This window comes from Scyliorhinus torazame, chromosome 2 (assembly GCF_047496885.1).
Source record: "Scyliorhinus torazame isolate Kashiwa2021f chromosome 2, sScyTor2.1, whole genome shotgun sequence".
Lineage (NCBI taxonomy): Eukaryota > Metazoa > Chordata > Chondrichthyes > Carcharhiniformes > Scyliorhinidae > Scyliorhinus > Scyliorhinus torazame.
Window position 1 is genome coordinate 392,249,954 of NC_092708.1, and position 144,179 is coordinate 392,394,132.

The following is a 144,179-nucleotide window of genomic DNA, read 5'->3' on the forward strand; positions in this document are numbered from 1 at the left end:
AAGTACAACATCAGATCGAGCATGGTGGTTATTTTAGTGAGGACTCCAGCAAACTGGGCCTGATTCTCCGTTTGGAAGAGTATGTGTGAGATTCTCCGGTGTCTGCTGGCGGAATCGTATACGGCGATCGGGACGAGAATCCCCGTTTGCGACCGAATCGGGGCCGGCGACATTTTTCGGATGCTCCGCCCCCTCCAAATCAGTGTCATCTAGGAGCGCGGCGCACGGCGTTGCGACGGTGTCGGTGCGTTGCTTTGAGGCCCTCCCCCGATGCTCCGCCCCCAATGGGTTGAGTTCACAACCGCGTGGGCCGCGTGTGGTCCGGGTTATCGTAAACCTTGCGTGGCGGCTGCGCACTGCGTCTAGCGCTGCCGCGGTTGGGGGCGAACCGTGATGCTGGCAAGGGGGGCTTCGGGGAAGGCTGGGGGGACTGGTGGGGGGTGGTCCGGGGATGGCGAGGGTGGGTCCAGGGGGACATTATTTGGCCGGCCGGGTCTGTTCGCTGCAGATCGCCGCTGTGCACGCACGGCCATGGACCCGGCAATTCTCCGGCCATTTATAGAATCATAGAATCATAGAATTTACAGTGCTGAAGGAGGCCATTCGACCCATCAAGTCTGCACCTGCCCTTGGAAATAGCACCCTACCTAAGCCCATACCTCGACCCTATACCCACACCTCCACCCTATCCCCGTAACCCCACCTAACCTTTTTTGGACACTAAGAGGCAATTTATCATGGCCAGCCCACCTAACCTGCACATCTTTGGACTGTGGGAGGAAACCGGAGCACCCGGAGGAAACCCACGCAGACACGGGGAGATCGTGCAGACTCCGCACAGACAGTGACCCAAACCGGGAATCGAACCTGGGACCCTGGAGCTGTGAAGCAACTGTGCTAACCACTGTGCTACCGTGCTGCCCACATGTCAGGAATGCTGGGAGTTTTACTCGGTGCCGCAGCTAGTCCCTCACCGGGAGGAGCATCGGTGCGGGGGCGGCACCGACTTTTTCATTGTAAAACGAGACACTTCCTCAAAATCGGTGAATCCAGCCTTATGTTCCGAATTGCACCTTATTTGTGCTTATGCTGGGAGCATAAATCAGGGACTGATTCCCAATCCTTCACCATGCATGGCAAGGATTGTGAGGGATTCCCTAGGGAATCCCATTATTGGGCTGCCGTTTTGCCTGATAGCGAGGTCCCGCAGTTAGCCATCCCCCCCCCCACCTCGCAATTCAGCCCCCACCACAAAGCAATTCAGCCACCACCCCAATATTTTCCGGGTCACCTCTGCCATCCCCCAGAATGGAGGGTTAGCCCGGCCCAAACCCCACCCACCACCAGTACGTGCTTTCCATTCATCTCCCTTCACGCTCGAGTGACTTTGAAGTAGTCAGTCATGAAACTAACAGAAAGGACTTAACTCTGTTTGAAGTGGTGGGGCTAACAATTAAAGCTTTATGTTCATCATTTTCTCATTGTTGTGAGTTTCACAGCTGACTAATTCAAAGTCACTCAATCGTGAAGGGGGATGAATGGAACAATGCCAATTGCTGGGTGTGTGCGGAAGTTGTCAATCACAGCCTAGTAAAATCAATATCAAAAAGAAAATAAATGAATGAATGGCTTCCAGATTATAGATCTGAGGGGGTTCAAACCCATTTAACTAGTTTTCTCCTTCCAGCAATTGACAGGTGCTGCTTCCTGTGGATAATAGCAAATTACTGCGGATGCTGGAATCTGAAACGAAAGAGAAAATGCTGGAAAATCTCAGCAGGTCTGGCAGCATCTGTAGGCAGAGAAAGGAGCTAACGTTTCGAGTCTGATGACTCTTCGTCAAAGCTAACAGACAGAGAAAGGGGGAAATATTTATACTGTGGAGTGAGAATGAAAGATGAGCCATAGCCACAGAAACCCAGGGAAACCGGGTGCGAATGGCCACAGAAACCAAGGGAACAGAGTGCTAATGGCAGTCCCCAGAGAGAACAAAAGATGTGAAAGGTCAAACAGCAGAGAAACTAACATCAGAGGATGAACTGCAGATGAGAGGGGAGGGGAAGGGGAAGCAAAGAGGTGAAAGGTGAAGGAAAGGTGGATAAGATTGGGGGGGGGGGGGAATTAAACGTATATTAAGAAAGAAAGAAATGGTAAAAGACAGTTAAAATGAAATGAAATCAAATGGGTCGAGGTGGGGTAGAGCTGATCATCTGAAGTTGTTGAATTCGATGTTCAGGCCGGAAGGCTGTCGAGTGACTAACAGGAAGATGAGATGTTGTTCCTCCAGTTTGCGTTGAGCTTCACTGGAACATTGCAGCAGGCCAAGAACAGACATGTGGGCATGGGATCAGGGTCTTTTGTGAAAATGGCAAGCAACGGGAAACAACTGTGCGCATTCAGGACCCTGACCTCCACCTTTCCTTCACCCGTCTTGTAAGTTTTTCGGGCAACCCCAACACCTATAAGGGCTGTAAAATGCACATTGGCCATTTGAAATGGTAGAAGTGGCCACGTTTGGCCGCAGAAACTGGCTGTTTCTCCCAGCAGGCTCAGCCCCCAGTCGCATTCACAAACGGTCAGAGCCCAGACGGGCTGCTGATTAGATTAACTGAAACACAGAGGGAGCAGCTGACATCACCAGACCAGATCCGCATCGAGATTAGAAGGTCGACACCAACCACAATGGACCTGGATAAGACACAATAGACACGATAATGGGGCTATCCAGCAGTAAGGAGAAACCCATCTCCATGATGGGAAAGCAATCTGTAAGCCCCGGTAAAGTGATTAGGAACATCGATGGGGCCCACTCATGCTGGGCAGGGCAGTCTCAGCCATTTGTAATTTGAATAGACTGTGCTATCACTGAGGCTGATAACAATCCAGGACCATTGTTCTTGCAATTGCCGATGGGGGCGGAGCTCACGGGACTTTTTGAATCCAGCCCACTGTCTACACATCGTAAATATTCAACATTGTCGCGCACATCCTGTTACCTTCATGTCAAATACCATGTCAACATCCATATTGAGAACTGCCCATGGAAACTTGCCAAGCCCACAGTGTGATGGCAGCTTGATGGGTTTACATCGACTGATCCCATTGTGAATGACGGGAGTGATTAATTGGGAAATGGGATGATGCTGTAAGGTGAAAGGTGATGGATCAAATAAAGAACCAAAAGATGGCTCTGGTTGTGACGAAGAGTCAACTTGAAACATTAACTCTGTTTCTCTCTATCGATATTGCAAGACCTGCTCAGCGATTTCCAGGATTTTCTGTCTGCATATTGAATTTCCAGTAACTGCAATATTTTGCTATTGTGATACATTTTCATTTGTTCTTCATTCAGTTCTGCTCGCGGCTGGGAGCAATGAGGAAAATTGATTTCCTGGTTGTCTGAAAAGCTGCCTTCAGGAACTAAACATTCCAGACTCGTGCGTTCGATCATGTCATAGAGCCACGGCCGGACGCGGACAATGGAGGAAGTCCATTGACCTCGGGCGGGATTCTCCATTCGCCGGACGGGCGCGGCCCAGACAATCCGTCCCAAGTCTCACTTGAGCACAAAAACTGAAATGGAACAGTGATTCCTCACTTAATGTTGCTGTTGCTTTCCTGAGAAATGCCACTCTCACTGGAACAATGTTAAACCAATCAGATTTTCCCATTACAGCGAATGTAAAAACTGTAGTTAGGATATTTGTCATCAGAGAAAAGAAAAAAAGTTGAAATACTGTTGAAGAGAGGCCCATGGTGCTGAAACTTTCTGTCTTGCAAAGACAAGAATGTCAAATTTCAAACAATCTCAGAAATGTTTACTCCAGGAAAGGGATGTGAAATTGGACGACACAGCACCCATATTTCTGGGTGAGGTCCCTTAAACTTCCAAAATGGTATCTGCAACGTGAACACGCACTTCGACAGGAGGTGACCTGACAACATATTTGTGAAGGGGTTTGTGCATGGGGATTTTGTACAGCTGAAAGATCACCAATCGAGGCATATCGCTGACAGCAGCACTGCCGTTTTACACTTTCACATTCCAGCCTCTCTTAACCTGGCAAAGCTGGACATAGGTTCAGCAGCCCATACCCTACTCAATCGTCCCGTTTCAAAGAATGTTGAACTATTTTCAGGTTGATTGCCAGGTTATTTATTCTGTTTTTTTGCTGCAATTGTGTGCATTTTGGGGAATTTCAAATTCATGTTTCAAGGTTTGATGGCTTTCAGGGTGTGAGCTGGTGCTGGGGTCATTGTTTAGTTGACTTAAAGGCTTGTGCAAAATGAAGGCTTCACCTTTGCACGGAAATGATTGAGAGAATGGACAGGGGTAATATAGAGTAGGAAAAGTTGCTGGAAGAGGGAGGAGACATTTGTACCTGCACTCTGGCACCTCAACTATCCTTCACCACCCCCCCCCCCCCCCACCCCCACCACCACCACCATGGCTTTGATGCACTTACGGTCACTCCTGCCTCTATGTCACCCTGTAAACTACACTCAGTGACACTATTTGAGTTGGTGGCTGCGATAACAAAATCGAGGGATGCTGTCCATTCATCTTCACCGTCTTCATCCCCTGTCTTTGCAGCTTTCGGTTCTTGAGTATCTGAAATGAGAATGGGACAAGGATTGTCCTTTGGCCAGAGGAGAGGAGGAAGCAGGAAGTGATATTTAGAGTATCTGCAGCTTGTAGGTCAGAATACATTGTGGGATGAGGGAGAAGTGGGAAGAGAAGGTGAAGAAGATTAAGTCTGTGAATGCTCCAATCTTTGGTTTCTTTGACTCTGCCACTGGTCATTCCCTCAGCATTGGTCCTTCCAATAATGGTCAGCACTGTCTCCTCTGCGGTTAGAATCTTCAGGGACATCGTCTCCCATTCCGATTAATTCCTGATGCCTGAAGTTGTGCACCGTCTTCTCCTGAAAGAAAGAAACAAGTTTGCCAATGAACGTTGGACAGTGTATTGGGGCAACGTGGCTGTCATGGTTGAATAGCAGGACGTGTGTGCAAGCTTCCAACCCTGTATCTTAGGTCCTTGGGACTACATTGCTGCCATTCATTTCTGCCACTATCTTTTGCCTTTGCCTGTTGAGGGCCTGACAAACACCCACCCCCGACTGCCCTTTGGTATCTGAGAATACAGAACCATGCTCCTCTTTCCACCTCTTCCATAAAGACCTGGACATAATTTAATCCCCATGCTCCGGAACGGACTGGGAAACAGCTGCGCAGTGCTGGAGAATCAAGAGGGAAGTCAGGTCGAGGAACCATTACCTTCCGACCTCCCAACAATTCAGTTGTGGGTGGGTAACGTGGAGGACAACCTTCCCTCCCAAACACCATTTGAGGCCCCTTAAATGGTCTCACCTGAGAGTCTCTCCCTGCTGCCACTTTCAAAATGTCAGCAGTGGAGGGGGTGGGTGGGGGGAATCTCCCCCATGTATGGAGGCCACCCTATAAAAGCTATCTACCTCCTTATGGACGATATCCCTCCTGATTGAGCACCCATGGAGGGCCCCATGGTGGCAAGGGCTGTCCTGCTGGAACATCAGCCCCACCGCGGCCCATCCCTCCCACCCTTCAGCTCACTGGGGCCTGTCTGACTGGGCCTAGTGAGCCCAACACCACTTACTTTGGTTTCGCCACCAGCTCCACCATTGCTGGGTTTGGTCTGCTGCAGTACCAACAATGGCCACAGGTCCCAGTGGCACTGCTGTGTCTGAAGTTTTGAAGATGGCTTTTGTTTTTTGACTTCCCATGTCGGTGCAACATCGTGGGCCGAAGGGCCTGTACTGCACTGTATCATTCTATGTTCTATGTTCTATGTTCTAAGTGCTGCCGATGCTCTGGCTGCTCTGGGAGGCAGGATCTTAGACTATAAAGGGATGGCAGCCTTGTTGCCAAGCTGCTAATTACCCACTGGACATAGAATCATTCCAGGGATTCTGCTAACATCTGTGCTGGCTGCCCGTGAGCCCCCAGGCTACCCTCAGGGCCTCTACCGCTGACTTAAAATTCAGCCCCTCCATTGCACTCACTCTCCCATGTTGATTCTTCCCCAGCACAAAGATGAGAATCATCGAAGCATTACGAGCAGCCACATGAATACCCCTTTAAGAGAAGCAGGCAAGTTTTAGGTGGTGCCAGGTACTAACAGGACTGGCTGCCCTGCTGCTTCATGTCGGTATGCTGGCTGCTTTGTCAAAGTCAGACCCTGGAGCAAGGGGGAGGCAAAATTGTGGCTTTCAAAAAGAATCAGACAAGCAACTGGATGTTGATTACATGTTTATCTCAGTCACTGCACTTATTTTGGAGTTTAAGAAAACAATTTTTACTCAGGGAGTGGTGAGAATGTGGAATTCACAACCACAGAGGCTACTTAGTGGTTTGAGGGACTAATGAGAAAGGAACAGGAGGTTTTGCAGATGGGGGGAGATGTAGAGTTTGGGAGGAGGTTAGTGTTTCTGTATAAACACCAGCACAGGCTGGATGGTGTGACTGGCCTGTTTCTATTCTGTAAATTCAATCTAATCCTTCAGAAGCTTCAAATTCTTCCTTCAACAGCACCTTCCAAATCTGCAATGTCTGCCACTCAGGAGGACAAGAGCAGCAGATACCTCGGAAGCCCACCATCTGGAGGTTCCTCCCCAAGTCACTCCCCCCCGCCCCCCCCCCCCCCCAGTCTCCGGGACCTCACGGTGCTCCCATCCTCCGGGCCAGGAAACACGTGGGCATGGATTACAGCAAATGTGAACCTGACATGGTGGTCCTTGCGGTGGGCCGAGATGGATGGCTCCTGGGTGACAGGGATTATCCATTGCGGTCATGGCTGATGATGCCCACAGACCGACACAGAGACCCGCTACACCGAAGCACATGGCCACGGCCAGGAGCGTGAACAGCAGTGCGTCGACTTCCTGAAGGTGCGGTTCAGGTGCCTGGACCGCTCTGGAGGTACCCTCCAGTATGAGGCTGGGATGAAGTGTGTGGGGAGTGCAGTGTGTATATGCGGCTGCAGCTTGTCAGCCTTTGAGGGTGGATCGCGAAACCGTCAAATCTGGCACCGTTTCTCATTAGAATCGATTGTACTCCACATGGTGCCAGTGCTCGGCACTTAGCCGTAGCAGTCGGTGCAGGTGTGGCACCAGGTTTTCTGCTGTGAAGGTCCACTAATTCTGCGTTGGCGTAAACACTTAGGGCGGGACACTTCCTCCGGACAGGGCATGAAAATCAGAGAATCCTGCCCAGAGTCTCAGTCATGCAGAATCCTGCCCAGTAATGTGACATAAGAGTTAATATTTAACATGTGGGAGGAACAAGTAGACATGTTTTTGAGGAGACTGGGGACTGAGAGGCAAGTTGGGGAGGAGCGAGGTGGTGATGAGATCAGTCAAAGTGAATGGAACAAACTGTTTTTTCCTGTTGATGAAAATTTGTGTTTTCTGAATCACGCACTTTAAACGGCATTTATGTGGTAATAAAAAAAATCAGTTGTTTAAGTTAGTGACATGATCACCTTATTTATTCAGTGGCGTCACATATAAGCTATTGAGAAATATTTTGGATAACTTTGGACCACCTCTGTGCTCTACAAACTATTTCCACTTCTCTGCTGTTGAAACCGATATTCATCACCTACTCCAAACTCATTCTTCACAAGTGATCTCACGATTGTGAAACATCTTATCTCGGCTCAATTCTACAGCCACCTGGAGGCAGGAAGATATGTGGGTGGACTTGTATATTCCAGCACCGTGTCATCAGCGATGAACCCACCTCGGGCCCACCCACTCCCCACCTCCTGCCAAGATTTTACCGGCAGCAGCAAAGGCGGATGTGGGGTAAGGTCCTTAAGTGGGCAATCAATTCCTTCATTAAGGGCCTGATCCTGTTCTTCAACATCTTTCGACTGTGGCCTTTTTTGCCACAGGGGGTGCGGAAAATCCCCCCCCCCCCCCCCTCTCCACAGACGCTGCCAGACCAGCTGGGTTTTTCCAGCACTTCCTGTTTTCTTCCAAATCAACGATTGCCATGGTGCGTCTGTACCATTGACCAACTGAGTCAGCAACTATATCATCTTCGGAAGGTGGCCATGGCACACTGCCCAAGGATGGCGCTCCTAATTATTGGCTCTGTGCTGAAGTGTCTATTGACGAGTGACCCCCCCCCCCCCCCCCCTATGGACCAAGCTGGGCGCAGGGCCTTGGAGTGAATATTAGGACAATGCCTGCACTTGAGATGAGAGCTTGAGATGCAGTACAGTGGCCAAAGCTGTCACCACTGCAGATGATGAAGGGACAAAGAGTGACCCTTAACAGGCAAATTATAATGGTTAAGTCTCTCTCTTTGATGCTGCAGTGTGGAGACTGTCAGGGACAGCATGGCCATCTCATCGTCATTATTCTTGCAGGAGAGAAGAAGAATCAGACATCAGCAATGGCTCTCATCTCGCCAAAGCCAAACCATTAAAGCGAAGAGATGACAAGGCCCATTCCACACACAGCAGAGGAACCCCAGAGACATGTCGCTCATTGACACCTGGTTAGATAGCACCTGACATGCCTGCAGATGCCCGAGAAATGATGTTGTCTGTGGGATCTTTAAAGAGAATCTTGCAGATCACAACGATGCAAAACAAACAAGAGCTTTATTGGGAAGGTGTTGTCACACAGACTGCTGGTGTAGACTGACTGTTAGCCCGCCCAAACTGCCAATGATGTCATCAGTACATCAAATGATCAGACTCTTAAAGTGACCTTGTTCCCAGTCGGGACAAAATCACCACTTTCCTCCACCTTTGCAACAGTGGTTTCTGCAGTATAACGTTATCAAAATATAGAACACAAACAAGTAACAAACACATCAGCCAATCAGTGAGACATTTCGGAGGATGTCGATTCCTGTGTGGTTGTCAGAAAACCTCAGCATTACTTTTTCAGTGAACTGCGACCTCTGGTGTTTTGGGTTTAGTTTGGATAGCGTCTATTGTTGCCTCAACCGGACTCAACGCCGTGTTTGCAGTGGATTCAGTGTTGACGTGTCGTCAACCGGGGAACTGTCTTCCATAGTTGTTTCTGGTATTGTCAGGTTCTCAGGAATGTCCAGGTCTTCACTTGGCTCAGTTTGTTTATAGAATCATGGAATCCCTACAGTGCAGAAGGAGGCCATTCGGCCCATCGTGTCTACACCGACCCTCGAAAGAAGACTCGGTTGCCTCTAGCCAAATTGTTCTTGTTGCTAAAAGCTGATCAACTCTTCTCCACACTCCTTCATCCCGGGTTTGAACAGGATAGGAGACGGGTCCTGTCTGTGCTAAGACAATAGCAGGTACCACCTCTCACTGGTGGTGTAGTATCCTTGACAATACTTCCTGACCTTTCTGAAAAACACAGCGTTTAGGCCTGTCCTCACATCGCAAAACCTGACTTTGCTGTTTGCGCTCAACAATCTCTCGTCTTGGGCGGCTTCAGCAAATCGAACGCTGTGTGTGACTGACATTTCACCAGGAGTAATGCCGGAGAACTTTGGGGTGTGGAATGTGTTGCCTTCCTGTATCATTAGTCATTTAGACAATGATCCTTGCTTGCGAGTTACCTTCAAGTACGCTTCATTGAACAGACCTTCCAGCCAGCCCATTTGTGACAGGACGGTAAGGAGCAGATCGGATGTGTTGGATTCCGTTCTCCTTTCCATAATTTGTGAATTCTTGCGAAATGAGCTGTGGCCCATTGTTGCTGACATGTTGTTCAGGGTAACTGAATCTTGCAGTCTTTCTATTGTCCTTTCTGAGGACGTAGTCTACATAATGGGGACATCAGACCATTTCGAGTGCACATCGACCACAGTGAGGAACATACGCCCTTCAAACAGTCCGGCATTATCGATATGAACTCTTTGCCCTGGCCCTTCTGGCCATTCCCATGGGTGCGATGGCGCTAGTAGCAGCAGGTTTCAAACCTTTGCACAAGCTGAACACATCCCCACCTTCTCCTCAATTTCACTATCGAGTGCTGGCCACAAAAAATAGCTTCTGGCTATCTCCTTCATCCTGACTGATCTGCTCACTAACCTTGGTGAAGTTGGTTTAGGACACGTTCCCTGAACAATGGCGGAGTGATGACCCTCATTCCCAAAGGAGACACCCAGCCCGTACGGATACTTTGAGTCTTCGGATAACTTATGGCTTCAACTGGGGCAGCACGGTAACGCAAGTGGATACCAGGTTCGATTCCCCGCTGGGTCACTGTCTGTGCGGAGTCTGCACGCTCTCCCCGTGTCTGCGTGGGTTTCCTCCGGGTGCTCGCGTTTCCTCCCACAGTCCAAAGACGTGCGGGTTAGGTGGATTGGCCATGATAAATTGCCCTTAGTGTCCAAAAAGGTTAGGAGGGGTTATTGGGTTACGGGAATAGGGTGGAAGTGAGGGCTTAAGTTGGTCGGTGCAGACTCGATGGGCCGAATGGCCTCCTGCTGTACTGTATGTTCTATGTTTAACTCCGCGGTCTAACCACAAAGTACCATGTCCATAACTTTTGATAAGGGGGATTATTTCTGGCATACGTCTGAACTTGTCCTACCTTCACAGGAGTGTCATCCACTTCTTCAAAATGGGAAATATTACCACTCGAACGATATGTTGACAACTCGATAGGTCTTTGATAAGGTGCCGCATAAAAGGCTGATCTGGAAGGTGAAATTGCAGGGGATTGGGGGTAGACTACTCGACTGGATTGAGGATTGGTTGACTGACAGAAAGCAGAGGGTTGGGTTAACTGGGTCGTTCTCCGGCTGGTGAACTGTAACCAGCGGGGAGCCGCAGGTGTCAGCCCTCGGACCGCAACTGTTTACAATTTAATGATCTGCAAGCAGGGACTGAGTGTAACAGAGCAAAATTTGTGGATAATACTAAAACAGGTGTGAAAGCAGGTATCGTAACCAGTTGCAAAAGTAACTTCAGATCAAAGTGTGTCAGGACGTCTGACATCGGGCGTCACGGTGGCACTGTGGTTAGCACTGCTGCTTCACAGTGCCAGGGACCTGGGTTCGATGCCAGCCTTGGGTAACTGTGTCTGTGTGGAGTCTGCACGTTCTCCCCGTGTGCGTGGGTTTCCTCCGGGTGCTCCGGTTTCCTCCCACAGCCCAAAGATGCGCAGGTTAGGTGGACTGGCCATGCTAAATTGCCCTTAAGTGTCTAAAAGGGTTAGGTGGGGTTACTGGGATAGGGAGGGGGGAGTGGGCCTGGGTGGGGTGCTCTTTCGGAGGATCGGTGCAGACTTGATGGGCTGAATGGCCTCCTTCTGCATTGCAGGGATTCTGTATTAGAATATTTAATTGTGTGATTGTTTATGGAACTTCCATTTAATGTCAAAACGTGAGATACTTAATTTATCAGAAACAGAATCAGAAAATAAAATGGTCACCGACCCAAAGAACAGTGAGAAAAACTTGGTAAAAGTAATTAATTTGCTGAGGATTGCGGGGACATGAGACTTCGAAGACCTGGACGAACAAACAAACAGAAGACAAATGACCAGGTAGTCAGTTTGTCCAGTGGTGTTGGTGGAGGAAGGAATATTGGCCGGAACATCAGGGAGCAATGCCCGACTCACCCTTGAGAAGTGGCCATGGGACGCTTCGCATCGAGCTGAGGGGGCAGATAAAGACGGCATCTCCGACCGTGCAGCCCCCCCCCCTCCAAGTATTGCACTGGGAGCGTCAGCCTTGACGTCCTGCTTGAATCCATGGCTTCCTGACGCAGAAAGTGAGAGGGCCACCAAATGAACCATGTCTGACAGCAAGCAGCCCTGGGAAGGGCAACGTCACAACAAGAGTGTCGTAGCTAGCCCCTTTGAGGGATGTTCGCAGACGGAGGAGTCATGTGACCCGCTAGTCCAATCACATTTGGGAGTTGGGAATTCACTGGGGGCTGTTGGGACCTGTCCCGACGTTGGACCTTCAAGCTGAGTGTGAAAAGACGGTTTTAAATCACTCGGTCGTTGTTTCTAGTTGTAATAAATCATTGTGTTTTACAAGTTAACTGGTGGAGTCAATTCTTCAATGAGCTTGCCCCAACACCTACAAGATGCCTGTTGAGTGTGGGTGTGGGGGCTTATTATACCCATACTCCACCCCCTCCACCAAGATAGACTCTTTGAGAAATTAAACTTTGCTCTGCTAAAGCCTGTTCTTTCCACCTGATAACCACTTAAAGAAGATGAATCATTTTGAAAGGTCAGTGACGTTCAGTTTGAAAACAGCTGTGATCTATCAGGTTAATGAAGATCATGTCCAATGCAATAGAGACTCATGTAAAAGGATTAATAATTCAGGTTTGCTTTCTCCACACTGACATTGACAGTCTGCTTCGATACAGTTTGCACCTGCCCTCAGGACACAGGCAGCATTAGGCGGCTATGTGGAAAATCTTCATGGAGACATAGATTGGATCATAGAATCTGACAGCACAGAATGGTCCATCACGTCTATGTTAGCTGCTTGAAGAAGCTTAAGAAGATTTAGTCCTGCAGCCCAGATTAAAAGTCAGCAGTGTGTTAGTTTTAAAGGATAGACTTGCAGACCAGGAAGGTACAAACAAACAAGAGCTTTATTGGAAAGGCGTTTTCTCACATGCCGTTAGGACTGACAGACTGCCCGTGCAAACGGCCGATGACATCATCAACATGCCATATAATCAGACTCATAACGTGACCTTGTTCCCACCAGGAATAAACATGAATACACAACACGTTGCTCCCCCTTTACATCAGAGGTGTACAACGAAACACAACAAAACGTTAACAATCAAAATTTACAATATGAACAATTAACAAATAGGCCAGTGAATAAGTTCAACATTTTGGAGGATGTTGATTCCTGTGTGGTTGTCAGTTAACCTCAGACGTCTGATTTTTCTTGTTGACTGCAACCCCTGGTGTTTTGGGTTTAGTTTGGATAGCGTCCATTGTTGCCTCAACCGGACTCAACGCCGTGTTTGCAGGTGGATTCTGTCCAGGGAACTGTCTTCCATAGTTGTTTCTAGTATGGTCAGGTTCTCAGGAATGTCTAGGTCTACACTTCACTCCGTTGTTGTGGACTCTAGATTTACTCTGTCTCTGGAAAAATTACTCTTGTTGCTAAAAGTTGATCAGCCTGTCTTCTGCTCACTACACCATCCCGGGTTTGAACAGGATAGGAGACGGGTCCTGTCTGTGCTAAGACGATAGCAGGTACCACCTCTCACTGGTGGTGTAGTATCCTTGACAATACTTCCTGACCTTTCTGAAAAACACAGCGTTTAGGCCTGTCCTCACATCGCAAAACCTGACTTTGCTGTTTGCGCTCAACAATCTCTCGTCTTGGGCGGCTTCAGCAAATCGAACGCTGTGTGTGACTGACATTTCACCAGGAGTAATGCCGGAGAACTTTGGGGTGTGGAATGTGTTGCCTTCCTGTATCATTAGTCATTTAGACAATGATCCTTGCTTGCGAGTTACCTTCAAGTACGCTTCATTGAACAGACCTTCCAGCCAGCCCATTTGTGACAGGACGGTAAGGAGCAGATCGGATGTGTTGGATTCCGTTCTCCTTTCCATAATTTGTGAATTCTTGCAAAATGAGCTGTGGCCCATTGTTGCTGACATGTTGTTCAGGGTAACTGAATCTTGCAGTCTTTCTATTGTCCTTTCTGAGGACGTAGTCTACATAATGGGGACATCAGACCATTTCGAGTGCACATCGACCACAGTGAGGAACGTACGCCCTTCAAACAGTCCGGCATTATCGATATGAACTCTTTGCCCTGGCCCTTCTGGCCATTCCCATGGGTGCGATGGCGCTAGTAGCAGCAGGTTTCAAACCTTTGCACAAGCTGAACACATCCCCACCTTCTCCTCAATTTCACTATCGAGTGCTGGCCACAAGAAATAGCTTCTGGCTATCTCCTTCATCCTGACTGATCTGCTCACTAACCTTGGTGAAGTTGGTTTAGGACACGTTCCCTGAACAATGGCGGAGTGATGACCCTCATTCCCAAAGGAGACACCCAGCCCGTACGGATACTTTGAGTCTTCGGATAACTTATGGCTTCAACTGGGGCAGCACGGTAACGCAAGTGGATACCAGGTTCGATTCCCCGCTGGGTCACTGTCTGTGCGGAGTCTGCACGCTCTCCCCGTGTCTGCGTGGGTTTCCTCCGGGTGCTCGCGTTTCCTCCCACAGTCCAAAGACGTGCGGGTTAGGTGGATTGGCCATGATAAATTGCCCTTAGTGTCCAAAAAGGTTAGGAGGGGTTATTGGGTTACGGGAATAGGGTGGAAGTGAGGGCTTAAGTTGGTCGGTGCAGACTCGATGGGCCGAATGGCCTCCTGCTGTACTGTATGTTCTATGTTTAACTCCGCGGTCTAACCACAAAGTACCATGTCCATAACTTTTGATAAGGGGGATTATTTCTGGCATACGTCTGAACTTGTCCTACCTTCACAGGAGTGTCATCCACTTCTTCAAAATGGGAAATATTACCACTCGAACGATATGTTGACAACTCGATAGGTCTTTGATAAGGTGCCGCATAAAAGGCTGATCTGGAAGGTGAAATTGCAGGGGATTGGGGGTAGACTACTCGACTGGATTGAGGATTGGTTGACTGACAGAAAGCAGAGGGTTGGGTTAACTGGGTCGTTCTCCGGCTGGTGAACTGTAACCAGCGGGGAGCCGCAGGTGTCAGCCCTCGGACCGCAACTGTTTACAATTTAATGATCTGCAAGCAGGGACTGAGTGTAACAGAGCAAAATTTGTGGATAATACTAAAACAGGTGTGAAAGCAGGTATCGTAACCAGTTGCAAAAGTAACTTCAGATCAAAGTGTGTCAGGACGTCTGACATCGGGCGTCACGGTGGCACTGTGGTTAGCACTGCTGCTTCACAGTGCCAGGGACCTGGGTTCGATGCCAGCCTTGGGTAACTGTGTCTGTGTGGAGTCTGCACGTTCTCCCCGTGTGCGTGGGTTTCCTCCGGGTGCTCCGGTTTCCTCCCACAGTCCAAAGATGTGCAGGTTAGGTTGATTGGCCGTGATAAATTGTCCCTTAGTGTCTGAAAGGACTAGTTGGGGTTACTGAGTTACGGGGATAGGGTGGGGGTGTGGGTCTATATAGGGTGCTCTTTCCAAGGGTCGGTGTAGACTTGATGGGCCGAATGGCCTCCTTCTGCACTGCAGGAAGTCTATGATTGAGTAGCGTAAGAATTCATTTACAAATAATTCCTCTTGCTTGTGCGAAGGCCTTCTGGCACTGATCCACCCATTTCCATTTCCTGTTTGGATACAATAACATGTGTAAAGGTTTGAGAATAATTGCTAGATTAGGGAAAAACCTTCCATAATAGTTTAATAAACCCAGAAACGAACACAGTTGATTTGTGTTTTGAGGTGTAGGTGCCTCAGTTATGGCATTTATTTGTGAAAGTGATTTGTGCAGTTCCTTTGCATCTATGACATGCCCCAGGTATTCAAAGAACAAAGAAAAGTACATCACAGGAACAGGCCCTTCGGCCCTCCAAGCCTGCGCCAATCGTGCTGCCCACCTAACCTAAAACCTTCTACACTTCCTGGGTCCGTATCCCTCTATTCCCATCCTATTCATGTATTTGTCAAGATGCCCCTTAAACGTCACTATCATCCCTGCTTCCACCACCTCCTCCGGCAGCAAGATCCAGGCACCCACTACCCTCTGTCCTTCACACATTTCTTCTTAAACCTATGTCCCCTAGTAATTGACGCTTCCACCTTGGGAAAAAGCTTCTGATTATCTGCTCTGGCCATGCACCTCATAATTTTGGAGACTTCTATCAGCTCACCCCTCAACCGCTGAACAGCACAGTAGCATAGTGGTTAGCACTGTGGCTTCACAGCGGCAGGGTCCCAAGTCACTGTTGTGCGGAGTCTGTACGCTCTTCCCGTGCCTGCGTGGGTTTCCTCCAGGTGCTCCGGTTTCCTCCCACAGTCCAAAGACGTGCAGGTTAGGTGGATTGGACATGAGAAATTGCCCTTCGTGTCCAAAAAGGTTACGGGGATAGGGAGGAAGTGAGGACTTAAGTGGGTCGGTGCGGCCTCAATGGGCCGAATGGCCTCTTTCTCCTCTGTATGTTCTATGTGCTCTGTCATTCCAATGAGAACAAACTGAGTTTATTCAATAGAAGATTTGAAGAATTCACATTTACCCTAACGGACTCGTGTTTCTCAATCTTCTAGCCTCTGGAGTGTAGTGTCTCAATTTTGAAGATGCTCTCCTTCATTCTTTCCAGTAACTAAGATGTCATCTAAGTAGCACTGGACTCCTAGTCCGCTGAGAATTTGATCCATGGCAGATAGGAACAACGCGGGTGCGAACGCCAAATAGAAGTGTTTTATATCTGACTGGCCCCATGTGTCGCAATGGTTAAATATTGTTGTGAATCTGTGTAATGTTCTTGTCGGATGGCCTGATTTATATTACAAGAACACTTGTAGCTAAAGCTTTAAAATGATTTATTAACATTAACTGTGGGTCAAATATATACAAACAACAGATGAATAATAGTATGATCATGCGCAAGCAACCTCTCTCTCCCAGCTGCCTAGTCAGTCTGAGGTCACAATTAATTCGCAAGTTTTAAGTGTTGCATTACGACACAAAACTTTCAAACAGTTGTCCACAAGCAGACACAGGCAACGTTGAAGTTATTAACCCCTGTGGCCATAACAAAAGAGAATTGTTGAAGAAAGTTAGTGAGTCAATAACAGTTTCTCCCATCGAGAAAGTAGAGAGAAGATAAGATAGGAATCCGGAGAGATATTGTGGAGGTTAAACAGACAAAACAGGGACAGGATCCAAAACAAGAAACAGAAACTCAGGTGCATTAAACCAACCTCTGTTAGGCTGTTGGATTCAAATAAACCTGATAAATCAGCAACAAAATCAGAAACCCTGAAACAGCAGCACTTCTAACTCCACAATAATGCTGTTACCAACAACAGATAAATAAACATAAATGAATAGATGCAACAAACAGCTCGGAAAAGGAGGCGACCAAAAGATAGTCAGCGGGAAGAGCTGAGCGGCGCCCCCTGCTATTTCTATCCACTCCCTTTTCTTCTGACCACTCTCTGGGCAGCTTTATAGTGACCTTACTTTTGGTTACATGTTCACCGCCCACTCACTAACTTGATGAGCAATTTAACAACAAAGAAAACCCGTGTGAGCCACAGGTATCTTTCAGGGTTTTAAGGTGATATGTTGCAGTTTCTCTTGGTTAGGTTTCTGGTACCAGTGAAACTGCTGCCCAGTGCCAACTTCCACTTTCACCGGTTACCGTCCAGTGATGGAGCGAGCCAGTCTCGGTTTATTGTGCCTGCAATGCCCAGTACATTCAACAACAGATCGTCATCTGATTGTGACTCTCGTCCTTTCTCGGGCCCTTTTTGTATCACGTCGGTACCCTTCCCTCGAGTGGATTTTTCATTTGATGTATTTGGTGCTTGCCTTTTATCATTCTTGTTTGAAACTTGTTGTTTCCCTCTCCAATGCACATATTTGATGTGCCCCCCTTTTAACCATAATTCCTGCATTTTACATCTTTGCACCAGCAGTTCGATGTTTCACCACCAGGCTTTGCACATCGGTGACAATTTCGAGCCTGTGTCTGTGTTCGGGTCTCAACTGATATTTTATAGACTTTGGTGCTTGGGCTTAATTGCTGAGCTTCTTTAGCTGCTAATTCCATAGAGGCCACAACTTCATTGGTCTACCTTTCTCTCTGTTAACGGCCTTTTTTGGGCGAGCGTTGCTTTTTAACCCACACACGAGTCTGTCTGTAATGGTGTCGTTCAATTGACGGTATTCAGCTAATTTCTCTAAAGTATCGTGTGATGGATTCACCTTCTTGTTGGTCATGTTTATGGAACCTGAACCTCTCGACTATGACCAAAGATTTAGGTGAGACGTGGCCGGCACAATCTCCACAATCTGACCATATGGTTTTGAACCTGGTTTTTCTGGTTGACCAGACGTCACAGGAGGTTAAAAGGTCCCCCCGTCCCCCCCATTGGGCTCAGGAAAGTAGGGGCGACATGTCTGCCAAAATTTTGATGGCCTGGACAAAGTATTTGAATCGTTCAGTTTATGAGTCCAGCACCCGCTGCTTTCACCAAGAGGTCCCTTGTTGCCAAAACTGCCGCCATTTCTACCATGGGGAGGGCACAAATGTGCCACCAAGTTTTTTTATCACTACCTCACTTATTTTTTTTCAAACAAGGTCATCTTCAGCCAGCCTTTTCCTTTCCCCGCTCTCAATTAATTTGTTACTTCACTGGCTGCTCACGGTGGAGGAAGAACTTGAGCACTGTTCCAGAAGGTTCCGAGCAGGGCACGTGGCAACTTCTTTTTTTTAAAGCTGTTTCTTCCAAAATCTGTTTAACCTTTGGTTTCTTGGATAGTTTCTGCTATGAATCGGCACCCCTCCATTGCCAGCTTGGGTACAAGTGGTGTATTAATTGTCTTGCTGGCTGCAGCGTGGATCAATGCTTTTTCTTTACTCACTGGATTTCTGTAGCTCGCTTTCTTTTTTTTCTTTTTCCAACCGAGGGGCAATTTAGCCTGGCCAATCCACCTACCCGGCACATCTTTATGCTGCGAGGATGAGACCCGCACACAGACACGGGGAGAAAGCGCAAACTCCACATGGCAGTGACCCGGGTCGGGAAGAAGAACATTGTCATAATATACACCAGTATATTATGGTGCAGACACACACTGATGGACATGCAGTGGGACCAATCAGCACACACAACCCCGCACCCAATCACCAATGAGAGCACATGCACTATAAAGACAGGGGACAGGAGAGTTCCCGCTCATTCTAGTAGCAGCCAGCTTGGAGCACAGAGCTCACAGCCTGCAACACAGACATTCAGCATGTGCTGAGTGCATCACCTGGTTAGGACTAGGCAAGGGTCAACAGTTAAAGCTGGTATTGCATTTACCCACAGTTCAAGTATGTTAATATAGTTAACCTTATAATAAAATAGAGTTGCACCACTTCCAGTGTTGGTGACCTTTTTGTGATCCAGAACACCCAACACATCAAACATTCAGCCCATCAGTGCTTCACAGGTGACCCCTGCACGATTTTGCAAACCGCCGCACACAGGTCCATCCAGGAGGTAACGGGTGTAATCTTTGCGAGGGCACTCAACTTTGTCCACTTCAACCGGGACCAGGAGCAGCAGGATGCATAGACACTGGGATTTGCACCGATCTCTGGTTTTCCGCAGGTGCAGTGTGCCATCAACTGCACTCACGTGGCACTCAGATCTCCATGGCACCAAGCTGCCAACTGTGTGACCTGCAAGAGCTTCCACTCGTTGAATGTTCAGCTGGCCTGAGACCACACCCAACGCATCCTGCAGCAAGTGCCCTATTCCCCGGGGGTGTGCACGACTCCTACATATTGAGCTGCTCTCAGAGCCCTGACATCTTTCAGGGTCCGCAGAGGCTGCAGCCCTGGCTCCTGGGGGGGCAAGGATTACCCACTGAAGAGGTGGCTGATGGCGCCTAGACAGCAGAGACAATGAGGTTTATGCTGCAATCGCACTTGGTGGCGCCGACCACAGGGATGCTGAAAATGAAGTTGCGGTGCCGGGACTGGTCTGGTGGACCCCTGCAAAACAACCCACAGATGTTGCCCACTTCCTCCAATAAGGAGAACAAAGGGGATGAGGCTGTGGGAGATGATGTCGGCGACGAGGCAATGGCGATGTCCAGAGGGGCCAAGCTCGGGACGGGCTCATTGGCACTAGATTCACGGAGGGCGATGAGGAGATCAGTGAGGACACCTTTGCATGGCTTATGCATACCACCACAGTGGAGTTTTAGAATCTTTTACAGAGCATTGGGGTTTTTTCAGTCAAATGCAACAACCACCTTTGGTTGAAAAGAGTGATTTATCAAAACTTGCCACATGATTTCAAATCAATTTCCCAGCCACTTTCACTGAATTTTGAAAACTTTATTGTTAAAAAAACTACAGCATTTAAACATATATAGGAAGAAAATATTTAGTTGCAGCAGTGGGAATCATCAAATAGCCACATTGTACAAATACATCAAAACCAGGGGAGATTGTCAGTATATAACAGCGACTGTACAAGCATTCTTTGTTCAAAGGTGATGTTGTCACTAAGCCTTTAATGCAGCTGGAGAGGTCGGTTCACAAAGCAATATTTTTCCCTGTGAAAAATGCTGTTTCTTTGCTTCCTTTTGCGGAAATTCCCCCTCACCTATTAATTTATCCGTGAATTTTGACGTGTGTTCCCCCCCAACCCTGGACAATTCAATACAGCAAACATTCCCAAAATCGCCAGTTTCCTTTTGGTAGCAACGACCCTGAACCAGGATCTCTCAGGAAAGGAGATTTCCAAAGATTCGGAACAGTGAGTGAAGAAATTCCCGACCTCAATCCCAAATGGTTGATTGCTTTCCCCTGAGACATTGATTACATTTCTGGATTCTCCAGCCCTGGCATCATAGATTCCCTACAGTGCAGAGGGGGGCCATGGTCCATCGAGACTGCATCGACCCCCCCCCCCCGAAAGAGCACCCTAACCTCGGCCCACCCAGTTGTGTTCTGCTGCTTCGGATAACATGGGCTGCTACTTAACTAAAGGATGCTCCAGACTCTGAAATGAGTTCAACGTGTTTATTGAACTATTAACACAGTTCTCAAATGAATTTGACTCTCTGCTAATCTAACTGCAGTAACTCAGTCTAACTGTACCAGCTTGCTCGAAGCCACGTGCTGGGCTGTGATGCTGCTGATCAACCCTGTCTAACTCTCTAGATGTCTGTCTGTGGAAAGAGGCAGGGTGTGAGTGCCTCATCCCTTTTATAGTGTTTATGTCATGCCCCCTTGTGGTGATGCCACCTCTGAGTGTCCTGACTGCCCATTGGTTGTGTCCTATTCTGAGTGTTCATTGGTTGCATGTTTGCAGATCATGACACACTCCACCACGTTATTCTCGCAACCTCACCTAACGTTTGGACTCTAAGGGCCAATCCACCAACCTGCACCGGAGCACCCGGAGGAAACCCACGCAGACACGGGGAGGATGTGCAGACTCCGCACAGACAGTGACCCGAGGCCGGAATTGAACCCGGGTCCCTGGTGCTGTAAGGCAGCAGTGCTAACCACTGTGCTACTGTGCTGCCCTTGTGCATCCACCCTGCCAAATTCTCTAGAACCTTCCCAGCAGGAAAAAAACGGTTTGGACCAGTATTCTAATTTTCCCGTTTTCATTTACTTTCCTTCTGGGTTCTATTTCCTTTTTCCCCCTAAATTTAGAGTACCCAATTCATTTTTTCCAATTAAGGGGCAATTTAGCATGGCCAATCCACCTACGCTGCACATCTTTTGGGTTGTGGGTGCGAAACCCACGCAGACATGGGGAGAATGTGCAAACTCCACACGGGCAATGACCCAGAGCTGGGATTGAACCTGGGACCTCGGCGCCGTGAGGCAGCAGGGCTAACCCACTGCGCCACCGTGCTGCCCCTGGGTTCTACTTCAATAAGATCACCTCTTGTCTTTCTCAGTGCCAGAGAATTGAAGCCTAATCGATTCCGTGGCTATCTTTGTACCTTGGGTGACCTCAGGAAACAAAATGACATCATGGGCATGTAATGAACAAGAAACTACCTGCAATAATGACTCGAACCAGGGGTAGACCGAGTGGTCACATGATGACGTGGCTACTTGAGAGGTGAAGTGACAAAAGTGTGGGAGTTCTCCCAGAGCAGGGGAAGAGCGCAAACACATGCTGGTAAATAAAGTACTGTTTGTCACAAGTTCTTGGTGACTAGACTTTGGAAACCCAGAACCTCTACACTAGGTATCAGAAAGAACTTACTGTAGCACAACAATGCAGTCGAACTATAGGACCTTTCACAATTGGGAAGTTTTACTGAACCTTTGTGAAGTTCTGGTTCGGCCACAATGGAGTATTGTGTCCATTCCTGGTCGCCAGTCCGGAGGGAGGATGTGAGGGTCCTCAGGAGGTCTGGATGTGATTTATCAGAGCGGCCCCAGGGATCGGAGGGTTTAGCTCCACGGTTAGGGTCTGTGAAGTGTAGTCACTGTTGTCGGAGATTGAGCTATAAATGTGTCAACAACAAACTCCCTCAAACAGCAATGCGATAACGATCAGGCCATGCATTTTATAGTGTAGTTGTTGAGTGATCAGCTCCAGAACACTGCAGGAAATCTCATGTACTTGTTCAGAGTAACAACAGACCAGCAGGAAGCAGGGTCACATGGACTGAGGTCAGGAACACAAAATAAGGAAGAAAATGAAATCTAAAAGGTACAGTAAATAATTAGGAAGGCAAATGGAATGTTGTCGAGTGTAAAAGTCGGAAAGTCTTGCGGCAGCTGACCAGGGTGGTAGTGAGACACCACTGGAGTATTGTGTCCAGTTTTGGCCTCTTTACATAAGAAGAGATACGTTTGCATTGGAAGCAGTTCAATGAAGGTTTCTGGGATGAATCGGTTGTCTTATGAGGAAAGTATTGGTCCTGTAATCATCAGAGTTTTTCGTGGTCCGTGGAAGTGTGCGCCTGGCCCAGGAGAACATAAAATAGGGTGTGATGGTGTCGGGCGCGCGTTCCTCATCCTGCACCAGTGCAATATTTTGAGCAGACGGTGCAGGCACGGATCGGGAACGCACCAGGGGCCAAATGGACAGGCAGGCAATCTGTCTTCCAGCTTTTCTCAATCACAGCCTCAATCGAACAGATTTGGGGCATCCTCCCTTCCGGGACCTGGGAGCTTTGACCATCCCTCCCCCGGCCTACCCCCTGACAGGGCGATCGGCCCCCTCCCGACCCCCAGCGCATTCCCAACCATCTCACTTCTGGGACCCCCGGGAATGGTTCCCAGGATTAGTCCCAGGCAGAATGCTGCAGTACCTCTTCTGGCCACTGCAGCGCTCTGCCTGGAGTGGTTGGAGATCTGTCAGCCAATCAGATTGGGAATCTCTAAGGTGGGACTTCCTTCCTCTGGCGAATGGAAGTCTAACCCAGAGCCAATCATTGCTCAATTGAGCGTTAAATGGCAGTTGGTTTCAGAGTGTCGGCGGGAGCGCATTACACATCAACTCTCAAGAAATTCTACCCGATCAGAATGAGAGGTGATCTTATTGAAACATGTATGGTTCTGAGGGGGTTTGGCAGGGTCGATGCTGATAGGGTGATTGCCCTCGTGAGGGAATGTAGAAATACAGGGCACAGTTTCAGAAAAAGGGGTTGACCATTTAAGATGGAGATGAGGAGGAATTTCTTCTTTTAGAGGGCCGTGAATCTTTGGAACTCTCGAGAATCACAGAAACCTAGAATGGTGACAGCACAGAAGGAGGCCATTGAGAGCACCGTGCCAATACCAGCTCTCTCCAGGATCCACCCACCCACTCCCACAACTCCGTCTTTTCCCAGTCGCCCTTCAGATTAATTTCCCCTCAGATAATTATTGAATTCTCTTGTTGAAGGCCTGGATCGAAGTTGTGGAGGTTGAGTCATTGATTAGATTCGAGGCCAAGATAGATTTTTGGATGAGAAAGGAGTGCAGAGCAGACAGGAAAGTGGTTGAGGGCAAGATCACATTGGCCACGATATAATTGAATTGCGAAACAGGCTTGAGGAGCTGAGTAACCCACTTCTGCTTGGGACGCGCAGAGTTTGAGGAGTAACAGGGAGTAAAACAGAATGAGGGAAACTACACACAGTAAATGGATTAACTGGTGTGGTTTCACTAATTTATTCACCTAACTGTTCATAACTGAGAAATCGGATTAGCCAGCACTAGTTGGCTGTTTCTGGAACCTTTGTTGAGTTTTCCGTAGAGCGGGGGAACCATCGCTGACTAACCGCATTGCCTTGGGCTGATTCCTGGCTGAGTTTGTGCTCTGTATTCTGCAGCGTCAGGTACTGTCACTGCAGGTCAGATCTGATGTGAGTGTGATTCTGTGAAGGGGCCCGGGCTCAGGTTCCTAATTGTCTCGGTGGCGAGTTGCAATGATGGCAATATTAATCAATTGAAAATCATCTCACGGATGTGACATGTGAATGAAAAACGCCAAGAGGGAAAACAGCCGCTGTTAAAAACATCTGGCACATAACAACGCTTATCAGAACCCATTTCAAACTGCTTAATCTCCAACAACTGAGCCAAATTAATATTTAATGTGTTCTCGAATCCGTTTGAAAATGGAAAACCTTTGCCGCTCCCTATCTCTGTAATCTCCCCCAACCCTACAGCCTTCCGAGAAATCTGTACTCCTCTAATTCTGGCCTCTTGCCGGGTTTCGTCGCTCTGCCTTTGGCAGCTGCCTGGCCCCGAAACACCCTTCCCTAAACACCTCCACCCCTCTCTTTTCCTTCAAGGCAATTCTCAACAGCGACCCCTTTGACCAGCCTATTGGTCACTTCGAGTATCTCCCCGTCTGTGTCGCATTTTGGCTGATAACGTTCCTGTGGATTGCTTTGGGATATTTTACGTTACAGTTGCTTGAACAGTTCTGTGTGAATCAGCTGCCCTCCCTGGGCGCCATCTTTGGTCTCTTTAATGGAGACGGGTGATTGGAGGGAAAGGCAGACACCAGACTTCCTGCCTTGGGTTGCCATCTGGTGACCAGTTCTGGGAACTGCAGGTATATATTTTCTGAGCAATGCAGAAATTCGTGAATTAAAAGGAATTTTGGAGGTCAAATTGACAGGAAGTTATGAAGGTTGAAACTCCCTATTGCACCTCTCATTGCATGGAGCTCTGAATCAGAGCCTCTAATTTCGAAAGAAAAATCCTCCCAGATTTAGACTTTAGGCAGTGGGAGTTTCTGGTTGGTTGTGAAGCCTTGTATGGTTGAATAGCCCCCCTGCACTCGGTGTTGAGGGGTCACAGCTGAAGAATGGACATTTTGTTGTAGTCGGTATTGTGTGAGGTCCCAACAACCTGCCCCGAGGGAGTACAAAAGGGGGAAGCGGACTCTGGGGCTGGTTTAGCACAGGGCTAAATCACTGGCATTTTAAGCAGACCAAGGCAGGCCAGCAGCACGGTTCAATTCCCGTAACAGCCTCCCCGAACAGGAATGTGGCTACTAGGGGCTTTTCACAGTAACTTCATTTGAAGTCTACTTGTGACTATAAGTGATTTTCATTTGATTTGGAAGACTAATCCTGGAGAAGGAAGTTAATCAAAAGTGGAAACAGCCTCATGTCAGGGTGAGTTTGCACTGGGAGATTGGTTGCCCATCTGCTTCTCCCACTTCCTCCTCTCCCTCACCAGGACAACTGGACGTCATGGTCACTGATATGTTATTGGGAGGATGATGGAGGGGACATACATGTCGTGTTGGACTGATAGAAATCCCAGCACAAAATATTTCTTTATTCAGTAACTGAACAGAAATGCTAATGCAGAGAGAAAGTCTTCAAGTACAGTCTTCGCTCAGTGGGAAGTACTCTTGCTTTCTGACTCTGAAGGACGTGGATCTAAGTCTCACTTCAGATGCTTGAGCCCAGAATCCAGGTGACACTCCCGGTGCGGTATTGAGGGGGAGCTGCACTGTTAGAGGTGCTGTCTTTCAGGTACAATGTTGTACTGGGAGCCCGTCAGTCAATCAGATCCCAATCAATATTTCAAAGTAGAGCAGAGAATTATCCCTGGTGCCCTCAGCCAATATCCCTAAAAACAGATGGTCTGAGGATTATCACCTTGCTTCGCCATCTCTAAAGCACTTTGGGATGCCCTGAGGTTGGGAAAGGTGGTATATAAATGTAAGTCTTTCTTTATTTTAGAATAGCAGATGGAGGAGCAGATGATGATCCAACAGGAAGAGAATTCTCAGAAAATAATTCTATTAAAGTAACATTTCCCGCATTTCTGCCCAGAGAAATCGCTGGGCCTTGAGGGGGTGAAATGTGCCTGGTGTAGTGAAGTAATGTAGGTCTTCTTTCTCACTGGGTAGTGTCACTGCCCCTGAGACAGAAGATTTAAATTCAAGTCCCACTCCAAGACTTGATGGCCGAGAAGGTGTGTTGATAATCTGGCCAAGCTGGGTGATTATCCCTGCCTGTAAATCATTGCAATAGACCTGGAGACCCTCCTGGTCAGCCAGAACCTGCAGAAGGCAAGAGCAAACACAACAGCATCTTGCCAAAGATAATCGTAAATCAAATGGAAGTCCATGGTCACTAAGGCCCTCTTTAGTACCAGGAGTGAGAGTGAGTTAAGTAAAACCGGTAATGATGAATTAGCTTTGCCCCCCGTCCTGGCTCAAAGCGAAAGGAGAGTGGGCAGGTAAACTGGTGGTCACCGTCTCACCCCCATTAGTATCATTCTCTTCATCACTATCACCAGGGAGAATAAAATGTAGCGAGGAACAGCACCCGCAGAGACGGGCGGGATTCTCCACTCCCGCGCCGGTTGGGAGAATCGCCTGGGCCGCCAAAATTTCCCGGGACGCCGATCCGACGCTCTCCCGCGATTCTCCTAAGCGGCGGGAACGGCCCGGTCGGGTTCCGCGGGCCGCAGGCCGGAGAATCGCCGGAGACACCCAAAATGGCGATTCTCTGGCACCCCCGCTATTCTCAGGCCCGGAGGGGCCGAGCAGCCAGGCCAAAACGGCGGGTTCCCCCCGGCGCCGTCCACACCTGGTCGCTGCCGTCGGGAACAGCGCGCGAACGCTGGGGGGGGGGGCGGCCTGTGGGGGGGCAAGGGGGGATCCTGCACTGCGGGGTACCTCAAATGTGGGATGGCCCGCGATCGGTGCCCACCGATCGTCGGGCCATCCTCTCTGAAGGAGGACCTCCTTCCTTCCGCGGCCCCGCAAGATCCGTCCGCCATCTTCTTGCGGGGCGGACTCAGAGAGGACGGCAACCACGCAGCCAACCGCCGCATGCGCGGGTGACGCCAGTTATGCGGCGCTGTTCGCGTCATCTATGCGGCGCCGCCTTTATGCGGCGACAAGGCCTGGCCCATTGTCGGGGCCTGAATCGGTCGGGATCGGGGCCGTTTCGCGCCGTCGTGAACCTCGACGGCGTTCACGACGGTGTGGGCACGTCGGTGCGGGAGTGGAGAATCCCGCCCGGGGTTGCTGGATTGGGGCCACAGGAATCACAAGGGGAGAAGCTGGGGGGCGATATCAATATTGGGGTAGGGTCTGCATTAAACTAAGATGAGAAAATGTGGCTTAAAAGTCCAAAATTGCAGATGGTGGAAATCTGAAATAAAACTTGAAAATGCTCAGCTCTGCGGGAATAGAAACAGGGATAACCTCTCAAGTTGATTATGACACTTCTCCAGAACCATTTTAGAAAATATTGAGCCAGGGGGCAATTAGCAGAATGGATAGCAGGCTGGTGATAAAACAGGAAGCAGAGAGTTAGGAGTGACTCAGACTGGATAAAGGTGGTCAGAAGGTTTCTCCAAAGATTAGTGCTGCCATCATTATTGCTCACAATTTGTGAAAAAAGAAATACAATTTCAAAATTGACATGTGACTGTAGTGCTCAATTGTACTCTGTTTGATTATGTGAGTCTGGTAACTGATTATGCTCACTGTGCTCAATTGGTCGAGCCCGGATGTGGACTCAGAGTTAAGTGGACAGAAACCACAGCAGCTACTAGATGCTGAGCTCTAAGTGAGTGCAGACGTTCTGTGATGGCAGATGTTTTAAAACTCTTGGAAATAAACACATTTAAAAACTGGTGTCATCTGTGCCGAGCTCCGAGATATATAAAATATACAGCAGTAACACCAAATTCCAGAGTATACTTAATGCAGAAGATAAAATACAGGAGATCGTTAATGAATTTGTACTAGGATGGTTGTGGAAATGACAAATGAGCTCTAATATACATAGGTCTGAGGCATTGGCCCAGAACATCTGATCTCCAGGGGCAGTACCCCCAGAAGATGCGCTTAGGGACCCCCACCCCCAGAAGTCCCCATACAAAGACTGCACAGGAATTGCCAAGGAAGTTTAAACTTCTGCTGTGCAATTACCCTGCACAGGGATTTATCTGAAACTCTGATTTAAACCTGGATACTTGTGATGGTTCCAACTCTTGGAGCATTAGAAAGATTAAAACCACTTCTACCTCTTGCCTCCCGATATCGACTGGACCCCCTGACTACTATCCCAATGTCCCAACTACACCCCAATGACTACTCCCCACCACTCCGACTATCCCACACCTCCAACTACACCCTATGCTCTACTAACCCCCTACCCCTGACCCCCCCCACCCCTGACTAACCCCCTACCCTCAACTAACCCCTACCCCTAACTATCCCTTACCCCCAACTAACCCCCTAGCCCCCGACTAACCCCTACCCTCAACGAACCCCCAACTACCCCCTACCCCGGACAACCTTCTCACCCCCAGCTACCCCCCCACTCCGATAACCTCCCCACACCAACAATCTCCCCAACAGCCAACTACCCTCCACCACCCTGTCTACCTCCCCAACAGCTGACACCCCCACACCCCAACTCCTCCCAAACCACCAAACTACCCTCCACTACCCCGACTATCTCCCCACACTCTGACTACCTTCACTGCCCCCACAAGCCTGACCAGCCCCCACCACCTGACCACCCTCTCACTCCTCAACTAATTCCACCACTGTGACCAGCACCCCCATTGCTTGACTGACCACCCGACACCTAACCCTAGCTGACCCTGCATTCCCATGCTACCTCCTCCAGACCTAATAACTCCCTCCCCTCCCCATCTACCCTCGCAGCCCCCCCCCCCCCCCCCCCTCCTACTCAGTTGCCTTGTATATTTACCTTTTCCCTGGCTTACCAAAGTAGCTTTTGAACACAGACGCCTTTAAACTTATTGCTTAATGGTAACTAATGCTGTAAAATTGGGATGTGGCATCACTTTCCCTGACACTGTTATCCTGCACTGGAAGGACCCGAGTGGCTACACTGCACCCAATTCATTTTGATCGGAAGAATAATGAAAGCACAGATTCTTGGAAGGTAAGTGACATAATCGGCGTGAGACTTACGGGGTGGGAATGATTGTCTTGCCCGTGTCCCTTGTGGAGTACGAGCTTCCCCGTTAAGGGAAGGGGGAGACTCGATCTATGTTGCATGTAATGTCAGCCAGGTCAGCACCAACCTGATAAGACCTGATGGGACCTACCGGGAGCCTTGGGAAAAAACCTGTTTCTGTGATACAACTCGGTGTGAAGTCGCCGTAACTTCATAAAAGTCAGTGTCAGTGTTGGGAAACAGAACGACCTGAAAATACAGATACACAAATCGTTAAAAGTAGCGACACAGGTTAATAAGGCCACTTGAAATAAAAGGAAAACATTGAGATCCATTTCTCGAGGGATTGGATTGAAAAGTAGAAACGAAAGTTGTGCTGAAAATGGGTAATCACACTTGGGGGAACTGTGCAATGTTCTGGTTTTTATATTATAAAAGGGATATGACATTGGAGAGGTGCAAAAAGATTTACTCAGGTACCAAAACTGAGAGTTTACACTTTGCAGGGAAAATTGAACAGGTTGGAGTTGTTGTCTCGCAAAGAAGCCTTCAAGGTTACAAAAAGCTTTGAGAGGGTGGATGTAGAGAATGTTTTCAGTTGAAGGCGAGAACAGAACCAGACGCCTTAAATGTGATACATTCACTAATAAATCCATTGGGGGATTTTGGAGAAATCTCTTTACGCAGAGAGTGGTGAGAGTGTGTGACTCACTCCCACAGGGAATTAAACAGTTAAGGCAAAAAAGTGCAGATGCATTAGAATTAAGCTAGGCAAACACAAGAGAGAGCAAAGAATAGAGGGATATCCTTTGCAAGATGAAATGAAGTGGAGTGGATGGAGGCCGGTGTGGAGTATTTGAACTGAATTTTATATTTACACCATTAATTGTTTCCATTAATTTCAACAGACACACTGAAGGTTGCCCATCACAATAGGATGCTGCTCAAACTGCATTTTGAACCCATTCTGTCCCCTGGGCTGTAGTGTTAGTTAAGTCATTAAATAAATCACCATTAAAGCATTTATACTTACAGCAGTGAAAGATAGATTCTACAATTGACCTTATTTGAAGCTTCATACCTATCCTAATCATTTATTCATATCTGTTGGCAAGGCCATTTCACTGGAGTTTTGCCTAAGTATTCCACTAAAGTTTTGGACATTGGGAGCTTTAACCCTTCGTGTTTTACCAGCTCAGTCCACATCTCCTGCTGGAGAATAGCCCACCCCCCTCCATCATCTGCTCGCACATACCTGCAGTCCTCAAATACACTCCAGGAGAGCATCCAGAAAAAATGCAGCAAAGAAACATAACGCCAATATTACCCAACACCAAAACATCGCCGACATTTACAAAGTAACTCAACATGACTCGGGGGCGGTGCGCCTTTAAAGACAGGTTCCTAAACCCTGAAACCCCCACCTTTCTTTGGCACATCCAGCCTGACTCTGTTGTTTTTTGTCTTCCGCGGGAGCTGGGAAGAAAGGTCTCCCGGCAAGAACTCAAGTCAACCTCAATAAAAAACCCATTTGCACTTCCCGTCCAGGAAGCGATTTCAATCCCACTTTTTTCCCCCAAGTCGAGTTTACCGATATTTAAAAAAGTGTTATATTTCAAAAATGACCCTGTCAAAGTTTGCATTTAACTCTTAAAGCAAAATATAACACTGCCAATAACTGCATTGACCTATTGGAGTGTGCTGAATACTTGGGGAAATTGAAAATTGCGTTACAAATTCCCTCTGGTGACTATCAGGTGAATATATTGTTGCTTTATACAAGGTTCTGATCATTAAACGATGGCAGTTCCCTGCAGGTACAAAGTTGAAGAAACCATTGGTTGTCTAGTGACCATGACCGAGCTCTCATGTGGCACAGTCTGTTAAAACATGCAGGCTCGTAAGTGATTGAGTTAGATGACATATATGTTCCTCCATCCTGTGGGAAGGTTGCTGCAAGCACAGTTTCCTCACGTAGTCCGGTCTCTGATTACCCTAAAACGTGAAGGCGTACACAACACCGACCACCACAATGTTCCCGATGGTCGCTATTATCGCAATCCACAACCAGATGGCATCATTGGAGCTCCGAGCTGGCTCCTCGGGCTGGTTTGGAGCTAAGGGCGCCTCATTCACATTGGTGGATGAATTGAAGAGAGAGAACTCCGTGTTGCATTCATCAATGGGTGAATCCATGAAGGCGCCTGTCATCACAGGGATCTGCGGGAGTGAGCACAATGCAAAGATAGTCAGTGCTATTTTCACAAGAATTTATCGTCAACTCACTTATCGTGAACATCAGAATAAAAGAGAAGGCCAATCAGCCCTTCTATCCTTCTCCCTCCACTCAGCCATATCAGCATTGAGCTGCACCTCAACCTCATTCACAGCTCAGCAAATTCCCGAGATTCTTTTTTTTCAATAAACATTTTATTGAGGTATTTTTGGTATAGTGACAACAACAAAAGAAACAATATACATGAAACCATAAACATGGTGCAAAAGCCATTTACCTCGCGTACAGGTCCCACCCTTATTGGCTCCCTACTCTAATCTAAACAACCCCCCCCCCCGCCGTCTGCTGACGATTAATTTTCCGTGAAGAAGTTGACGAACGGTTGCCACCTCCGGGCGAACCCTAACAGTGACCCTCTCAAAGCGAACTTGATTTTCTCCAAACAGAGAAAGCTAGCCATGTCCGATAGCCAGGTCTCCGACTTCGGGGGCTTTGAGTCCCTCCAAGCTAATAGTATCCGTCTCTGGGCTACCAGGGAAGCAAAGGCCAGGATGTCTGCCTCTTTCTCCTCCTGGATTCCCGGATGATCCGACACCCCGAAAATCACCACCTCTGGACTCGGTGCCACCCTTGTTTTTAACACCGTGGACATGACATCCGCAAACCCCTGCCAAAATCCCCTAAGCTTCGGACACGTCCAGAACATGTGGACATGGTTCGCTGGTCCTCCCGTACATTTTGCGCACCTGTCCTCCACCCTAAAGAATCTGCTCATCCGGACCACTGTCATGTGAGCCCGATGAACAACCTTAAAATGTATCAGGCTGAGCCTGGCACATATTGCGGACGCGTTGACTCTACTCAACGCATCCGCCCATAGACCATCTCGATCTCTCCTCCCAGCTCCTCCTCCCACTTGCGCTTCAGCTCCTCGGTCTGCGTCTCCTCCGACCCCATAAGCTCCTTATAAATGTCCGAGACGCTCCCTTCTCCTACCCACCCTCTGGAAACTACCCTGTCCTGAATCCCCCTTAGCGGTAGGAGCGGGAAGGTTGACACCTGTTTACGAAGGAAGTCCCGCACCTGCAGGTACCTGAATTTGTTTCCCCTCGCCAACCCAAACTTCTCCTCCAGCGCCCTCATACTTGGAAAGCTCCCTCTATAAATATATCCCCCATCCTCTCAATCCCTGCTCTCCGCCATAATTGGAACCCCCCATCCATGCTCCCAGGGGGAAACTGGTGATTATTTCAGATTGGGGCCCAGACTGATGCTCCCTCTGCCGCCTCCACTGGCCCCAGACTCTCAGGGCCGCCACCACCACGGGGCTGGTGGAGTACCGCGTCGGCAGGAACGGCAGAGGTGCAGTTACCAACACCCCCAGACTGGTGCCCTTTCTTGAAGCCGCCTCCATACACTCCCATGCCGACCCTCCCCCACCACCCACTTCCTGATCATGGCTATATTCGCCGCCCAGTAATAGTTACTAAAATTTGGCAGCGCCAGCCCGCCCTCTCCCCGACTCCGCTCAAGCATTACCGTCCTTACTCGCGGGGTCTTGCCCGCCCAAACAAAGCCAGTGATCACTCTGTTAACCCGTTTAAAAAAGGACCGCGGAATAACGATGGGGAGTTGAAACACAAACAGGAATCTCGGGAGGACTGTCATCTTCACCGTCTGCACCCTCCCAGCCAGAGACAACGGAAGCGCGTCCCATCTCCGAAAATCGTCCTTCATTTGGTCCACCAGCCGGGCCAGATTCAATTTATGCAGCCGGTCCTATTCCCGTGCCACCTGGATGCCTAAAGATTCCCTTTGCTAATCTAAACAGCAGCTCTCCCAGTCGCCTCTCCTGTCCCCTCGCCTGGACCACAAACATCTCACTCTTTCCCATATTAAGCTTATACCCCGAAAACCGGCCAAATTCTCCTAGAGTCCTCATGATTTCTTCCATCCCCTCTATTGGGTCCGAAACGTACAGAAGCAGGTTATCCGCATAGAGCGAGACCCTGTGCTCCTCCCCCCCCCCTTCCCCCCCCCCCCCCTGACCAGTCCTCTCCAGCCCCTCGAGGCTCTCGAAGCAAATAATTCCCGATATTCTGACACAACAAAAATTCATCCATCCTAGGTTCAAAATGTCAATTAAACCCTCAACATCCACAATTTAAAACCACAGAAACGTTACACCACAGAAGGAGCTGGTTTGTGCCAGCCGAAAACGAGAAAGTGGAATAGTAGCTGCTCATTCTGACCCCTCTTCCCAGCACCCATAGCTTTGCAGGTTCCAGCACTTTCACTCCAGATCCAGGTACCTTTCAAATGAGCTAAGGGTTTCTGCCCCAAGCACCAACCCAGGCAGTCAATTCCAAACATTCACCACCCCTTTGCTGAAAATTCACCTCTGCACGTCCTCTCTGATCCTTCGATCAATCACCTTAAATCTATGCCCCTGCTAATTGGCCCTTGACTTGTGAAAACAAGTCCTCCCTGTCTACCCTATCTCCGCCCCTCAATTTTGTACACCCCTTGTCCTCCACTGTTCTGAGGAAAACATCTTTAGCCTATCCAACCTCTCCTCATAGCTGCAATTTTAAAGCCCTGTCGATATTCTTGTCTGCACTCTCTCCAGAGCAATGATGTCCTCCCTGTAATGTGGCGACCAGAACTGTGCACAAATACCAGCTGAGGACTAACCAGCGCTTTATACAGTTCCATGAGGGAAAGAGGGTCAGATTTTTTCCAGATCCCCTCAACAGAGGAAATAATTTCCCTCTATTCACCCTATTGAATCCCATTACCAGTCTCTGGACTTAACCTAACAGACTAACAAGCTGCCAGTATATCCTTTCACATGAGGACAGCGTCTCTTTTAATGTGACGCCCCGGTCATCCTTTATCCTAACCAATTCTGATTCTTGAGTCCGTGTTGACATTTTGAAACTGTGCGTGAGTTTCCCCAGAACATCCATATTTCTATTGTGCGTGAGACCCTCCATATCCCCCACAGTCTGAGATGTGAAGGATGATTCAAGGCAGAAAGTCTGTTAAAGTTCTGCCCCCATCCTTATTTGCAGCAGTTTCTAGAGAAAAATAAGGTTTGTTTTCAGGTTTTTGTGACCTTCAATGCACAGGTTCTTTGCAAAGTTAACAATTCCTGTCTCTGATTGTCGATTTAGCTCACACGCTGTTACCTAATTGATGTCTCTATTCATCCATGTGATAAGGCAAGAGTTGCAGCCAAATTATTGCTGTGTGGACTCATTACAGCTGTCTTCTGCCTGTCCAGATTTACTTTTATATTAACTCAAAATAACTGGGTGTAGCTAGTGGAGATCATTGAAGGAAGGAACTGATACTTGGATTGCACAGTACCAGGTTCAACAAGCAATGATTCACACTGAATTTAAGCTTCTGCATTAATAGGGGATAGATAGGGAGGAGAAAATACAAGGCTGCAGCATTCGAAACCATCTTCAACCAGAGATGTCGAGAGAATTAGTCCAGCTCGGTCTCCTCCTGAGGTCCCCACTATCATCGATGTCAGTCTTCAGCCAATCTGAGTCATTCCATGGGATACCAAAACAGCTGAAGGCAACAGATTCTGTCAAGACTATTGGCCCTGGCAACTGTATTACTAAAGAGTGGTGCCCCAGGACCAGCCACACCCCGAGTACAGCACCACATAATACAGCCACAACACTGGCATCTACCCCACAGTGTAGAAACTGCCCAGGTATGTCCTGTACACAACATGACAGTGCCAACCCGGCCAACTACCTCCCCATCAATCTACTCTCGAACATCACAAAGTGATGGAAGGTGTCGTCAAAAGTCCAATCAAGCGGCAATGCTCAGCGATAACCTGCTCACTAGACGCTCAGCTTGGGTTCTGCAAGGACCACTCACTCTTTGCCTCATTACAGCCTTGGTTCAAACATGGACAAAAGCGGTGAATGCCAGAGGTGAGGTGAGAGTGATTGCCCTTGACATCAAGGAAGCATTTGACCGAGTGTGGCATCAAGGAGCCCCAGCTAAACTGGAGTCAACGGGGATCAGGGGCATTCTGAAGGTTGCACGGTGTTGAGAAACCTTCATGATTCCTCAGATACTGCAGTCTATGTCCATGTGCAGCAGGACCTGGACACTATTCAGGCTTGGGCTGATAAATGGCAAGTAACCTTCGTGCCACACAAATGCCAGGCATTGACCACCTCCAACAAGAGAGAATTGTACTATTGCCCCTTGACACTAAATGACATTGCCATCACTGAATCCCCCACTATCAACATCCTGGTGGTTACCATTGAACAGAAACTGAACTGGACTAGTCATATAAATACTGTAGCCATGAGAGCAGGCCAGAGGCTGGGAATACTGTGGAGAGTAACTCACTTCCTGACTCCCCAAACCCTGTCCACCATCTACAAGGCACAAATCAGGATTATGGTGGAATACTGTCCACTTGCCTGGATGGGTTCAGTTCCAACAACACTCGAGAGCTCAGCATTATCCAGGACAATGTAGCCCACATGATCAGTACCCCATCCACCACCTTAAATATTCATTCGCTCCATCATTGATGCATAGCAGCAGCACGTGCCATCAATAAAATGCACTGTATCAATTCACCAAGGCTTCTTAGCACCTTCCAAACCCGTGACCTCGACCATTCAGAAGGGCAGCAGATGCATGGAAACACCACACGCTCCCCTCCAAGTCACTCACCATCCTGAGATGGAAATGTATCCTCCAGTCTCACTGGGTCAAAGTCGTGAACTCCTCTCTAACAGCACAGATGTACCTCATGGACTGCAGCGGTTCAAGAAGACAGCCCCTCGCCCCCTTCTGAAGGGCATTAGGGACGGCCAATAAATACTGACCCAGCCAGCGATTCCCACAACCTGTCAATTCATTCAAAAAATGTTTCTCCTAATTTTGACTCTCCTACAACTGTCTCTATGTGTACCCTAGGAAACCCATTCATCATTTTGAAGAGCATTTTATATATGTGGATGGAAGCAAAGCATCGAAAGATAAATGAAGTATAAATGAATCTTAAAAATGATGCTTGGTAATTGGGTGATTGGCACTGTTCATGTCCCAGTGTACACTCCTGCTAAAACTAAAGTTCGCCACCCAATAGCTTCCAAATGTTTGTGAGATTTCCATTCAAGCATTCAGAGAGAATATCCTTCAATCAATTTATTGGATTGAAATCATTTTCGCTGCTAAACCTCCCAAAGGGAGACAGAGTGCTCTGTGAAACATAAAAAACTGGCACAGGTTAGTTAGGCCCAGTGTTTTGTTTATTCAGTGGAAATCTATGTGATCTCGGGGGAGTCAGTATTACGAGTATTGGGCGGCACGGTAGCACAGTGGTTAGCACTGTTGCTTCACAGCGCCAGGGTCCCAGATTCGATTCCCCGCTGGGTCACTGTCTGTGCGGAGTCTGCACGTTCTCCCCGTGTCTGCGTACGTTTCCTCCGGGTGCTCCAGTTTCCTCCCACAAGTACCCCCCCAAAAAATGCTGTTAGGTAGTTTGGACATTCTCCCTCAGTGTACCCGAACAGACGCCGGAATGTGGCGACTAGGGGCTTTTCACAGTAACTTCATTGCAGTGTTAATGTAAGCCCACTTGTGACACTAATAAAGATTATTATTCTTATTAGAGAGAACAGGTTTCAGACTGAAGGGATTTACAGTGATAGCCAACACTAATAGATTCAGCACACACTAAACATGTAATGAAGACATTCAGGAGAAAGGCAAATGTGGTTTCATTACCTTTTGCAAGAACTTCCTTCACATAAACTGAGCTCATCCAAAACTCTACTATCCATGTCCTAATTTGGAGCAAGTCCTGTTCCCCTGTCACCTGACGTGTCTCCGGATCAAACAACACCTGAATCTTAACATTCTCACCCCTGCTTTCAAATCTCTCCATTTCACCACCTCTCCCAATCTCAGTATTTGCCTCCAACCCCCCATAACCCTCTGCGATACCTGCCCCTCCTCTGTTTATAGCCTCTTGAGTAGCCTGGTTTTAATCGTCTGACCTGGTTGTGAGGGGGGCTCTCTGTGTCCAAAGCTCTGGAATGCCCTCCCTATACCTCTCCACTGCCCTATCCTTAAGATACTCTTTTAAACTGGCATCTTTGATCAAACTTCTGGTCAACAGCCCTAATATCGCCTCGTGGGGTCGATGTCAAATGATGGGGAGATTTGCTCCTGTCAAACATCTTGGGATTTTACTCTGTTGAAGGTGTGACATACATGCATGTTGTTATTGGAGCATAAAAGTTATCCATGTTTTTATGAATACATTCCTAGTTCCTGCATGTTAAATTAAGTGAGGGTTGTGTTGTGTTCTGCGTCTTCATGTAGCATAACCTGTTTCCGTGATGTATACTCTGACAAAGGAAGGTTCAGAGTGGAGATAGGTTTAACACATTTATTGAACAGTTAACAATTCTCCTACTGGAGTTCGACTCTCCTGCTAATCTTGCTATAGTAACTCAGTCTAACTAACCAGTGTGCTCTAAGCCATGCGGTGGGTGTGATGCTTCCGACCTGCCCCTGTGTCGCCTGTGTAAAGAGGAAGAGCATGTGTGCCCTGTCCTTTTATATGGGCTGCCCCCCTTGTGGCAGTGTCACCTCTGGGTGTCGACTGCCTATTGGTCGTGTCCTATCTTACTGACCAATGGTTGAATGTCTGTGTGTCATGATGTATCTGGTGCTCCCTCTAGTGGTTATTTAGTCCTAGTGTATCTACATTAACCCCTTGTGTATTTACAGTGATGCACATCACCACAGGTTGATTTGGGTATTGTTCCATTAGTTGAGCTGTCCATATTATTACCCCTTCCTGCACCATATTACACAAACTTAAAATCCAGTCCCAATCACACCTCGCCTCCTTCTATCGGACAATATTGTAAAGTTGGTGTCTCAGTTAACCGGGGATGGAATAAACTCCACTGTCTGATTAAATGGTGTCAATTCGGATCAATTCCAACCAGTTTTCCACCTTAGCATTCAAACACTGCACCAATCCCTGCACTTTACCCGACCTCTCTGGTGGCGAGGTTTTCCAGAGATTTCACCATCCATCATGAAATTGACAGTATCTTGGAACGCATGAAACACTTTGAAATTCTGTGTCAATTGTACAACTCCGTACGATGGCACAAATCATCCCTCCGACACCAGAAACGACAAGGAGATTAATGACTTTGAACCGATAATCCACTTGAGCCTTTGATCAGAGGACGCCAGATGTACGTTAAGTGAGTGAAACGATACATTCAAATCCTGCCACAGATTTCAGGGAATTGGCAAATTACCCAAAGGGGAGATAAAGGAGACTTTTTCTTTTTTACTCAGTGAGTTATTGTGATGTGAATCACAGATCAGAGAATTTACAGTGCGGAAGGAGGCAACTCGGCCCTTCTAGTCTGCAATGGCTCTTGGAAAGAGCACCCTACCCAAGCCCACACCTCCACCTTAACCATGTAATCCCATCGAACCCTTTTGCACACGTAGGGCAATTTCACGTGTCCAATCCACCTAATTTGCACATCTTTGGACTGTGGGAGGAAACCGGAGCACCCGGAGGAAACCCACGCAGACACGGGGAGGACGTGCAGACTCCGCACAGACAGTGACCCAGCGGGGAATTGAACCTGGGACCCTGGAGCTGTGAAGCAACTGTGCTAACCACTGTGCTATTGTGCATCGGTAGAAAGGTCAGAACGAAGCAGATTAAACAGCTACTTACAAGCAGCATCTGAATGAATGCTCAGAGGGAAAATTGCAGAACTACAGGGAAAGTGCGATAAGGTGAAACCAACTTCAAATAGCCAGGAGCAGTATGATGGGCTGAATGGTCTCATTTCTCTGCTGTGAGGGTTTCTGAGTTTGATCTCAGAAACTCCATTTCTATTTATTAATGTCAGATGTTCAGGGGCCATTGAGAGAATTTTCCAGGCGCCAGGAAACCATCAAGGAACCTTTAACTTCTTTCTTGTTTCACTCCCTCAGTACTGACCCTCTGACAGTGCAGCACTCCCTCAGTACTGACCCTCTGACAGTGCAGCACTCCCTCAGTACTGACCCTCTGACAGTGCGACACTCCCTCAGTACTGACCCTCTGACAGAGCAGCACTCCCTCAGTACTGACCCTCTGACAGTGCAGCACTCCCTCAGCACTGACCCTCTTACAGTGCAGCACTCCCTCAGTACTGACCCTCTGACAGTGCGGCACTCCCTCAGTACTGGCCCTCTGACAGTGCAGCACTCCCTCAGCACTGACCCTCTGACAGTGCAGCACTCCCCCAGTACTGACCCTCTGACAGTGCGGCAGTCCCTCAGTACTGACCCTCTGACAGTGCAGCACTCCCTCAGCACTGACCCTCTGACAGTGCAGCACTCTCCCAGTACTGCCCCTCTGACAGTGCAGCACTCCCTCAGTACTGACCCTCTGACAGTGCGGGACTCCCTCAGTACTGACCCTCTGACTGTGCAGCACTCCCTCAGTGCTGACCCTCTGACTGCGGCACTCCCTCAGTACTGACCCTCTGACAGTGCAGCACTCCCTCAGTACTGACCCCCTGACAGTGCAGCACTCCCTCAGTACTGACCCTCTGACAGTGCAGCACTCACTCAGCACTGACCCTCTGACAGTGCAGCACTCCCTCAGTACTGACCCTCTGACAGTGCAGCGCTCCCTCAGTACTGACCCTCTGACAGTGCGGCACTCCCTCAGTACTGACCCTCTGACAGTGCAGCACTCCCTCAGTACTGACCCTCTGACAGTGCGGCACTCCCTCAGCACTGACCCTCTGACAGTTCAGCACTCCCTCAGTACTGACCCTCTGACAGTGCGGGACTCCCTCAGTACTGACCCTCTGACTGTTCAGCACGCCCTCAGTACTGACCCTCTGACTGCGGCACTCCCTCAGTACTGACCCTCTGACAGTGCGGCACTCCCTCAGTACTGACCCTCTGACAGTGCAGCACTCCCTCAGTACTGACCCTCTGACAGTGCAGCACTCACTCAGCACTGACCCTCTGACAGTGCGACACTCCCTCAGTACTGACCCTCTGACAGTGCGACACTCCCTCAGTACTGACCCTCTGACGGTGCAGCACTCCCTCAGTACTGACCCTCTGAGAGTGCAGCACTCCCTCAGTACTGACCCTCTGACAGTGCGACACTCCCTCAGTACTGACCCTCTGACAGCGCGACACTCCCTCAGTACTGACCCTCTGACAGTGCAGCACTCCCTCAGTACTGACTGTGACAGTGCAGCACTCCCTCAGTACTGACCCTCTGACCGTGCAGCACTCCCTCAGTACTGACCCTCTGACAGTGCGGGACTCCCTCAGTACTGACCCTCTGACAGTACAGCACTCCCTCAGTACTGACCCTCTGACAGTGCGGAACTCCCTCAGTACTGACCCACTGGCAGTGCAGCACTCCCTCAGTACTGACCCTCAGACAGTGCAGCACTCGCTCAGTACTGACCCACTGACAATGCAGCACTCCCTCAGCACTGACCCTCTGACAGTGCAGCACTCCCCCAGTACTGACCCTCTGACAGTGCAGCACTCCCTCAGTACTGACCCTCTGACAGTGCAGCACTCCCCCAGTGCTGACCCTCTGACAGTGCAGCACTCCCTCAGCACTGACCCTCTGACAGTGCAGCACTCCCTCAGTACTGACCCTCTGACAGTGCAGCACTCCCTCAGTACTGACCCTCTGACAGTGCAGCACCCCTCAGTACTGACCCTCTGACAGTGCGGCACTCCCTCAGTACTGGCCCTCTGACAGTGCAGCACTCCCTCAGCACTGACCCTCTGACAGTGCAGCACTCCCCCAGTACTGACCCTCTGACAGTGCAGTGCTCCCTCAGTACTGACCCTCTGACAGTGCAGCACTCCCTCAGCACTGACCCTCTGACAGTGCAGCACTCTCCCAGTACTGACCCTCTGACAGTGCGACACTCCCCAGTACTGACCCTCTGACAGTGCGACACTCCCTCAGTACTGACCCTCTGACAGTGCAGCACTCCCTCAGTACTGACCCTCTGACAGTGCAGCACTCCCTCAGTACTGACCCTCTGACAGTGCGACACTCCCTCAGTACTGACCCTCTGACAGTGCAGCACTCCCTCAGTACTGACTGTGACAGTGCAGCACTCCCTCAGTACTGACCCTCTGACAGTGCAGCACTCCCTCAGTACTGACCCTCTGACAGTGCGGGACTCCCTCAGTACTGACCCACTGACAGTGCAGCACTCCCTCAGTACTGACCCTCAGACAGTGCAGCACTCCCTCAGTACTGACCCTCTGACAGGGCGGGACTCCCTCAGTACTGACTGTGACAGTGCAGCACTCCCTCAGTACTGACCCTCTGACAGTGCAGCACTCCCTCAGTACTGACCCTCTGACAGTGCGGGACTCCCTTAGTACTGACCCACTGACAGTGCGGCACTCCCTCAGTACTGGCTGTGACAGTGCAGCACTCCCTCAGCACTGATCCTCTGACAGTGCAGCACTCCCTCAGTACTGACCCTCTGACAGTGCGGCACTCCCTCAGCATTGACCCTCTGACAGTGCTGCACTCCCTCAGTACTGACCCTCTGACAGTGCAGCACTCCCTCAGTACTGACGCTCTGACAGTGCAGCACTCCCTCAGTACTGACCCTCTGACAGTGCAGCACTCCCTCAGTACTGACCCTCTGACAGTGCAGCGCTCCCTCAGGACTGAGCCTCTGACAGTGCAGCGCTCCCTCAGTACTGACCCTCTGACAGGGCAGCACTCCCTCAGTACTGACCCTCTGACAGTGCAGTACTCCCTCAGTACTGACCCTCTGACAGTGCTGCGCTCCCTCAGTACTGACCCTCTGACAGTGTGGCACTCCCTCAGTACTGACCCTCTGACACTGCGGCACTCCCTCAGTACTGACCCACTGACAGTGCAGCACTCCCTCAGTACTGACCCTCAGACAGTGCAGCACTCCCTCAGTACTGACCCTCTGACAGTGCGGGACTCCCTCAGTACTGACTGTGACAGTGCAGCACTCCCTCAGTACTGACCCTCTGACAGTGCAGCACTCCCTCAGTACTGACCCTCTGACACTGCAGCACTCCCTCAGTACTGACCCTCTGACAGTGCAGCACTCCCTCAGTACTGACCCTCTGACAGTGCGGCACTCCCTCAGCACTGACCCTCTGACAGTGCCGCACTCCCTCAGCACTGACCCTCTGACAGTGCAGCACTCCCTCAGTACTGACCCTCTGGCAGCGCAGCACTCCCTCAGTACTGACCCTCTGACAGCGCAGCACTCCCTCAGTACTGACCCTCTGACAGTGCAGCACTCCCTCAGTACTGACCCTCTGACAGTGCAGCACTCCCTCAGTACTGACCCTCTGACAGTGCAGCACTCCCTCAGTACTGACCCTCTGACAGTGCGGCACTCCCTCAGTACTGACCCTCTGACAGTGCAGCACTCCCTCAGCACTGATCCTCTGACAGTGCAGCACTCCCTCAGTACTGACCCTCTGACAGTGCGGCACTCCCTCAGCACTGACCCTCTGACAGTGCCGCACTCCCTCAGTACTGACCCTCTGACAGTGCAGCACTCCCTCAGTACTGACCCTCTGACAGTGCAGCACTCCCTCAGTACTGACCCATTGGCAGTGCAGCACTCCCTCAGTACTGACCCTCTGATTATAGCACTCCCTCAGTACTGACCCTCTGACAGTGCAGCACTCCCTCAGTACTGACCCTCTGACAGTGCAGCACTCCCTCAGTACTGATCCTCTGACAGTGCGGCACACCCTCAGTACTGACCCTCTGACAGTGCAGCACTCCCTCAGCACTGACCCTCTGACAGTGCGACACTCCCTCAGTACTGACCCTCTGACAGTGCGACACTCCCTCAGTACTGACCCTCTGACAGTGCGGCACTCCCTCAGTACTGAGGGATTTACTTCATGTCTTATTCAGCCCCATACGATTTTGACGGCGAAGTACAGATCGTGCTCATATTAATATTGAGTGTCCCTGCTTCTTGAACATTAAATCTTTTGTCAATTAGACTGATTGTGTTCGGGTCTTGTAAAGTGTTTTATCTGGAGCTGCGAAAAATAATTGACGTTTATGTGACGTCTTTCATAACACGAGAGGATGTCCAAAAGCACCTTACTGCCCATGAAGTTTCTGAATGATGCTCCTCAGCAGTACAGGGAAGCACAGCAAGATCCCAAGTCCAGCAATGTGACGATACGCATGTCATCCATTTTTAATGATGCTGATTGAGGGAGAACTATTTGCCAGGACGCATGGGAGAACTCCCCTGCTGTAGCTTTCAATATTCTTATGCAATATGTAGTGATCTGCATATCTGTACGGATATAAAGGGTTAATGTGCAGAAGTAACAGCTAGATAACCACTAGATGGCAGCACTAGACTTTTTTTTGAATTTGATTTATTATTGTCACATGTATTAGTATACGGTGAAAAGTATTGTTTCTTGCACGCTGTACAAACAATGCATACCGTACATAGGGAAGGAAGGAGAGGCTGCAGAATGTAATGTTACAGTTATAGCAAGGTGTAGAGAAAAGATCAACTTAATATGAGGAAGGTTCATTCAAAAGTCCGAGAGTTTAAAAGAGTTAGAATGAAGTTATAGTAGGACGAGAGTAACAGATAGAATTAGAGGTTCTGCTGGGCACAGATTGCAAGACGTCGCCTCGCTCCGGCGCCACCTTGACGTAGAGACATGGGTATAAAAGACAGACTCAGGGGCCGGGATCCTCCGAAATCCCTGCCAAGTGTTACGGGCCCCCAGGTCCAGGCATTCACCCCTCCCTAGGGGGCTAGAACGGCGGCGGAGTGCTGTGCGCTTCTCCCGCGCCAAAAGCCGGCTCGGCACGGTCAGCGGGGGTCCGCGCATGCGCACCACGGCCGTCTCCAGGCAATGTGGCGGAGCCCCACGGGGAACCGGCGCGGCTGAACATAGGCCCTCTCCCCCCGGAGTGTGGAACCCGGAGTGTGAATCCCGGAGTGTGGATCCCAGAGTGTGGATCCCGGAGTGTGGATCCCGGAGTGTGAATCCCGGAGTGTGAATCCCGGAGTGTGAATCCCGGAGTGTGGATCCCAGAGTGTGGATCCCGGAGTGTGGATCCCGGAGTGTGAATCCCGGAGTGTGAATCCCGGAGTGTGAATCCCGGGGTGTGAATCCCGGAGTGTGAATCCCGGAGTGTGGAACCCGGAGTGTGAATCCCGGAGTGTGGATCCCGGAGTGTGGAACCCGGAGTGTGAATCCCGGAGTGTGGAACCCCGGAGTGTGAAACCCAGAGTGTGAATCCCAGAGTGTGAATCCCGGAGTGTGAATCCCGGAGTGTGGAATCCGGGGTGTGAATCCCGGAGTGTGGAACCCGGAGTGTGAATGCCGGAGTGTGGAACCCGGGGTGTGAATCCCGGAGTGTGGAAGCCGGAGTGTGAATCCCGGAGTGTGAATCCCGGAGTGTGAATCCCGGAGTGTAGAACCCGGGGTGTGGAACCCGGGGTGTGGAACCCGGAGTGTGAATCCCGGAGTGTGGAACCCGGAGTGTGGAACCCGGAGTGCGAACCCCAGAGTGTAAATCCCGGAGTGTGAATCCCGGAGTGTGGAACCAGGAGTGTGAATTCCGGAGCGTGGAACCCGGAGTGTGAAACTTGGAGTGTGAATCCTGGAGTGCGGAACGCGGAGTGCGAATTATAGAGTGTGGAACCCGGAGTGCGGAACCCGGAGTGCGGAACCCGGAGTGCAGAACCCGGAGTTTGAACCCCGGAGTATGGAATCCGGGGCGAAATTCTCTGTTATCGGCGCGATATCCGCCAACTGGCGCCAAAAACGGCGCAAATCCCACCTGCATCGCGCCGCCCCAAACGTCGCAAAGTCTCCGGCCCGGAATGGGCTAGCAGCGACGTGACGCTATCCGCGCTGGCTCACGTGGTTCACGCCATGCGGCGTGACGGCTCATAAGACGCGCTGCTCCCCCCACCCGACCGGAAGACCCGACTGGATGGCTGGCCGCCGCTCTGCCCCGAGGTTCCAGTCCCGTGATATTGAGGCGCTCCTGGACGCGGTGGAGCAGAGGAGGGACGCCCTGTATCCCGGACACGGCCGCAGAGTCGCCCCACGCCACAGCCGGCGTCTGTGGAGGGAGGTGGCAGAGGCCGTCACCGCTGTGGCCTTGACACCACGGACAGGCACCCAGTGCCACAAGAAGGTGAACGACCTCGTCAGAGCAGACAGGGTGACCCCCCCCCCCCCCTGCCCGATATCCATATCCCCATATCCCCCTCCCCATATTCCCCATGTCCCCCTCCCCATATCCCCCATGTCCCCCTCCCCATATCCCCCCTCCCCTTATCCCCCATATCCCCCCTCCCCATATCCCCCCTCCCCCTCCCCATATCCCCCTCCCCCATATCAGCCCTCCCCATATCCCCCCTCCCACATATCCCCCATATCCCCCCTCCCCCATATCCCCCTCCCCCATATCCCCCCTCCCCCATATCCCCCCTCCCCCATATCCCCCCTCCCGCATATCCCCCATATCCCCCCTCCCCCATATCCCCCCCCATATCCCCCATATCCCCCCTCCCCATATCCCCGTCCCCATATCCCCCCTCCCCCATATCCTCCCTCCCCATATCCCCCCTCCCCATATCCCCCCCATATTCCCCTCCCCATATCCCCCCTCCCCCATATCCCCAAATCCCCGCTTCCCCCATATCCCCCTCCCACATATCTCCCATATCCCCCTCCCATATCCCCCCTCCCCCATATCCCCCCTCCCCCATATCCTCCTTCCCCCATATTCCCCCTCCCCCATATCCTCCCTCCCCCATATCCCCCCTCCCCCATATCCCCCCTCCCCCATATCCCCCATATCCCCCTCCCCCCATATCCCCCATATCTCCAAGTGAATCCAGCCCTAACCTTAACCTCTGCAATGCACGCGCAACCGATGGCGTGCATTCATATACCTGCCTAACACTTGCCTTTTACCCCTGCCACCACCCCCCACAGGAGAAGCGCGCACACAACAATAGGGATCATGTGAGGACTGGAGGAGGCCCAGTTGATGAGAGGCCACTGACCGAACATGAGGGAAGGGCCCTGGAACTGGCTGGCGGACCTGAGGACCGGGAGGTTGCTGATGCAGAGGTCGGGGGCCCACCAGCAAGTGAGCCACCGACAGCCCGTCCCCATATCCCCCCTCCCCCATATCCCCCCTCCCCCATATCCCCCCTCCCCCATATCACCTGATCACTGCCTGCGTGTCTAACCATGCATGCTTCATTGTGTATCGCAGGAGCAAACGTCGAGGCACCCATCCCCGCAGATGCAGACCTGCGGAGCAGTTTGCGAGGCCTGGGGCTTTCCGTGCAGGCGGCGTCTGTGGCCCAGGACATGGCTGCCCTCTCACAGGAGGCCATGAGCCAGCGCCAGCGGCAGATGGCAGAGGCGCTCAACGCCATAGCCCAGTCTCTGCAGGCCATGGCCCAGTCTCAGCAAGTCATAGCCCAGTCTCTGCAGGCCATAGCCCAGTCTCTGCAGGCCATGGCCCAGTCTCAGCAGGCCATAGCCCAGTCTCTGCAGGCCATGGCCCAGTCTCAGTAGGCCATAGCCCAGTCTCTGCAGGCCATAGCCCAGTCTTTGCAGGCCATGGCCCAGTCTCAGCAGGCCATAGCCCAGTCTCTGCAGGCCATGGCCCAGTCTCTGCAGGTCATGGCCCAGTCTCAGCAGGCCATAGCCCAGTCTCTGCAGGCCATGGCCCAGTCTCAGCAGGCCATCGCTGAGGGCATCGGCGCCATTGCCCATGTGCTAGCCGGCGTCGCCCAGACACAGACAGGGATTGCCTGAGCTCCATGGCTGCAAACCTGCAGACCCCTGTCGATACCAGCACGGGCCTCCAGGACTGGCAGCGCCAGATGTCAGGGGGGGCGTCGGATGGCCAGTCCGTTCGCATCCTCCACCTATGTAGAGGCCTGGGGGCCATCGGGCACCCCGAGGGAGGGGGAGGTGCTGTGGTCCGTCCCGGGTCAATGTTACACCTACAGAAGATGCCTTTGTGCTCTGTCCAAAGCGTGCGGGGGTGGCATGTACGTTGAGCGCAAGTGTGTGTGTGAGGGGTGGTCTTACCTCAGCCCCAGGTGAGTCTGCTCCCTTCCCCCTGCGCCGCCATCAACATCCCCCCGGGCAGAGGACGGGACCGTGAGCTGCAGTGTCACAGCCGCATGCAGGGATGGTCCGGGTGGATGGTGGTACTGTGGCCATGGGTCAGACATAGTCCAACGATGTGGAGCCAGGAGCTCACCGCAGGGTGGGTTGTCATCATCCTCCATGGCCTGCAATAGACACGCGTCCACCCGCAACTGTGTGAGCCCGGCCGTTGTGCCGCAGGTGGATCGGCAATGGGGGGGGGGGTGTGCATGCGGGTGGGGTGGGTGGGGTTGGGGAGGGGGGGGTGAGGGTGCTGGGTGGGTGGATGGGTGGGGGGTATGGGTGGTCGACTGTTGCCATGGTGTGCGGTCTGTGGCCATACTACCCGATTCCCACGCCCATCTAATCAGTGAAGCGGGCGGCTATCAGCCTGTCCCGTGCCCGCTGGGCCAGCCGGTAATGGTGGACAGCCACCCGCCCGTGTCTAGCCCGTCTGCCCTGACCATTGCCCCCATCCCCCTCATCTGGGGAGGACTGCGCCTCTTCCTGCTGCTCCTCCACTCCGCCCTCCTCTGCCTGCGGCACATCGCCCCTCTGCTGGGCTATATTGTGCAGGACGCAGCACACCACAATGATGCGGCCGACCCTATCTGACCGATACTGGAGGGTGCCCCCAGAGAGGTCCAGGCACCTGAAACGCATCTTCAGCACGCCAAAGCACCTCTCTATCACTCCCCTTGTCGCTACATGGGCATCATTGTAGCGGTTCTCCGCCTTATTGCGTGGCTTCCGTATAGGCGTCATCAGCCACGATCGCAATGGGTAGCCCCTGTCGCCCAGCAACCAGCCCCTCAGCCGGGGATGGCGTCCCTCGTACATGCCGGGGATGGATGACCGCGATAACACGTATGAGTCGTGTACACTGCCCGGGTAACGGGCGCAGACGTGCAGGATCATCATGCGGTGGTCGCACACCACCTGTATGTTCATCGAATAGGTCCCCTTCCTATTGGTGAACACGGCCCTGTTATCTGCAGGTGGCCGCACGGCGACGTGCATCCCATCGATCGCGCCCTGGACCATGGGGAACCCGGCCACGGCAGAGAAGCCCACGGCCCGGGCATCTTGGCTGGCCCGGTCCACAGGGAAGTGGATGTAGCGGTGCGCCATGGCATATAGGGCGTCTGCCACTGCCCGGATGCACCGGTGCACCGATGTCTGCGATATGCCGGACAGGTCCCCACTCGGTGCCTGGAATGACCCCGTTGCATAAAAGTTCAGGGCCACCGTAACGTTGACGGACACGGGGAGAGGGTGTCCCCCGCCAGTGCCATGCGGTGACAGGTGTACCAGCAGGTGGCAGATGTGTGCCACGGTTTCCCGCCTCATCCGGAGTCTCCTCCTGCATTCCCGGTCCGTGAGGTCCTGGTATGACTGTCGAGGCCGGTACACACGGGGCGCCCTCGGGTGCCTCCGTTGCCGTGGGGCCGCGACGTCCTCCTCCCCCTCCTCGTCCTGTCGGTCAGGTGTCCCTCCAGCCTGGGCGGCTGCCGCCTGCCCCTCTGCGGCAGCCTGCGCCGCCTCTCTGGCACGCTCCTCCTCCTCCTCCTCCTCATCCAGGGCAACATGGACATTAGCGGCTGCCGTCACGGCGGCCAACATCGCTGGCTGACCGGAAAACATGACGGCCTGTGCGGGGGCAGCTGGGGGGGGGGGGGGGCGGGGGGGGAACAACGACATGTCATCATTGCCCATACCCCCTCCTCCCCCTTAGCCAGGTGGCATGGACCGCATGGGTCCGACTGTTGGAGGCTGACACCTGGCCAGGTGGACCAACTCACTTGCCCTCGCACCCCCCTCCCCGGCATGGACCCCCCCCCCCCCCCGCCCACGTCCCTCCCCGGCACGGATCCCCCCCCCGTGCCCCTCCCCGGCACGGACCCCGTCCTCCCGTCCCCCTCCCCGGCACGGACCCCCCCCTCCCCGGCACTGACCACCACGTCCCCCCGTCCCCCCCGTCCCCCCACGTCCCTCCCCGGCACGGACCGTCCCCCATCCCCCTCCCCGGCTCGAACCCCCGTCCCCCTCGTCCCCCTCCCCGGCATGGACCCCCCCCGTCCCCCTCCTCGGCACGGACCCCCCCCCCCGTCCTCCTCCCCGGCACGGACCCCGTCCCCCCGTCCCCTTCCCCGGCACGGACCCCGTCCCCCCGTCCCCTTCCCCGGCACGGACCCCCGTCCCCCCGTCCCCCTCCCAGGCACGGACCCCCCGTCCCCCCATCCCCCCTCCCTGGCAGTCATCCTCCTGTCCCCGGCACTCACCCCCCCCTCCCGGCACTCCCACGGAGCCCAGCCCACTCTAACCACCCCACCCCCCCCCCCCGCCGCACACACACACACACAACCCTACACACATCTCTCCCCACACATTCAGACTGCGGCCACGCCATCGCCTGCCCAGCGGCCAACCCCCCAGGCTGTCACCCACCTCCACGCTGGTCGGCGTGAACCTGGAGCACAGGTTGACGCCGATTGAAAGGTGGTTTGATTTACGTCGACGTGACCGGTCATCACGTCGACGGGACTTCGGCCCATCCGGACGGGAGAATATCGGCAGCCCCAAAATCCATTGCCTTGCGCCCACCCGTGCCATTCTCCGGGGTGTGCGGTGCGATTGACGCCCCGCCGACTTTTCTCCCTTCGGAGAATTTGGCGGGCGGCGGGGGCGGGATTCACGACGGCCCACGCTGATTCTCCGACCCGGTGGGGATCTTTGGGCTCAATGTTGGGGCTAGGCCGACGCCGGAGGGATTTCCGCCCCGCCAACTGGCGGAAATGGCGTTTGTTGCCCCGCCAGCTGGCGCGGAAATGCGGCACATGCGCGGGAGTGTCAGCGGCCGCCGACAGTTTCCCGCGCATGCGCAGTGGGGCGAGTTTCTTCCGCCTCCGCCATGGTGGAGGCCGTGGTGGAGGCGGAAGGGAAAGAGTGCCCCCACGGCACAGGCCCGCCCGCGGATCAGTGGGCCCCGATCGCGGGCCAGGCCACCGTGGGGGCACCCCCCGGGGTCAGATGTCAGATCGCCCCGCGCCCCCCCCCCAGGACCCCGGAGCCCGCCCACGCCGCCTGGTCCCGCCGGTAAATACCAGGTTTGATTTACGCCGGCGGGACAGGCAATTTCTGGGCGGGACTTCGGCCCAACCGGGCCGGAGAATCCAGCGGGGGGTCCCGCCAACCGGCGCGGCCGGATTCCCGCCCCCGCCCAATCTCCGGTACCGGAGACTTCGGCGGGGGCGGGATTCACGGCCATTCTCCGACCTGGCGGGGGGTCGGAGAATGACGCCCCTGGAGTGTGAATCCCGTAGTGCGGATCCCGGAGTGCGGATCCCGGAGTGCGGAACCTCGGAGTGTGAATCCCGGAGTGTGAATCCCGGAGTGCGGAATCCGTAGTGCGGAACCCGGAGTGCGGATCCCGGAGTGCGGAACCTCGGAGTGTGAATCCCGGAGTGTGAATCCCGGAGTGTGGAACCCAGAGTGCGGAGCCCGGAGTGCGGATCCCGGAGTGCGAAACCTCGGAGTATGAATCCCGGATTGCGGATCCCGGAGTGCGATTCCCGGTGTGTGAAACCCGGAGTGTGAATTCCGGAGTGTGAATCCCGGAGTGCGGAACCCGTAGTCGGATCCCGACAAGCGGATCACGGAGTGCGGATCCCGGAGTGCGGAACCTCGGAGTGTGAATCCCGGAGTGTGAATCCCGGAGTGTGAATCCCGGAGTGCGGAACCCGGAGTGCGGAGCCCGGAGTGCGGATCCCGGAGTGCGAAACCTCAGAGTGTGAATCTCGGAGTGCGAATCCCGGAGTGTGAATCCCGGAGTGTGAATCCCGGAGTGTGAATCCCGTAGTGCGAATCCCGGAGTGTGAATCCCGTAGTGCGAATCTCGGAGTGCAGAACCTGAAGTGGTGAACCCGCAGTGTGGAACCCAGAGTGTGAATTATAGAGTGAGGAACCCGGAGTGCGGAAACCAGAGTGCGAATCCCGGAGTGCAGAACCCGGAGTGTGAATCCCGGAGTGCGAATTATAGAGTGCGGAACCCGGAGTGCGGAACCCGGAGTGCGAATCCCAGAGTGAGGAAACCAGAGTGCGAATTATAGAGTGAGGAACCCGGAGTGTGGAACCCGGAGTGTGGAACCCGGAGTCTGAATCCTGGAGTGCAGAACCCGGAGTGTGAATCCCGGAGTGCGAATCCCGTAGTGCGAATCTCGGAGTGCAGAACCTGGAGTGTGGAACCCAGAGTGTGGAACCCGGAGTGTGAATCCCGGTGTGCGAATCCCGTAGTGCGAATCTCGGAGTGCAGAACCTGGAGTGTGGAACCCAGAGTGTGGAACCCGGAGTGTGAATCCCGGAGTGCGAATCCCGTAGTGCGAATCTCGGAGTGCAGAACCTGGAGTGTGGAACCCAGAGTGTGGAACCCGGAGTGTGAATCCCGGAGTGTGAATCCCGGAGTGTGAATCCCGGAGTGTGAATCCTGGAGTGCAGAAACCAGAGTGCGAATTATAGAGTGCGGATCCCGGAGTGCTGGACCTGGAGTGCAGATCCCGGAGTGCGGATCCCGGAGTGCGGATCCCGGAGTGCGGATCCCGGAGTGCGGAACCCGGAGTGCGGAACCCGGAGTGCGGAACCCAGAATGCGGATCCTGGAGTGCGGATCCTGGAGTGCGGATCCCGGAGTACGGATCCCGGAGTGCGGAACCCGGAGTGCGGAACCCGGAGTGCGGATCCCGGAGTGCGGAACCCGGAGTGCGGAACCCGGAGTGCGGAACCCGGGTGCGGATCCCGGAGTGCGGATCCCGGAGTGCGGATCCCGGAGTGCGGATCCTGGAGTGCGGATCCTGGAGTGCGGATCCTGGAGTGCGGATCCTGGAGTGCGGAACCCGGAGTGCGGAACCCGGAGTGTGATAAGGGAAATTTGAAATCGTGACTGTGAATGACATGTCCAAAAGTGTTGAAATGTCTAAGCATTGGGAGTTGCTTTTCCATTCATTCTGCACAGTCCGTCAGAACCTGAATATATTGTCTGAAAGGGAAAAGTGTTGAAGGGCAGGGACAGGAGCTTATTTGTCCTTTTATCCGGTGTACATGTGTCCTTGAGGAGCTTGAGCCAATATTTGTCTCCTATTTGAAGAAACAATGATATAACTAGCCTCGCAGAGATTTAATTTGGTTCAAAAATCAACCCTTCATTAGCGTGTGGAGTGACAATGCTGACGATGAGATATGAGAGCTGCGATCTCGAGCTGCTTGGCACAGATCGTACTTTCCAATCACCACACGGATATGATGTGGCAGCTTTCCAGTATTTCCATTAAACATGATCTCTGACCAGCAAACAGACGGAAAAGTGATGCAGTGATACAGATTTAAACAACAATTGGCCTGATCGACTAACCATTAACCCTTTCATCACCAAAGAAAGCGCTGAAGGAATATTTGCAAGAGCACACACAGTTTGATGGGCAGAATGGTCTCGGTATGTTCGATAAGACTCTGTGATAAATACTGATCATCAATAATCAGTATTTTATTCTTCTTCTATACAAGGGAAACAAAGAGTAGGAATTAATGGGTCCTTTTCAAATAGGGAGGCAGTAACCAGTGGGGTACCACAGGGATCGGTGCTGGGACCCCAGCTATTCACAATATATATTAGTGATTTGGATGAGGGAACAAAATGTAACATCTCAAAGTTTGCAGATGATACCAAGTTGGGTGGGAGGGTGAACTGTGACGAGGATGCAGGGATCCTACAGCATGATCTGGGCAGGTTGGGCGAGTGGGCAAATCAATGGCAGATGCAGTATAATTTGGATAAGTGTGAGGTTATTCACTTTGGAAGCAAAAACAGGAAGGCAGATTCCTACCTGAACGGTTGTAAATTGGGAGAGGGGAGTGTGCAGCGGGACCTGGGTGTCCTTGTGCACCAGTCGCTGAAGGTAAGCATGCAGGTGCAGCAGGCGGTAAAGAAGGCTAATGGTATGTTGGCCTTCATTGCAAGAGGTTTCGAGTATAGAAGCAGGGATGTGTTGCTGCAATTGTACAGGGTCTTGGGGAGGCCACACCTGGAGTATTGTGGGCAGTTTTGGTCTCCTTCTCTGAGGAAGGGTGTTCTTGCTCTCGAGGGAGTGCAGCGAAGGTTTACCAGACTGATTCCAGGGATGGTGGGACTGTCATACGAGGAGAGATTGACTCGGTTGGGATTGTTCTCGCTGGAGTTCAGAAGAATGAGGGGGGATCTCATAGAGACGTATAAAATTCTAACAGGACTGGACAGGGTAGATGCAGGGAAGTTGTTCCCGATGGTGGGTGTGTCCAGAACCAGGGGTCACAGTCTGAGGATTCAGGGTAAACCGTTTCGGACAGAGATGAGGAGACATTTCTTCACACAAAGAGTGGTGAGCCTGTGGAATTCATTACCACAGGAAGTAGTTGATGCTAAAACATTGAATATATACAAGAGGCGGCTGGATACAGCACTTGGGGAGAATGGGATCAAAGGCTATGGGGAGAAAGCAGGATTAGGCTATTGAGTTGGATGATCAGCCATGATGGTGATGAATGGCGGAGAAGGCTCGAAGGGCCAAAAGGCCTCCTGCTCCTATCTTCGATGTATCTCTGTATCTAAAGAAGAGGCAGGTGTATGAGGGAGGGTTGAGGAGCGTTACAATGTCAGAGGTTTTTAGATGAAACATCTCGGCATTAGGAGTGAAATTTCCCACAGCTCTATTTGGATATTCCAATATTTATCCTTCATTCAACAGACTTTGGGGCGAAATTCACCCCAAAAATGACCACGTGTCATTTTGAGTTTGGCAGGTGTTTCACATCAGCTCTGACAGTGAGATTGCGATCTGCATTCACCCGCATCTCGCCGCGCCTGGCGCCTCACGCCTTGCACCTCGCCGTGCCTGGCCCCCTCGCCCCTCGTTGTGCCTGGCCCCCTCGCCCCTCGCTGTGCCTGGCCCCCTCGCCCCTCGCTGTGCCTGGCCCCCTCGCCCCTCGCTGTGCCTGCCCCCCTCGCCGTGCCTGGCCCCCTCGCTGTGTCTGGCCCCCTCGCCCCTCGCTGTGCCTGCCCCCTCACGGTGCCTGGCCCCCTCGCCGTGCCTGGCCCCCTCGCTGTGCCTGCCCCCTTGCCGTGCCTGGCCCCCTCGCTGTGCCTGGCCCCCTCGCACCTCGCTGTGCCTGCCCCCCTCACCGTGCCTGCCCCCCTCATCGTGCCTGGCCCCCTCACCGTGCCTGGCCCCCTCGCCGTGCCTGGCCCCCTCGCCGTGCCTACCCCCCTCACCGTGCCTGGCCCCCTCACCGTGCCTGGCCCCCTCGCTGTGCCTGCCCCCCTCACCGTGCCTGGCCCCCTCGCCGTGCCTGGCTCCCTCGCCGTGCCTGGCCCCCTCGCTGTGCCTGCCCCCTTGCCGTGCCTGGCCCCCTCGCACCTCGCTGTGCCTGCCCCCCTCACCGTGCCTGGCCCCCTCGCCGTGCCTGGCCCCCTCGCTGTGCCTGCCCCCTTGCCGTGCCTGGCCCCTCGCTGTGCCTGGTCCCCTCGCCGTGCCTGGCCCCCTCGCACCTCGCTGTGCCTGCCCCCCTCACCGTGCCTGGCCCCCTCACCGTGCCTGGCCCCCTCGCCGTGCCTGGCCCCCTCGCCGTGCCTGGCCCCCTCGCCGTGCCTACCCCACTCGCCGTGCCTGGCCCCCTCGCCCTGCCTGGCCCCTCGCTGTGCCTGGTCCCCTCGCCATGCCTGGCCCCCTCGCCGTGCCTGGCCCCCTCGCCGTGCCTGGCCCCCTCGCTGTGCCTGGCCCCCTTTGTGCCTGGCCCCCTCACCGTGCCTGACCCCTCGCTGTGCCTGGCCCCCTCGCTGTGCCTGGCCCCCTCGCACCTCGCTGTGCCTGGCCCCCTCGCTGTGCCTGGCCCCCTCGCCGTGCCTGGCCCCCTCGCTGTGCCTGGCCCCCTCGCTGTGCCTGGCCCCCTCGCCGTGCCTGGCCCCCTCGCCGTGTCTGGCCCCCTCGCCGTGCCTACCCCCCTCACCGTGCCTGGCCCCCTCACCGTGCCTGGCCCCCTCGCCGTGCCTGGCCCCCTCACCGTGCCTGGCCCCCTCGCCGTGCCTGGCCCCCTCGCCGTGCCTACCCCCCTCACCGTGCCTGGCCCCCTCGCCGTGCCTGGCCCCCTCGCCGTGCCTACCCCCCTCACCGTGCCTGCCCCCCTCACCGTGCCTGGCCCCCTCGCCGTGCCTGGCCCCCTCGCCGTGCCTGGCCCCCTCGCTGTGCCTGCCCCCTTGCCGTGCCTGGCCCCTCGCTGTGCCTGGTCCCCTCGCCGTGCCTGGCCCCCTCGCACCTCGCTGTGCCTGCCCCCCTCACCGTGCCTGGCCCCCTCGCCGTGCCTGGCCCCCTCGCTGTGCCTGCCCCCTTGCCGTGCCTGGCCCCTCGCTGTGCCTGGTCCCCTCGCCGTGCCTGGCCCCCTCGCCGTGCCTACCCCACTCGCCGTGCCTGGCCCCCTCGCCCTGCCTGGCCCCTCGCTGTGCCTGGTCCCCTCGCCATGCCTAGCCCCCTCGCCGTGCCTGGCCCCCTCGCCGTGCCTGGCCCCATTTGTGCCTGGCCCCCTCACCGTGCCTGGCCCCCTCGTCGTGCCTGGCCCCCTCGCCGTGCCTGGCCCCCTCGCCGTGCCTGGCCCCCTTTGTGCCTGGCCCCCTCACCGTGCCTGGCCCCCTCGTCGTGCCTGACCCCTCGCTGTGCCTGGCCCCCTCGCTGTGCCTGGCCCCCTCGCACCTCGCTGTGCCTGGCCCCCTCGCCGTGCCTAGCACCCTCGCTGTGCCTGGCCCCCTCGCCGTGCCTGGCCCCCTCGCCGTGCCTGGCCCCCTCGCCGTGCCTAGCACCCTCGCTGTGCCTGGCCCCCTCGCTGTGCCTGGCCCCCTCGCCGTGTCTGGCCCCCTCGCCGTGCCTAGCACCCTCGCTGTGCCTGGCCCCCTCGCTGTGCCTGGCCCCCTCGCCGTGCCTGGCCCCCTCGCCGTGTCTGGCCCCCTCGCACCTCGCTGTGCCTGGCCCCCTCGTCGTGCCTGACCCCTCGCTGTGCCTGGCCCCCTCGCTGTGCCTGGCCCCCTCGCACCTCGCTGTGCCTGGCCCCCTCGCCGTGCCTAGCACCCTCGCTGTGCCTGGCCCCCTCGCTGTGCCTGGCCCCCTCGCCGTGCCTAGCACCCTCGCTGTGCCTGGCCCCCTCGCTGTGCCTGACCCCCTCGCCGTGCCTGGCCCCCTCGCCGTGCCTGACCCCCTCGCACCTCGCTGTGCCTGGCCCCCTCGCCGTGCCTAGCACCCTCGCTGTGCCTGGCCCCCTCGCTGTGCCTGACCCCCTCGCCGTGCCTGGCCCCCTCGCCGTGCCTGGCCCCCTCGCCGTGCCTGGCCCCCTCGCTGTGCCTAGCACCCTCGCTGTGCCTGGCCCCCTCGCCGTGCCTGCCCCCTCGCCGTGCCTGGCCCCCTCGCCGTGCCTGGCCCCCTCGCTGTGCCTGACCCCCTCGCCGTGCCTGGCCCCCACGCCGTGCATGGTCCCCTCGCCGTGTCTGGCCCCCTCGCTGTGCCTGGCCCCCTCGCCGTGCCTGGCCCCCTCGCCGTGCCTGGCCCCCTCGCCGTGCCTGGCCCCCTCGCCGTGCCTGGCCCCCTCGCTGTGCCTGGCCCCCACGCCGTGCCTGGTCCCCTCGCTGTGCCTGGCCCATTCGCCGTGCCTGGCCCCCTCGCCGTGCCTAGCCCCCTCGCCGTGCCTGGCCCCCTCGCTGTGCCTGGCCCCCTCGCCGTGCCTGGATCCCTCGCCGTGCCTGGCCCCCTCGCCGTGCCTGGCCCCCTCGCTGTGCCTGGCCCCCTCGCTGTGCCTGGCCCCCTCGCTGTGCCTGGCCCCCTCGCACCTCGCTGTGCCTGGCCCCCTCGCCGTGCCTAGCACCCTCGCTGTGCCTGGCCCCCTCGCTGTGCCTGGCCCCCTCGCCGTGCCTGGCCCCCTCGCCGTGCCTGGCCCCCTCGCCGTGCCTACCCCCCTCACCGTGCCTGGCCTCCTCACCGTGCCTGGCCCCCTCGCCGTGCCTGGCCCCCTCACCGTGCCTGGCCCCCTCGCCGTGCCTGGCCCCCTCGCCGTGCCTACCCCCCTCACCGTGCCTGGCCCCCTCACCGTGCCTGGCCCCCTCGCTGTGCCTGCCCCCCTCACCGTGCCTGGCCCCCTCGCCGTGCCTGGCCCCCTCGCCGTGCCTGGCCCCCTCGCTGTGCCTGCCCCCTTGCCGTGCCTGGCCCCTCGCTGTGCCTGGTCCCCTCGCCGTGCCTGGCCCCCTCGCACCTCGCTGTGCCTGCCCCCCTCACCGTGCCTGGCCCCCTCGCCGTGCCTGGCCCCCTCGCTGTGCCTGCCCCCTTGCCGTGCCTGGCCCCTCGCTGTGCCTAGTCCCCTCGCCGTGCCTGGCCCCCTCGCACCTCGCTGTGCCTGCCCCCCTCACCGTGCCTGGCCCCCTCACCGTGCCTGGCCCCCTCGCCGTGCCTGGCCCCCTCGCCGTGCCTGGCCCCCTCGCCGTGCCTACCCCACTCGCCGTGCCTGGCCCCCTCGCCGTGCCTGGCCCCCTCGCCGTCCCTGGCCCCCTCGCCGTGCCTGGCCCCCTCGCTGTGCCTGGCCCCCTCGCCGTGCCTGGCCCCCTCGCTGTGCCTGGCCCCCTCGCTGTGCCTGGCCCCCTCGCCGTGCCTGGCCCCCTCGCTGTGCCTGGCCCCCACGCCGTGCCTGGCCCCCTCGCTGTGCCTGGCCCCCCTCGCTGTGCCTGGCCCCCTCGCCGTGCCTGGCCCCCTCGCCGTGTCTGGCCCCCTCGCTGTGCCTGGCCCCCTCGCTGTGCCTGGCCCCCTCGCCGTGTCTGGCCCCCTCGCCGTGCCTGGCCCCCTCGCCGTCCCTGACCCCCTCGCTGTGCCTGGCCCCCTCGCCGTGCCTGGCCCCCTCGCCGTGTCTGGCCCCCTCGCCGTGCCTGGCCCCCTCGCCGTGCCTACCCCCCTCACCGTGCCTGGCCCCCTCGCTGTGCCTGGCCCCCTCGCTGTGCCTGGCCCCCTCGCTGTGCCTGGCCCCCTCGCCGTCCCTGGCCCCTCGCCATCTGATTGGCTTGCCTCTCGCCTCTGCTACTCACCGCTAACTAGGGGAGCTGCTTTTAAATACACCCTCAGCACTCACTCCCAGTCCACACTCAAGCATGGCAGCGCGGACATGTTCCTCCCCAGGCGATGCCATCCTGACCAGGCTTCTTGACGCAGTGGCTGAGAGACGCAGCATCCCGCCTCCTGACCCATCAAGCGTGCAGCTCACAATACCCTCGCTTTATCCTCTCAGGAGAATACATCCCATAATAAGAGGGAATGGTCCCTCCTTTCACTGACCCCATGTCCATGGTCTCGCGGATCTCCATCTGATGAGGCCGGGCCATCCGGAGTCGCTGCCACGCACCCCGGCCCCCAAGAGACCCCCTCCACGGAGAGACCACCATCGAGGAGTCACAGCTGAGACCCTCACCTTCCACCCGCACAGAGACTCCCACCTCGGTGGGTGACATTCGTGGACTGGCTTCGGGGGCACAATGTGGTGAGCACCACACAGCTGCTGATCCACATCCAAGGGCGTTGGAGGCCTGCGGGAGCCCAGGACCCAGCTGGGTCTCAGTCGGTTGCCGAGCCTCTGGACTAGGGTCTCCCACAGCTGATGTGGGTAATAGGAGAGAGCTGTGAGATTCAGGAAGGGCCGTGATTCCAGTGACTGCAAGGCCCATTGGTGGAGTTCCAAAACCTTCAGGTGCTGGAGGTTGTGCCGAGAATGTGTGGCACCGAGGCCAATGCTGCCAGACCCTACTGGCAGCCTGCAGGGGGGATAAGCACTGGAGCCCACCCCGGGGCCTTCCGCCAAGGAGACTCAGGCAGTTCTTCCGAAATCCCCCCTCCCGACTCCGGCACATGTCAAGGGCAGAGGGTAGAAAAGGGTGGCAAGGCGATGCCAGTGACAAGGGTACGTCGGGGGGGGGGGGGGGCCCGAGCACTGCGGAGAGAGCTACTCACCTCCTCACTTCCCCTCAGCTACCACCACACCAGCTCCCCGTTTTTGTGGAGAAGTACTAAACAATGCCCGCTTGGCAATTCTTGCTGGGCGTTGGCTACCTCCGAGGAGGCCGCTGCATTCGACTCCAACCTCGTTAATGAGATTGAAATGAATGTAAATTAGACTTTAATGAGCTTCTCGCCATTTCTGGGCGAGATCCGGTTGCGAGATGTCCCGAGGTAGTGAAAGGTGCTATAGAAATGCAAAGTCTTATTGGAGATAAAAGAATTGAGCTCAGCACCATTTTAATCTCTTTTCCCTTTTAATCAATAACATGACAGTCAATAGTGAACCAACTCCTTATCGATAATACAGTGAAGCCAATCACTTTGCTGATACAGATACACTCTCGGGGACAGGGCCTATATCCCAAGGCCTCTCCCTAAATCACAGCCTCCTCCAGTTCCGAAGTTTCTAGCCACTACACTTCCAGTCATACAGCTGAATGCTGAATAGAAAGGTAATATAGTGCACTTGTGCGTTGACTGGTTACCATAGCGACAACGCAGCTAACTTCGTCAGAGAGGAAATGAAAAACAATGTTCAAGGGTCATGTTAAATACTTTGGAATCACAGCACGGTACAAACTGTGATGAATGTTTCGCACAGAGCAAACTCACTTTCCTCCCCGGCGTTACGTACTTCAACTAATTCAATAATTAACAGTTGGGCACAGCAGTGTCACAGACTGTCTGTCTGTGTGTCTGCCTGTCTGCCTGTCCATGTGTCTGCCTGTCTGTGTGTCTGCCTGCGTGTCTGCCTGCCTTTCTGTCTGTCAGTGTGTCTGCCTGTCTGTCTGCCTGCCTGTCTGCCTGCCTGTGTGTCTGCCTGTCCATGTGTCTGCCTATCTGTCTGTCTGTCTGCCTGCCTGTCTGCCTGCCTATCTGTCTGTCTGTGTGTCTGCCTGTCTGTATGTCTGCCAATCTGTCTGCCTGTGTGTCTGTCTGTCTAGTCTGCCTGTGTGTCTGCCTTTCTGTCTGCCTGCCTATCTGTCTGCCTGCCTTTCTTTATGTCTGTCTTTATGCCTACCTATCTGTCTGTCTGTCTGTTTGCCTGTCTGCCTTTCTGTATGTCTGTCTATCTGTCTACCTGCCTGTCTGTTTGCCTGTCTGCCTTTCTGTCTGCCTATCGGTTTGCCTGTCTGCCTGTCTGTCTGCCTGCCTGTATATCTATCTGTCTGTCTACCTGTCTATCTGTCTGTCTGTCTGCCTGCCTGTCTATCTGTCCATTTGCCTGTCTGTCCGTCTGCATGTCTGCCTGCCTGCCTGCCTGCTTGGCTGTCTGTCTGCCTGCCTGTCTATCTGTCTGTCTGCCTGCCTGCCTGCCTGCTTGGCTGTCTGTCTGCCTGCCTGTCTATCTGTCTGTCCATCCGTCTGTCTGTCTGTCTGACTCCCTTTGCAGAGATCCCTCATTTAGTTCTATTCTGGAAACTGCTGAAAGGGAAAGTGGGAACCTGCATTTCAATTGTTCGTTAGAGGAGCAGAATTCGGCCATTGGGCCACTGAACGTGCTCCACCATTCAATCTGGCGGATGTTTCTCACCCCCATGCTACAGCAATACTCCCCCTTAACCCCTGATTACCTGATTAATCAAGAACCTATCGCTCTCTGTCTTAAAGACACTCAGTGACTCTAGCACCTTTGCAGCACCCGAACAATGGTATAGCCAATACAGTCGTTTTGAAGTGTTGCCACTGCGATCATGTCTAACACAGTAGCCAATTTAAGCACAGCAAGATTCCACAAACAGCAGCAATAATGGCCAGATAACTGTTTTCGTGATGATATGGGGTCTTGGGGAAGGAGTCTCTTTATCAAATACTGCCATGGGGTCTTTCCAATGCTCCTGAGAAGGAAGGTGGAACCTAAGGTGGAGCCTTAGTTTAATGTTCCCTGAAAAGACGGCACCTCCAACAATGCAGCATTCCCTCACCGCGACACCCGGAATATCCGTCTGGAGTCTCTGCTTCACAACAATAGGCTGATGGTGGGGTTCTCAAACCAGAGGCTGTGACCCCATTGGGGGTTATGGGACCAGTAATTGGGGTCACGGCTGTTCTTGGCTCCGAGGTCCCATCACACACACGCACACACACGCACACACACGCACACACACGCACACAAGCACATACACACGCACACACACGGACCTGTTTGTTTTTTCTGTCTCCGGTTCACTCAGGGGGAGGGGATGAACTCTGAGGCAACATCAGGGCCTGCCATAGGCACGCTCGGTTCGTGATGTCTGGTTCCAGGGGGAGAGTGAGGGGGAGAGGGCCCGTAACTTCAAGTGACCCCACCCATGACAGGGTCACATTAGCCCATCAGCGGCTTGGAGGGGGAGGGCTGGGGCTAGAAAGGAGCTCCCGTTACAGAGAGTTCCAGAATTCCTCATTAACGTCAATCCACAGAATCCGTGGAATGTCTATCGTGCAGAAGGAGGCCATTCGGCCCATCAATTCTGAACCAACTACTCCGAAAGCGAACCCTACCTAGGCCCACTCCCCTGCCCTATCCCTGTATCTCCACCTAACCTGCACATCTTTGGACTGTGGGAGGAAACCGGAGCACCCGGAGGAAACCCACGCAGACACGGGGAGAACGTGCAGAGTCCGCACAGACAGTGACCCAGCGGGGAATCGAACCCACTGCTTCTCTAATCTGGAGCTGTACAGTTTGACCCAGTTAGTACATAACATGGTGTTTTTGCAAAATAGTTTAAAAACAGCGGGTGAAATGTTCTGGTATTTTTTCAGTGTGTCAGGTACTGGGTGAAAACCGGCCCGGCGAATCTCCCGCTGTACAGCTGAGGGTTTATATTTTCAGGCACTGGGGGACACATGGAAATGAGTGGGTGTCACTCACAGGCCGGGGCCTGATAGGGCCGGCAAGTCGGGCTCCACGGAGATCGGGGAGCCATCTTTAAGGGGTGCACCAAACAACACAGAAGCTGAACGGCCCCCCAGGCCTCCCCAGCCACCCTCCCCCACCACAGACACGGAGGACCCCCCTCACAGGCATTGGGGACTCCATCCCCCATCCCTCCCAACACCAACATCAGGGCACCCACCCCATCACTGTAATGTTCTTGTCGGATGGCCTGATTTATTTTACAAGAACACTTGTAGCTAAAGCTGTAAACGATTTATTAACATTAACTGCAGGTCAACTAGACACAAAACAACAGATGAATAATAGTATGAACATGCACAAGCAACCTCTCTCTCCCAGCTCTCCAGGCAGCCTGAGGTCACCTGACTCTAACATTCACTTATATACTAATGAGACTCCTATTGTTCAGTCTGTGAATTACAGCACAACCATGATACAGCTACAAGCACCGCAGTCTTGTGGCCTCTATTCCCCCCTCTCCTCCCCACCACCACAGTCTTGGGGCCTTGGACAACGTGGACCACTTTCCATACCTTGGGAGACTGCTGTCAATCTCTCCTCTGACAGGCACAGCCCTCCCACACACACATAGGGGGAATCCCTCCCATGGGACACTGCCCAGGCCTGTCCCAACCTGTGCAAGGGGGGAATGCCCAGGCATGTCCCTCTCCCACCGGGGGCTATACTTACCTCTGCACCCTCAGGGGATGCCCTAGACTGGTATATATAGCTGTTAGAAATCTCGCAGACGTGTATGAATATTCAGGGAAATCATACTTTAGCAGGAGATTATTGAGTTGCAGCATAGTTTAGTGGGGGGGGGGGAGGGGGGTTATTGAGATGCAGCACAGTTTAGTGGGAGGTTATTGAGCTGCAGCATAGTTTAGTGGGAGGATATTGAGTTGCTGCACAGTTTAGTGGGAGGTTATTGAGCTGCAGCATAGTTTAGTGGGAGGATATTGAGTTGCTGTACAGTTTAGTGGGAGGTTATTGAGCTGCAGCATAGTTTAGTGGGAGGATATTGAGTTGCTGCACAGTTTAGTGGGAGGTTATTGAGTTTCAGCACAGTTTAGTGGGAGGTTATTGAGTTACAGCACAGTTTAGTGGGAGGTTATTGAGTTTCAGCATAGTTTAGCAGGAGGTTATTGAGTTGCAGCATAGTTTAGTGGGAGGTTATTGAGTTGCTGCACAGTTTAGTGGGAGGTTATTGAGCTTCAGCACAGTTTAGTGTGAGGATATTGAGTTGCTGCACAGTTTAGTGGGAGGTTATTGAGTTTCAGCACAGTTTAGTGAAAGGGTATTGAGTTTCAGCACAGTTTAGGGGGAGGTTATTGAGTTTCAGAACAGTTTAGTGGGAGGTTATTGAGTTGCAGCACAGTTTAGTGGGAGGTTATTGAGTTTCAGCACAGTTTAGTGGGAGGTTATTGAGTTGCAGCGTAGTTTAGTGGGAGATTATTGAGTTTCAGCATAGATTAGTTTGGGGTTATTGAGTTTCAGCAGTTTAGTGGGAGGTTATTGAGTTGCAGCGTAGTTTAGTGGGAGGTTATTGAGTTTCAGCACAGTTTAGTGGGAGGTTATTGAGTTTCAGCACAGTTTAGTGGGAGGTGATTGAGTTGCAGCATAGTTTAGTGGGAGGATGTTGAGTTGCAGCACAGTTTAGTGGGAGGTTATTGAGTTTCAGCACAGTTTAGTGGGAGGTTATTGAGTTTCAGCATAGATTAGTGAAAGGTTATTGAGTTGCAGCACAGTTTAGTGGGAGGTTATTGAGTTTCAGCACAGTTTAGTGGGAGGTTATTGAGTTTCAGCATAGATTAGTTCGGGGTTATTGAGTTTCAGCAGTTTAGTGGGAGGTTATTGAGTTGCAGCGTTGTTTAGTGGGAGGTTATTGAGTTTCAGCACAGTTTAGTGGGAGGTTATTGAGTTGCAGCACAGTTTAGAGGGGGGTTATTGAGTTTCAGCACAGTTTAGTGGGAGGTTATTGAGTTGCAGCGTTGTTTAGTGGGAGGTTATTGAGTTTCAGCACAGTTTAGTGGGAGGTTATTGAGTTGCAGCACAGTTTAGTGGGAGGTTATTGAGTTGCAGCACAGTTTAGTGGGAGGTTATTGAGTTTCAGCATAGTTTAGTGGGAGGTTATTGAGTTGCAGCATAGTTTAGTGGGAGGTTATTGAGTTTCAGCATAGTTTAGTGGGGGGTTATTGAGTTGCAGCACAGTTTAGTGGGAGGTTATTGAGTTGCAGCACAGTTTAGTGGGAGGTTATTGAGTTTCAGCACAGTTTAGTGGGAGGTTATTGAGTTGCAGCATAGCTAAGTGGGAGGTTATTGAGTTTCAGCACAGTTTAGTGGGAGGTTATTGAGCTGCAGCATAGTTTAGTGGGAGGTTATTGAGTTTCAGCACAGTTTAGTGAAAGGTTTTTGAGTTTCAGCACAGTTTAGTGGGAGGTTATTGAGTTTCAGCATAGATTAGTTCGGGGTTATTGAGTTTCAGCAGTTTAGTGAAAGGTTATTGAGTTTCAGCACAGTTTAGAGGGAGGTTATTGAGTTGCAGCACAGTTTAGTGGGAGGTTATTGAGTTGCAGCGTAGTTTAGTGGGAGGTTATTGAGTTTCAGCACAGTTTAGTGGGAGGTTATTGAGTTTCAGCACAGTTTAGTGGGAGGTTATTGAGTTGCAGCATAGTTTAGTGGGAGGTTATTGAGTTGCAGTACAGTTTAGTGGGAGGTTATTAAGTTGCAGCACAGTTTAGTGGGAGATTATTGAGTTTCAGCACAGTTTAGTGGGAGGTTATTGAGTTTCAGCACAGTTTAGTGGGAGATTATTGAGTTGCAGCGTAGTTTAGTGGGAGATTATTGAGTTTCAGCACAGTTTAGTGGGAGGTTATTGAGTTGCAGCACAGTTTAGTGGGAGGTTATTGAGTTTCAGCACAGTTTAGTGGGAGGTTATTGAGTTTCAGCACAGTTTAGTGTGAGGATATTGAGTTGCAGCATTGTTTAGTGGGAGGTTATTCAGTTTCAGCACAGTTTAGTGGGAGGTTATTGAGTTTCAGCACAGTTTAGTGGGAGGTTATTGAGTTGCAGCTTGGTTTAGCGGGAGGTTATTGAGCTGCAGCATAGTTTAGTGGGAGGTTATTGAGTTACAGCACAGTTTAGTGGGAGGTTATTGAGCTGCAGCACAGTTTAGTGGGAGGTTATTGAGTTGCAGCACAGTTTAGTGGGAGGTTATTGACTTGCAGCACAGTTTAGTGGGAGGTTATTGAGTTGCAGCTTGGTTTAGCGGGAGGTTATTGAGCTGCAGCATAGTTTAGTGGGAGGTTATTGAGGTTCAGCACAGTTTAGTGAAAGGTTATTGAGTTTCAGCACAGTTTAGTGGGAGGTTATTGAGTTACAGCACAGTTTAGTGGGAGGTTATTGAGCTGCAGCATAGTTTAGTGGGAGGTTATTGAGTTTCAGCACAGTTTAGTGGGAGGTTATTGAGTTGCAGCACAGTTTAGTGGGAGGTTATTGAGTTGCAGCACAGTTTAGTGGGAGGTTATTGAGTTGCAGCACAGTTTAGTGGGAGGTTATTGAGTTGCAGCATAGTTTAGTGGGAGGTTATTGAGTTGCAGCATAGTTTAGTGGGAGGTTATTGAGTTTCAGCACAGTTTAGCAGGAGGTTATTGAGTTTCAGCACAGTTTAGTGGGAGGTTATTGAGTTGCAGCATAGTTTAGTGGGAGGTTATTGAGTTGCAGTACAGTTTAGTGGGAGGTTATTGAGCTGCAGCACAGTTTAGTGGGAGGTTATTGAGTTTCAGCACAGTTTAGTGGGAGGTTATTGAGTTGCAGCACAGTTTAGTGGGAGGTTATTGAGCTGCAGCACAGTTTAGTGGGAGGTTATTGAGTTTCAGCACAGTTTAGTGGGAGGTTATTGAGTTGCAGCATAGTTTAGTGGGAGGTTATTGAGTTGCAGCACAGTTTAGAGGGAGGTTATTGAGTTGCAGCACAGTTTAGTGGGAGGCTATTGAGTTGCAGCACAGTTTAGTGGGAGGTTATTGAGTTTCAGCGCAGTTTAGTGGGAGGTTATTGAGTTTCAGCACAGTTTAGTGGGAGGTTATTGAGCTGCAGCATAGTTTAGTGGGAGATTATTGAGTTGCAGCACAGTTTAGTGGGAGGTTATTGAGCTGCAGCATAGTTTAGTGGGAGGTTATTGAGTTGCAGCACAGTTTAGTGGGAGGATGTTGAGTTGCAGCATAGATTAGTGGGAGGTTATTGAGTTGCAGCACAGTTTAGTGGGAGGATGTTGAGTTGCAGCACAGTTTAATGGGAGGTTATTGAGTTGCAGCACAGTTTAGTGGGAGGTTATTGAGTTGCAGCATAGTTTAGTGGGAGGTTATTGAGTTGCAGCACAGTTTAGTGGGAGGATGTTGAGTTGCAGCATAGTTTAGTGGGAGATTATTGAGTTGCAGCACAGTTTAGTGGGAGGTAATTGAGTTGCAGCACAGTTTAGTGGGAGGATGTTGAGTTGCAGCATAGATTAGTGGGAGGTTATTGAGTTGCAGCACAGTTTAGTGGGAGGATGTTGAGTTGCAGCACAGTTTAATGGGAGGTTATTGAGTTGCAGCACAGTTTAGTGGGAGGTTATTGAGTTGCAGCATAGTTTAGTGGGAGGTTATTGAGTTGCAGCATAGTTTAGTGGGAGATTATTGAGTTGCAGCACAGTTTAGTGGGAGGTTATTGAGTTGCAGCACAGTTTAGTGGGAGGTTATTGAGTTGCAGCACAGTTTAGTGTGAGGTTATTGAGTTGCAGCATAGTTTAGTGGGAGGTTATTGAGTTGCAGCATAGTTTAGTGGGAGGTAATTGAGTTGCAGCACAGTTTAGTGGGAGGTTATTGAGTTGTAGCATAGTTTAGTGGGAGGTTATTGAGTTGCAGCTTGGTTTAGCGGGAGGTTATCGAGTTTCAGCATAGTTTAGTGGGAGGTTATTGAGTTGCAGCATAGTTTAGTGGGAGGTTATTGAGTTGCAGCATAGTTTAGTGGGAGATTATTGAGTTGCAGCACAGTTTAGTGGGAGGTTATTGAGTTGCAGTACAGTTTAGTGGGAGGTTATTGAGTTGCAGCATAGTTTAGTGGGAGGTTATTGAGTTGCAGCATAGTTTAGTGGGAGGTTATTGAGTTGTAGCATAGTTTATTGGGGGGTTATTGAGTTGCAGCACAGTTTAGTGGGAGGTTATTGAGTTGTAGAATAGTTTAGTGGGAGGTTATTGAGTTGTAGCATAGTTTATTGGGGGGTTATTGAGTTGCAGCACAGTTTAGTGGGAGGTTATTGAGTTGTAGCATAGTTTAGTGGGAGGTTATTGAGGTGTAGCACAGTTTAGTGGGGGGTTATTGAGTTGTAGCATAGTTTAGTGGGAGATTATTGAGTTGCAGCACAGTTTAGTGGGAGGTTATTGAGTTGCAGTACAGTTTAGTGGGAGGTTATTGAGTTGCAGCATAGTTTAGTGGGAGGTTATTGAGTTGTAGCATAGTTTATTGGGGTGTTATTGAGTTGCAGCACAGTTTAGTGGGAGGTTATTGAGTTGCAGCACAGTTTAGTGGGAGGTTATTGAGTTTCAGCACAGTTTAGTGGGAGGTTATTGAGTTGCAGCACAGTTTAGTGGGAGGTTATTGAGTTTCAGCACAGTTTAGTGGGAGGTTATTGAGTTGCAGCACAGTTTAGTGGGAGGTTATTGAGTTGCAGCACAGTTTAGTGGGAGGTTATTAAGTTGCAGCACAGTTTAGTGGGAGGTTATTGAGTTGCAGCACAGTTTAGTGAAAGGTTATTGAGTTGCAGCACAGTTTAGTGGGAGGTTATTGAGTTGCAGCACAGTTTAGTGGGAGGTTATTGAGTTGCAGCACAGTTTAGTGAAAGGTTATTGAGTTGCAGCACAGTTTAGTGGGAGGTTATTGAGTTGCAGCACAGTTGAGTGGGAGGTTATTGAGTTTCAGCACAGTTTAGTGGGAGGTTATTGAGTTGCAGCATAGTTTAGTGAAAGGTTATTGAGTTGCAGCACAGTTTAGTGGGAGGTTATTGAGTTGCAGTACAGTTTAGTGAGAGGTTATTGAGTTTCAGCATAGTTTAGTGGGAGGTTATTGAGTTGCAGCACAGTTTAGTGAAAGGTTATTGAGTTGCAGCACAGTTTAGTGGGAGGTTATTGAGTTGCAGCACAGTTTAGTGGGAGGTTATTGAGTTTCAGCATAGTTTAGTGGGAGGTTATTGAGCTGCAGCATAGTTTAGTGGGAGGTTATTGAGTTTCAGCACAGTTTAGTGGGAGGTTATTGAGCTGCAGCATAGTTTAGTGGGAGGTTATTGAGTTTCAGCACAGTTCAGTGGGAGGTTATTGAGTTTCAGCACAGTTTAGTGGGAGGGTATTGAGCTGCAGCATAGTTTAGTGGGAGGTTATTGAGTTGTAGCACAGTTTAGTGGGGGGTTATTGAGTTTCAGCACAGTTTAGTGGGAGGTTATTGAGTTGTAGCACAGTTTAGTGGGAGGTTATTGAGTTGCAGCACAGTTTAGTGAGAGGTTATTGAGTTGCAGCACAGTTTACTGGAGGCTTATTGAGTTGCAGCACAGTTTAGTGGGAGGTTATTGAGATTCAGCACAGTTTAGTGGGAGGTTATTGAGTTTCAGCACAGTTTAGTGGGAGGTTATTCAGTTGCAGCATAGTTTAGTGGGAGGTTATTGAGTTGCAGCACAGTTTAGTGAGAGGTTATTGAGTTGCAGCACAGTTTAGTGGGAGGTTATTGAGTTGCTGTACAGTTTAGTGGGAGGTTATTGAGTTTCAGCACTGTTTAGTGGGGGTTTATTGAGTTGCAGTACAGTTTAGTGGGAGGTTATTGAGTTGCAGCATAGTTTAGTGGGAGGTTATTGAGCTGCAGCACAGTTTAGTGGAGGGTTATTGAGTTGCAGCACAGTTTAGTGGGAGGTTATTGAGTTTCAGCACAGTTTAGTGGGAAGTTATTGAGTTTCAGCACAGTTTAGTGGGAGGTTATCCAGTTGCAGCATAGTTTAGTGGGAGGTTATTGAGTTGCAGCACAGTTTAGTGGGAGGTTATTGAGTTGCAGCACAGTTTAGTGGGAGGTTATTGAGTTGCTGTACAGTTTAGTGGGAGGTTATTGAGTTTCAGCACTGTTTAGTGGGGGTTTATTGAGTTGCAGTACAGTTTAGTGGGAGGTTATTGAGCTGCAGCACAGTTTAGTGGGAGGTTATTGAGTTTCAGCACAGTTTAGTGGGGGGTTATTGAGTTGCAGCAGGGTTAAGTGGGAGGTTATTGAATTTCAGCACAGTTTAGTGGGAGATTATTGAGTTTCAGCACAGTTTAGTGGGGGGTTATTGAGTTGCAGCAGGGTTAAGTGGGAGGTTATTGAGTTGCAGCATAGATTTGTGGGAGGTTATTGAGTTACAGCATAGTTTAGTGTGAGGTTATTGAGTTACAGCATAGTTTAGTGGGAGGTTATTGAGTTGTAGCATAGTTTAGTGGGGGGTTATTGAGTTGCAGCACAGTTTAGTGAAAGGTTATTGAGTTGCAGCACAGTTTAGTGGGAGGTTATTGAGTTGCAGCACAGTTTAGTGGGAGGTTATTGAGTTTCAGCATAGTTTAGTGGGAGGTTATTGAGCTGCAGCATAGTTTAGTGGGAGGTTATTGAGTTTCAGCACAGTTTAGTGGGAGGTTATTGAGCTGCAGCATAGTTTAGTGGGAGGTTATTGAGTTGCAGCACAGTTTAGTGGGAGGTTATTGAGTTTCAGCACAGTTTAGTGGGAGGGTATTGAGCTGCAGCATAGTTTAGTGGGAGGTTATTGAGTTGTAGCACAGTTTAGTGGGGGGTTATTGAGTTTCAGCACAGTTTAGTGGAGGGTTATTGAGTTGCAGCACAGTTTAGTGGGAGGTTATTGAGTTTCAGCACAGTTTAGTGGGAGGTTATTGAGTTTCAGCACAGTTTAGTGGGAGGTTATTCAGTTGCAGCATAGTTTAGTGGGAGGTTATTGAGTTGCAGCACAGTTTAGTGGGAGTTTATTGAGTTGCAGCACAGTTTAGTGGGAGGTTATTGAGTTGCTGTACAGTTTAGTGGGAGGTTATTGAGTTTCAGCACTGTTTAGTGGGGGTTTATTGAGTTGCAGTACAGTTTAGTGGGAGGTTATTGAGTTGTAGCATAGTTTCGTGGGAGGTTATTGAGCTGCAGCACAGTTTAGTGGGAGGTTATTGAGTTTCAGCACAGTTTAGTGGGGGGTTATTTAGTTGTAGCAGGGTTAAGTGGGAGGTTATTGAATTTCAGCACAGTTTAGTGGGAGATTATTGAGTTTCAGCACAGTTTAGTGGGGGGTTATTGAGTTGCAGCAGGGTTAAGTGGGAGGTTATTGAGTTGCAGCATAGATTTGTGGGAGGTTATTGAGTTACAGCATAGTTTAGTGTGAGGTTATTGAGTTACAGCATAGTTTAGTGGGAGGTTATTGAGTTGTAGCATAGTTTAGTGGGGGGTTATTGAGTTGCAGCACAGTTTAGTGGGAGGTTATTGAGTTGCAGCACAGTTTAATGGGGGGTTATTGAGTTGTAGCATAGTTTAGTGGGGGGTTATTGATTTGAAGCATTGTTTAGTGGGAGGTTATTGAGTTGCAACATAATTTAGTGGGAGGCTATTGAGTTGCAGCTTGGTTGAGTGGGAGGTTATTGAGTTGCAGCATAGTTTAGTGGGAGTTTATTGAGTTGCAGCATAGTTTAGTGGGAGGTCATTGAGTTGCAGCTTGGTTGAGTGGGAGGTTATTGAGTTGCAGCGTAGTTTAATGGGAGGTTATTGAGATACAGCACAGTTTAGTGGGAGGTTATTGAGTTTCAGCACAGTTTAGTGGGAGGTTATTGAGATACAGCACAGTTTAGTGGGAGGTTATTGAGTTGCAGCATAGTTTAGTGGGAGGTTATTGAGTTTCAGCACAGTTTAGTGGGAGGTTATTGAGTTTCAGCACAGTTTAGTGGGGGGTTATTGAGTTGCAGCACAGTTTAGTGGGAGGTTATTGAGTTGCAGCACAGTTTAGTGGGAGGTCATTGAGTTGCAGCTTGGTTGAGTGGGAGGTTATTGAGTTGCAGCATAGTTTAATGGGAGGTTATTGAGATACAGCACAGTTTAGTGGGAGGTTATTGAGTTTCAGCACAGTTTAGTGGGAGGTTATTGAGATACAGCACAGTTTAGTGGGAGGTTATTGAGTTGCAGCATAGTTTAGTGGGAGGTTATTGAGTTTCAGCACAGTTTAGTGGGGGGTTATTGAGTTGCAGCACAGTTTAGTGGGAGGTTCTTGAGTTGCAGCACAGTTTAGTGGGAGGTTATTGAGTTGCAGCATAGTTTAGTGGGAGATTATTGAGTTTCAGCATAGTTTAGTGGGGGGTTATTGAGTTGCAGCAGGGTTAAGTGGGAGGTTATTGAGTTGCAGCATAGATTTGTGGGAGGTTGTTGAGTTACAGCATAGTTTAGTGGGAGGTTATTGAGTTGCAGCATAGATTTGTGGGAGGTTATTGAGTTTCAGCATCGTTTAGTGGGGGGTTATTGAGTTTCAGCTTCGTTTAGTGGGGGGTTATTGAATTTCAGCACAGTTTAGTGGGAGGTTATTGAGTTACAGCATAGTTTAGTGAGAGATTGTTGCGTTTCAGCATAGTTTAGTGAGAGGTTATTGAGCTGCAGTACATTTTAGTGGGAGGTTATTGAGTTACAGCATAGTTTAGTGAGAGATTATTGAGTTTCAGCATAGTTTAGTGAGAGGTTATTGAGTTGCAGTACAGTTTAGTGGGAGGTTATTGAATTTCAGCACAGTTTAGTGGGAGGTTATTGAGTTTCAGCACAGTTTAGTGGGAGGTTATTGAGTTTCAGCACAGTTTAGTGTGAGTTTATTGAGTTTCAGCACAGTTTAGTGGGAGGTTATTGAGTTGCAGAATAGATTTGTGGGAGGTTATTGTGTTTCAGAATAATTTAGTGGGAGGTTATTGAGTTGTAGCATAGTTTATTGGGGGGTTATTGAGTTGCAGCACAGTTTAGTGGGGGGCTATTGAGTTGTAGCACAGTTTAGTGGGAGGTTATTGAGTTGCAGTACAGTTTAGTGGGAGGTTATTGAGTTGCAGTACAGTTTAGTGGGAGGTTATTGATTTGCAGCATTGTTTAGTGGGAGGTTATTGAGTTGCAACATAGTTTAGTGGGAGGTTATTGAGTTGCAGCTTGGTTGAGTGGGAGGTTATTGAGTTGCAGCATAGTTTAATGGGATGTTATTGAGTTGCTGCTTGGTTAAGTGGGAGGTTATTGAGTTGCAGCATAGTTTAGTGGGACGTCATTGAGTTGCAGCTTGGTTAAGTGGGAGGTTATTGAGTTGCAGCATAGTTTAGTGGGAGGTTATTGAGTTGCAGCACAGTTTAGTGGGGGGTTATTGAGTTGCAGCTTGGTTAAGTGGGAGGTTATTGAGTTGCAGCATAGTTTAGTGGGAGGTTATTGAGTTGCAGCATAGTTTAGTGGGAGGCTATTGAGTTGCAGCTTGGTTAAGTGGGAGGTTATTGAGTTGCAGCATAGTTTAGTGGGAGGTCATTGAGTTGCAGCTTGGTTAAGTGGGAGGTTGTTGAGTTGCAGCACAGTTTCGTGGGAGGTTATATATATTGTGAAGAAATTGAAGGAAACAAGAATTTCAGTTTCTGATTTCAACACAGTCTTGCCCTGATCATGACTGAAGAGTTAAACTCAAAATGCAAGATGAGAGTGACTGTGATTGACATCAGGACAACAGTGGTTCGAGTGTGGCATCAAGGAGTCCCAGCAAAACTGAGGCAATGGGAATCAGGGTGAAAACACCAGTCAGAGCTAGCAGAAAGGTTATCTTTGTAAAAGACCAATCATTTCAACCCCAGGATATCACTGCAGGAGTTCCTCAGGGTTGTGTCCTCGACCCAACCACCTTCAGCTGCTTCATCAATGACCATCCCTCCATCATAAGGTCAGAATGGGGATATTCATTGATGACTGCACAATATTCAATGTAACTCAGCTCCTGACCCTCCATAGTCTGTCCACTGTCGACAGGGCGCAAGTCAAGAATGTGATGGAATATTCTCCACTTGCCTGGATGGGTGCAGCTCCAACAACAGTTTAGAAAATTAACACCTCACAGGACAAGCAGCACACTTGTCATCCCATCCACCACCTTGAACATTCACTCCCTCTACCACTGATGGACAGTGACAGCCGTGTGTACCATGTACAAGATGCACTGCAGTAACTCATCAGCTTCCTTCAACAGCACCTTCCAAACACACGGCCACGACCATCTAGAAGGACAAGAGCAGCAGATACCTGGGAACTCCACCACCTGGAGGTTCCCCTCCAAGTCACTCACCATCCTGACTTGGAAATATATCGCCGTTCCTTCACTGTCGCTGGGGCAACATCCTGGAACTCCCACCCTAACAGCACTGTGGGTGTACCTACACCTCAGGGATTGCAGCGGTTCAAGAAGGCAGCTCACCACCACCTTCTCAAGGGCAGTTATGGATGGGCGACAAATGCCACAAAAGAATAAAAGCTAATCTAAATTGGGTGGAGGCAGTGTCCAAAGACAGGAAACAGTCAAAGCAGCAACTCTGGTTAATAAGACCATAAAAAAACAGTTTATTTCTCGAGGGATAAAACTGAAAAGTGGAGAAGTAATGCTAAACTTGTTAGAGCAAGCTGCATACAGTTCTGTCTCCATATTATAGAAAAGCTATCGAGGCACTGGAGAGGTTGAATAGGTTAGATCTCTTTTCTCTTGAAAAGGGAGGGTGTGGGAGACCGAAAAGAGGTCTATAAAATTATGAAAGGTTTTAATACAGTAGTCACAGAGCGAATATTACCTCTTGAATGGCACAGAACATTGGGGGAAAGCACGGTAGCATAGTGGTTAGCACAATTGCTTCACAGCTCCAGGGTCCCAGGTTCGATTCCCGGCTTGGGTCACTGCCTGTGCGGAGTCTGCACGTTCTCCCCGTGTGTGCGTGGGTTTCCTCCGAGTGCTCCGGTTCCCTCCCACAGTCCAAAGATGTGCAGGTTAGGTGGATTGGCCGTGCTAAATTGCCCTTAGTGTCCAAAATTGCCTTTAGTGTTGGGTGGGGTTACTGGGTTATGGGGATAGGATAGAGGTGTGGGCTTGGGTAGAGTGCTCTTTCCAAGAGCTGGTGCAGACACGATGGGCCGAATGGCCTCCTTCTGCACTGTAAATTCTATGATAAGATATCGTGAAAATGCTATAGTTACCCAGAAATCAAATTGTTACTGACAGGAGCGGTGCTAATTTAAATAGTATTAATGTCTCCTCCCACTACCTGTCTGTAAACAGGAAAGTGTTTTGATTTGTTTCCCTTTATAAACAGTGACGTATTTTCCAACATCTCAGTTTTGGTATGATCCAATATTCTTTGAATAATCCCACAGCAAACTTAGAATGGGGTGAACTCAGAGGGTTAGTTTATTTGCGCACACTCAAAATGGGAGGAGGGTTTACACTCAGACAGTAATGCGAGAGATAGAGAAGATAAGGATTTACATTGCAGAGACTACAGAGAAACTAAATATCAGTTTAAGTGGGTTACAGAGGCCAGAACCAAATTGCAATGAGGTATTCCAACAGAGGTCCATGAACTGAAAATCAATGTTGTAGAATTCACTTTTCCTCTGTAATTGAACTACAGTATGTAAACAATGTTCATGTCTGCACACACTCCGAGGTCAAGCTCCGAATCATTGTTAACACCTTCACCGAGGCGTAAGAGAGCATGGGTCTTACACTAAACATCCATAAGGTAAAGGTATTCTACCAACATGTCCTCGCCACACATCAACGAGATCTTCATAGAAATTACAGTGCAGAAGGAGGCCATTCAGCCCATCGAGTCTGCACTGGGCCTTGGAAAGACCACCCTACTTAAGCCTCCCGCCACCCTATCCCCGTAACCCCCTAACCTTTTGGACACGAAGGGCAATTTAGCATGGCAAATCCACCTCACCTGCACATCTTTAGACCATGGGGGGAAACTGGAGCACCCGGAGGAAACCCACACAGACACGGGGAGAAAGTGCAAACTCCACAGTGACAATCACCCAAGCCAGGAAACAAACCTGGGACCCTGGCGCTGTGAGCAGCAGTGCTAGCCACTGAGCTACCGTGCCGTCTTGAACAACGTGGACCATTTTCCATACGTTGGGGACCTGCTATAAACGAGGGCAGACATTGGTGGCGAGGTTCAACACTGCCTCTGTGTGCCAGCGCAGCCTGCGGTAGGGCGAGGAAGACCATCTCTGAAGACCAGCATCTCGGAGCCAGATCAGTACAGTAGTGATATCCGCTCTCCTATGTGACTCAGAGACATGGGGCGCGATACTCCGTTGGCCGACGCCAAAATCAGGAAAGGTGATTGGCGGGGAACCGATTCCGACGCCAAAAATGCAGCAGGCACCAATTTGATGCCAAGTCGCAATTCTCCATCACCTCAACAGCAGCGTCAATGGGTACCGGAATGCAGGTACAGTAAACACCGTCTGCATTTCATTAGCGGGCCTGACGCGGTATTCTACGGGGCCTCGGCGATTCTCTGCCTCCGATGGGCTGAGTACCTGTCAGCGAGGTTCACTTGTGCTTTTAGAAATCGTGAAAGTTGCATTGTGGCTGCTGAGGGAGACCCGGAAAAGAACGACTGCGGGCTGCTGACCTCGACACTGGCCGTGCTGGCTGGGCCGGGAAAGGGAACCGGGATAGGCCGGGAGATGGGGGGATGGGGGGAAACAGGCCGAGTGGAACAGCATGTGGAGGTAAGAGGCCACATATACCCAGATCAGGAACAGACAATTGCCCCCAGAACAGGAACAGACCCATTGTCCCCAGAACAGGCCCATTGTCCCCAGATCAGGAACAGACCCATTGCCCCCAGAACAGGAACAGACCCATTGTCCCCAGGAACAGACAAATTGTCCCCAGAACAGAACCATTGTCCCCAGACCAGGAACAGACCCATTGTCCCCGGGAACTGGAACAGACCCATTGTCCCCAGGAACAGGAACAGACCTATGGTCCCCAGGAACAGGAAGAGACCCATTATCCCCAGGAACTGGAACAGACCCATTGTCCCCAGGAACAGGAACAGACCTATGGTCCCCAGGAACAGAAACAGACCCATTGTCCCCAGAACAGAAACAGACCCATTGTTCCCAGAACAGGAACAGACCCATTGTCCCCAGGAACAGAAACAGACGCATTGTCCCAGGAACAGGAACAGACCCACTGTCCCCAGGAACAGAAACAGACCCATTGTCCCCAGGAACAGAAACAGACCCATTGTGTCCAGGAACAGGAACAGACTCATTGTCCCCAGGAACAGAAACAGACCCAATGTCCCCAGGAACAGGAACAGACCCATTGTCCCCAGGAACAGGAACAGACTCATTGTCCTCAGGAACAGAAACAGACCCATTGTCCCCAGAACAGGAACAGACCCCTTGTCCCCAGAACAGGAACATACCCATTGTCCCCAAAACAGGAACAGACCCATTGTCCCCAGAACAGGAATAGACTCATTGTCCCCAGAACAGGAACAGACTCATTGTCCCCAGAACAGGAACAGACTCATTGTCCCAGCAACAGAAACAGACCCATTGTCCCCAGAACCGGAACAGACTCATTGTCACCAGGAACAGGAACAGACCCATTGTGTCCAGGAACAGAAACAGACCCATTGTCCCCAGGAACAGGAACAGACCCATTGTCCCAGGAACAGGAACAGACCCATTGTCCCCAGAACAGGAACAGACCCCTTGTCCCCAGAACAGAAACAGACCCATTGTCCCCAGAACCGGAACAGACTCATTGTCCCCAGGAACAGGAACAGACCCATTGTGTCCAGGAACAGAAACAGACCCATTGTCCCCAGGAACAGGAACAGACCCATTGTCCCAGGAACAGGAACAGACCCATTGTCCCAGGAACAGGAACAGACCCATTGTCCCCAGAACAGGAACAGACCCATTGTCCCCAGAACAGAAACAGACTCATTGTCCCCAGGAACAGAAACAGACCCATTGTCCCCAGAACAGAAACAGACTCATTGTCCCCAGAACAGAAACAGACCTATGGTCCCCAGGAACAGAAACAGACCCATTGTCCCCAGAACAGAAACTGACCCATTGTCCCCAGAACAGAAACAGACCCATTGTCCCCAGAACAGAAACAGACCTATGGTCCCCAGGAACAGAAACAGACCCATTGTCCCCAGAACAGAAACTGACCCATTGTCCCCAGAACAGGAACAGACCCATTGTCCCCGGAACAGAAACAGACCCATTGTCCCCAGAACAGGAACAGACCCATTGTCCCCAGAACAGAACCAGACCCATTGTCCCCAGAACAGGAACAGACCCATTGTCCCCGGAACAGGAAGAGATCCATTGTCCCAGGAACAGGAACGGACCCATTGTCCCCGGAACAGAAACAGACCCATTGTCCCCAGAACAGAAACAGACCCATTGTCCCCAGAACAGAAACAGACCCATTGTCCCCAGAACAGAAACAGACCCATTGTCCCCAGAACAGGAACAGACCCATTGTCCCCAGAACAGAACCAGACCCATTGTCCCCAGAACAGGAACAGACCCATTGTCCCCGGAACAGGAACAGATCCATTGTCCCAGGAACAGGAACGGACCCATTGTCCCCGGAACAGAACAGTCCCATTGTCCCCAGAACAGGAACAGACCCATTGTCTCCAGAACAGGATCAGACCCATTGTCCCAGGAACAGGAACAGACCCCTTGTCCCCAGAACAGGAACAGACCCATTGTCCCCGGAACAGGAACAGATCCATTGTTTCAGGAACAGGAACGGACCCATTGTGTCCAGGAACTGGAACAGACCCATTGTGTCCAGGAACAGGAACAGACCCATTGTCCCAGGAACAGGAACAGACCCATTGTGTCCAGGAACTGGAACAGACCCATTGTGTCCAGGAACAGGAACAGACCCATTGTCCCAGGAACAGGAACAGACCCATTGTGTCCAGGAACAGGAACAGACCCATTGTCCCAGGAACAGGAACAGACCCATTGTCCCAGGAACAGGAACAGACCCATTGTCCCCAGAACAGGAACAGACCCATTGTCCCCAGAACAGGAAAAGACCCATTTTCCCAGGAACAGGAACAGACCCATTGTCCCAGGAACAGGAACAGGCCCATTGTCCCCAGAACAGGAACATACCCATTGTCCCCAAAACAGGAATGGACCCATTGTCCCCAGAACAGGAACAGACTCATTGTCCCCAGAACAGGAACAGACTCATTGTCCCAGGAACAGAAACAGACCCATTGTCCCCAGAACAGGAACAGACCCATTGTGTCCAGGAACAGGAACAGACCCATTGTCCCAGGAACAGAAACAGACCCATTGTGTCCAGGAACAGAAACAGACCCATTGTCCTCTGAACAGGAACAGGCTCATAGTCCCCAGGAACAGGAACAGACCCATTGTCCCCAGGAACAGAAACAGACCCATTGTCCCCAGAACAGAAACAGACCCATTGTCCCCAGAACAGGAACAGACCCATTGTCCCCAGGAACAGAACCAGACCCATTGTCCCCAGAACAGAAACAGACCCATTGTCCCCAGAACAGAAACAGACGCATTGTCCCAGGAACAGAAACAGACCCATTGTCCCCAGGAACAGAAACAGACCCATTGTCCCCAGAACAGAAACAGACCCATTGTCCCCAGACCAGGAACAGACCCATTGTCCCCAGAACAGGAACAGACCCATTGTCCCCAGAACAGGAACAGACCCATTGTGCCCAGAACAGGAACAGACCCATTGTCCCCAGAACAGAAACAGACCCATTGTCCCCAGAACAGGAACAGGCCCATTGTCCCCGGAACAGGAACAGATCCATTGTCCCAGGAACAGGAACGGACCCATTGTGTCCGGGAACAGAACAGTCCCATTGTCCCCAGAACAGGAACAGACCCACTGTCTCCAGAACAGGATCAGACCCATTGTCCCAGGAACAGGAACAGACCCATTGTCCCCAGAACAGGAACAGACCCATTGTCCCCGGAACAGGAACAGATCCATTGTTTCAGGAACAGGAACGGAACCATTGTGTCCAGGAACTGGAACAGACCCATTGTGTCCAGGAACAGGAACAGACCCATTGTCCCAGGAACAGGAACAGACCCATTGTGTCCAGGAACAGAAACAGACTCATTGTCCACAGAACAGGTATAGACCCATTGTCCCAGGAACAGGAACAGACCCATTGTGTCCAGTAACAGGAACAGACCCATTGTGTCCAGGAACAGGAACAGACCCATTGTCCCCAGAACAGGAACAGATCCATTGTTTCAGGAACAGGAACGGAACCATTGTGTCCAGGAACTGGAGCAGACCCATTGTGTCCAGGAACAGGAACAGACCCATTGTCCCAGGAACAGGAACAGACCCATTGTGTCCAGGAACAGAAACAGACTCATTGTCCACAGAACAGGTACAGACCCATTGTCCCAGGAACAGAAACAGACCCATTGAGTCCAGGAACAGGAACAGACCCATTGTCCCAGGAACAGGAACAGACCCATTGAGTCCAGGAACAGGAACAGACCCATTGTCCCAGGAACAGGAACAGACCCATTGTCCCAGGAACAGGAACAGACCCATTGTCCCCAGAACAGGAACAGACCCATTGTCCCAGGAACAGGAACAGACCCATTGTGTCCAGGAACAGAAACAGACCCATTGTCCCCAGAACAGGAACAGACCCATTGTCCCAGGAACAGGAACAGACCCATTGTGTCCAGGAACAGAAACAGACTCATTGTCCACAGAACAGGTACAGACCCATTGTCCCAGGAACAGAAACAGACCCATTGAGTCCAGGAACAGGAACAGACCCATTGTCCCAGGAACAGGAACAGACCCATTGTCCCAGGAACAGGAACAGACCCATTGAGTCCAGGAACAGGAACAGACCCATTGTCCCAGGAACAGGAACAGACCCATTGTCCCAGGAACAGGAACTGGCCCATTGTCCCCAGAACAGGAACAGACCCATTGTCCCCAGAACAGGAACAGACCCATTGTCCCCAGGAACAGGAACAGACCCATTGTGTCCAGGAACAGGAACAGACCCATTGTCCCAGGAACAGGAACAGACCCATTGTCCCCAGAACAGGAACAGACCCATTGTCCCCAGGAACAGACCCATTGTCCCCAGGAACAGGAACAGACCCATTGTCCCAGGAACAGGAACAGACCCATTGCCCCCAGAACAGGAACAGACCCATTGTCCCCAGAACAGAAACAGACCCATTGTGTCCAGGAACAGGAACAGACCCATTGTCCCCAGAACAGGAACAGACCCATTGTCCCCAGGAACAGGAACAGGCACATTGTCCCCAGAACAGAAACAGACCAATTGTGTCCAGGAACAGGAACAGACCCATTGTCCCCAGAACAGGAACAGACCCATTGTCCCCAGGAACAGGAACAGACCCATTTTCCCCAGGAACAGGAACAGACCCATTGTCCCAGGAGCAGGACCACACCCATTGTCCCCAGGAACAGAAACTGACCCATTGTCCCCAGGAACAGAAACTGACCCATTGTCCTAGGAACAGAAACAGACCCATTGTGTCCAGGAACAGGAACAGACCCATTGTCCCCAGAAACAGGAACAGACCCATTGTCCCAGGAACAGGAACAGACCCATTGTGTCCAGGAACAGAAACAGGCTCATTGTCCCCAGAACAGGTACAGACCCATTGTCCGAGGAACAGAAACAGACCCATTAAGTCCAGGAACAGGAACAGACCCATTGTCCCAGGAACAGGAACAGACCCATTGTCCCAGGAACAGGAACAGACCCATTGTCCCAGGAACAGGAACAGACCCATTGAGTCCAGGAACAGGAACAGACCCATTGTCCCAGGAACAGGAACAGACCCATTGTCCCAGGAACAGGAACAGACCCATTGTCCCCAGGAACAGGAACAGACCCATTGTCCCCAGGAACAGGAACAGACCCATTGTCCCAGGAACAGGAACAGACCCATTGTCCCCAGGAACAGGAACAGACCCATTGAGTCCAGGAACAGGAACAGACCCATTGTCCCAGGAACAGGAACAGACCCATTGTCCCAGGAACAGGAACAGACCCATTGTCCCCAGGAACAGGAACAGACCCATTGAGTCCAGGAACAGGAACAGACCCATTGTCACCAGAACAGGAACAGACCCATTGTCCCAGGATCATGATCAGACCCATTGTGTCCAGGAACAGGAACAGACCCATTGTCCCCAGAACAGGAACAGACCCATTGTCCCCAGGAACAGGAACAGACCCATTGTCCCAGGAACAGGAACAGGCCCATTGTCCCAGGAACAGGAACAGACCCATTGTCCCAGGAACAGGATCAGACCCATTGCCCCCAGAACAGGAACAGACCCATTGTCCCCAGAACAGGAACAGACCCATTGTCCCAGGAACAGGAACAGACCCATTGTCCCAGGAACAGGATCAGACCCATTGCCCCCAGAACAGGAACAGACCCATTGTCCCCAGGAACAGGAACAGACCCATTGTCCCAGGAACAGGAACAGGCCCATTGTCCCAGGAACAGGAACAGACCCATTGTCCCAGGAACAGGATCAGACCCATTGCCCCCAGAACAGGAACAGACCCATTGTCCCAGGAACAGGAACAGACCCATTGTCCCCAGGAACAGGAACAGACCCATTGTCCCCAGGAACCTTGGCAATTCTTGGACGTATTTAAATAGATTCCCACCAAGCCTTTGACTATGACGCTCTTTCTCACTAGCCTCATCACTATCATCCAACTGTACGTTTCCCTTTACGTCTGCCAATTTTAACTGACTGTCATGTTTCATGGCCATTTTCTGAAGTTCAAACTCTCTTTTTTTCCCTGATCTGTATCTCCCTTTCTCATTTCTTTTTGTTCTGCTAGGGCTTTCTTTTCTCCTTTCTTCTCTCTCCTTTTCTTTTTCCCCTCTCTCTCTTTCTTTTTCCACTCTCTCTCTTTCTTTTTCCTCTCTATCTCTTTCTCTCTCTCTTTCTTTTTCCTCTTTCTCATATTCAAGCTGCTTTAATTCTTTCTCATGTTCCACTTGTTTAACTTGCAACTGAATTTTTGCCATTTCCAATGAGTCAAACTGTATCTCAGGCAACTTTAAATGCTTAGCCACCGCCATAGTTACCTCATCTTTTCGCATTTTGTCAGGCAATGTTAACTGCAATGTTTTTGCCAAATCTAACAGTCTGCTTTTAGTCTCTGTCCATAAGGTACTGCGTGTGACCGTCTCCACCCCCAAAAACGTCAGAGCCTCTGAAAGAGCCATTGTCCACAACACACTCCCCACTTAAACTGAAATACCACACCTGAAAAGCAACCACAATAAGCTCACCCCTCACTGTCTTTAAGTTCACTGAGCCAATCCAATAGATAGACTTTTATCCCCCTCGAGCCCCCAATTTGTTATGGGCCAGGGTTTAGAGAACCCCAAAGTGTATAAGGAATTCACCTGACCCACAACTTTTAATAGATTGTGGTATGGGAGGGAAGCACGGTGGCGTAGTGGTTAGCACTGCAGTCTCACGGCGCCGAGGTCCCAGGATCGATCCCCGGCTCTTGGTCACTGTCCGTGTGGAGTTTGCACATTCTCCCCGTGTTTGCGTGGGTTTCGCCCCCACAACCCAAAGATGTGCAAGGTAGGTGGATTGAACACGCTAAATTGCCCGTTAATTGGGGGGGGGGGAAATGAATTGGGTACTCATAATTTATTTTTTTTAAAGATTGTGGTATGGGGAGCACACGGCCCACTCTACAGGTGTGGTACAGCAGAAATGGAAAAGTATTTTTTAAAGCAAAACAATGTTTATTCTATGAACTCAAGTTAACCTGTTAAAACATACAGTGAACATCTTAGCGACCATCAATTCAAATACAACTCCCAAAGAATACAACACTAAGTAAACCTTAATAACTTCCCAAACAACATCCAGAAGACAAAAGAAACACTTTTTAACAGAAGCACATTAGGTTTACATTCACTTCTGACAATATTTATAATTCTGAATTCACCAAATGATCAAGAGATAGTCTTTTGATGGCAGAGAGAACAGCAGTACACCTGCTTGGTCTGGCTTCAGCTCCAACACTGAAAATGAAACTAAAACACACCCTGCAGCAAACAGCCTAAAACGAAAGTAAAAAGCTGAGACAGCCCAGCTCCACCCACACTCTGTCATCACTGCAGTAATATGAGCAGTCAAACATTTCTTAAAGTGACATTCTCATGACATTCAGTACTGAGGTCCCTCTCACGTCTAAAAGGTAAATGTCTGGATAAGCGGAGGCGACTGAGCACGACCTCCTTAATGTTGCTGGCAGAGGTGTGGGGTCGAGGATCTCATGATCTGGCCGGGAGTGAGTGTGCAGAGAGGGATTGCCAGCAAAACTGGTTCCCTGGATGGCTCCCTGAGAGAAGACAGGACAGTACTGGTGAGAGTGGGGGTGGTTTTGGAGATATGAGGGTCCCGGATGGAAGAACTAACTGATTGTCGGTCTCTCTCCCTTGTCCAATTCCTGGTTTGCTGGTGTGGATTCTGCGGAGGCTCCCCTCGCTGCGGTTGTCACAGCCGAGTCGAGCAGATGCTAAAGACGGCAGCAAGGTCATCGCAGGTGGAGGCGGCACCGCATGCAGGGGGCCAGTGCACGCCCTGAAGAACCGGCCGCCCATCAGGCTGAGGAGGGGGCCAGAATGGGAGTCCAGTGATGGTCCATGCTGCACAGGAGTCACTGGGCCCCCATGAGCTGACAGACAGCATTTGCTGCAGAAGACTGCCCCTCAACAGAGAGACAGTGCGGCCTGTTCAACCCCGGTGGCCCTGAACTCACTGCAGCTCTAGATGTCGATGCCACTGGGTTATTCCAGGGCTCAATCAGGGACCTGTGTGGCATATCACAATCTTCAGCCCACAGGTGCATTCAGGAGGTGATGGATGCTCTGAATGCCCACGTATCAGACTATATCACCTTCAACCTGGACCAGGCCCACCAAGATGCCTGAGCTGCAGTATTTGCTGCCATCACCGGGATGCCCCAGCTCCAGGGGGCGATCGATGGCCCACATGTCGCCTGTGAGTACCGGGGCATCAGGGACTGCCCGATGTTAACAGGAAGGAGTTCCACTCCCTGAATGTTCAGACCATGTGCAACCACCACCGAAGGATCATGCACGTGTCTGCCTCGATCCTGAGAGTGTGCGTGACAGCTACATCCTGGGGCACTCTTAGATCCCCGGTGTCTTCGAGGACCACCCCAGGATGATGGGTTGGCTCGTGGAAGACAAGGTATACCCGCTGAGGTCACGGCTGATGACGCCAGTGCAGAGGCCTGAGGCCGAGGCCGAGAACCGATACAATGAGCCCAAAGTTGCCACCCGTGCTGCCATTGAGCAGTGCCTCAGGCCGCTATAAATGTGGTTCTGATATCTTGACCACCCTGGCAGGGCTCTGCAGTGCACCCCCCCCCCCAATCTGGATGAGCAGCGGGACAACATGCTGGACAAAGGAGGAGAAGGGGGAGGAGGTACCCATGAGGGGCTGGGGGATGAGATTGCGGAGGAGCTGGAGGATGGAGGACAGGAGGTGGCAAGGGTCCGACATGCCAGGAGGACCATCCTCAACGTCCCCAAATTCTGCTGAGATGAGGCTGCGTCCATTAACTCAACAACCCCCCCCCCCCCCCCACCCCCAGCTTCATACACTGCCGCCCCCCCTGCCCCATCACACTGCCTCTTGCCTGACCACCCTGCTCCTTCATCCAAGGGTCTGTGTAATGTCACCTCGGGGTGATGGGCAGGTGTTGGCACTGTCAGCGGGTCCCTATACAAGGCAGGACAATGATAGAATGATGACTACTCGCTTTGAGGAAAGCTCTGGTGCTCCTCAGATTAAGTCTGACTCGCCGCTCACACCCCACCTCAGGGGCTTTACATCTTGGGGCTGGGGAGGGAGCTGGGGGCACAGGGGTTGGGGGTGCGGGCAGGCCTGCTGTGAAGTGACAGAGGTTTCAAATGTATCAGGTGTGCCCTGTTTTAATAGTGAACATTTCACTATGATAGATTTCCATTCCCCCGAGCTACAGATCGTGAACTCCCCCCAGTGCCCACTCAATGCTCCTCACTCTTCTTGATCTTTTGTGGTTTAGTGCTATGTCTAGGTGTGTCCCCAGGATGCGCATCAGAGGTGGAGGCAGCCCGTTGCTTTCCATGCCCTAGATATAGATTTGTTCATTGTCACGTGTACCGAGATACAGTGAAAAGTATTGTTCTGCCTACAGTTCAGGCAGATCATTCCGTACATGAAAAGAAAATACATAATAGGGCAAACATAAAATACACAAATTAAACACATCGACACAGGCATGGGGTGAAGCATACAGAGTGCAGTACTACTCAGTAGAGAAGATGTGTGAAGAGATCAGCTCAGTCCATAAGAGGGTTGTTCAGGAGTCTGGTAACAGCGGGGAAGAAGCTGTTTTTGAGTCTGTTCGTGCGTGTTCTCAGACTTCTGTATCTCCTGCCCGATGGAAGAAGTTGGAAGAGTGAGTAAGCCGGGTGGGAGGGGTCTTTGATTATGCTGCCCGCTTTCCCCAGGCAGCGGGGAGGTGTAGATGGAGTCAATGGATGGGAGGCAGGTTCGTGTGATGGACTGGGCGGTGTTCACGACTCTCTGAAGTTTCTTGCGGTCCTGGGCCGAGCAGTTGTCATACCAGGCTGTGATGCAGCCCGATAGGATGCTTTCTATGGTGCATCTGTAAAAGTTGGTAAGGGTTAATGTGGACATGCCGAATTTCCTTAGTTTCCTGAGGAAGTATAGGCGCTGTTGTGCTTTTCTTGGTGGTAGCGTTGGCGTGGGTGGACCAGGACAGATTTTTGGAGATGGGCATCCCTAGGAATTTGAAACTGCTAACCATCTCCACCTCGGCCCCGTTGATGCTGACAGGGGTGTGTACAGTACTTTGCTTCCTGAAGTTAATGCCCAGCTGTTTAGTTTTGCTGACATTGAGGGAGAGATTGTTGGCGTTAGGGGCTCCACTAGGGGCTTTGATGCCCTTGGCGGTTGTCTCCTGGAGGGTCTGGAGCGAGGGTCCCCAGCCAACATTCCGATGTCACAGGTGTCACAGTGCCACCCTGTTCTACCTGCTGCTCTTCAGATGCGCCGGTGTCAGGAGGGGGGAATTCAGAAGAACTGGAGACCACCTTAGTCTCCTTGGTGTCAGGCCCCCGTGTGGGCTCCAGCGCTTCCTCTTCCCTGAGAGTGAAAGTAGGGCCCTCGGTGACTCCATGGGATGGAGGGGCAGCTGGATTGAGTTATCTGGCTCTGCCTGTCCTGGAGGCTCCCCATTCTCAGCACCGTGGTGTCGATGTCCTCATCAATGTCCATCTGCACCTGGGTCAGGTCCCCTAGCGACTGGGACGTGATGTCGAGGTCCTCAACCCTGACTGACCCATACCTTGGACACCACGATTTAAGATGCAGACAACGTGCTCCAGGTTTTCCACTGCGGTCGCCGTCCTATTAATGGTGTCCTCAGTGCCACAGTTTGCCGGCATCATGTCCTATCCCTGCAGCCTTTGAGACTCCTCCAATCGGCTTTGCAGTTACTGGGATGTCATTGACACCCCTTCCTGAATGTCAAGGCTGTGTCCAATCAGCTGCAGCAGCTCTGGGAGAACCTTGGCCAAAGGCTCGGCATCTGACTGGGGCCCACCTGGAGGTTCCCCTCCAAGTCACTCACCACCCTGACTGGGAAATATATCGGCCGTTCCTTCACTGTCGCTGGATCAAGGTCTTGGAACTCCCTCCCTAACAGCACTGTGGGTGTACCTGCACCACATGGACTGCAGCGATTCAAGAAGGCAGCTCACCACCTTCTCAAGGGCAACACGGGCAATAAATGCTGGTCTGGGCAGCAAAGCCCACAGGCCGTACGTGACGAGGGGCTTTTCACAGTAACTTCATTGCAGTGTTAATGCGATCCTGCTTGTGACACTAATAAAGATTATTATTAGGTAACAAGGGAGACAAAGTTCCAGAAAGGCAAGAGGCGCAAGATGCATTGAAAGTTGAGTTCCCAATGTCATGAGTTGTTGAATGCAGCTGAAGGATAAATCCTACTTGCCAGCAGGAACCAGCTGGGTGGACAATTCAACCTGCCTGGGTGAGAGGATGACTGGTTGCAGGATCGGATAGCTTATCACCCAGCTGGCCTGGAAAAGCAGCCGCCTCTGGTCAAAGCTGTGCTGGTGGAAACCCTTGCTGACAATGCAAAGACAGACCCCCCCCCCTTATCCCCTCCCACCTATCGCGCAGAGTGGTGACGAAATTTTCCCATTTCTCAGTTTGTTCCCCGTTCTTTAGTTGGTCACTGTGATTTTTGGCGGTGCCAAACCCCACTCACCAATCAGCTTGCTGCCTCCCAGCTCCAGTGGTTAAAGGGCATTTGGGAAAAGGATAGAAGGATAATCCGGGGTCCAATCGGTTGACCAGAGACTTGTTTGGAGGTTAAAGACCAGCACAGACCGGGGGGGCCAAATAACCAGTTTCCTGGGATAATGGCAGCCGGGAGTGAAACTGCAGAAAGGTGCCTGGGGACAGTACCCAAAACTAGTTGGCAGGGGTTCCAGTGGGTACAGTAGCACAGTGATAATGTCCAACGAGTAATCCAGAGGCCTGGCTCATGGCTTAATCCTACAATGTTTGCAAATTTGATAATTCGAGAAAAGATAGCTTCAGTTCAGTAAGAGTGACCTATCATATTTTCATACAGACCCATCCAGTTCACTTCCTGCCCTTTGTGATAAACCACTGCTGCACCTATATTAGGTGATGTATGGTAGGACCTGTACTACAGGTTCGCCGGTAGTCCCTGCCTGCTGGCTCTGCCCAGTAGGCGGAGTATAAATATGCGTGTCCTCCATTCAGCAGCCATTTCACCAGCTGCTGTGGGAGGCCACACATCCTAGGGCAATGAAGCCTCAGTTGTATCCAACGCTCGTCTTTGTTCAATTGATCGTGCAACACCCTTTCGGGAAGGAAATCTGCCGTCCTTACCTGGTCTGACCGACATGTGACTCCAAACCCACAGCAAATACGGTGGGCTCTTCACTACCCTCTGAAGTGCCCTAGCTTGCCACTCAGTTCGCCCACCACCTCCTCAAGGGCAATGATGGATGGGCAATAATCACCAGCTTTGCCACATTCCATGAATGGAGAAGAAGCTTCCTGCTTGGAATCGCCTGTGGTCCCAGGGGCCTGCCTGAATCAATCCCGGGAATTGGCACTGGTGGAAGTGATGGGAAGTCGACTGAATGGCATCGACCCGTTTCCCCTCCTCCCCCCATTCCCCAATTCTGGTGACAACCTGAGAGAGAGCACTTGACATTGGAACCCTACTTCCAATGGGGCTGCACCCGAAACTCTGGGGCCTAGCCTGTTTTGCAGCCAACACTCCAGCTGCTGAGAAAAAACATTAAAAAGTGTGCTCGTCTTTCAGGTTGCCTCAGACAGGACCCACCCTAGCTCCAATGGCCACTTAAGGGCCGTTTCCTGTCCAGCCTTAATTTGTAGGCCGGTGGGACGATTTTCCTGGTGTGGGGAAGCCCGAAAATGAATGGGCTGACATTTCAGGCAGGAAGGGGGGGGGGGGTTCCATCAGAAGCCCCCTTCTGACATAGATCACTCTTTCCTTAAGATCTGGTAGCCGTTAAACCTCCATCCCCTCTCCTCCCACCCCGGTCTCTCCCCTGTCACCATGGTCATCCACTTTGCCCACATCCCAGGCCTTCCCTACCCTCCCCGCCATTCAAAAATTCAGGCTGTTCTTCCAACACTTACTGTTCTCATTTATAAAAGTATCAGAGATGTGTGGCAGGGAAGGACATTCGACTGACAATGAAGATTCAGCCAAGCAGATAAAAATGTCCATGCGACGTTGGATCACAATGATGGCCGTGTCGCTTGACCAATTACGTCAGCATGGACAGGGTGGGGAATGGAGACTTGCAGGTCATATAACGAATCCTCTAGGAATTCGGGCACCAATGGTTGGCAACACTGGGAGTGGGGTGAGAACAGCTAATTCCAGTTAAATAGGCTGCAAATAGTCAGGAAGTAACGTCATTCTTCGACAATAGCGCAGAGCAGGCGAAAACTGAATTGCGCACCCTGGCCAGTTGTATTGTCCATTGAATCAGACAGAGTAGAATCTCCAGGGCAAAAGGGGCGGACTATCACTCATTTCGTGCTCCCAAGGTAGACCTCGTCCACCTTGGTCTCAAGGATCACACGGGTTGGGTGAGATATTCCCAGGCACCCCCACCATGGACACACATCAATAGCAGTGCATGTGAACAGCAGAAATCTGGAGCTAGCCAGCATTCCCAGCCTCCTTCAGGAAATGGTCGACCTTTCCTGTCTGACCTACATTCAGTCGCCACAGCAACCAGCCTGCTCCCACAACCAGAAAGGTGAAATGTCAGCAGGCTGCTTGAATCTGTTGATGAATAATGGCTTTTGCACTATGTTTATGGTTTATGTATATTGTTTATTTTGTTGTTGTTACTATACCAAAAATACCTCAATAAAATGTTTATTAATAAATAAAAAATCTGTTGATGAAGCAATAAATTACAAACCAATCATATGAACTTTATCACATTTGTTGAGAAGCAATGAATAAATAATGAGGGGCATTAAGTTAACTGATTGATCTCGAGATTGGGCAGGAGGCAAAGAGACAATAACCAATCAACATAGGGCTCGATACGCACACTGTTCTGACTCTCCTCATTCCTGTTTCCCACTGTTGTGTCTTCCTCTTCCTGAAGTTCCTGGCTCGTCTGGAAGTCGATTTAACTGATGCTGGCCCACCCCCAGAATTCCCATACAGCACACACGAAGAGGAGGGACGAAGAATTCAAGCTGCACCCAAACACCCAACACCAGGCACTGACCGCCCCCCCCCCCCCGCCCCCCTCCTCCCCACCCCCCACCCCCCTCCTCCCCACCCACAATCAGTGCCCGAGCACCTTCCAGTGCAGTGGAGGTGGTGAGGCAGGAGAGGCAGGGGGTAGTTAACGGTCGAGGGCAGGAACCCAGCCAGCTTTCCCTCCCTCGAGAGCTGGCACCAGTTTAAGTTGCTTCCCACCGTCACATTACCAGGCAATCACCAGCCCCACCATCACCGCAGGCAGCATCATTACCATTCAATTAGTGAGGAGAGGCTGCAGCAAACCCGGAATTGGCCCGGGTCACATCCCGGCACCGCACCACATCCCGGAACCACATCCTGGGATCACATCCCGTAACCACATCCCATAACCACATCCCGGAACCACATCCCGTAACCACATCCCATAACCACATCCCAGGACCACATCCCGTAACCACATCCCGTAACCACATCCCGGGACCACATCCCGGGACCACATCCCGGGACCACATCCCGTAACCACATCCCGGGACCACATCCCGGGACCACATCCCATAACCACATCCCGGGACCACATCCCGTAACCACATCCTGGGATCACATCCCGTAACCACATCCCGGGACCACATCCCGGGACCACATCCCGTCACCACATCCCGGGACCACATCCTGTAACCACATCCCAGGACCACATCCCGGGACCACATCCCGTAACCAAATCCCGTAACCACATCCCATAACCACATCCCGGGACCACATCCCGTAACCACATCCCGGAACCACATCCTGGGATCACATCCCGTAACCACATCCCATAACCACATCCCGGGACCACATCCCGTAACCATATCCCGGGACCACATCCCTGGACCACATCCCGGGACCACATCCCGGGACCACATCCCGTAACCACATCCCGGGACCACATCCCGGGACCACATCCCGTAACCACATCCCGGGACCACATCCCGTAACCACATCCCATAACCACATCCCGGGACCACATCCCGTAACCACATCCCGGGACCACATCCCGGGACCACATCCCGTAACCACATCCCGGGACCACATCCCGTAACCACATCCCATAACCACATCCCGGGACCACATCCCGTAACCACATCCCGGGACCACATCCCGTAACCACATCCCGTAACCACATCCCGGGACCACAACCCATAACCACATCCAGGGATCACATCCCGTAACCACATCCCGGGACCACATCCCGTAACCACATCCCGGGACCACATCCCGGGACCACATCCCGTCACCACATCCCAGGACCACATCCTGTAACCACATCCCAGGACCACATCCCGTAACCACATCCCGTAACCACATCCCGGGACCACATCCCGTAACCACATCCCGGGACCACATCCCGTGACCACATCCCGTAACCACATCCCATAACCACATCCCGGGACCACATCCCATAACCACATCCTGGGATCACATCCCGTAACCACATCCCGTAACCACATCCCGTAACCACATCCCGGGACCACATCCCGTAACCACATCCCATAACCACATCCCGGGACCACATCCCGTAACCACATCCCATAACCACATCCGGGGACCACATCCCGGGACACATCCCATAACCACATTCCATAACCACATCCAGGGACCACATCCCGGGACCACTTCCCGGAACCACATCCTGGGACCACATCCCGGGACCACATCCCGTAACCACATCCCATAACCACATCCGGGGACCACATCCCGGGACCACATCCCGGGACCACATCCGGGGACCACATCCCGGGACCACATCCCGGGATCACATCCCGTAACCACATCCCGGGACCACATCCCGGGACCACATCCCGGGATCACATCCCGGAACCACATCCCGGAACCACATCCCGGGACCACATCCCGGGACCACATCCTGGGTTTGCCACTCCTCACCGGGATCACATCCCGGGATTGCGCCCCCTCACCGGGGCCACATACCGGGATTTCCCCTTCTCACCGGGGCCACATCCCGAGATTTCCCCTTCTCACTGGGGCCACATCCCGGGACCACATCCCGGGGCTACATCCCGGGGCTACATCCCGGCACCACATCCCGGCACCACATCCGGGACCACATCCCGGAACCACATCCCGGGACCACATCCCGGAACCACACCCGGCACCACATCCCGGGACCACATCCGGGACCACATCCCGGAACCACATCCCGGGACCACATCCCGGAACCACATCCCGGAACCACGCCCGGCACCACATCCCGGGACCACATCCCGGAACCACAACCCGGGACCACATCCCGGAAACACATCCCGGAACCACGTCCGGCACCACATCCTGGAACCACATCCCGGGACCTCATCCGGGGACCACATCCCGGGACCACAACCCGGGACCACATCCCGGAACCACATCCCGGAACGACGCCCGGCACCACATCCCGGAACCACGTCCGGCACCACATCCCGGGACCACATCCCAGAACCACAACCCGGGACCACATCGCTGGACCACATCCGGGGACACATCCCAGAACCACAACCCGGGACCACATCCCTGGACCACATCCCGGGACACATCCCGGGACCACATCCCGGAACCACATCCCGGAACCACGCCCGGCACCACATCCCGGGATCACCTCCTGGGAACACATCCTGGGACCACATCCGGGACCACATCCCGGGACCACATCCCGGGACCACATCCGGGACCACATCCCGGGACCACATCCCGGTACCACATCCCGGGACCTCATCCCTGAACCACATCCCGGAACCACATCCCGGAACCACATCCCAGAACCACATCCCGGGACCTCATCCCTGAACCACATCCCGGAACCACATCCCGGAACCACATCCCGGGACCACATCCCAGGACCACATCCTGGGATTGCCACTCCTCACCGGGATCACATCCCGGGATTGCGCCCCCTCACCGGGGCCACATACCGGGATTTCCCCCTGCCAGGTCGAAGAATCGCCGGGGGCTGGCGTGAATCCCACCCCCGCCGGTTGCCGAATTCTCCGACACCGGAGATTCGGCGGGGGCGGGAATCCCCCGGCGATTCTCCGGCCCGGATGGGCCGAAGTCCCGCTGCTGGAATGCCTGTCCCGCCGGCGCCGATTAAACCACCTCTCCTACCGGCGGGACAAGGCAGCGCGGGCGGGCTCGGAGGTCCTGGGTGGGGCGCGGGGCGATCTGGCCCCGGGGTGTGCCCCCACGGTGGCCTGGCATGCGATCGGGGCCCACCAATCCGCGGACGGGCCTGTGCCGTGGGGGCACTCTTTCCCTTCCGCCTTCGCCATGGCCTCCACCATGGCGGAGGCGGAAGAGACATCCTTTACTGCGCACGCGCGGTGATGCCTTGAGCGGCCGCTAACGCTCCCGCGAATGCGCCGCCCGGAACCACATCCCGGAACCACATCCCGGGACCTCATCCGGGGACAACATCCCTGAACCACATCCCGGGACCATGTCCCGGGACCATGTCCCGGAACCACATCCCAGGACCACATCCCGGAACCACATCCCGGAACCACACCCGGCACCACACCCGGCACCACACCCGGGACCACATCCCGGAACCACATCCCGGGACCACATCCCGGGACCACATCCCTGGACCACATCCCGGAACCGCATCCCAGCACCACATCCCGAAACCACATCCCGGGACCACGCCCGGCACCACACCCGGGACCACATCCCGGAACCACATCCTGGGACCACATCCCGGAACCTCATCCCTGGACCACATCCCGGAACCGCATCCCAGCACCACATCCCGGAACCACATCCTGGAACCACATCCCGGGACCACACCCGGGACCACATCCCGGGACCACACCCGGGACCACATCCCGGGACCACGTCCCGGAACTGCATCCCAGCACCACATCCCAGAACCACATCCCGGAACCACATCCCGGGACCACATCCCGGAACCACATCCCTGGACCACATCCCAGAACCACATCCCGGAACCACATCCCGGAACCACATCCCTGGACCACATCCCGGAACCACATCCCGTAACCACATCCCGGAACCACATCCCAGCAACACATCCCGGAACCACATCCCTGGACCACATCCCGGAACCGCATCCCAGCACCACATCCCAGAACGACATCCCGGAACCACGCCCGGCACCACATCCCGGGATCACATCCGGGACCACATCCCGGAACCACATCCCGGGACCAGATCCCGGAACCACATCCCGGAACCACGCCCGGCACCACATCCCGGGACCACATCCCGGAACCACAACCCGGGACCACATCCCAGAACCACATCCCGGAACCACGCCCGGCACCACATCCCGGAACCACATCCCGGGACCTCATCCGGGGACCACATCCCGGGACCACAACCCGGGACCACATCCCGGAACCACATCCCGGAACCACATCCCTGGATCACATCCCGGAACCACATCCCGTAACCACATCCCGGAACCACATCCCTGGACCACATCCCGGAACCGCATCCCAGCACCACATCCCAGAACTACATCCCGGAACCACGCCCGGCACCACATCCCGGGACCACATCCGGGACCACATCCCGGAACCACATCCCGGGACCACATCCCGGAACCACATCCCGGAACCACGCCCGGCACCACATCCCGGGACCACATCCCGGAACCACAACCCGGGACCACATCCCAGAACCACATCCCGGAACCACGCCCGGCACCACATCCCGGAACCACATCCCGGGACCTCATCCGGGGACCACATCCCGGGACCACAACCCGGGACCACATCCCGGAACCACATCCCGGAACCACATCCCTGGATCACATCCCGGAACCACATCCCGTAACCACATCCCGGAACCACATCCCTGGACCACATCCCGGAACCGCATCCCAGCACCACATCCCAGAACTACATCCCGGAACCACGCCCGGCACCACATCCCGGGACCACATCCGGGACCACATCCCGGAACCACATCCCGGGACCACATCCCGGAACCACATCCCGGAACCACGCCCGGCACCACATCCCGGGACCACATCCCGGAACCACAACCCGGGACCACATCCCAGAACCACATCCCGGAACCACGCCCGGCACCACATCCCGGAACCACATCCCGGGACCTCATCCGGGGACCACATCCCGGGACCACGCCCGGCACCACATCCCGGGACCACGTCCCGGGACCACATCCCGGGACCACATCCGGGACCACATCCTGGAACCACGTCCTGGCGCCATATCCTGGGACCACGTCCCGGGATCACATCCCGGGACCACATCCCAGAACCACAACCCGGGACCAAATCCCTGGACCACATCCCAGGACACATCCCGGGACCACATCCCGGAACCACGCCCAGCACCACATCCCGGGACCATGTCCCGGGACCACATCCTGGGACCACGTCCGGGACCACATCCCGGGACCACATCCCGGAACCACATCCCGGGACCACATCCCGGAACCACATCCCTGGGCCACATCCCGGAACCACATCCCGGAACCACATCCCGGAACCACATCCCTGGACCACATCCCGGAACCACATCCCGTAACCACATCCCGGAACCACATCCCAGCAACACATCCCGGAACCACATCCCGGGACCACATCCCGGAACCACATCCCTGGACCACATCCCGGAACCGCATCCCAGCACCACATCCCAGAACTACATCCCGGAACCACGCCCGGCACCACATCCCGGGACCACATCCGGGACCACATCCCAGAACCACATCCCGGGACCACATCCCGGAACCACATCCCGGAACCACGCCCGGCACCACATCCCGGGACCACATCCCGGAACCACAACCCGGGACCACATCCCAGAACCACATCCCGGAACCACGCCCGGCACCACATCCCGGAACCACATCCCGGGACCTCATCCGGGGACCACATCCCGGGACCACAGCCCGGGACCACATCCCGGAACCACATCCCGGAACCACGCCCGGCACCACATCCCGGGACCACGTCCCGGGACCACATCCCGGGACCACATCCGGGACCACATCCTGGAACCACGTCCTGGCGCCATATCCTGGGACCACGTCCCGGGATCACATCCCGGGACCACATCCCAGAACCACAACCCGGGACCAAATCCCTGGACCACATCCCGGGACACATCCCGGGACCACATCCCGGAACCACGCCCAGCACCACATCCCGGGACCATGTCCCGGGACCACATCCTGGGACCACGTCCGGGACCACATCCCGGAACCACGTCCCGGCACCATATCCTGGGACATCCCGGGACCACATCCCGGGACCACATCCGGGACCACATCCCGGGACCACGTCCCGGAACCACATCCCGGGACCTCATCCCGGAACCACATCCCGGAACCACATCCCGGAACCACATCCCAGGACCACATCCCGGGACCACATCCTGGGATTGCCACTCCTCACCGGGATCACATCCCGGGATTGCCCCTTCTCACTGGGGCCACATCCCGGGATTGCCCCTTCTCACCGGGGCCACATCCCGTGATTTCCTCTCCTCACCGGGATCACATTCTGGGATTTCCCCTCCTCACCGGAGCCATATCCCGGGATTTCCTCTCCTTACCGGAGCCACATCCCGGGATTTCCACTCCTCTCCGGAGCCACATCCCGGGATTTCCCCTCCTCACCGGAGCCACATCCTGTGATTTCCTCTCCTCACCGGGATCACATTCTGGGATTTCCCCTCCTCACCGGAGCCACATCCCGGGATTTCCTCTCCTCACCAGCACCAAATTGGGCAGCACATTGACCAGTTACGGGCTTTGCTACATTCTGGGCCTCATTGGTCCATTTCACTCGCTCCACCTGTTGAGCAGTGTGTGTTGAGAATGCAACTTGCCTCCCCGTGTCCCGAATCAGAGTCAATCCCCAAAGTGCTCCCTCCCCCACAGCCTCTCTTTTACTCACAGGGGCCTAATCCCGGCCATTGTGTCAAGGGGGGACTTCTCCCTCCCCAACACCCTCGAAAGCAAGGGGAGGAAGACAGGAAAGGGGGGGGACAGGAAAGGGGGGAGTAGGACAGGAAAAGGGGGGGGAGGAGGACAGGAAAGGGGGGAGGACAGGAAAGGAGGGGGTCTATTCACAGCATTATCAACACAGCAGAAGGTCTGAATGTTTGTGCCTGGGGAAGCAGGGATGGAGAGAGAGAATTGACCAGGGCACGAGTACATAACCAGGGTCTGTGGAAAAATCACTGAGGGGCTCGGGAGAGGAAGGCTTGGGAATAACAAATGGAAAGATTCAGGAATACCCACACACATTAACAGCGAGCGAGAAATTAATAGACATGGGTCTTCATGTTGAACAGTGCCCAGATCATGTTCAGAGTCTGATGTGGCCATATAAAAACTCTCTTTGATATTCACAGTGAGAGAAACTATTCAGTGAAAATACAAACATGCCCAAATTCTGTTAATTACTGGGCTCTGAATTCCTTTCCTTTCAATCTTTCCCTCAAGAGAATACATTCTTTTTTTGTTGTCCCTTAATCTTCCGACATTTTTTTACATAAAAGCGACAAGAATTTAATATTTTCTTCCATGAGGTAACTTAAATTTTGGGTGATGTACCTGGGCGGCCATGAATGAAAGATCCATGGTGGCTGTCTCCAGGTGCACTCTCCTCCCAAAGTTGACAGTTATTGGTCCCGATAAATCTCCTTCTCCGGTCGGCTTTTCAGCAGAAACCTTTCATCGAGCTCATCTCTTTGTGTTTCTCTCTTTCTCTCTCTCTCTCTCTCACACACTCCTCAGCTCCGAGTCTCTGTTCTCCCCTCAATGGCAGCACCAGGCGAGGGGGATTATATCTCTGATCTGTTTTGTGGAGGCTGCTGGACAGGGCTCTTGGAACAGCTGCTCCACGCACATGAAAATCGAAATAAACCTTCCACTCCGGGGGAGAGAGAGACCATTACATCTAGCAGTCATGTGGCGCTGTTTTCGTCTTCTCAAACCTTCATGTGTCTTGTCACTTAGTTACTAGGGCAACACTCCCCTAGCAACACAGGGCCTAAACCAGGGCAGAGAGAGACTTAGTCTCTATTTCTGAAAGGGAGATGATATTTGTGTTGATTGAGGTGCAGAGGCTGTCAAATACTCGGCACGAAGAGCAAAGGTGCTGCAGTTTGGGGGAGATCCGAATTCAGGACAGACAATGCTGGACATACCCAGTGGGTTAGACAGCAGCTCAGCCACTCTGGTCTCAGCTGTTTATACTCTAATTCACCGCCTCTTAGTGTTCTCTGTAGACCCATTTCCATTTGTCTATTTGACCTTGTTCTAACTTTTCCCAGTCCTCAGCCACGACGCTCTGCATCTCTGAAGCAGCTTTAACATCGCAGGAATATTTGTATTCCACAAAATGTGGCACTAAAAGCCACGTAAAGAAGGTATTAGAACAGGTGGGCAAAAGTTTGTTCAAAGTTTTGGTTGTCAGGAGCGTCTTAAAGGTGGAGAGAGAGAAGCAGAGAGTTTTAAAGAGGGAATTCCAGAGTTTAGGGCCCAAGGTAGCCACCAATGGTGGAATGATGCAAATGGTGACTGCTCAGGAGACCAGACTTCGATGAGGGTAGATGAGGTACCCTCAATAACGAAGCTTAGCGATTAAACTGTAAAGAAGGCTTTATTAGACTAAGAACTATGTTAGAGCTGAGAAAAGTGCTGACTGCTACACAGCCCATGAGGCAGCCCTCTATATACGGCTCACAGATGGGCGGAGCCAGAGGCGGTGTCCCCAGGGTTCCAAGCCCGGTCTTAAAGGGGACATCACCTTACATGATGATAAGGCAGTAACCGTTCATCACAGTAGATATCTCAGGGGATGAAAGACGATTGACTGGAAACGTTAACTCAGTCTCTCTCTCTCTCTCACACAGATGCTACCCGGCCTGCTGAGTTTTTCCAGCAATTTCCGTGGCATTTCAGATCTCTTTTTGCACAATCGCAAGCTTTTAAAACAAACTTTATTCGTGGCCACTGGCAAGACAGCATTTATCGCCATCTTTATTTTCCCTGGGGAGGAGGCAATGATTCTTCTTTGCCCCCTTTTCCCAACTTACACTGGGAAAGTTCATTTGAGCTCAGCAGCTGTCATGATATTTAGATCGGCATATCATGGTGAAATCACACACACACTGATGGACAGGTAGACGGACCAAACAACACACACACAACATCGCAGCCAATCACCATTGAGAGCACACACACTATAAAACAGGGGACACTACAGTTCCTGCTCATTCCAGCAGCAGCCAGCTCAGAGCACCGAGCTCAGAGCCTGCCACTCAGACATTCACCATGTGCTGAGTGCCTCACCCAGATAGTGATAGGACAGGGTCCACAGATTAGCTGGTAATGCACGTACCCAAGTTAGCAGTGTGCTGTCACAGTTGAGTAGTTAATAAAATTGAGTTACACCATCTCCAGACGTGTTGGAACGTTTGCACATTAGAACACACAACACGACAGCAGTGAGATTGGATTTGCTGTACTGCCGTAACCATTTCATCCTCTTTGTCCTTCAGTGCAGGCTGGAATAACACACTGTTGGTGAAATAAATTAACAATGGGAATTCCGTTTCCATTCTCATTAACACTCCCATTTATGGGATAAAATCCCATCATGGTCTCATCCCTCCATAACTCTGTAATCAGCTCAGGGCCCAAACCCCTCCCTATCTCTGTATCAGCTCAGGGCCCGCACCCCTCCCTTTCTCTGTAATCAGCTCAGGGCCCAAACCCCTCCCTATCTCTGTGTCAGCTCAGGGCCCAGACCCCTCCCTAACTCTGTAATCAGCTCAGGACCCACACCCCTCCCTATCTCTGTGAAGGTCAGGACCCACACCCCTCCCTATCTCTGTAATCAGCTCAGGGCCCACACCCCTCCCTATCTCTGTGTAGCTCAGGACCCACACCCCTCCCTATCTCTGTGTCAGCTCAGGACCCACACCCCTCCCTATCTCTGTAATCAGCTCAGGACCCACACCCCTCCCTATCTCTGTGTCAGCTCAGGACCCACAAACCTCCCTATCTCTGAAATCAGTACAGGGCCCACACCCGTCCCTATCTCTGTAATCAGCTCAGGACCCACACCCCTTGCTATCTCTGTAATCAGCTCAGGACTCACACCCCTCCCTATCTCTGTGTCAGCTCAGGGCCCAGACCCCTCCCTATCTCTGTAATCAGCTCAGGACACACACCCCTCCCTATCTCTCTAATCAGATCAGGGCCCAGATCCCTCCCTATCTCTGTGTCAGAACTGGGCCCAGACCCCTCCCTCTCTCTGTGTCAACTCAGGGCCCAGACCCCTCCCTATCTCTGTGTCAGCTCAGGGCCCACACCCCTCCCTATCTCTGTAATCAGCTCAGGGCCCAGACCCCTCCCTCTCTCTGTGTCAGCTCAGGGCCAACACCCCTCCCTTTCTCTGTGTCAGCTCAGGACCCAGACCCCTCCCTTTCTCTGTAATCAGCTCAGGGCCCACACCCCTCCCTATCTCTGTGTCAGCTCAGGACTCACACCCCTCCCTTTCTCTGTAATCAGCTCAGGACCCACACCCCTCCCTATCTCTGTGTCAGCTCAGGGCCCAGACTCCTCCCTATCTCTGTGTCAACTCAGGACCCACACCCCTCCCTATCTCTGTGTCAACTCAGGACGCACACCCCTCCCTATCTCTGTGTCAGCTCAGGACCCAGACTCCTCCCGATCTCTGTGTCAACTCAGGACCCACACCCCTCCCTATCTCTGTGTCAGCACAGGGCCCACACCCCTCCCTATCTCTGTGTCAGCTCAGGACCCACACCCCTCCCTATCTCTGTAATCAGCTCAGGACCCACACCCCTCCCTATCTCTGTGTCTGCTCAGGGCCCACAACCCTCCCTTTCTCTGTAATCAGCTCAGGACCCACACCCCTCCCTATCTCTGTAATCAGCTCAGGACCCACACCCCTCCCTATCTCTGTAATCAGCTCAGGACCCACACCCCTCCCTATCTCTGTGTCAGCTCAGGACCCACAACCCTCCCTATCTCTGAAATCAGTACAGGGCCCACACCCGTCCCTATCTCTGTAATCAGCTCAGGACCCACACCCCTTTGTATCTCTGTAATCAGATCAGGGCCCAGATCCCTCCCTCTCTCTGTGTCAACTCAGGGCCCAGACCCCTCCCTACCTCTGTGTCAGCTCAGGGCCCACACCCCTCCCTATCTCTGTAATCAGCTCAGGGCCCAGACCCCTCCCTCTCTCTGTGTCAGCTCAGGGCCAACACCCCTCCCTTTCTCTGTGTCAGCTCAGGACCCAGACCCCTCCCTATCTCTGTGAAGCTCAGGACCCACGCCCCTCCCTATCTCTGTGTCAGCTCAGGAACCACACCCCTCCCTATCTCTGTAATCAGCTCAGGACCCACACCCCTTCCTATCTCTGTGTCACCTCAGGACCCACACCCCTCCTTATCTCTGTGTCAGCTCAGGGCCCACACCCCTCCCTATCTCTGTGTCAGCTCAGGGCCCACACGCCTCCCTATCTCTGCAATCAGCTCAGGACCCACACCCCTCCCTATCTCTGAAATCAGCTCAGGAACCACACCCCTCCCTATCTCGGTGTCAGCTCAGGACCCACACCCCTCCCTATCTCTGTGTCAGCTCAGGACCCACACCCCTCCCTATCTCTCTGTCAGCTCAGGGCCCAGACCCCTCCCTATCTCTGTAATCAGCTCAGGACCCACACCCCTCCCTATCTCTGTGTCAGCTCAGGACCCACACCCCTCCCTATCTCTGTGTCAGCTCAGGGCCCAGACCCCTCCCTATCTCTGTGTCAGCTCAGGACCCACACCCCTCCCTATCTCTGCGTCAGCTCAGGGCCCACACCCCTCCCTATCTCTGTAATCAGCTCAGGGACAACACCCCTCCCTATTTCTGTAATCAGATCAGGACCCACACCCCACCCTATCTCTGTGTCAGCTCAGGACCCACACCCCTCCCTATCTCTGTGTCAGCTCAGGATCCACACCCTTCCTATCTCTGTAATCAGCTCAGGGCCCAGACCCCTCCCTATCTCTGTAATCAGCTCAGGGCCCAGACCCCTCCCTATCTCTGTGTCAGATCAGGACCCACACTCCTCCCAATCTCTGTGTCAGCTCAGGGCCCAGACCCCTCCCTATCTCTGTAATCAGCTCAGGGCCCAGATCCCTCCCTATCTCTTTGTCAGCTCAGGGCCCAGACCCCTCCCTATCTCTGTGTCAGCTCAGGGCCCAAACCCCTCCCTATCTCTGCGTCAGCTCAGGGACAACACCCCTCCCTATTTCTGTAATCAGATCAGGACCCACACCCCTCCCTATCTCTGTGTCAGCTCAGGACCCACACCCCTCCCTATCTCTTTGTCAGCTCAGGATCCACACCCCTCCCTATCTCTGTAATCAGCTCAGGGCCCAGACCCCTTTCTATCTCTGTGTCAGCTCAGGACCCACACCCCTCCCTATCTCTGTGTCAGCTCAGGAGCCAAACCCCTCCCTATCTCTGTAATCAGCTCAGGACCCACACCCCTCCCTATCTCTGTGTCAGCTCAGGGCCCACACCCCTCCCTATCTCTGTGTCAGCTCAGGACCCAGACTCCTCCTTATCATTGTGTCAGCTCAGGGCCCACACCCCTCCCTATCTCTGTAATCAGCTCAGGGCCCACACCCCTCCCTATCTCTGTAATCAGCTCAGGACCGACACCCCTCCCTATCTCTGTGTCAGGTCAGGACCTACACCCCTCCCTATGTCTGTGTCAGCTCAGGGCCCACACCCCTCCCTATCTCTGTGTCAGCTCAGGGCCCACACCCCTCCCATTCTCTGTAATCAGCTCAGGACCCACACCCCTCCCTATCTCTGTGTCAGCTGAGGACCCACTCCCCTCCCTATCTCTGTGTCAGCTCAGGACCCACACCCCTCCCTATCTCTCTAAGCAGCTCAGGACCCACACCCCTCCCTATCACTGTGTCAGCTCAGGACCCACACCCCTCCCTATCTCTGAAATCAGTTCAGGGCCACACCCGTCCCTATTTCTGTAATCAGCTCAGGACCCACACCCCTCCCTATCTCTGTAATCAGCTCAGGGCCCAGACCCCTCCCTATCTCTGTGTCAGCTCAGGGCCCACACCCCTCCCTATCTCTCTGTCAGCTCAGGGCACACACCCCTCCCTATCTCTGTGTCAGCTCAGGGCCCACACCCCTCCATATCTCTCTGTCAGCTCAGGGCCCACACCCCTCCCTATCTCTGTAATCAGCTCAGGACCCACACCCCTCCCTATCTCTGTGTCAGCTCAGGACACACACCCCTCCCTATCTCTGTAATCAGCTCAGGACCCAGACCCCTCCCTATCTCTGTGTCAGCTCAGGGCCCACACACCTCCCTATCTCTGTGTCAGCTCAGGGCCCACACCCCTCCCTATCTCTCTGTCAGCTCAGGGCACACACCCCTCCCTATCTCTGTGTCAGATCAGGGCCCAGACCCCTCCCTATCTCTGTGTCAGCTCAGGGCCCACACCCCTCCCTATCTCTGTGTCAGATCAGGACCCACACTTCTCCCAATCTCTGTGTCAGCTCAGGACCCACACCCCTCCCTATTTCTGTAATCAGATCAGGACCCACACCCCTCCCTATCTCTGTGTCAGATCAGGACCCACACTTCTCCCTATCTCTGTAATCAGCTCAGGGCCCAGATCCCTCCCTATCTCTGTGTAAGCTCAGAGCCCACACCCCTCCCTATCTCTCTGTCAGCTCAGGGCCCACACCCCTCCCTATCTCTGTGTCAGCTCAGGACACACACCCCTCCCTATCTCTGTAATCAGCTCAGGACCCAGACCCCTCCCTATCTCTGAGTCAGCTCAGGGCCCACACACCTCCCTATCTCTGTGTCAGCTCAGGGCCCACACCCCTCCCTATCTCTCTGTCAGCTCAGGGCACACACCCCTCCCTATCTCTGTGTCAGCTCAGGGCCCAGACCCCTCCCTATCTCTGTGTCAGCTCAGGGCCCACACCCCTCCCTATCTCTGTGTCAGATCAGGACCCACACTTCTCCCAATCTCTGTGTCAGCTCAGGACCCACACCCCTCCCTATTTCTGTAATCAGATCAGGACCCACACCCCTCCCTATCTCTGTGTCAGATCAGGACCCACACTTCTCCCTATCTCTGTAATCAGCTCAGGGCCCAGATCCCTCCCTATCTCTGTGTAAGCTCAGGGCCCACACCCCTCCCTATCTCTGTGTAAGCTCAGGGCCCAAACCCCTCCCTATCTCTGTAATCAGCTCAGGGACAACACCCCTCCCTATTTCTGTAATCAGATCAGGACCCACACCCCTCCCTATCTCTGTGTCAGCTCAGGACCCAGACTCCTCCCTATCTCTGTGTCAGCTCAGGATCCACACCGCTCCCTATCTCTGTGTCAGCTCAGGGCCCACACCCCTCCCTATCTCTGTGTTAGCTCAGGACCCACACCCCTCCCTATCTCTGTGTCAGCTCAGGATCCACACCCCTCCCTATCTCTGTGTCAGCTCAGGACCCACATTCCTCCCTATCTCTGTAATCAGCTCAGGGCCCAGACCCCTCCCTATCTCTGTGTCAGCTCAGGAGCCAAACCCCTCCCTATCTCTGTAATCAGCTCAGGACCCACACCCCTCCCTATCTCTGTTTCAGCTCAGGGCCCAGACCCCTCCCTATCTCTGTGTCAGCTCAGGACCCACACCCCTCCCTATCTCTGTGTCAGCTCAGGACCCAGACTCCTCCCTATCATTGTGTCAGCTCAGGGCCCACACCACTCCCTATCTCTGTAATCAGCTCAGGACCCAGACTCCTCCCTATCATTGTGTCAGCTCAGGGCCCACACCCCTCCCTATCTCTGTGTCAGCTCAGGACCCACACCCCTCCCATTCTCTGTAATCAGCTCAGGACCCACACCCCTCCCTATCTCTGTGTCAGCTGAGGACCCACACCCCTCCCTATCTCTGTGTCAGCTCAGGACCCACACCCCTCCCTATCTCTGTAATCAGCTCAGGACCCACACCCCTCCCTATCACTGTGTCAGCTCAGGACCCACACCCCTCCCTATCTCTGAAATCAGTTCAGGGCCACACCCGTCCCTATCTCTGTAATCAGCTGAGGACCCACAACCCTCCCTATCTCTGTAATCAGCTCAGGGCCCAGATCACTCCCTATCTCTGTGTCAGCTCAGCGCCCACACCCCTCCCTATCTCTCTGTCAGCTCAGGGCACACACCCCTCCCTATTTCTGTGTCAGCTCAGGGCCCACACCCCTCCCTATCTCTCTGTCAGCTCAGGGCACACACCCCTCCCTATCTCTGTGTCAGCTCAGGACCCACACCCCTCCCTATCTCTGTAATCAGCTCAGGACCCAGACCCCTCCCTATCTCTGTGTCAGCTCAGGGCCCACACACCTCCCTATCTCTGTGTCAGCTCAGGGCCCACACCCCTCCCTATCTCTGCGTCAGCTCAGGGCCCACACCCCTCCCTATCTCTCTGTCAGCTCAGGGCACACACCCCTCCCTATCTCTGTGTCAGCTCAGGGCCCAGACCCCTCCCTATCTCTGTGTCAGCTCAGGGCCCAGACCCCACCCTATCTCTGTGTCAGGTCAGGGCCCACACCCCTCCCTATCTCTGTGTCAGCTCAGGACCCACACCCCTCCCTATCTCTGTGTCAGCTCAGGGCCCAGACCCCTCCCTATCTCTGTGTCAGCTCAGGGCCCACACCCCTCCCTATCTCTGTGTCAGCTCAGGGCCCACACCCCTCCCTATCTCTGTGTCAGCTCAGGGCCCACACCCCTCCCTATCTCTGTAATCAGTTCAGGGCCCACACCCCTCCCTATCTCTGTGTCAGCTCAGGGCCCACACCACTCCCTATCTCTGTGTCAGCTCAGGGCCCAGACCCCTCCCTATCTCTGTGCCAGCTGAGGGCCCACACCCCTCCCTATCTCTGTAATCAGCTCAGGGCACACACCCCTCCCTATCTCTGTGTCAGCTCAGGGCACACACCCCTCCCTATCTCTGTGTCAGCTGAGGGCCCAGACCCCTCCCTATCTCTGTGTCAGCTCAGGGCCCACACCCCTCCCTATCTCTGTGTCAGCTCAGGACCCACACCCATCGCTATCTCTGTGTCAGCTCAGGACTCACACCCCTCCCTATCTCTGTGTCAGCTCAGGGCCCACACCCCTCCCTATCTCTGTGTCAGCTCAGGGCCCACACCCCTCCCTATCTCTGTAATCAGCTCAGGGCCCACACCCCTCCCTATCTCTGTAATCAGCTCAGGACCCACACCCCTCCCTATCTCTGTAATCAGCTCAGGGCCCAGATCCCTCCCTATCTCTGTAATCAGCTCAGGGCCCACACCCCTCCCTATCTCTGTGTCAGCTCAGGGCCCACACCCATCCCTATCTCTGTGTCAGCTCAGGACCCACACCCCTCCCTATCTCTGTGTCAGCTCAGGGCCCACACCCCTCCCTATCTCTGTGTCAGCTCAGGGCCCACACCCCTCCCTATCTCTGTAATCAGCTCAGGGCCCACACCCATCCCTATCTCTGTGTCAGCTCAGGACCCACACCCCTCCCTATCTCTGTAATCAGCTCAGGGCCCACACCCCTCCCTATCTCTGTACTCAGCTCAGGAACCACACCCCTCCCTATCTCTGTGTCAGCTCAGGACCCACACCCCTCCCTATCTCTGTGTCAGCTCAGGGCCCACACCCCTCCCTATCTCTGTGTCAGCTCAGGGCCCACACCCCTCCCTATCTCTGTAATCAGCTCAGGACCCACACCCCTCCCTATCTCTGTGTCAGCTCAGGGCCCAGATCCCTCCCTATCTCTGTGTCAGCTCAGGGCCCAGACTCCTCCATATCTCTGTAATCAGCTCAGGGCCCAGATCCCTCCCTATCTCTGTGTCAGCTCAGGGCCCAGACTCCTCCATATCTCTGTAATCAGCTCAGGACCCACACCCCTCCTATCTCTGTGTCAGCTCAGGGCCCAGACCCCTCCCTATCTCTGTGTCAGCTCAGGGCCCACACCCCTCCCTATCTCTGTGTCAGCTCAGGACCCACACCCCTCACTATCTCAGTGTAAGCTCAGGACCCACACCCCTCCCTATCTCTGTGTCAGCTCAGGACCCACAACCCTCCCTATCTCTGTAATCAGCTCAGGACCCACACCCGTCCCTATCTCTGTAATCAGCTCAGGACCCACACCCCTCCCTATCTCTGTGTCAGCTCAGGTCCCAGACCCCTCCCTATCTCTGTGTCAGCTCAGGACCCAGACCCCTCCCTATCTCTGTGTCAGCTCAGGACCCACACCCCTCCCTATCTCTGTAATCAGCTCAGGACCCACACCCGTCCCTATCTCTGTGTCAGCTCAGATCCCAGACCCCTCCCTATCTCTGTGTCAGCTCAGGACCCACACCCCTCCCTATCTCTGTGTCAGCTCAGGGCCCTTCCCCTCCCTATCTCTGTGTCAGCTCAGGATCCACACCCCTCCCTATCTCTGTAATCAGCTCAGGACCCACACCCCTCCCTATCTCTGTGTCAGCTCAGGACCCACACCCCTCCCTATCTCTGTGTCAGCTCAGGACCCACACCCCTCCCTATCTCTGTGTCAGCTCAGGGCCCACACCCCTCCCTATCTCTGTAATCAGCTCAGGGCCCACACCACTCCCTATATCTGTAATCAGCTCAGGACCCACACCCCTCCCTCTCTCTGTGTCAGCTCAGGACCCACATCCCTCCCTATCTCTGTGTCAGCTCAGGACCCACATCCCACCCTATCTCTGTAATCAGCTCAGGACCCACACCCTGATGGTTGGGGGGATGGTTTGGGGAAGGTGGGTGATTTATTATGTTGTAGTTGGGAGGGATGGTTTGGGGAGGGTGGGTGATTTATTATGTTGTAGTTGGGAGGGATGGTTTGGGGAGGGTGGGTGACTCATTATGTTGTGTTTGGGAGGGATGGTTTGCGGAGGGTGGGTGATTTATTATGTTGTGGTTGGAGGGATGGTTTGGGGAGGGTGGGTGATTCATTATGTTGTGTTTGGGAGGGATGGTTTGCGGAGGGTGGGTGATTTATTATGTTGTGGTTGGAGGGATGGTTTGGGGAGGGTGGGTGATTCATTATGTTGTGTTTGGGAGGGATGGTTTGCGGAGGGTGGGTGATTTATTGTGTTGTGGTTGGGAGGGATGGTGTGGGGAGGGTGGGTGATTTATTATGTTGTGATTGGGAGGGATGGTTTGGGGAGGGTGGGTGTTTTATTATGCTGTGGTAGGGGGGATAGTTTGGGGAGGGTGGGTGATTTATTATGTTGTGGTTGGGAGGGATGGTTTGGGGAGGGTGGGTGTTTTATTATGCTGTGGTTGGAGGGATAGTTTGGGGAGGGTGGGTGTTTTATAATGTTGAGGTTGGGGTGATGGTTTGGAGAGGGTGGGTGATTAATTATGTTGCGGTTGGGGGGATGGTTTGGGGAGGGTGGGTGATTTATTATGTTGTGGTTGGGGGGATGGTTTGGAGAGGGTGGGTGATTTATTATGTTGTGGTTGTGGGGATGGTTTGGGGAGGGCGGGTGATTAATTATGTTGCGGTTGGGGGGATGGTTTGGGGCGGGTGGGTGATTTATTATGTTGTGGTTGTGGGGATGGTTTGGGGAGTGCGGGTGATTAATTATGTTGTGGTTGGGGGGATGGTTTGGGGAGGGTGGGTGATTTATTATGTTGCTGTTGGGGGGATGGTTTGGGGAGGGTGGGTGATTTATTATGTTGTAGTTGGGGGGATGGTTTGGTGAGGGTGGGTGATTTATTATGTTGTAGTTGGGGGGATGGTTTGTGGAGGGTGGGTGATTTATTATGTTGTGGTTGGAGGGATGGTTTGGGGAGGGTGGGTGATTTATTATGTTGTAGTTGGGGGCATAGTTTTGGGAGGGTGGGTGATTTATTATGTTCTGGTTGGGGGGATGGTTTGGGGAGGGTGGGTGATTTATTATGTTGTTGTTGGGGGGATGTTTGGGGAGGGTGGGTAATTTATTATGTTGTTGTTGGGGGGATGTTTGGGGAGGGTGGGTGATTTATTATGTTGTGGTTGGGGGGATGGTTTGGGGAGGGTGGGTGATTTATTATGTTGTTGTTGGGGGGATGTTTGGGAGGGTGGGTGATTTATTATGTTGCGGTTGGGGGGATGGTTTGGGGAGGGTGGGTGATTTATTATGTTGCTGTTGGGGGGGATGGTTTGGGGAGGGTGGGTGATTTATTATGTTGTGGTTGGGGGGATGGTTTGGGGAGGGTGGGTGATTTATTATGTTGCGATTGGGGGGATGGTTTGGGGAGGGAGGGTGATTTATTATGTTGTGGTTGGGGGGATGGTTTGGGGAGGGTGGGTGATTTATTATGTTGTTGTTGGAGGGATGGTTTGGGGAGGGTGGGTCATTTATTATGTTGTGGTTGGGGGGATGGTTTGGGGAGGGTGGGTGATTTATTATGTTGTGATTGGGGGGATGGTTTGGGGAGGGTGGGTGTTTTATTATGTTGCGATTGGGGGGATGGTTTGGGGAGGGTGGGTGATTTATTATGTTCTGGTTGGGAGGGATGGTTAGGGGACGGTGGGTGATTTATTATGTTGTGGTTGGGGGGTGGTTTGGGGAGGGTGGGTGATTTATTATGTTGTAGTTGGGAGGGATGCTTTGGGGAAGGTGTTTGATTTATTATGTTGTGGTTGGGGGGATGGTTTGGGGAGGGTGGGTGATTTATTATGTTGTGGTTGGGAGGATGGTTTGGGGAGGGTGGGTGATTTATTATGTTGTGGTTGGGGGGATGGTTTGGGGAGGGTGGGTGATTTATTATGTTGTGGTTGGGGGGGATGGTTTGGGGGGGGTGGGTGATTTATTATGTTGTATTTGGGAGGGATGGTTTGGGGAGGGTGGGTGATTTATTATGTTGTGGTTGGGGGGATGGTTTTGGGAGGGTGGGTGATTTATTACGTTGTGGTTGGGGGGATGGTTTGGGGAGGGTGGGTGATTTATTATGTTGTGATTGGGAGGGATGGTTTGGGGAAGGTGGGTGATTTATTATGTTGCGGTTGGGGGGATGGTTTGGGGAGGGTGGGTGATTCATTATGTTTTGGTTGGGGGGATGGTTTGGGGAGGGTGGGTGATTTATTATGTTGTAGTTGGGGGGATGGTTTGGGGAGGGTGGGTGATTTTTATGTTCCGGTTGGGGGGATGGTTTGGGGAGGGTGGGTGATTTATTATGTTGTAGTTGGGGGGATGGTTTGGGGAGGGTGGGTGATTTTTATGTTCCGGTTGGGGGGATGGTTTGGGGAGGGTGGGTGATTTATTATGTTGCGGTTGGGGGGATGGTTTGGGGAGGGTGGGTGATTTATTATGTTGCGGTTGGGGGGATGGTTTGGGGAGGGTGGGTGATTTATTATGTTGTGGTTGGGGGGATGGTTTGGGAAGGGTGAGTGATTTATTATGTTGTGGTTGGGGGGATGGTTTGGGGAGGTAGGTGATTTATTATGTTGCGTTTGGGGGGATGGTTTGGGGAGGGTGGGTGATTTATTATGTTGAGGTTGGGGGGGATGGTTTGGGGAGGGTGGGTGATTTATTATGTTGTGGTTGGGGGGATGGTTTGGGGAGGGTGGGTGATTTATTATGTTGAGGTTGGGGGGGATGGTTTGGGGAGGGTGGGTGATTTATTATGTTGTGGTTGGGGGGATGGTTTGGGGAGGGTGGGTGATTTATTATGTTGAGGTTGGGGGGGATGGTTTGGGGAGGGTGGGTGATTTATTATGTTGTGGTTGGGGGGATGGTTTGGGGAGAGTGGGTGATTTATTATGTTGTGGTTGGAGGGATGGTTTGGGGAGGGTGGGTGATTTATTATGTTGTGGTTGGGGGGATGGTTTGGGGAGGGTGGGTGATTTATTATGTTGAGGTTGGGGGGGATGGTTTGGGGAGGGTGGGTGATTTATTATGTTGAGGTTGGGGGGGATGGTTTGGGGAGGGTGGGTGATTTATTATGTTGTGGTTGGGGGGATGGTTTGGGGAGAGTGGGTGATTTATTATGTTGTGGTTGGAGGGATGGTTTGGGGAGGGTGGGTGATTTATTATGTTGTGGTTGGGGGGATGGTTTGGGGAGGGTGGGTGATTTATTATGTTGTGGTTGGGGGGATGGTTTGGGGAGGGTGGGTGATTTATTATGTTGTGGTTGGGGGGATGCTTTGGGGAGGGTGGGTCATTTATTATGTTGTGGTTGGGGGATGGTTTGGGAAGGGTGAGTGATTTATTATGTTGTGGTTGGGGGGATGGTTTGGGGAGGGTGGGTGATTTATTATGTTGCGTTTGGGGGGATGGTTTGGGGAGGGTGGGTGATTTATTATGTTGTGGTTGGGGGGATGGTTTAGGGATGGTGGGTGATTTATTATGTTGTGGTTGGGGGGATGGTTTGGGGAGGGTGGGTGATTTATTATGTTGTGGTTGGAGGGATGGTTTGGGGAGGGTGGGTGATTTATTATGTTGTGGTTGGGGGGATGGTTTGGTGAGGGTGGGTGATTTATTATGTTGTGGTTGGAGGGATGGTTTGGGGAGGGTGGGTGATTTATTATGTTGTGGTTGGGGGGATGGTTTGGGGAGGGTGGGTGATTTATTATGTTGTGGTTCGGGGGATGGTTTGGGGAGGGTGGTTGATTTATTATGTTGTGGTTGGGGGGATGGTTTGGGGAGGGTGGGTCATTTATTATGTTGTGGTTGGGGGGATGGTTTGGGAAGGGTGAGTGATTTATTATGTTGTGGTTGGGGGGATGGTTTGGGGAGGGTGGGTGATTTATTATGTTGTGGTTGAGGGATGGTTTGTGGAGGGTGGGTGATTTATTATGTTGTGGTTGGGGGGATGGTTTGGGGAGGGTGGGTGATTTATTATGTTGTGGTGGGAGGGATGGTTTGCGGAGGGTGGGTGATTTATTATGTTGTAGTTGGGCGGATGGTTTGGGGAGGGTGGGTGATTCATTATGTTGTGGTTGGGGGGATGGTTTGGGGAGGGTGGGTGATTTTTATGTTCCGGTTGGGGGGATGGTTTGGGGAGGGTGGGTGATTTATTATGTTGTGGTTGGAGGGATGGTCTGGGGAGGGTCGGTGATTTATTATGTTGTGGTTGAAGGGATGGTTTGGGGAGGGTGGGTGATTTATTATGTTGCGGTTGGGGGGATGGTTTGTGATTTTTATGTTGCGGTTGGAGGGATGGTTTGGGGAGGGTGGGTGATTTGTTCTGTTGCGTTTGGGGGGATGGTTTGGGGAGGGTGGGTGATTGTTATGTTCCGGTTCGTGGGATGGTTTGGGGAGGTTGAGTGATTTATTATGTTGAGGTTGGGAGGGATGGTTTGGGGACGATGGGCGATTTATTATGTTGTGGTTGGGGGGATGGTTTGGGGAGGGTGGGTGATTTATTATGTTGAGGTTGGGAGGGATGGTTTGGGGAGGGTGGGTGATTTATTATGTTGTGGTTGGGGGGATGGTTTGGGGAGGGTGGGTGATTTATTACGTTCTGTTTGGGAGGGATGGTTTGGGGAGAGTGGGTGATTTATTATGTTGTGGTTGGGAGGGATGGTTTGGGGAGTGTGGGTGATTTATTATGTTGAGGTTGGGAGGGATGGTTTGGGGAGGGTGGGTGATTTATTATGTTGTGGTTGGGGGGATGGTTTGGGGAGGGTGGGTGATTTATTATGTTGCGGTTGGGGGGATGGTTTGGGGAGGGTGGGTGATTTATTATGTTCCGGTTGGGAGGGATGGTTTGGGGAGGGTGGGTGATTTATTCTGTTCCGGTTGGGGGGATGGTTTGGGGAGGGTGGGTGATTTATTATGTTGTGGTTGGGGGGATGGTTTGGGGTGGGTGTGTGATTTATTATGTTGTGGTTGTGGGGATGGTTTGGGGAGGGTGGGTGATTTATTCTGTTGCGGTTGGGGGGATGGTTTGGGGAGGGTGGGTGATTTATTATGTTCCGGTTGGGAGGGATGGTTTGGGGAGGGTGGGTGATTTATTCTGTTCCGGTTGGGGGGATGGTTTGGGGAAGGTGGGTGATTTATTATGTTGTGTTTGGGGGGATGGTTTTGGGGAGGGTGGGTGATTTATTATGTTGTGGTTGGGGGGATGGTTTGGGGAGGGTGGGTGATTGATTATGTTGTGGTTGGGGGGATGGCTTGGGGAGGGTGGGTGATTTATTATGTTGTAGTTGGGAGGGATCGTTTGGGGAGGGTGGGTGATTGATTATGTTGTGGTTGGAGGGATGGTTTGGGGAGGGTGGATGATTCATTATATTCTGTTTGGGCGGGATGGTTTGCGGAGGGTGGGTGCTTTATTATGTTGCGGTTGGGGGGATGGTTGGGGGAGGGTGGGTGATTAATTATGTTGTGGTAGGGAGGGATGGTTTGGGGAGGATGGGTGTTTTATTATGTTGTGGTTGGGGGGATGGTTTGGGGAGGGTGGGTGATTTTTATGTTCCGGTTGGGGGGATGGTTTGGGGAGGGTGGGTGATTTATTATGTTGTGGTTGGCGGGATGGTTAGGGAAGGGAAGGTGATTTATTATGTTCAGTTTGGGGGGATGGTTTGGGGAGAGTGGGTGATTTATTATGTTGCGGTTGGGGGGATGGTTTGGGGAGGGTGGGTGATTTTTATGTTCCGGTTGGGGGGATGGTTTGGGGAGGGTGGGTGATTTATTATGTTGTGGTTGGAGGGATGGTTTGGAGAGGGTCGGTGATTTATTATGTTGTGGTTGAAGGGATGGTTTGGGGAGGGTGGGTGATTTATTATGTTGCGGTTGGGGGGATGGTTTGTGATTTTTATGTTGCGGTTGGAGGGATGGTTTGGGGAGGGTGGGTGATTTGTTCTCTTGCGTTTGGGGGGATGGTTTGGGGAGGGTGGGTGATTGTTATGTTCCGGTTCGGGGGATGGTTTGGGGAGAGTGGGTGATTTATTATGTTGTGGTTGGGGGGATGGTTTGGGGAGAGTGGGTGATTTATTATGTTGTGGTTGGGGGGATGGTTTGGGGAGGGTGGGTGATTGTTATGTTCCGGTTCGGGGGATGGTTTGGGGAGAGTGGGTGATTTATTATGTTGTGGTTGGGGGGATGGTTTGGGGAGGGTGGGTGATTTATTATGTTGCGGTTGGGGGGATGGTTTGGGGAGGGTGTGTGATTTATTATGTTGTGGTTGGGGGGATGGTTTGGGGAGGGTGGGTGATTTATTATGTTGAGGTTGGGAGGGATGGTTTGGGGAGGGTGGGTGATTTATTATGTTCTGGTTGGGGGGATGGTTTGCGGAGGGTGGGTGATTTATTCTGTTCCGGTTGGGGGGATGGTTTGGGGAGGTTGGGTGATTTATTATGTTGTGGTTGGGAGGGATGGTTTGGGGAGGGTGGGTGATTTATTATGTTGTAGTTGGAGGGATGGTTTGGGGAGGGTGGGTGATTTATTATGTTCCGGTTGGGAGGGATGGTTTGGGGAGGGTGGGTGATTTATTATGTTGTGGTTGGGGGGATGGCTTGCGGAGGGTGGGTGATTTATTCTGTTCCGGTTGGGGGGATGGTTTGGGGAGGTTGGGTGATTTATTATGTTGTGGTTGGGGGGATGGTTTGGGGAGGGTGGGTGATTTATTATGTTCCGGTTGGGAGGGATGGTTTGGGGAGGGTGGGTGATTTATTCTGTTCCGGTTGGGGGGATGGTTTGGGGAGGTTGGGTGATTTATTATGTTGTGGTTGGGAGGGATGGTTTGGGGAGGGTGGGTGATTTATTATGATGTAGTTGGAGGGATGGTTTGGGGAGAGTGGGAGATTTATTATGTTGTGGTTGGGGGGATGGCTTGGGGAGGGTGGGTGATTTATTATGTTGCGGCTGGGGGCATGGTTTGGGGAGGGTGGGTGATTTATTATGTTGTGGTTGGGGGGATGGTTTGGGGAGGGTGGGTGATTTATTATGTTGTGGTTGGGGGGATGGTTTGGGGAGGGTGGGTGATATATTATCTTCTGTTTGGGGGGATGGTTTGGGGAGGATGGGTGATTTATTATGTTGCGGCTGGGGGCATGGTTTGGGGAGGGTGGGTGATTTATTATGTTGTGGTTGGGGGGATGGTTTGGGGAGGGTGGGTGATTTATTATGTTGCGGTTGGGGGGATGGTTTGGGGAGGGTGGGTGATTTATTATGTTGTGGTTGGGGGGATGGTTTGGAGAGGGTGGGTGATTTATTATGTTGTGGTTGGGGGGATGGTTTGGCGAGGGTGGGTGATTTATTATGTTGTGGTTGGGGGGATGGTTTGGGGAGGGTGGGTGACTTATTATGTTGTAGTTGGGAGGGATCGTTTGGGGAGGGTGGGTGATTTATTATGTTGTGGTTGGAGGGATGGTTTGGGGAGGGTGGGTGATTCATTATGTTCTGTTTGGGAGGGATGGTTTGCGGAGGGTGGGTGCTTTATTATGTTGCGGTTGGGGGGATGGTTGGGGGAGGGTGGGTGATTCATTATGTTCTGTTTGGGAGGGATGGTTTGCGGAGGGTGGGTGCTTTATTATGTTGCGGTTGGGGGGATGGTTGGGGGAGGGTGGGTGATTTATTATGTTGTGGTTGGGAGGGATGGTTTGGGGAGGATGGGTGTTTTATTATGTTGTGGTTGGGGGGATGGTTTGGGGAGGGTGGGTGATTTATTATGTTCTGGTTGGTGGGATGATTTAGGGAGTGTGGGTGATTTATTATGTTGTGGTTTGCGGGATGGTTTGGGGAGGGAAGGTGATTTATTATGTTCAGTTTGGGGGGATGGTTTGGTGAGGGTGTGTGATTTTTTATGTTGCGGTTGAGGGGATGGTTTGGGGAGGGTGTGTGATTTTTTATGTTGCGGTTGAGGGGATGGTTTGGGGAGGGTCGGTGATTTATTATGTTGTGGTTGTGGGGATGGTTTGGAGAGGGTGGGTGATTTATTATGTTGTGGTTGGAGGGATGGTTTGGGGAGGGTGGGTGATTTATTATGTTGTGGTTGGAGGGATGGTTTGGGAAGGGTAGGTTATTTATTATGTCGCTGTTGGGGGAATGGTTTGGGGAGGGTGGGTGATTTATTATGTTGTGGTTGGGCGGAGGGTTTGGGGAGGGTGGGTGATTTATTATGTTGTGGTTGGAGGGATGGTTTGGGGAGGGTGGGTGATTTATTATGTTGTGGTTGGAGGGATGGTTTGGGAAGGGTAGGTTATTTATTATGTCGCTGTTGGGGGAATGGTTTGGGGAGGGTGGGTGATTTATTATGTTGTGGTTGGGGGGATGGTTTGGGGAGGGTGGGTGATTTATTATGTTGTTGTTGGGAGGGATGGTTTGGGGAGGGTGGGTGATTTATTATGTTGTGGTTGGGCGGAGGGTTTGGGGAGGGTGGGTGATTAATTATGTTGTGGTTGGGGGGATGGTTTGGGGAGGGTGTGTGATTTATGATGTTGTGGTTGGGGGGATGGTTTGGGGATAGTGGATGATTTATTATGTTGTAGTTGAGGGGGTGGTTTGGGGAGGGTGGGTGATTTATTATGTTGTGGTTAGGAGGGATGGTTTGGCGAGGGTGGGTCATTTATTATGTTGTGGTTGGGGGATGGTTTGGGAAGGGTGAGTGATTTATTATGTTGTGGTTGGGGGGATGGTTTGGGGAGGGTGGGTGATTTATTATGTTGCGTTTGGGGGGATGGTTTGGGGAGGGTGGGTGATTTATTATGTTGTGGTTGGGGGGATGGTTTGGGGATGGTGGGTGATTTATTATGTTGTGGTTGGGGGGATGGTTTGGGGAGGGTGGGTGATTTATTATGTTGTGGTTGGAGGGATGGTTTGGGGAGGGTGGGTGATTTATTATGTTGTGGTTGGGGGGATGGTTTGGTGAGGGTGGGTGATTTATTATGTTGTGGTTGGAGGGATGGTTTGGGGAGGGTGGGTGATTTATTATGTTGTGGTTGGGGGGATGGTTTGGGGAGGGTGGGTGATTTATTATGTTGTGGTTGGGGGGATGGTTTGGGGAGGGTGGGTGATTTATTATGTTGTGGTTGGGGGGATGGTTTGGTGAGGGTGGGTGATTTATTATGTTGTGGTTGGAGGGATGGTTTGGGGAGGGTGGGTGATTTATTATGTTGTGGTTGGGGGGATGGTTTGGGGAGGGTGGGTGATTTATTATGTTGTGGTTGGGGGGATGGTTTGGGGAGGGTGCGTGATTTATTATGTTGCGGTTGGGGGGATGGTTTGGGGAGGGTGGGTGATTTATTATGTTCCGGTTGGGGGGATGGTTTGGGGAGGGTGGGTGATTTATTATGTTGTGGTTGGGGGGATGGTTTGGGGAGAGTGGGTGATTTATTATGTTGTGGTTGGGGGGATGGTTTGGGGAGGGTGGGTCATTTATTATGTTGTGGTTGGGGGGATGGTTTGCGAAGGGTGAGTGATTTATTATGTTGTGGTTGGGGGGATGGTTTGGGGAGGGTGGGTGATTTATTATGTTGTGGTTGAGGGATGGTTTGTGGAGGGTGGGTGATTTATTATGTTGTGGTTGGGGGGATGGTTTGGGGAGGGTGGGTGATTTATTATGTTGTGGTGGGAGGGATGGTTTGCGGAGGGTGGGTGATTTATTATGTTGTAGTTGGGCGGATGGTTTGGGGAGGGTGGGTGATTCATTATGTTGTGGTTGGGGGGATGGTTTGGGGAGGGTGGGTGATTTTTATGTTCCGGTTGGGGGGATGGTTTGGGGAGGGTGGGTGATTTATTATGTTGTGGTTGGAGGGATGGTCTGGGGAGGGTCGGTGATTTATTATGTTGTGGTTGAAGGGATGGTTTGGGGAGGGTGGGTGATTTATTATGTTGCGGTTGGGGGGATGGTTTGTGATTTTTATGTTGCGGTTGGAGGGATGGTTTGGGGAGGGTGGGTGATTTGTTCTGTTGCGTTTGGGGGGATGGTTTGGGGAGGGTGGGTGATTGTTATGTTCCGGTTCGGGGGATGGTTTGGGGAGGTTGGGTGATTTATTATGTTGAGGTTGGGAGGGATGGTTTGGGGAGTGTGGGTGATTTATTATGTTGTGGTTGGGGGGATGGTTTGGGGAGTGTGGGTGATTTTTTACGTTCTGTTTGGGAGGGATGGTTTGGGGAGAGTGGGTGATTTATTATGTTGTGGTTGGGAGGGATGGTTTGGGGAGTGTGGGTGATTTATTATGTTGAGGTTGGGAGGGATGGTTTGGCGAGGGTGGGTGATTTATTATGTTGTGGTTGGGGGGATGGTTTGGGGAGGGTGGGTGATTTATTATGTTCCGGTTGGGGGGATGGTTTGGGGAGGGTGGGTGATTTATTATGTTGTGGTTGGGAGGGATGGTTTGGGGAGGGTGGGTGATTTATTATGTTGTGGTTGGGGGGGATGGTTTGGGGAGGGTGGGTAATTAATTATGTTGTGGTTGGGGGGATGGCTTGGGGAGGGTGGGTGATTTATTATGTTGCGGCTGGGGGGATGGTTTGGAGAGGGTGGGTGATTTATTATGTTGCGGTTGGGGGGATGGTTTGGAGAGGGTGGGTGATTTATTATGTTGTGGTTGGGGGGATGGTTTGGGGAGGGTGGGTGATTTATTATGTTGCGGTTGGGGGGATGGTTTGGAGAGGGTGGGTGATTTATTATGTTGTGGTTGGGGGGATGGTTTGGGGAGGGTGGGTGATTTATTATGTTGTAGTTGGGGGGATGGTTTGGGGAGGGCGGGTGATTTATTATGTTGCGGTTGGGGGGATGGTTTGGAGAGGGTGGGTGATTTATTATGTTGTGGTTGGGGGGATGGTTTGGAGAGGGTGGGTGAATTATTATGTTGTGTTTGGGGGGGACGGTTTGGGGAGGGTGGGTGATTTATTATGTTGTGTTTGGGGGGGATGGTTTGGAGAGGGTGGGTGATTTATTATGTTGTGGTTGGGGGGATGGTTTGGAGAGGGTGGGTGATTTATTATGTTGCGGCTGTGGGGATGGTTTGGAGAGGGTGGGTGATTTATTATGTTGCTGCTGGGGGGATGGTTTGGAGAGGGTGGGTGATTTATTATGTTGTGGTTGGGGGGATGGTTTGGAGAGGGTGGGTGATTTATTATGTTGTGTTTGGGGGGGATTGTTTGGGGAGGGTGGGTGATTTATTATGTTGTGTTTGGGGGGGATGGTTTGGAGAGGGTGGGTGATTTATTATGTTGTGGTTGGGGGGATGGTTTGGAGAGGGTGGGTGATTTATTATGTTGTGTTTGGGGGGGATGGTTTGGGGAGGATGGGTGATTTATTATGTTGCGGCTGGGGGGATGGTTTGGAGAGGGTGGGTGATTTATTATGTTGCGGCTGGGGGGATGGTTTGGAGAGGGTGGGTGATTTATTATGTTGTGGTTGGGGGGATGGTTTGGAGAGGGTGGGTGATTTATTATGTTGTGTTTGGGGGGGATGGTTTGGGTAGGGTGGGTGATTTAATATGTTGTGGTTGCGGGGATGGTTTGGGGAGGGTGGGTGATTTATTATGTTGTGGTTGGGGGGATGGTTTGGAGAGGGTGGGTGATTTATTATGTTGCGGCTGGGGTGATGGTTTGGAGAAGGTGGGTGATTTATTATGTTGTGGTTGGGGGGATGGTTTGGAGAGGGTGGGTGATTTATTATGTTGTGTTTGGGGGGGATGGTTTGGGGAGGGTGGGTGATTTATTATGTTGTGGTTGGGGGGATGGTTTGGAGAGGGTGGGTGATTTATTATGTTGTGGTTGGGAGGGATGGTTTGGGGAGGGTGGGTGATTTATTATGTTGTGGTTGGGAGGGATGGTTTGGGGAGGGTGGGTGATTTATTATGTTGTGGTTGGGAGGGATGGTTTGGGGAGGGTGGGTGATTTATTATGTTGTGGTTGGGGGGATGGTTTGGCGAGGGTGGGTGATTTATTATGTTGTGGTTGGGGGGATGGTTTGGGGAGGGTGAGTGATTTATTATTTTGTGGTTGGGGGGATGGTTTGGGGAGGGTGGGTGACTTATTATGTTGTAGTTGGGAGGGATCGATTGGGGAGGTTGGGTGATTGATTATGTTGTGGTTGGAGGGATGGTTTGGGGAGGGTGGGTGATTCATTATGTTCTGTTTGGGCGGGATGGTTTGCGGAGGGTGGGTGCTATATTATGTTGCGGTTGGGGGGATGGTTGGGGGAGGGTGGGTGATTTATTATGTTGTGGTAGGGAGGGATGGTTTGGGGAGGATGGGTGTTTTATTATGTTGTGGTTGGGGGGATGGTTTGGGGAGGGTGGGTGATTTATTATGTTGTGGTTGGGGGGATGGTTTGGGGAGGGTGGGTGATTTTTATGTTCCGGTTGGGGGGATGGTTTGGGGAGGGTGGGTGATTTATTATGTTGTGGTTGGAGGGATGGTTTGGGGAGGGTCGGTGATTTATTATGTTGTGGTTGAAGGGATGGTTTGGGGAGGGTGGGTGATTTATTATGTTGCGGTTGGGGGGATGGTTTGTGATTTTTATGTTGCGGTTGGAGGGATGGTTTGGGGAGGGTGGGTGATTTGTTCTCTTGCGTTTGGGGGGATGGTTTGGGGAGGGTGGGTGATTGTTATGTTCCGGTTCGGGGGATGGTTTGGGGAGAGTGGGTGATTTATTATGTTGTGGTTGGGGGGATGGTTTGGGGAGGGTGGGTGATTTATTATGTTGCGGTTTGGGGGATGGTTTGGGGAGGGTCGGTGATTTATTATGTTGTGGTTGGGGGGATGGTTTGCGGAGGGTGGGTGATTTATTCTGTTCCGGTTGGGGGGATGGTTTGGGGAGTTTGGGTGATTTATTATGTTCCGGTTGGGAGGGATGGTTTGGGGAGGGTGGGTGATTTATTCTGTTCCGGTTGGGGGGATGGTTTGGGGAGGGTGGGTGATTCATTATGTTCTGTTTGGGAGGGATGGTTTGCGGAGGGTGGGTGCTTTATTATGTTGCGGTTGGGGGGATGGTTGGGGGAGGGTGGGTGATTCATTATGTTCTGTTTGGGAGGGATGGTTTGCGGAGGGTGGGTGCTTTATTATGTTGCGGTTGGGGGGATGGTTGGGGGAGGGTGGGTGATTGATTATGTTGTGGTTGGGAGGGATGGTTTGGGGAGGATGGGTGTTTTATTATGTTGTGGTTGGGGGGATGGTTTGGGGAGGGTGGGTGATTTATTATGTTCTGGTTGGTGGGATGATTTGGGGAGTGTGGGTGATTTATTATGTTGTGGTTTGGGGATGGTTTGGGGAGGGTGGGTGATTTATTATGTTGTGGTTGGCGGGATGGTTTGGGGAGGGAAGGTGATTTATTATGTTCAGTTTGGGGGGATGGTTTGGTGAGGGTGTGTGATTTATTATGTTGCGGTTGAGGGGATGGTTTGGGGAGGGTCGGTGATTTATTATGTTGTGGTTGTGGGGATGGTTTGGGGAGGGTGGGTGATTATTTATGTTGTGGTTGGGGGGATGGTTTGGGGAGGGTGGGTGATTTATTATGTTGTGGTTGGAGGGATGGTTTGGGAAGGGTAGGTTATTTATTATGTCGCTGTTGGGGGGATGGTTTGGGGAGGGTGGGTGATTTATTATGTTGTGGTTGGGGGGATGGTTTGGGGAGGGTGGGTGATTTATTATGTTGTTGTTGGGAGGGATGGTTTGGGGAGGGTGGGTGATTTATTATGTTGTGGTTGGGGGGATGGTTTGGGGACGGTGGGTGATTTATTATGTTGAGGTTGGGGGGATGGTTTGGGGCGGGTGGGTGATTAATTATGTTGTGGTTGGGGGGATGGTTTGGGGAGGGTGTGTGATTTATGATGTTGTGGTTGGGGGGATGGTTTGGGGAGGCTGGCTGAGTTATTATGTTCCGGTTGGGGGGATGGTTTGGGGCGGGTGGGTGATTAATTATGTTGTGGTTGGGGGGATGGTTTGGGGAGGGTGGGTGATTTATTGTGTTGTGGTTGGGGGGGATGGTTTGGGGAGGGTGGGTGATTTATTATGTTGCGGTTGGGGGGGATGGTTTGGGGAGTGTGGGTCATTTATTATGTTGCGGTTGGGGGGATGGTTTGGGGAGGGTGGGTGATTTATTATGTTGTGTTTGGGGGGATGGTTTGGGGAGCGTGGGTGATTTATTTTGTTGTGGTTGGGGGGATGGTTTGGGGATAGTGGATGATTTATTATGTTGTAGTTGAGGGGGTGGTTTGGGGAGGGTGGGTGATTTATTATGTTGTGGTTAGGAGGGATGGTTTGGGGAGGGTGGGTTAATTATTATGTTGTGGTTGGGGGGATGGTTTGGGGAGGGTGGGTGATTCATTATCTTGCGGTTGGGGGGATGGTTTGGGGAGGGTGGGTGATTTATTATGTTCCGGTTGGGAGGGATGGTTTGGGGAGGGTGGGTCATTTATTATGTTGCGGTTGAGGGGATGGTTTGGGGAGGGTGGGTGATTTATTATGTTGTGGTTGGGGGGATGGTTTGGGGAGAGTGGGTGATTTATTATGTTGTGGTTGGGAGGGATGGTTTGGGGAGAGTGGGTGATTTATTATGTTGATGTTGGGAGGGATGGTTTGGGGAGGGTGGGTGATTTATTATGTTGTGGTTGAGGGGATGGTTTGGGGAGGGTGGGTGATTCATTATGTTGTGGTTGGGAGGGATGGTTTGGGGAGAGTGGGTGATTTATTATGTTGATGTTGGGAGGGATGGTTTGGGGAGGGTGGGTGATTTATTATGTTGTGTTTGGGGGGATGGTTTGGGGAGCGTGGGTGATTTACTTTGTTGTGGTTGGGGGGATGGTTTGGGGATAGTGGATGATTTATTATGTTGTAGTTGAGGGGGTGGTTTGGGGAGGGTGGGTGATTTATTATGTTGTGGTTAGGAGGGATGGTTTGGGGAGAGTGGGTGATTTATTATGTTGTGGTTGGGAGGGATGGTTTGGGGAGAGTGGGTGATTTATTATGTTGATGTTGGGAGGGATGGTTTGGGGAGGGTGGGTGATTTATTATGTTGTGTTTGGGGGGATGGTTTGGGGAGCGTGGGTGATTTATTTTGTTGTGGTTGGGGGGATGGTTTGGGGATAGTGGATGATTTATTATGTTGTAGTTGAGGGGGTGGTTTGGGGAGGGTGGGTGATTTATTATGTTGTGGTTAGGAGGGATGGTTTGGGGAGGGTGGGTTAATTATTATGTTGTGGTTGGGGGGATGGTTTGGGGAGGGTGGGTGATTCATTATCTTGCGGTTGGGGGGATGGTTTGGGGAGGGTGGGTGATTTATTATGTTCCGGTTGGGAGGGATGGTTTGGGGAGGGTGGGTCATTTATTATGTTGCGGTTGGGGGGATGGTTTGTGGAGGGTGGGTGATTTATTATGTTGCGGTTCGGGGGATGGTTTGGGGAGGGTGGGTAATTTATTATGTTGTGGTTGGGGGAATGGTTTGGGGAGGGCGGGTGATTTATTATATTGTGTTTGGGAGGGGTGGTTTGGGGAGGGTGAGTGATTTATTATGTTGTGGTTGGAGGGATGGTTTGGGAATGGTGGGTGATTTATTATGTTGTAGTTGGGGGGATGGTTTGGGGAGGGTGGGTGATTTATTATGTTGTGGTTGGGGGGATTGTTTGGGGACGGTGGGTGATTTATTATGTTGTGGTTGGGGGGATTGTTTGGGGACGGTGGGTGATTTATTATGTTCCGGTTGGGAAGGATGGTTTGGGGAGGGTGGGTGATTTATTATGTTGTGGTTGGGGGGATGGTTTGGGGAGGGTGGGTGATTTATTATGTTGCGGTTCGGGGGATGGTTTGGGGAGGGTGGGTGATTTATTATGTTGTAGTTGGGGGGATGGTTTGGGGAGGGTCGGTGATTTATTATGTTGTGGTTGGGAGGATGGTTTGGGGAGGGTGGGTGATTTATTATGTTGTGACTGGGGGGATGGTTTGGGGAGGGTGGGTGATTTATTATGTTCCGGTTGGGTGGGATGGTTTGGGGAGGGTGGGTGATTCATTATGTTGTAGTTGGGGGGATGGTTTGGGGAGGGTGGGTGATTTATTATGTTGTGACTGGGGGGATGGTTTGGGGAGGGTGGGTGATTTATTATGTTGCGGTTGGGGGGATGGTTTGGGGAGGGTGGGTGATTTATTATGTTGTGGTTGGAGGGATGGTTTGGGGAGGGTGGGTGATTTATTATGTTGTGGTTGGAGCGATGGTTTGGGGAGGGTGGGTGATTTATTATGTTGTGGTTGGGGGGGATGATTTGGGGAGGGTGGGTGACTTATTGTGTTGTAGTTGGAGGGATGGTTTGGGGAGGGTGGGTGATTTATTATGTTGTGTTTGGGGGGATGGTTTGGGGAGGGTGAGTGATTTATTATGTTGCGGTTGGGGGGATGGTTTGGGGAGGGTGAGTGATTTATTATGTTATGGTTGGAGGAATTGTTTGGGGAGGGTGGGTGATTTATTATGTTGTAGTTGGAGGGATGGTTTGGGGAGGGTGGGTGATTTATTATGTTGTGGTTGGGGGGGGATGGTTTGGAGAGGGTGTGTGATTTATTATGTTGCAGTTGGGGGCATGATTTGGGCAGGGTGGGTGATTTATTATGTTGTGGTTGGAGGGATAGTTTGGGGAGGGTGGGTGATTTATTATGTTGCGGTTGGGGGGGATGGTTTGGGGACGGTGGGTGATTTATTATGTTGTGGTTGGTGGTATGGTTTGGGGAGGGTGGGTGATTTATTATGTTGTAGTTGGGGGGATGGTTTGGGGAGGGTGGGTGATTTATTATGTTGTAGTTGGGGGGATGGTTTGGGGAGGGTGGGTGATTTATTATGTTGTAGTTGGGGGGATGGTTTGGGGAGGGTGTGTGATTTATTATGTTGTGGTTGGGGGGATGGTTTGGGGAGGGTGGGTGATTTATTATGTTGTGGTTGGGAGGATGGTTTGGGGAGGGTGGGTGATTTATTATGTTGTAGTTGGGGGGATGGTTTGGGGAGGGTGGGTGATTTATTATGTTGAGGTTGGGGGGGCTGGTTTGGGGAGAGTGGGTGATTTATTATGTTGTGGTTGGGGGGATGGTTTGGGGAGGGTGGGTGATTTATTATGTTGTGGTTGGGAGGGTGATTTATTATGTTGTGGTTGGGAGGGTGATTTATTATGTTGTGGTTGGGGGGATGGTTTGGGGAGGGTGGGTGATTTATTATGTTGTAGTTGGGGGGATGGTTTGGGGACGGTGGGTGATTTATTATGTTGTGGTTGGGGGGATGGTTTGGGGAGGGTGGGTGAATTATTATGTTGTGGTTGGGAGGACGGTTTGGGGAGGGTGGGTGATTTATTATGTTGTTGTTGGGAGGGATGGTTTGGGGAGGGTGGGTGATATATTATTTTGTGGTTGGGGGGATGATTTGGGGAGGGTGGGCGATTTATTGTGTTGTAGTTGAGGGGGTGGTTTGGGGAGGGTGGGTGATTTATTATGTTGTAGTTGGGAGGGATGGTTTGGGGAGGGTGGGTGATATATTATGTTGTGGTTGGGGGGATGATTTGGGGAGGGTGGGCGATTTATTGTGTTGTAGTTGAGGGGGTGGTTTGGGGAGGGTGGGTGATTTATTATGTTGTGGTTGGGGGGGATGGTTTGGGGAGGGTGGGTAATTTATTATGTTGTGGATGGGGGGATGGTTTGGGGAAGGTGGGTGATTTATTATGTTGTGGTTGTGGGGATGGTTTGGGGAGGGTGGGTGATTTATTATGTTGTGGTTGGGGGGATGGTTTGGGGAGGGTGGGTGATTTATTATGTTGTAGTTGGGGGGATGATTTGGGGTGGGTGGGTGATTCATTATGTTGGGGTTGGGAGGATGGTTTGGGGAGGGTGGGTGATTTATTTTGTTGTGGTTGGGGGGATGGTTTGGGGAGGGTGGGTGATTTATTATATTGTGGTTGGGAGGGATGGTTTGGGGAGGGTGGGTGATTTATTATGTTGTGGTTGGGGGGATGGTTTGGGGAGGGTGGGTGATTTATTATGTTGTAGTTGAGGGGGTGGTTTGGGGAGGGTGGGTGATTTATTATGTTGTGGTTGGGAGGGATGGTTTGGGAAGGGTGGGTGATTTATTATGTTGTGGTTGGGGGGATGGTTTGGGGAGGGTGGGTGATTTATTATGTTGTGGTTGGGTGGATGGTTTGGGGAGGGTGGGTGATTTATTATGTTGTGGTTGGGTGGATGGTTTGGGGAGGGTGGGTGATTTATTATATTGCGGTTGGGGGGATGGTTTGGGGAGGGTGGGTGATTTATTATGTTGTGGTTGGAGGGATGGTTTGGGGAGGGTGGGTGATTTATTATGTTGTGGTTGGGGGGATGGTTTGGGGAGGGTGAGTGATTTATTATGTTGCGGTTCGGGGGATGGTTTGGGGAGGGTGGGTGATTTATTATGTTGTGGTTGGGGGGATGGTTTGGGGAGGGTGGGTGATTTATTATGTTGCGGTTCGGGGGATGGTTTGGGGAGGGTGGGTGATTTATTTTGTTGTGGTAGGGGGGATGGTTTGGGGAGGGTGGGTGATTTATTATGTTGTGGTTGGGGGGATCGTTTCGGGAGGGTGGGTGATTTATTATGTTGTGGTTGGGAGGATGGTTTGGGGAGGGTGGGTGATTCATTATCTTGCGGTTGGGGGGATGGTTTGTGGAGGGTGGGTGATTTATTATGTTGCGGTTGGGGGGATGGTTTGGGGAGGGTGGGTGATTTATTATGTTGTGGTTGGGGGGATGGTTTGGGGAGGGTGGGTGATTTATTTTGTTGTGGTTGGAGGGATGGTTTGGGGAGGGTGGGTGATTTATTTTGTTGTGGTAGGGGGGATGGTTTGGGGAGGGTGGGTGATTTATTATGTTGTGGTTGGGGGGATGGTTTGGGGAGGGTGGGTGATTTATTATGTTGTGGTTGGGAGGATGGTTTGGGGAGGGTGGGTGATTTATTATGTTGTGGTTGGGGGGATGGTTTGGGGAGGGTGGGTGATTTATTATGTTGTGGTTGGGGGGATGGTTTGGGGAGGGTGGGTGATTTATTATGTTGTAGTTGGGAAGATGGTTTGGGGAGGGTGGGTGATTTATTATGTTGTGGTTGGGAGGGATGGTTTGGGGAGGGTGGGTGATTTATTATGTTGCGGTTGGGGCGATGGTTTGTGGAGTGTGGGTCATTTATTATGTTGCGGTTGGGGGGATGGTTTGGGGAGGGTGGGTGATTTATTATGTTGTGGTTGGGGGCATGGTTTGGGGAGGGTGGGTGATTTATTATGTTGTGGTTGGGGGGATGGTTTGGGGAGGGTGGGTGATTTATTATGTTGTGGTTGGGGGCATGGTTTGGGGAGGGTGGGTGATTTATTATGTTGTGGTTGGAGGGATGGTTTGGGGAGGGTGGGTGATTTATTATGTTGTGGTTGGAGGGATGGTTTGGGGAGGGTGGGTGAATTCTTCTGTTGTGGTTGGGGGGATGGTTTGGGGAGGGTGAGTGATTTATTATGTTGCGGTTGGGGGGATGGTTTGGGGAGGGTGTGTGATTTATTATGTTATGGTTGGAGGGATTGTTTGGGGAGGGTGGGTGATTTATTATGTTGTAGTTGGAGGGATGGTTTGGGGAGGGTGGGTGATTTATTATGTTGTGGTTGGGGGGGATGGTTTGGGGAGGGTGTGTGATTTATTATGTTGCAGGTGGGGGCATGATTTGGGCAGGGTGGGTGATTTATTATGTTGTAGTTGGGGGGATGGTTTGGGGAGGGTGGGTGATTTATTATGTTGTGGTTGGGGGGATGGTTTGGGGAGGGTGGGTGAATTATTATGTTGTGGTTGGGAGGATGGTTTGGGGAGGGTGGGTGATTTATTATGTTGTGGTTGGGGGGTGGTTTGGGGAGGGTGGGTGATTTATTATGTTGTAGTTGGGAGGGATGGTTTGGGGAGGGTGGGTGATTTATTATGTTGTGGTTGGGGGGATGGTTTGGGGAGGGTGGGTGAATTATTATGTTGTGGTTGGGAGGATGGTTTGGGGAGGGTGGGTGATTTATTATGTTGTGGTTGGGGGGTGGTTTGGGGAGGGTGGGTGATTTATTATGTTGTAGTTGGGAGGGATGGTTTGGGGAGGGTGGGTGATATATTATGTTGTGGTTGGGGGGATGATTTGGGGAGGGTGGGTGATTTATTGTGTTGTAGTTGAGGGGGTGGTTTGGGGAGGGCGGGTGATTTATTATGTTGTGGTTGGGGGGGATGGTTTGGGGAGGGTGGGTTATTTATTATGTTCCGGTTGGGAGGGATGGTTTGGCGAGGGTGGGTCATTTATTATGTTGCGGTTGGGGGGATGGTTTGTGGAGGGTGGGTAATTTATTATGTTGTGATTGGGGGGATGGTTTGGGGAGGGTGGGTCATTTATTATGTTGCGGTTCGGGGGATGGTTTGGGGAGGGTGGGTGATTTATTATGTTGTGATTGGGGGGATGGTTTGGGGAGGGTGGGTCATTTATTATGTTGCGGTTCGGGGGATGGTTTGGGGAGGGTGGGTGATTTATTATGTTGTGGTTGGGGGGATGGTTTGGGGAGGGCGGGTGATTTATTATGTTGTGTTTGGGAGGGGTGGTTTGGGGAGGGTGAGTGATTTATTATGTTGTGGTTGGAGGGATGGTTTGGGAAGGGTGGGTGATTTATTATGTTATAGTTGGGAAGATGGTTTGGGGAGGGTGGGTGATTTATTATGTTGTAGTTGGGAAGATGGTTTGGGGAGGGTGGGTGATTTATTATGTTGTGACTGGGGGGATGGTTTGGGGAGGGTGGGTGATTTATTATGTTGCGGTTGGGGGGATGGTTTGGGGAGGGTGGGTGATTTATTATGTTGTGGTTGGAGGGATGGTTTGGGGAGGGTGGGTGATTTATTATGTTGTGGTTGGAGCGATGGTTTGGGGAGGGTGGGTGATTTATTATGTTGTGGTTGGGGGGGATGATTTGGGGAGGGTGGGTGACTTATTGTGTTGTAGTTGGAGGGATGGTTTGGGGAGGGTGGGTGATTTATTATGTTGTGTTTGGGGGGATGGTTTGGGGAGGGTGAGTGATTTATTATGTTGCGGTTGGGGGGATGGTTTGGGGAGGGTGAGTGATTTATTATGTTATGGTTGGAGGAATTGTTTGGGGAGGGTGGGTGATTTATTATGTTGTAGTTGGAGGGATGGTTTGGGGAGGGTGGGTGATTTATTATGTTGTGGTTGGGGGGGGATGGTTTGGAGAGGGTGTGTGATTTATTATGTTGCAGTTGGGGGCATGATTTGGGCAGGGTGGGTGATTTATTATGTTGTGGTTGGAGGGATAGTTTGGGGAGGGTGGGTGATTTATTATGTTGCGGTTGGGGGGGATGGTTTGGGGACGGTGGGTGATTTATTATGTTGTAGTTGGGGGGATGGTTTGGGGAGGGTGGGTGATTTATTATGTTGTAGTTGGGGGGATGGTTTGGGGAGGGTGGGTGATTTATTATGTTGTAGTTGGGGGGATGGTTTGGGGAGGGTGTGTGATTTATTATGTTGTGGTTGGGGGGATGGTTTGGGGAGGGTGGGTGATTTATTATGTTGTGGTTGGGAGGATGGTTTGGGGAGGGTGGGTGATTTATTATGTTGTAGTTGGGGGGATGGTTTGGGGAGGGTGGGTGATTTATTATGTTGAGGTTGGGGGGGCTGGTTTGGGGAGAGTGGGTGATTTATTATGTTGTGGTTGGGGGGATGGTTTGGGGAGGGTGGGTGATTTATTATGTTGTGGTTGGGAGGGTGATTTATTATGTTGTGGTTGGGAGGGTGATTTATTATGTTGTGGTTGGGGGGATGGTTTGGGGAGGGTGGGTGATTTATTATGTTGTAGTTGGGGGGATGGTTTGGGGACGGTGGGTGATTTATTATGTTGTGGTTGGGGGGATGGTTTGGGGAGGGTGGGTGAATTATTATGTTGTGGTTGGGAGGACGGTTTGGGGAGGGTGGGTGATTTATTATGTTGTTGTTGGGAGGGATGGTTTGGGGAGGGTGGGTGATATATTATTTTGTGGTTGGGGGGATGATTTGGGGAGGGTGGGCGATTTATTGTGTTGTAGTTGAGGGGGTGGTTTGGGGAGGGTGGGTGATTTATTATGTTGTAGTTGGGAGGGATGGTTTGGGGAGGGTGGGTGATATATTATGTTGTGGTTGGGGGGATGATTTGGGGAGGGTGGGCGATTTATTGTGTTGTAGTTGAGGGGGTGGTTTGGGGAGGGTGGGTGATTTATTATGTTGTGGTTGGGGGGGATGGTTTGGGGAGGGTGGGTAATTTATTATGTTGTGGTTGGGGGGATGGTTTGGGGAAGGTGGGTGATTTATTATGTTGTGGTTGTGGGGATGGTTTGGGGAGGGTGGGTGATTTATTATGTTGTGGTTGGGGGGATGGTTTGGGGAGGGTGGGTGATTTATTATGTTGTAGTTGGGGGGATGATTTGGGGTGGGTGGGTGATTCATTATGTTGGGGTTGGGAGGATGGTTTGGGGAGGGTGGGTGATTTATTTTGTTGTGGTTGGGGGGATGGTTTGGGGAGGGTGGGTGATTTATTATATTGTGGTTGGGAGGGATGGTTTGGGGAGGGTGGGTGATTTATTATGTTGTGGTTGGGGGGATGGTTTGGGGAGGGTGGGTGATTTATTATGTTGTAGTTGAGGGGGTGGTTTGGGGAGGGTGGGTGATTTATTATGTTGTGGTTGGGAGGGATGGTTTGGGAAGGGTGGGTGATTTATTATGTTGTGGTTGGGGGAATGGTTTGGGGAGGGTGGGTGATTTATTATGTTGTGGTTGGGTGGATGGTTTGGGGAGGGTGGGTGATTTATTATGTTGTGGTTGGGGGGATGGTTTGGGGAGGGTGGGTGATTTATTATATTGCGGTTGGGGGGATGGTTTGGGGAGGGTGGGTGATTTATTATGTTGTGGTTGGAGGGATGGTTTGGGGAGGGTGGGTGATTTATTATGTTGTGGTTGGGGGGATGGTTTGGGGAGGGTGAGTGATTTATTATGTTGCGGTTCGGGGGATGGTTTGGGGAGGGTGGGTGATTTATTATGTTGTAGTTGGGGGGATGGTTTGGGGAGGGTGGGTGATTTATTATGTTGCGGTTCGGGGGATGGTTTGGGGAGGGTGGGTGATTTATTTTGTTGTGGTAGGGGGGATGGTTTGGGGAGGGTGGGTGATTTATTATGTTGTGGTTGGGGGGATCGTTTCGGGAGGGTGGGTGATTTATTATGTTGTGGTTGGGAGGATGGTTTGGGGAGGGTGGGTGAATTCTTCTGTTGTGGTTGGGGGGATGGTTTGGGGAGGGTGAGTGATTTATTATGTTGCGGTTGGGGGGATGGTTTGGGGAGGGTGTGTGATTTATTATGTTATGGTTGGAGGGATTGTTTGGGGAGGGTGGGTGATTTATTATCTTGCGGTTGGGGGGATGGTTTGTGGAGGGTGGGTGATTTATTTTGTTGTGGTAGGGGGGAGGGTTTGGGGAGGGTGGGTGATTTATTATGTTGTGGTTGGGGGGATGGTTTGGGGAGGGTGGGTGATTTATTTTGTTGTGGTAGGGGGGAGGGTTTGGGGAGGGTGGGTGATTTATTATGTTGTGGTTGGGGGGATGGTTTGGGGAGGGTGGGTGATTTATTATGTTGTGGTTGGGAGGATGGTTTGGGGAGGGTGGGTGATTTATTATGTTGTGGTAGGGGGGAGGGTTTGGGGAGGGTGGGTGATTTATTTTGTTGTGGTAGGGGGGAGGGTTTGGGGAGGGTGGGTGATTTATTATGTTGTGGTTGGGGGGATGGTTTGGGGAGGGTGGGTGATTTATTATGTTGTGGTTGGGAGGATGGTTTGGGGAGGGTGGGTGATTTATTATGTTGTGGTTGGGGGGATGGTTTGGGGAGGGTGGGTGATTTATTATGTTGTGGTTGGGGGGATGGTTTGGGGAGGGTGGGTGATTTTTTATGTTGTAGTTGGGAAGATGGTTTGGGGAGGGTGGGTGATTTATTATGTTGTGGTTGGGAGGGATGGTTTGGGGAGGGTGGGTGATTTATTATGTTGTGGTTGGGAGGATGGTTTGGGGAGTGTGGGTCATTTATTATGTTGCGGTTGGGGGGATGGTTTGGGGAGGGTGGGTGATTTATTATGTTGTGGTTGGGGGCATGGTTTGGGGAGGGTGGGTGATTTATTATGTTGTGGTTGGGGGGATGGTTTGGGGAGGGTGGGTGATTTATTATGTTGTGGTTGGGGGCATGGTTTGGGGAGGGAGGGTGATTTATTATGTTGTGGTTGGAGGGATGGTTTGGGGAGGGTGGGTGATTTATTATGTTGTGGTTGGAGGGATGGTTTGGGGAGGGTGGGTGAATTCTTCTGTTGTGGTTGGGGGGATGGTTTGGGGAGGGTGAGTGATTTATTATGTTGCGGTTGGGGGGATGGTTTGGGGAGGGTGTGTGATTTATTATGTTATGGTTGGAGGGATTGTTTGGGGAGGGTGGGTGATTTATTATGTTGTAGTTGGAGGGATGGTTTGGGGAGGGTGGGTGATTTATTATGTTGTGGTTGGGGGGGATGGTTTGGGGAGGGTGTGTGATTTATTATGTTGCAGGTGGGGGCATGATTTGGGCAGGGTGGGTGATTTATTATGTTGTAGTTGGGGGGATGGTTTGGGGAGGGTGGGTGATTTATTATGTTGTGGTTGGGGGGATGGTTTGGGGAGGGTGGGTGAATTATTATGTTGTGGTTGGGAGGATGGTTTGGGGAGGGTGGGTGATTTATTATGTTGTGGTTGGGGGGTGGTTTGGGGAGGGTGGGTGATTTATTATGTTGTAGTTGGGAGGGATGGTTTGGGGAGGGTGGGTGATTTATTATGTTGTGGTTGGGGGGATGGTTTGGGGAGGGTGGGTGAATTATTATGTTGTGGTTGGGAGGATGGTTTGGGGAGGGTGGGTGATTTATTATGTTGTGGTTGGGGGGTGGTTTGGGGAGGGTGGGTGATTTATTATGTTGTAGTTGGGAGGGATGGTTTGGGGAGGGTGGGTGATATATTATGTTGTGGTTGGGGGGATGATTTGGGGAGGGTGGGTGATTTATTGTGTTGTAGTTGAGGGGGTGGTTTGGGGAGGGCGGGTGATTTATTATGTTGTGGTTGGGGGGATGGTTTGGGGAGGGTGGGTGATTTATTATTTTGTAGTTGGGGGGATGGTTTGGGGAGGGTTGGTGATTTATTATGTTGTGGTTGGGGGGATGGTATTGGGAGGGTGGGTGATTTATTGTGTTGTGTTTGGGGGGATGGTTTGGGGAGGGTTGGTTATTTATTATGTTGTGGTTGGGGGGATGGTTTGGGGAGGGTGGGTGAATTATTATGTTGTGGTTGGGAGGATGGTTTGGGGAGGGTGGGTGATTTATTATGTTGTGGTTGGGGGGTGGTTTGGGGAGGGTGGGTGATTTATTATGTTGTAGTTGGGAGGGATGGTTTGGGAGGGTGGGTGATATATTATGTTGTGGTTGGGGGGATGATTTGGGGAGGGTGGGTGATTTATTGTGTTGTAGTTGAGGGGGTGGTTTGGGGAGGGTGGGTGATTTATTATGTTGTGGTTGGGGGGGATGGTTTGGGGAGGGTGGGTGATTTATTATGTTGTGGTTGGGGGGATGGTTTGGGGAAGGTGGGTGATTTATTATGTTGTGGTTGGGGGGATGGTTTGTGGAGGGTGGGTGATTTATTATGTTGTTTTTGGGGGGATGATTTGGGGAGGGTGGGTGATTAATTATGTTGCGGTTGGGGGGATGGTTTGGGGAGGGTGGGTAATTTATTGTGTTGTGTTTGGGGGGATGGTTTGGGGACGGTGGGTGATTCATTATGTTGTGGTTGGGGGGATGGTTTGGGGAGGGTGGGTGATTTATTATGTTCAGGTTGGGAGGGATGGTTTGGGAAGGGTGGTGATTTGTTATGTTGTGGTTGGGGGGATGGTTTCGGGAGGGTGGGTGATTTATTATGTTGATGTTGGGAGGGATGGTTTGGGGAGGGTGGGTGATTTATTATGTTGTAGTTGGGAGAGATGGTTTGGGGAGGGTGGGTGAATTATTATGTTGTCGTTGGGGGGGATGGTTTGGGGAGGGTGGGTGATTTATTATGTTGTGGTTGGGGGGATGGTTTGGGGAGGGTGGGTGATTTATTATGTTGTTGTTGGGGGGATGGTTTGGGAAGGTGGGTGATTTATTATGCTGTCGTTGGGAGGGATGGTTTGGGGAGGGTGGGTGATTTCTTATGTTGTGGTTGGGGGGATGGTTTGGGGAGGGTGGGTGAATTATTATGTTGTCGTTGGGGTGGATGGTTTGGGGAGGGTGGGTGATTTATTATGTTGTGGTTGGGGGGATGGTTTGGGGAGGGTGGGTGATTTATTATGTTGTGGTTGGGGGGATGGTTTGGGGAAGGTGGGTGATTTATTATGATGTTGTTGAGGGGATGGTTTGGGGAGAGTGGATGATTTATTATGTTGTGGTTGGGGGGATGGTTTGGGGAGGGTGGGTGATTTATTATGTTGTGGTTGGGGGGGATGGTTTGGGGAGGGTGGGTGATTGATTATGTTGTGTTTGGAGGGATGGTTTGGTGTGGGTGTGTGATCTATTATGTTGTAATTGGGGGGATGGTTTGGGGAGGGTGGGTGATTTATTATGTTGTGCTTGGGGGGATGGTTTGGGGAAGGTGGGTGATTTATTATGTTGTTGTTGAGGGGATGGTTTGGGGAGAGTGGGTGATTTATTATGTTGTGGTTGGGGGGGATGGTTTGGGGAGGGTGGGTGATTTATTATGTTGTTGTTGAGGGGATGGTTTGGGGAGAGTGGGTGATTTATTATGTTGTGGTTGGGGGGGATGGTTTGGGGAGGGTGGGTGATTTATTATGTTGTGGTTGGGGGGGATGGTTTGGGGAGGGTGGGTGATTTATTATGTTGTGGTTGGGGGGGATGGTTTGGGGAGGGTGGGTGATTTATTATGTTCTGGTTGGGGGGATGGTTTGGGGAGGGTGGGTGATTTATAATGTTGTGGTTGGGGGGGATGGTTTGGGGAGGGTGGGTGCTTTATTATGTTGTGGTTGGAGGGATGGTTTGGGGAGGGTGGGTGATTTATTATGTTGTAGTTGGGGGGATGGTTTCGGGAGTGTGGGTGATTTATTATGTTGAGGTTGGGAGGGATGGTTTGGGGCGGGTGGGTGATTTATTATGTTGTGGTTGGTGGGGATGGTTTGGGGAGGGTGGGTGATTTATTATGTTGTGGTTGGGGGGATGGTTTGGGAAGGGTGGGTGATTTATTATGTTGTAGTTGGGGGGATGGTTTGGGGAGGGTTGGTGATTTATTATGTTGTGGTTGGGGGGATGGTTTGGGGAGGGTGGGTGATTTATTATGTTGCGGTTGGGGGGATAGTTTGGGGAGGGTGGGTGATTTATTATGTTGTGTTTGGGGGGATGGTTTGGGGAGGGTGGGTGATTTATTATGTTGTGGTTGGGGGGGGTGGTTTGGGGAGGGTGGGTGATTTATTATTTTGTGGTTGGGGGGGATGGTTTGGGGAGGGTGGGTGATTTATTGTGTTGTAGTTGAGGGGGTGGTTTGGGGAGGGTGGGTGATTTATTATGTTGTGGTTGGGGGGGATGGTTTGGGGAGGGTGGGTGATTTATTATGTTGTGGTTGGGGGATGGTTTGGGGAAGGTGGGTGATTTATTATGTTGTGGTTGGGGGGATGGTTTGGGGAGGGTGGGTGATTTATTATGTTGTTTTGGGGGGGATGGTTTGGGGAGGGTGGGTGATTAATTATGTTGCGGTTGGGGGGATGGTTTGGGGAGGGTGGGTGATTTATTGTGTTGTGTTTGGGGGGATGGTTTGGGGACGGTGGGTGATTCATTATGTTGTGGTTGGGGGGATGGTTTGGGGAGGGTGGGTGAATTATTATGTTGTCGTTGGGGGGGACGGTTTGGGGAGGGTGGGTGATTTATTATGTTGTAGTTGAGGGGGTGGTTTGGGGAGGGTGGGTGATTTATTATGTTGTCGTTGGGGCGGATGGTTTGGGGAGGGTGGGTGATTTATTATGTTGTCGTTGGGGGGGATGGTTTGGGGAGGGTGGGTGATTTATTATGTTGTAGTTGAGGGGGTGGTTTGGGGAGGGTGGGTGATTTATTATGTTGTGGTTGGGAGGGATGGTTTGGGGAGGGTGGGTGATTTATTATGTTGTGGTTGGGGGGATGGTTTGGGGAGGGTGGGTGATTTATTATGTTGTGCTTGGGGGGATGGTTTGGGGAGGGTGGGTGATTTATTTTGTTGTGGTTGGGGGGATGGTTTGGGGAGGGTGGGTGATTTATTATGTTGTGGTTGGAGGGATGGTTTGGGGAGGGTGGGTGATTTATTATGTTGCGGTTGGGGGGATGGTTTGGGGAGGGTGGGTGATTTATTATGTTGCGGTTGGGGGGATGGTTTGGGGAGGGTGGATGATTTATTATGTTGTGGTTGGAGGGATGGTTTGGGGAGGGTGGGTGATTTATTATGTTGCGGTTGGTGGGGTGGATTGGGGAGGGTGGGTGATTTATTATGTTGCGGTTCGGGGGATGGTTTGGGGAGGGTGGGTGATTTATTATGTTGTGGTTGGGGGGATGGTTTGGGGAGGGTGAGTGATTTATTATGTTCTGGTTGGAGGGATTGTTTGGGGAGGGTGGGTGATTTATTATGTTGTAGTTGGAGGGATGGTTTGGGGAGGGTGGGTGATTTATTATGTTGTGGTTGGGGGGGATGGTTTGGGGAGGGTGTGTGATTTATTATGTTGCAGTTGGGGGCATGATTTGGGCAGGGTGGGTGATTTATTAAGTTGTGGTTGGAGGGATAGTTTGGGGAGGGTGGGTGATTTATTATGTTGCGGTTGGGGGGGATGGTTTGGGGACGGTGGGTGATTTATTATGTTGTGGTTGGGGGGATGGTTTGGGGAGGGTGGGTGATTTATTATGTTGTAGTTGGTGGAATTGTTTGGGGAGGGTGGGTGATTTATTATGTTGTAGTTGGGGGGATGGTTTGGGGAGGGTGTGTGATTTATTATGTTGTGGTTGGGGGGATGGTTTGGGGAGGGTGGGTGATTTATTATGTTCTGGTTGGTAGGATGGTTTGGGGAGGGTGGGTGATTTATTATGTTGTAGTTGGGGGGATGGTTTGGGGAGGGTGGGTGATTTATTATGTTGAGGTTGGGGGGGATGGTTTGGGGAGGGTGGGTGATTTATTATGTTATAGTTGGGGGGATGGTTTGGGGAGGGTTGGTGATTTATTATGTTGTGGTTGGGGGGGTGGTATTGGGAGGGTGTGTGATTTATTATGTTGTGGTTGGGGGGATGGTTTGGGGAGGGTGGGTGAATTATTATGTTGTGGTTGGGAGGATGGTTTTGGGAGGGTGGGTGATTTATTATGTTGTGGTTTGGGGGTGGTTTGGGGAGGGTGGGTGATTTATTATGTTGTAGTTGGGAGGGATGGTTTGGGGAGGGTGGGTGATATATTATGTTGTGGTTGGAGGGATGATTTGGGGAGGGTGGGTGATTTATTGTGTTGTAGTTGAGGGGGTGGTTTGGGGAGGGCGGGTGATTTATTATGTTGTGGTTGGGGGGGATGGTTTGGGGAGGGTGGGTGATTTATTATGTTGTGGTTGGGGGGATGGTTTGGGGAAGGTGGGTGATTTATTATGTTGTGGTTGGGGGGATGGTTTGTGGAGGGTGGGTGATTTATTATGTTGTTTTTGGGGGGATGATTTGGGGAGGGTGGGTGATTAATTATGTTGCGGTTGGGGGGATGGTTTGGGGAGGGTGGGTAATTTATTGTGTTGTGTTTGGGGGGATGGTTTGGGGACGGTGGGTGATTCATTATGTTGTGGTTGGGGGGATGGTTTGGGGAGGGTGGGTGATTTATTATGTTCAGGTTGGGAGGGATGGTTTGGGAAGGGTGGTGATTTGTTATGTTGTGGTTGGGGGGATGGTTTCGGGAGGGTGGGTGATTTATTATGTTGATGTTGGGAGGGATGGTTTGGGGAGGGTGGGTGATTTATTATGTTGTAGTTGGGAGAGATGGTTTGGGGAGGGTGGGTGAATTATTATGTTGTCGTTGGGGGGGATGGTTTGGGGAGGGTGGGTGATTTATTATGTTGTGGTTGGGGGGATGGTTTGGGGAGGGTGGGTGATTTATTATGTTGTTGTTGGGGGGATGGTTTGGGAAGGTGGGTGATTTATTATGCTGTCGTTGGGAGGGATGGTTTGGGGAGGGTGGGTGATTTCTTATGTTGTGGTTGGGGGGATGGTTTGGGGAGGGTGGGTGAATTATTATGTTGTCGTTGGGGTGGATGGTTTGGGGAGGGTGGGTGATTTATTATGTTGTGGTTGGGGGGATGGTTTGGGGAGGGTGGGTGATTTATTATGTTGTGGTTGGGGGGATGGTTTGGGGAAGGTGGGTGATTTATTATGATGTTGTTGAGGGGATGGTTTGGGGAGAGTGGATGATTTATTATGTTGTGGTTGGGGGGATGGTTTGGGGAGGGTGGGTGATTTATTATGTTGTGGTTGGGGGGGATGGTTTGGGGAGGGTGGGTGATTGATTATGTTGTGTTTGGAGGGATGGTTTGGTGTGGGTGTGTGATCTATTATGTTGTAATTGGGGGGATGGTTTGGGGAGGGTGGGTGATTTATTATGTTGTGCTTGGGGGGATGGTTTGGGGAAGGTGGGTGATTTATTATGTTGTTGTTGAGGGGATGGTTTGGGGAGAGTGGGTGATTTATTATGTTGTGGTTGGGGGGGATGGTTTGGGGAGGGTGGGTGATTTATTATGTTGTTGTTGAGGGGATGGTTTGGGGAGAGTGGGTGATTTATTATGTTGTGGTTGGGGGGGATGGTTTGGGGAGGGTGGGTTATTTATTATGTTGTGGTTGGGGGGGATGGTTTGGGGAGGGTGGGTGATTTATTATGTTGTGGTTGGGGGGGATGGTTTGGGGAGGGTGGGTGATTTATTATGTTCTGGTTGGGGGGATGGTTTGGGGAGGGTGGGTGATTTATTATGTTGTGGTTGGGGGGGATGGTTTGGGGAGGGTGGGTGCTTTATTATGTTGTGGTTGGAGGGATGGTTTGGGGAGGGTGGGTGATTTATTATGTTGTAGTTGGGGGGATGGTTTCGGGAGTGTGGGTGATTTATTATGTTGAGGTTGGGAGGGATGGTTTGGGGCGGGTGGGTGATTTATTATGTTGTGGTTGGTGGGGATGGTTTGGGGAGGGTGGGTGATTTATTATGTTGTGGTTGGGGGGATGGTTTGGGAAGGGTGGGTGATTTATTATGTTGTAGTTGGGGGGATGGTTTGGGGAGGGTTGGTGATTTATTATGTTGTGGTTGGGGGGATGGTTTGGGGAGGGTGGGTGATTTATTATGTTGCGGTTGGGGGGATAGTTTGGGGAGGGTGGGTGATTTATTATGTTGTGTTTGGGGGGATGGTTTGGGGAGGGTGGGTGATTTATTATGTTGTGGTTGGGGGGGGTGGTTTGGGGAGGGTGGGTGATTTATTATTTTGTGGTTGGGGGGGATGGTTTGGGGAGGGTGGGTGATTTATTGTGTTGTAGTTGAGGGGGTGGTTTGGGGAGGGTGGGTGATTTATTATGTTGTGGTTGGGGGGGATGGTTTGGGGAGGGTGGGTGATTTATTATGTTGTGGTTGGGGGATGGTTTGGGGAAGGTGGGTGATTTATTATGTTGTGGTTGGGGGGATGGTTTGGGGAGGGTGGGTGATTTATTATGTTGTTTTGGGGGGGATGGTTTGGGGAGGGTGGGTGATTAATTATGTTGCGGTTGGGGGGATGGTTTGGGGAGGGTGGGTGATTTATTGTGTTGTGTTTGGGGGGATGGTTTGGGGACGGTGGGTGATTCATTATGTTGTGGTTGGGGGGATGGTTTGGGGAGGGTGGGTGAATTATTATGTTGTCGTTGGGGGGGACGGTTTGGGGAGGGTGGGTGATTTATTATGTTGTAGTTGAGGGGGTGGTTTGGGGAGGGTGGGTGATTTATTATGTTGTCGTTGGGGGGGATGGTTTGGGGAGGGTGGGTGATTTATTATGTTGTCGTTGGGGGGGATGGTTTGGGGAGGGTGGGTGATTTATTATGTTGTAGTTGAGGGGGTGGTTTGGGGAGGGTGGGTGATTTATTATGTTGTGGTTGGGAGGGATGGTTTGGGGAGGGTGGGTGATTTATTATGTTGTGGTTGGGGGGATGGTTTGGGGAGGGTGGGTGATTTATTATGTTGTGGTTGGGGGGATGGTTTGGGGAGGGTGGGTGATTTATTTTGTTGTGGTTGGGGGGATGGTTTGGGGAGGGTGGGTGATTTATTATGTTGCGGTTGGGGGGATGGTTTGGGGAGGGTGGATGATTTATTATGTTGTGGTTGGAGGGATGGTTTGGGGAGGGTGGGTGATTTATTATGTTGTGGTTGGTGGGGTGGATTGGGGAGGGTGGGTGATTTATTATGTTGTGGTTGGGGGGATGGTTTGGGGAGGGTGGGTGATTTATTATGTTGCGGTTCGGGGGATGGTTTGGGGAGGGTGGGTGATTTATTATGTTGTGGTTGGGGGGATGGTTTGGGGAGGGTGGGTGATTTACTATGTTGCGGTTGGGGGGATGGTTTGTGGAGGGTGGGTGATTTATTATGTTGCGGTTGGGGGGATTGTTTGGGGAGGGTGGGTGATTTATTATGTTGTGGTTGGGGGGATGGTTTGGGGAGGGTGAGTGATTTATTATGTTGCGGTTGGGGGGATGGTTTGGGGAGGGTGAGTGATTTATTATGTTCTGGTTGGAGGGATTGTTTGGGGAGGGTGGGTGATTTATTATGTTGTAGTTGGAGGGATGGTTTGGGGAGGGTGGGTGATTTATTATGTTGTGGTTGGGGGGGATGGTTTGGGGAGGGTGTGTGATTTATTATGTTGCAGTTGGGGGCATGATTTGGGCAGGGTGGGTGATTTATTAAGTTGTGGTTGGAGGGATAGTTTGGGGAGGGTGGGTGATTTATTATGTTGCGGTTGGGGGGGATGGTTTGGGGACGGTGGGTGATTTATTATGTTGTGGTTGGGGGGATGGTTTGGGGAGGGTGGGTGATTTATTATGTTGTAGTTGGTGGAATTGTTTGGGGAGGGTGGGTGATTTATTATGTTGTAGTTGGGGGGATGGTTTGTGGAGGGTGTGTGATTTATTATGTTGTGGTTGGGGGGATGGTTTGGGGAGGGTGGGTGATTTATTATGTTCTGGTTGGTAGGATGGTTTGGGGAGGGTGGGTGATTTATTATGTTGTAGTTGGGGGGATGGTTTGGGGAGGGTGGGTGATTTATTATGTTGAGGTTGGGGGGGATGGTTTGGGGAGGGTGGGTGATTTATTATGTTATAGTTGGGGGGATGGTTTGGGGAGGGTTGGTGATTTATTATGTTGTGGTTGGGGGGGTGGTATTGGGAGGGTGTGTGATTTATTATGTTGTGGTTGGGGGGATGGTTTGGGGAGGGTGGGTGAATTATTATGTTGTGGTTGGGAGGATGGTTTGGGGAGGGTGGGTGATTTATTATGTTGTGGTTTGGGGGTGGTTTGGGGAGGGTGGGTGATTTATTATGTTGTAGTTGGGAGGGATGGTTTGGGGAGGGTGGGTGATATATTATGTTGTGGTTGGAGGGATGATTTGGGGAGGGTGGGTGATTTATTGTGTTGTAGTTGAGGGGGTGGTTTGGGGAGGGCGGGTGATTTATTATGTTGTGGTTGGGGGGGATGGTTTGGGGAGGGTGGGTGATTTATTATGTTGTGGTTGGGAGGGATGGTTTGGGGAGTGTGGGTGATTTATTATGTTGTGGTTGGGAGGGATGGTTTGGGGAGGGTGGGTGATTTATTATGTTCCGGTTGGGAGGGATGGTTTGGGGAGGGTGGGTCATTTATTATGTTGCGGTTGAGGGGATGGTTTGTGGAGGGTGGGTGATTTATTATGTTGTGGTTGGGGGGATGGTTTGGGGAGGGCGGGTGATTTATTATGTTGTGGTTGGGAGGGATGGTTTGGGGAGTGTGGGTGATTTATTATGTTGTGGTTGGGAGGGATGGTTTGGGGAGGGTGGGTGATTTATTATGTTGTGGTTGGGAGGGATGGTTTGTGGAGGGTGGGTGATTGATTATGTTGCGGTTCGGGGGATGGTTTGGGGAGGGTGGGTAATTTATTATGTTGTGGTTGGGGGGATGGTTTGGGGAGGGTGGGTGATTTATTATGTTGTGGTTGGGGGGATGGTTTGGGGAGGGTGGGTGATTTATTGTGTTGAGGTTGGGGGGATGGTTTGGGGAGGGTGGGTGATTTATTATGTTGTAGTTGGGGGATGGTTTGGGAAGGGTGGGTGATTTATTATGTTGTAGTTGGGAAGATGGTTTGGGGAGAGTGGGTGATTTATTATGTTGTGGTTGGGGGGATGGTTTGGGGAGGGTGGGTGATATATTATGTTGTGGTTGGGGGGATGGCTTGGGGAGGGTGGGTGATTTATTATGTTGTGGTTGGGGGGGATGGTTTGGGGAGGGTGGGTGATTTATTATGTTGTGGTTGGGGGGGATGGTTTGGGGAGGGTGGGTGATTTATTATGTTGTGGTTGGGGGGGATGGTTTGAGGAGGGTGGGTGATTTATTATGTTCTGGTTGGGGGGATGGTTTGGGGAGGGTGGGTGATTTATTATGTTGTGGTTGGGGGGGATGGTTTGGGGAGGGTGGGTGATTTATTATGTTGTGGTTGGAGGGATGGTTTGGGGAGGGTGGGTGATTTATTATGTTGTAGTTGGGGGGATGGTTTCGGGAGTGTGGGTGATTTATTATGTTGAGGTTGGGAGGGATGGTTTGGGGCGGGTGGGTGATTTATTATGTTGTGGTTGGTGGGGATGGTTTGGGGAGGGTGGGTGATTTATTATGTTGTGGTTGGGGGGATGGTTTGGGAAGGGTGGGTGATTTATTATGTTGTAGTTGGGGGGATGGTTTGGGGAGGGTTGGTGATTTATTATGTTGTGGTTGGGGGGATGGTTTGGGGAGGGTGGGTGATTTATTATGTTGCGGTTGGGGGGATAGTTTGGGGAGGGTGGGTGATTTATTATGTTGTGTTTGGGGGGATGGTTTGGGGAGGGTGGGTGATTTATTATGTTGTGGTTGGGGGGGGTGGTTTGGGGAGGGTGGGTGGTTTATTATTTTGTGGTTGGGGGGGATGGTTTGGGCAGGGTGGGTGATTTATTGTGTTGTAGTTGAGGGGGTGATTTGGGGAGGGTGGGTGATTTATTATGTTGTGGTTGGGGGGGATGGTTTGGGGAGGGTGGGTGATTTATTATGTTGTGGTTGGGGGATGGTTTGGGGAAGGTGGGTGATTTATTATGTTGTGGTTGGGGGGATGGTTTGGGGAGGGTGGGTGATTTATTATGTTGTTTTGGGGGGGATGGTTTGGGGAGGGTGGGTGATTAATTATGTTGCGGTTGGGGGGATGGTTTGGGGAGGGTGGGTGATTTATTGTGTTGTGTTTG

At 52.1% G+C, this 144,179-nt stretch overlaps 1 protein-coding gene across 1 annotated transcript; it reads right to left on the reverse strand.

The window, feature by feature from the left end:
* Positions 1-29,935: 29,935 nt before the first annotated feature.
* Positions 29,936-98,769, reverse strand: LOC140405878 (uncharacterized protein C14orf132). The gene is made up of 2 exons (XM_072494240.1): positions 98,213-98,769; positions 29,936-31,307 (listed from the first exon to the last, which is right to left on the reverse strand). Exons 1-2 carry the CDS (start codon positions 98,237-98,239, stop codon positions 31,083-31,085), a joined length of 252 nt encoding a protein of 83 aa, XP_072350341.1. The 5' UTR covers positions 98,240-98,769; the 3' UTR covers positions 29,936-31,082.
* Positions 98,770-144,179: the final 45,410 nt, after the last annotated feature.

Excerpts from the sequence above, each read along its gene's own strand:
- LOC140405878 (XM_072494240.1), bottom strand. The coding sequence starts at position 98,239 with ATGGATCTTTCATTCATGGCCGCCCAG. Across the intron at positions 31,308-98,212 it reads TTTCATTCATGGCCGCCCAG|ATCCCTGTGATGACAGGCGC; the intron begins GTACATCACCCA and ends TCACTCCCGCAG.